A 144,179-nucleotide genomic window follows, 5' to 3' on the forward strand; every position below is an offset into this window, starting at 1 on the left:
ACAGCAGAAAAAAAGAGCAGGATTCGTTATGAATAGGAAGGTAGGGAAGAGAGTGAATGACTGTGAACAATCCAGTGATAGGGTTGTTTTAACCAGAATCGACAGTAAACCAACACTGAAAACAGTAGTTAAGGTATACATCCTAATGTCACAGGCTGAGGATGAAGATGTAAAGAAAGTATATGAGGATACTGAAAGGGAAACACATGACTTGAAAAAGAAAAGTGTACTGGAGAATATGGAGAATATGGTCTTGGGACTAATTGAGTTCTGAAATGAATTTTTGCTAGTAATAGAAAAGACTCTATTCAAGACTCACAAAAGGAGGAAGTGTACTTGGAAATGGCCGCGGGGTACGGAAAGATTTCGTTTAGACTACCTCATCGTCAGACAGAAATTCCGGATCAGATAGTGGATTGTAAGGCCTGCCCAGCAGCAGACGTAGACTCAGATTCCAATATAGTAGTGATGAAGAGTAGGCTGAAGTTTAAGACGTTAGTCAGGAAGAATCAATATGCAGAGAAGTGGGATACGAAAGTACTAAGGAATGACGTGGTACGGTTGAAGTTCTCTAAGGCTATAGATTCAACAATAATGTATATCACAGCTGAAGAGAAATGGACATCTCTAAAAATTGCCATCACAGAATTTGCAAATATAAACATAGGTACAAAGAAGGTATTTGGGAAGAAACCATGAATAACATAAGAAATCGATAAAAGAAGGAAGTACAAAAATGTTTAGGGAAATTCTGGAATACAGATACACAAGTTGCTGAGGAATGAAATAAAGAGGAAGTGTAGGGAAGCTAAGACGAAATGGCTGTACGAAACATGTTAAGCAATCGAAAAAGAAATGATTGTCGGAAGGACAGACTGTGCATACAGGAAAGAAAAACAACCATCGGTGACATTAAAAGCAAGGGTTGTAACATTAAGAGTGCAACGGGAACTCCACAGTTAAATTCAGAGAAGATAGCAGATTGGTGGAAATAATACATTGAAAGCCTCAATGGGGGAGAAGACTGTCTGATGTGATGGAAGAAGAACAAGGCTCGATTTAGAAGAGATAGGGGATCTGGTATTAGAATCATAATTTAAAAGAGCTTTGGAGGACTTAAGATCAAATCCATCAGAAGATATAGATAACATTGTATCAAAATGTCTAAAATTATTGGGGGAACTGGTAACAGACTATTCAGGATGGTGTGTAGATTGTATGAGTCTTGCGACATATCATCTGACTTTTGGAAAAACATCATCCACACATTCGGAAGATTGCGAGAGCTGACAAGTCCGAGAATTATCACACAATCAGCTTAACAGCTCATGCATAAAAGTTTCTGACAAGAATAATATACAGAAGGATAGAAAAGAATATTGAGGATGTGCTAGATGAGAGATCAGTTTGGCTTTAGAAAAGGTAAAGGCACGAGGAAGGCAGTTCTGACGTTGCGGCTGACAATGTAAGCAAGACTAAAGAAAAATCCTGACACGTTCGTATGATTTGTTGACATAAAAAAGCTTTCGACGATATAAAATCATGCAAGATGTTCGAAAACCTGAGAAAAGTAGAGGTAAGCTTTCGGGAAAGACGGATAATATTCAATATGTGCAAGAGTCAAGAGGGAACAATATGTGTAGAAACCAAGAATGAAGTGCTCGGATTAGAAATGGTGTAAGACAGGAATGTAGTCTTTCGGCCATACTGTTCAATCTTTACATTGAAGAAGCAGTGACGGAAATAAAAGAAAGGTTCAGGAGTGGAATTAAAATTCAAGGTGAAAGGATACCAATGATACTACTCACTGATGACATTCCTATCTTGAGCGATAGTGAAAAAGAATTACATGATCTACTAAATGGAAAGAACACCCTAATGAGTACAGAATATGGATTGAGGGTAAATGGAAGAAAGACGAAAGCAGTGAGAAGTAGTAGAAATGAAAACAGCGAAAACATGAAATCGGGATTGATGGTCACGTTGTAGATGAGGTTAAGGAGTTTTGCTACCTAGGCAATAAAGTAACGAATGACGGACTGTGTAAGAGGGACATTAAAAGCGGACTAGAACTGACCAAGAGAAGTCTACTAGTATCAAAGATAGGCTTTGATTTGAGGAAGAAATTTCTGAGAACGTACTTCTGGAGTGCAGCATTGTATAGTAGTGAAACACTGAGTATGCGAAAACCCGAACAGAAGCAAATCGAAGCAATTGAGGTGAGGATTTACAGACGAATATTGAAAATTATGTGGATTGATAAGGTAAGGAATGAGGAGGCTCTGCACAGAATCAGAGAGTAAAGGAATATGTGGAAAGTACTAATAAGGGGAAGGGACAGGATGAAGGACATCTGTAAGGACATGAGGGAATAACTTCCATGGTACTAGAGGGAGTTGTAGAGGGCAAAAGCTACAGAGGATGACAGATACTGGAATACATCCAGCAAATAATTGAGGACGTAGGTTGCAAGTGCTTCTCTGAGATGAAGAGGTTGGCACAGGAAACGCATCAAACCAGTCAAAAGGCTGATGACCCAAAAAAAAAAAAATCCTCTCAAAAGTTACTACAGCCTGCCAATTGTTTCTTCATCAATATATCGAGAAAAGATGTAACGTTAGCAAGCCAATGAATTAAATTTCCGAACCTTTAGTAGGTCAAAGCTGTTAAGTCACTTTTTTTGGAAAGCCAATAACGTTTTATCTGCTGAAGGATTTCTCTTAATATGATCCTTCCACCTATTACTTACTGAAGAAGTTGCGTTTTTCAGAACGAATACTCTTATCTCACCCGGCCACAGTAGACCTGTGTTACTAAACAACCGTCCCTGCACCAGTACACCTCCCGGTGAAACGGCTGTTTCCTCGACAAAGCGAGGGGGCTCTACTTGCTATTCTCCTCCCCTATAGTTGTGTAACAATATGTGAGCTCTCAGCTGCCCAAGGTTCGTTTAGCTGAGCCTCAGTATAGCTCACCTGTTCAAGCAACTTTTGGTATCTAAACGATGTTAGAGATCTTATTCCACCAAAGAATGTTAACTTATTGATAACATCTCAGTTGTCCCTACGTTTTTGATTGTCTTATGTTAAAAAGTAGAAAAAGTGAATAGCCATCTTCTTCCTTTTTTCCTAAAGCCTTGCTACTAGAAAGCTGTACTTTTTGTACTTAAAATGATACTGTGAAATAGTAATTGATTTTAACATATTTACATCTTTATTTGGTAGTACGCTGTGTAATCCGTATTCCTCTAAGCACGAAATGTTTTGTGTGTTTTTCAGTAATTTAAGTTAGTTTGTATTGGCCAGTTTTGTGATTCATAAGCGCACTATCGTTTTCATATTTCAGTATTTGCAAGTCGAGCCAGAAATAAATGTTCTTAACTAATTATGATCATTATTAGTATTATTACGGAATTCACTTCTTTGCATTGAGATTTGACAATAACATACTCTTTCATCAGAAAATTCAGTGTTTTTCAATGACGAAACCTGCGTCTGTGGCTATCATTTGCTTGGGTAAAAGAAAAGAAATTTTTGAGAACTTCTCATGTAACAAGGGGAGAGGAAAGTAATTCGCATCCTCTTTTCAACTCTAGTTAAATGTTTTCTCTTCCCCGTTGTTGGCAAAGATATGTGATCTTCCTTCATCAACAATTTTCTTCTTATTTAAATTTCAAAACTCAACACAGAAATGAAGAGAGTAACAATAAATTGCAGCACCTCTCACTTCCAAAGGTCTCCCACAAAAGCAAATTTATATAGTCATTGCGATGTTAGATTACAGTACGTTAAAAAGACGAAACCAGCTCATACAATCACAGTAATCGCATTAATCCTGTTCAAATAACCGAACACCTCTCCAGTCACATTATTAAAGACAGATGAGAAGATATGAGCTGAAGGGCTTGCCGCTTTTCATGACATCCCACTTGCACAAAAAAGTTGCACAGGAGATGTCCTTCTAGAGGAAGATTGTGGCGCATTGGTAAGCAAGATTTTAAAAAAGTGCTGTACCTCATGACCACGAGTGTCATTGGCCGAGTGGAGAGTAAAAATAAAGCATCTTTGCAAATCACACAACAAGAATATTAGAGTATTAAAACGAAAGGAAACATATTTATCCAAAAGGAAACCGGTTCACCTCTCCTAACCATAGACCATAATACTGAGGCAGTTGTATGAACATAAGTAATTGTACAGAATCCAAATCAAATTCCTTGCATGTAAAAGCATTCACTCCTTTACCTGAGCTAGATCTGGAACTGTGTAACAAAATTGTATGCTACTGTTCCCTTATCAACTTATGGTTCTTTGGCTAGTCTCGAAGTAAGGTGAGAAATAATAACTTAACTGAAGATCCATTCAAAATCGTAATGTACTATTTCGATATCAGTGTTGTACCAATATTGAGAAGTGACATTTCTTCGGCATTATGCTCAAGCTGTTACTGGATTAGAAACTTCTTACTGTTTTTGTCTTAAAATATCTATCAAAATAAATATGTAAAATCGCCAGGGATATGCTGAACAAAAATTTAATCAATCATATGCAAGATAAAATATAAATTATGCTACGCACTAATATTGTCACGATGAACTCAACTGGAAATGAGTAACGTAAACATTTTAAAATTTATCAGTTGACCTCATAAAAATATACACGTTTTCCTTTGTCAGCTGTATCTACTAGAATGTGATAGAAATACCAATATAATACTGGAAAATTAATGGAACATGTAATGTCAATATTTTCTCTATGAAAACATGGTGTGCATAAATTAATTTGCAGTAATAACTACCACAAAAGATAACCCTCAATAAACGCAGCATGTCATGACTTGAAAACAACATGTTATCCGTACGATGAACCAACATATATCATTGCTACTGCACGATGAAAAATATGAAGTACATGCATCAGTGACCAGAGGAAAAAAAATTGTGGAAAATAAGATTCTGATTAAAGGAAGTACACATAGTATTGCATATGAACCTCATCTGAGATTGCAGGTACACCATCGTCACACGAGAACTGTGAGGTGTTAACTTTGTCATCAAAGACAGAATTGTTCACTTTATCACATGAAGAAATGACATAGTCACTGAATGTTCTGAAGACTAGTAGGTATCAGCATTGAGGGTGTCTATGTGCTTGTGGTTCTTAGGCTGGGCATGGCGTGACAGATGGGTTCATCTAGAGCTTGATACAGCAGGCAGGTCACCTCCTCCTTTTGCGAGGTGTCTTCTGGAACAGGGTCAGTAAGTCTGTCAATGTAATGGCAACAAGTGTTCGAATGAGGACATGACACTCGAATCTTACCTACTCAGTAGGAAGGTAACATGTGCTTGTAGTCACACAGACTGTTTTTAGTTTCACCAAAATGTTACCAAATTAGTCATGGATGTTTGAAAATTCTGTCATTCGGCGTTTGTCAAGTCGACTGTACAATGCCAGCGAGAGGTAATGGCTCCCTTGAGAGCTGAATAGGTTTCACTTATGAAGTAGTATGAACACGTAGGTCCTTGCTATACATGGGCTTAGACTAAAGTAGATACTCTGATCAGCGCCATTTGCTATGGGTGATAGCATGTGTGTCTTCTTCCTAGTAGAATGAATGCGTCAAACAACAGTGGCATGTAGCCCAGTACTGCACATTGTCACAGACTGGCTATGCTACCAACCTCACATATTGCTGGAAAGAATAATAAATCATCAGATATCATGTAGTCCCTCTGCATATGAAATGCTATAGCGATAACGTTCACCTGCTACTGCCCATAGAGTCAACACAGAAGGAGTCTCCTTGCTCTTGGCACAGGAAGTTGGCAGTGTATATATCCATGCCTGCAGTGTCACTTATTATGATACCACCATGTTTTGATGAGAAGACCCCCCCCCCCATTCTTCATCTCCTGCCCCTTGGGACTAGCTCGCCAGGAAAGTCCATGCAACGTTGTTCCTACTTCCATTAGTCAGTCAGCAGCGAAAGTGAATAAGGTATCATAACTGGTTGCCAACTGAGAAGCTGCTGTGTGGCTAGTAGCTGTGTAGGCGCCTGCCAGCAGCAACTGGGTCTGTCCCTCCAATTGTGTTGGCCAAGTCTCCAAATCTTCACCTCGATCTTCTTTAGAAAGAAATGTAGACAGCTGGATTACGTGTTGTGATACAGATAAATTAAGATATAGGCGGAAGAAGTCAGTAAAATATAAAATTTTATCTCCATAATGGCATTTCCTCACCAATGTACAGTTACCTGGACTATGAGGAATGTCTAAGGATTGAGTATTTCTTACCACAGCTTCGAAGAACGTGGGTTTATGTATCCTGGTGCCATTAAATTCTTGCATATTATCATTTTGTGTTTCACACGTTCTAGCATCTTTCATGACCATTAATTTGCCAGGAAAGAGTCTCTGAATTTAAGGTATTAGGTGCTAACCCCAGCTATTCCTCTCATCTTCTCCACTGTCGCTCCTTGGAGGGGTGCACAAGTGTACTCCATTTTATATGCCAAAGACCAAGAAGGTAGCGACTGAACTGTATAATCCAGGTTCTAGGGCTTGTCTTATTCCCATTATCTTTACAGTTTTGAAACATTTGAACTGAGATACAGTGCTTAAAATCACGTTATACAAGACCTAAAACCTGTTTCCAGTGTTCTGCTTATTTTCTTAATATCAAGAGTCTCTGTGAGAGTGTTCACTATTATTGCATCCAGAATTTCATTTGCTTCCCATGAGAGCATGAACTCTGCTTAGTGGTGTAGAATTATTTGTCTCATTTGATTCCATTTGCGTTATCTGAGAGCGTGACTCTTGCTCAGTGGTGTAGAATTATTTGTTCCGCTTGACTCTGTTTCCAGTCCTAATGATAGTGAAATCATCTTCTGCAGTTTGCTGTAAATCTTTTCCAGCTCTTCTTTTATTCCCTGCTGCCATTTATCCATTTCGAGGTTGTTCTTAAGTGTTAGAGGTGACTGTACCTCCTGACTTTCCACTTCTGATACTGGTTTAGTAACAACTGAGACTAGAACAGCTTTAAACATTTCTTTGTCGATTATTTCATGGTTTCAAACTCGTAATTGTTTTGAGGCTTCTAACTGCTTTTCGATGTGTTCTTCGATAGTCCATCAAATTTTGGGCATGCAGCCACGCAAATAAAATTTCCTCCACTGATATTTCGGCCGCAAATCGTCCGTTCAAGATGCCAAGCGCGGCCTTATATGCTCCACCGCGGCGCTACTGCGCATGCGGTTCACAGATGATGGTCGGCGGCAAAGAAATGCCTGTGGCGAAGGCATAGGGACATTCGATTCGCTTATCGATGTATTATGGTAGGCGGTGACACCATGACGACTTCTCAGTAGATTAATTACCCATTCCTTGTGCAAATTAAAACCATTATCTCTGTTTATTAAATTATTAGCTAATATAACCTCTATAGATTCCCAAAAGAAAGAGGTGGATGTTAAAATCTTCACATCACTATAATTCATGGAATGCCCTGTATTAATACAATGTTCGGCCACAGCTGACTTGTCTGGCTGTAATAAGCATCTGTATCTTCGATGCTCCACACATCTCTCATGAACGGTGCGTGTTGTTTGACCTATGTACGACTTCTCACGATTTCCACAAGGAATCTGATATACACCCGCTTTACGAAGCTGTAAATCGTCCTTCATTGAGCCAAGTAAAGCTGCAATCTTCGTGGGGGCCGGAAGATCATCTTAACACAGTGTTTCTCAAGAACACGGCCTGTCTTCGAGGAAAGGACACCCACACAGGGCAAAAACGCACTAGATCTGAAGGAATTACTATCTTCTTCCCCATCACATACTTACATTCTAGGTTTTGCATTCAATGCTCTACGAATTTGTTGCGGAGAAAATCCATTCGATTTAAAAATGCTCTTGAGGTTTGTGAGCTCTTCTTGCAAATTGTCTTCATCGGATATACAGTGCGCCCTATGCACCACTATGGTCTGTGAAGGGTGATTTAATCAAATCAACCTTGGTGTCCACCTTATGTCACAGTCGTAGGGTACCTGAATCAGGATTTCTGGATCAGAAATTCACCCAAAGTTCCTTCCTCGCTCCCCTCCCCCTCTATGTTTGCAGTGCTTTTTACCCCTGCGTCATGTCGCTTGATTTCAATCTCTGATATGGATCATTTTCAGATCAGAACGGATAAAACACTAAACAGAAATAAAACTTCCAAACACCCATAGGAGATGCATGAGATAAGTGATATATCTACATGGTCAGCTATTGTCTTGACACTGTGTATTTATTCTCCATCGACGTTATGCATTTATTCATTTCATGCAACAGATCTTGTCATTGTTGCTAATTATCACTGAGGATAGCAATATCACCAGCGAATCTTATCATTAAGCTCCTTTAATTTCAGTCCTTTCTTTTCGTAAACAGGGTAACGACACCCCTGCCTTCCTCTGATTTTTCTTATTCGGTCTCTAGATATCCACTCTCGAACAGCCACTGCATCAGTGTTTTGGTCAATTTGAAGTTGTTCTTAGCCAAGTGTCCTGGAAAACACCACTTCAGTCTCGCCGTCAGCTCGACAAAGCCTCTACCATAGGCCCTTTCTAATTTGAGCGTTTTTATTTCCAATTCTTGTTGTTCCTTTTTGTTTCTTTTACATATTGTATATCACTCGTCTTTTTCTATAACTTATATTTACTTTCCTAATGATTTCAGATATTTTTCGCCATCTCGCGCTGGCGACCGTTTTTTCTAGATCGACTAATACTACGGGGGTGTCTTCATTTTTCATAAGTTTGCCTCTGTTGTCAACAACAACGTCAGAATTATTTCTCTGATCTTTTACCTTTCCTATAGAAAAACTGATCCTCAACGAGCAGATCCTCAACTTTGTTTTCATTTCTTCTGCATGACATTCTTGTCAGAAACTTGGATGTGGGAGCTGTTACGCTGACAGTTCGTTACGTCTAGCATATATCTGTCCTTCCTGTCTTCGGGAATGTGTGGATGACATTTTTCTGAAAGTCTGATGGTATGTCTGCAGTTTTGCAGATTTTTGTATACTATCTTTTAAAAAAATATTTTGATTGCCACTTCCTGCAATAAGCTCAGAAATTTCGGAAACTTTTTGTCCGTCCTGCCAATCTTGTTTGTTCTTAAGTCTTCCAACCCTTCTCAGGCTCTGACTTTAATTCTGCATCCCGTATGTCTTCCAAACCTACAGCCGTTTCTTCTTTTATCACGGTAACACATACTTTCTGCTCCTCTTAAAGCCAAACAATGTACTCTGTCCACAAATTCCAGATTCCTGATTTCCTATCAGAGAGTTCACTGTAGGTAGTAATCGACCAAAAATTGTAGGTTAAAAAAGAAATGAGATCCGGTGCTCCAAAAGGAAGTGTTATAGGTTCTCTACTGTTCCTCATCTACATATAAACTATTTCATTCACCATCTAGTAAAGTCATCAGAAGATCAACTTTAAAATTACTTGGACATGATATCTGTATGGTGTGAAAAGTGGCAGCTGACACTGAATAAGGAAAAGTACGAAGTCATCCACATAAGCGCGACAGGAATTCTGATCAAAATTCGGTTACATAGTAAATTATTCAAATTTAAAGACTGTCAGTTCAGCCAAATACCTACGGATTACAAATACGAATAACTTAAATGGGAGGGATCACACAGATGATGCAGTAGGGAAGGCAAATGAAACGCTGTGTTTTAATGGCAGAACATTTAGAAGGTGCAACAGATCTTCTAGAGAGACTGCCTACACTATGCTTGTCCGTCTTGCGCTACAGTGCTCCTGCGCGGTATGGGATCCTTAACAGATAAGACCGAAGGTGGACACAAGAAAAGTTCAAAGAAGATCCGCTCGTTTTATGTGATCGGGACATAGCGAGGAGAGTGCAACGGGAGTGATATGTCATCTGGGGTGGCAATTATTAAAACAAAAGCATTTTTCTTTGCTGCCGAGATCTTTTCACGAAATTTCAATCACTAACTTTCTCCATCAAACGTGAAAATAGTTTATTGTTGCCAGCCCACATAGGGAAAAATGATCATAGTAATAAAATAAGAGGAATCAGAGCTCGTACAGAAATATTCCAGAGTTCATTTTGCCCAAGTGCTGTTACAGAGTGGAATGGTGGGGAGATAGTTTGAAGGTGGTTCGATGAACCCTCTGCCAGGCACTCCAATGTGAATTGCGGAGTAATCATATAGACGCAGATCTAAGTTCTCTTTCTCTTCTGCGTTTTGTGTATAAACGTTAATTTCCTTACTTTTAATCTGACATAAAAGTGTTTTGACTTTCCAGTGCGCTGAATGTGTCCTTCCAACAGTTCCTAGTCTTCATCTTGTTAATGAAGCTGTTTCGATTTAGGTTCTCGACACTACCTACCAATTTCATTCCTAAGTGACTTACAATGCTGCAATCCTTTCTTGTTTTGAACATTTTTTATTTACTTCTTTCGCGTATCGGTTTACGTAGTTCCTGTTAATGAGGTTTCTTGACAAAACCCTTCTTTGTATATGTGTATCTTTGTACATTTTCTGCCATTAGGCTTCTTAGAGATCTTCTTCTTCAGCAGAACTGCCTATTATGGTGTTCACTGTCGTAGTGTCAACGGCTTCAGAAAATTTTAAACCCACCTGATCATTCGTCAATATCTTATTATGTCACTTCATTATACATTTGTTCTTCCAGGCAATTCTCTTAAAAAACTGTGGTCTTAATATATTTCCAGGTACGCATTTCTATGCAATAGCTGGACTGGACTGTATGCCTGAATATAAAAGATCAAGTTCATATCTCCCCATGACTCCAGGCCTTTTCAGCGTACACTTCTCCTCTTCTGATTCCTGAACTGTGTATTTTGTATTACTGCCGAAATCTATATCGTAGCCCCCGGAAAACATTCACCTATCTTATTCGCAATGACGACCCTCTACTCTTTCGCAACCACCTTCATTTCTTTCTCTGCTATTGTCTTCCCGTCTCACACGATTACACGGTTATTAGACTTCCATCACGCTTTATATAATGAATTACCCCTTTAGTCCCCTCATATACTCTCTCTCTCTCTCTCTCTCTCTCTCTCTCTCTCTCTCTTTCCCTGAAACCCTCCCTCCCCATCTTCCGCTTTCCATGCCGACATGTATACCGGAAATACTGTTATTGCCATTGTACTGCTGTCGATTCTGGTGATTATAATCCTATCATGTAAATGTACACAGGAGTACTCTTTTTGTCGTGCATCTCTACTCATAACGAGCCCTGCTCTCATTGTACCATTTTCTGCTGCTATTCTTTTTGTCACATCTGTAAATTGCTTTTTCACGTTATCTGGTATTTGTATACCTCACATTTCTTCTGTTGTTTACGTTGCACTGTGAATTATGTTTTATTTTTGTATGGAGTTTAACTTACTTTCCATTCTTATCCCTTAATAACTGAAGATACGCGATTCCAGGGATTGAAATCAGTTATCTATAAAAATGTACAGACATTTACTATGTCTGGTTTTTCTTATCAAAACACTCTCAAAGAATCCGAGGCTTACATAGCGCTAAAGGAGAGATCTACTGAACGATTAGATGCATTTTTTGCTATTTGCTGCTAGGAATAAAGCTAATTTCATGTGCTGTGTGCGTTCTTATTCTGTAGTCTTGTAGTGGGTTTCATAAAGACCACTCCTCAAATTTCCCTAAAAAACTAAATTCATCATGTTAGATCAGTGGCCTGTAAGAACGTTACTGACCTTCGTGCAAACGGGTCAGCCAGTTGATGATACGCAGGTCTCTGGCGTGCTGTATTACTGGCGGCAGACACTTTTGGTGTTAGCTGTAGTTATGTCTGTTTAATTACGTTACTTTACTTTTTAAATAAAAAATAAGGTGTTTTAGCCACCTACAGAGTTTAATTTTTTTCTTACCGTTGCATTAAAGATAACTGTCAAGTTCTTCGAATTTGCATCGTTATTAATGGATCCTCACCGACTGGGGCAATATTCACTGCTGAAAACAGCGGTAAGTCTTGCAAGAGTAGAGTAAATCGGTGGGCACTCGTCACCACATTTGCGCTACGCTTTGTCACCGTTAGTGGAAGTTTCTGTGCATGTTTCCTATCTTCAATTCGTTCCTCCAGGCCCACTCTACTGTGTCTCGAAGTTTTGAATTACCACGTGAAATTCATATCCTTCTGAGAATACTTAATTGACGCCAAAGCAAATTACATTTATTCATATATTATTCGTAGCTTTATCCCCTATGTGTCATTCGTTATCGTTTCAGATAGCCATGTTACATATAAAAGAAAAGTGGATAACTTTCTTCATCTCTCGCCCTTATCGCATCTCCATTACTAAAGAAATTGATCTCTACTGAACTATTTCGATATTTTATTAATGTTTAACCAGTGTTTTATTTCATAGATTTTTGTTCAGACTACAAGACAAACAGTAATGCCATCTCAGTACAATGTTTTGACAAGTTTCCTACATCGCAGCCCGTCAAAGAAAGTGGCAAGTCATAAAATGCCCATGTTAGTTATGTCACTGAAAAATGCATGTGAAGTTCTCCACCATTCACGAAAAACGTCACATCTGTATCTCGCAGTTTGTCTACTACAGGGCAGTTGTGTCATTTTCTTTGTAAGCTACTTCATGATTTGCCACAGCAAGAACAATGTCTCCCCCCGTTTGCCACTGGCAGGTATGAATGGGTCTTCAACAAAAGCGGCACATTCTGAGCAGTGACACAGTTCATGTATGAGATAAACTGAACCTATTTTTTAAGATCGTTGTTTCTATTAAAATGTCTATGTTCTTAGAATGTGTGTATCGTACATTACCGTGTCCTTGAGCCATGCATGGATGTCTGGAGGAACACACACTGTGTTGACGATTACAGTTTCTGTAAATATTACGAAATTCCCTGTGTTGCGACATATAAGAAAAAAATTGCATGTTCTGCAGTAAAGAAAGTTAATACTGAATCATTTTTCTTGGGAAAAGTGCTCCTACATAATCTAAACCAACTATATTATAGTAAATTATGTTCCTTAAGTGAAATGAAATGAAACGTCGTATGGCTAGGGCCTCTCGTCGGGTAGACCGTTCGCCTGGTGCAGGTCTTTCGAGTTGATGCCACTTCGGCGACCTGCGCGTCGATGGGGATGAAATGATGATGATTAGGACAACACAACACCCAGTCCCTGAGCGGAGGAAATCTCCGACCCAGCCGGGAATCGAACCCGGGAACTTAGGATTGACATCCCGTCCCGTTTTGTATTTTTCTAGTAAAGTAGTTTAACATTGTTCTTAATTTATTATTCTAACTTAAGTACTAGTTTTTTGCCTCACGGTCTTCAGGATGTCGTGATATATTACAGTTAGTAAAAAATATATGTATTATTTGGGGTGGAAAAATGGCTGAAGTATTAAATAAGGGATCATAATAAAAACAATAAATCTTTAGAAAAGTAAGAAAAATGACTCAATTCTAAGAAGTAATAAATTATTACCAGTTAACACTTCATATTCTACGAGAAAAGTACTACATGTCTACAGTACTGCGTATGGAATATGATGGAAGTTACTGTCGAAAATGCTTACCTGAAATTTAAAAGAAGCTTATAGTATATCGGCATAGCTTTTCTAGAATTATTTAAGACGGTTTTTATAAAATATTGCATATTGCATTTTGAAGTTGTGTCTCTGGTCTTGCCGGGGTGCTGTACGTCGTCAGGTGAAACGAAGGGATCGTACAGGAGCTCCTAAAGCTGTCACGCGAATGTGGGACCTGCCGAAAATTTGCAACAAGGGGTGCTATTATTAGACTATTCAAAGGAGCAGGTTCCGTCAGCGAAAGGTACCAAGAACGTTAGTGTTCTCACATATACTTTTACCTCTCCATTTTACTCCTATTCTTTTCGTTTACCGAGCGACATGGCCCTATAGTAGCACATTTTGGAGGATGACGGTTCAAATCCACATCCGGTCATCCAGATCTAGGTTTCCCGTGATTTTCCTAATCGCGTAACGCAGATACCGGGGAGGTTCTAAAGAAAACGGCATGGCCGCTTTGCTTTTACTATCTGAGCTATGATCTGTCTCCAATGAACGCTTTGTCGAAGGGACATTAAACTGCAATTTTCCCTCTTCTCCTCCTACTTACTTCATTCCTAGTTGTTCTACTGAACATGTTCTGGAGATTAGTTGAAGCAGGCCTGCGTATGGTCTCCTATTCAACTTGCTTCCCCAACTTTGTTTGCATGGTCATTATCTTCAGCGAACATAGGAAAATCTTTATGTAAAGAGAAAGCGCCTTTTTCTTGACATTTTCACTGGAATCTAAACTGATACAGATTTGTTGTGATTTGTGATATTTGCTGATTATAAGAAGTTCATGCCTTATTTTTTAAGTAAAAACATTATTACTTACAGTTATTCGAGTTTTAAGCTGGTATGTGCGTTTTCTCTCATCTGGTGACATGCTGGAAGTCGCACTATAGCTTCCCTTACGAAATACAAGCACATTTTCACATTACGGACTTATTTCGTCTTCACAGTTTCCATGGTCTTTTACGCTAACTACTACGGGGCACTATTACTCTTCTGTCAATAGCTGTAGATACTTTAACGCATCCATGTTTCAAAGTCGTAACTACTGCGTGTTCACTTCATGTAGCTTCCTATTTTGTTTGTTTAAGACAGAAGAATGCTCCACAAACATATACTTCGTTAGTTTGGCAACACGTACATTAGCTACTACTTTAAATTACAGATTTTGGTTAAATATCTGCAGCTAGTGACAGAAGTATAATAGTGTCACACAGCAATTAGCGTAAAGAACACGAAAATTGCGAAGGAGAAAAGAGTTAGTAGCGTCAAAATGAGCTTGTGTTTCCTAAAATGTTACAGCGTGACCTCCAGCATGAGCCAGACGAGAGGAAACGCAGATATTAGCTGGAATCTTGAAAAATGTAAGCAATCAATTATTTACGTAAAAAAAGGTGTGAGCTATTTTATAATCTACAAATGTCGCGTATCAAAACAAAGTTCTATCATTCGGGAAACCATTAAAATGCCTTAAAGTAAAAGACGAAATGCATCTGGAAGAAATGAAAATATATTGCAGCAAGGAAAAGACGGTTTTTCTTACAAAACGAATCATCTCGTTTCAGTTGTCCTGAATCTTAAGTTCGTCTCTTGAAGTGTCTTTGTAGTTTGCCAGTTCATTTGTTTATTGATTTCCAGTTTTTATTAAATTCCTTAACTGTGAGATCTGATTACTTGCAACTAACAAACTTGGTTAATAATGATTTAGTCGTCAGATAAATTCCTTAATCATTGATTTGATGAATGACAATTTACTTGTATCGCACATTGCTGGACCAAAGAAATTTACTTATTCAAAGCTTCCATTTAAAGAACCCCATCCACTTACAAGAGCTCACCTACAGTTATCTGTCTTTAATAGTGCCCCCTTATGTCTATGGAGCAACTTTGCCTTTTCTGAAACCACATCTGTCTTATCTCAGATACTGACAAATTTCTTCTGATCTTCAGCAGCATTTCATAAGTAACAACACTGAATGAGTATATAGTTCATCCCATTACCATGCTGAGATAAAGAGCAGGATTATCAGGCCACTATAAATCTGAAGAAACATCATTTCTTCTCCCCCCCTCCTTATAACGTTAGTAATCTTGAACACGGCAAGAGGCTCTTTTCCAATTGACTATAACTTCAGGGTCTCTTAAATGATACCTGCTATAGAATACAAAAGCTCACTGTTCACTGACGTTCTTTCTAAACATTATTTATCTATCAAAGAGTTTATTCTATTAAGGAAATGAAAAGTTTTTCCTTATTCTTTCCCGTCACAACATGTTTTTGCTACGATGCTGGCCAATCCTGTCATTGTTGACCTTCAGTCTCACTTGTCGGCAATAACACAAGTAATGAATGTTTCTCGGGTGCCAAGTAAACAGGTGACGTCAAAAAGCATAGGTTGAAGAGTTCGGAGGAACGCAATTCTCTGCCAAGTACGGCAGGTCTCAGTTGCACAGTCAAACGCGTATGTGGGTCCAGTAGCTCTGAGTGTAATGTGTACACATGACAACGATTGAAACCAATGAAAGAAGGACTATCGCAGCAATAATAATCTAAATATGAAGAAACGTGAAGGGAAAATAATTTAACGTGTAACCACAGAGATAAATTAACATCAAAATAAATCATCAAGTCGCACTTACAGACGTCGATGATCGACTAAGAAAATTAAAAGTATACGTAATTCACTACTACTGTTGCATAGACGTATGGGGGCACTATTAGAGACAGATAAACGTAGGTGAGCTCTTGTAAGTGTACGCTGTTGAGTGGATGGGGTTCTCTAAATGGATGTTTTAATTAAGTAAATTTATTTGGTCCTGCAATGTGTGATACAAGTAAATTATCATTCATCAAATCAATGATTAAGAAATGCATCTGACAGCTAAATCACAATCAACCAAGTTTATTATTTGCTAGTAATTACAGCTCACAGTTAAGGAATTTAATAAAAACTGGAAATCAATAAACAAACGAATTGGCAAGCTACAATAAAGAATCTGGAATGACTGTTCAAAGTTAATGCGTTTCACAACCAAACATGTATGTCTGCAGAAGGCGCACAGCGATTTTCGTAAGTTAGTACATAGACATCGAAAATACTTCAGAAGAATATGCCTGTGCATCTTCTACCGGAGTTGAAAGACTGTTGAAGTTCTAACCGCTAATAAATCTGCGACATAAAGACTGTAATTACTTAAAATTGTTACAATAACTTCACCTCCCGCTACAGTTTCGGTTTTGCCGTTATAGCTGTGCCTCACCGTACTTAGGATTTGCAAATGGTGTCTGCAACGGTCAGTAATTGGCAAGTCACAAAGAATTCGTCTCCACGTCTGTGTTCAATTCACATTGATTAGAACCTCATGTCTCGGACATGCAGAAGTTTCAAAGAGTCATGGAAGTGTGTAAGTGACTATGTGCAGAGAGCTCCCAACAAGGAAAACATTGACCTCTGATTCTTGTAAGTACTCACTGAAAACATTTGTCTTGGAATACACTGACCTCCCTTCGTTACCGAAATTTCAGGTAGTTAACTAACAAACTTGTTAGCCAATAGGCTCCAAAACGTACGCAACATACTTTGACATAAGGTGCAATAAAATCAAGTGATGTTCAGATCGAAAAAAGGGAATGGGATGACCCAGCGTTGAAAATCAGCAATTTTTTTCTAAGTAGTGGACGTCGAAAATAAAATAACATAGAACGCTCCCGTGATACCATGTGTTAACAGTATCTGGTGAGCTACTGGGGTACCCATATGCTTTGATTGCTATCAAAGCACAGACCACATATAATCATGAACAGTCAGAAAGTGCATGGGATTGTGTACTACACAGGTAGCATATCAGGATACATCTGATGATGCAGCAAAAATGCTGCGTAACCGGTTGGGCCTATAACTAAAGGACTTAAGCTAATACGGTCTTATCTTTTCAAAAATCTCGCGCTGGTTAATTCGGTTAGATTCTGTAATCGCAGTCACACTCTCTACTTCCACTCCTAGATCATTTATGTGAGCTAACAGCAGCTCTCTTGGTTTCTTTAACCGTTCTTTCACCGGCCGCTGTGGCTGAGCGGTTCTAGGCCCTTCAGTCCGGAACTACGCTGCTGCTACGGTCGCAGGTTCGAATCCTGCTTCGGGCATTGATGTGTGTGATGTCATTAGGTTAGTTAGGTTTAAGTTGTTGTAAGTCTAGGGGACTGATGACCTCAGATGTTAAGTCCCATAGGGTTTAGAGCCATTTGAACCATTTAACTGTTCTTTCAATTTACCTTAACAGCCCAGTTGTTTCCTTCTACAAAAGCAGTTCTTTGATTGTAGCCATTAGGCGACATGCACCTCACCGACACAGCTTGTTAAAAACAAATTCTATTGCCCTGCAGATTCCTGAGATGTATTCGGGTAATGCTTCAGGCCTGGTGCAAGGTGCCAACTGTGCTAGTGTGGCTTCTATCCCCCGCTCATAAAAACACTGCTCTGGGAGATTTCACCGACGTCGCATTTCCCTTCACACAGGGAAACGATCGGCGATTGTGTGAGTGGTGCTGGGCGGAATTGATGGGGTTCCACGACCTATACTGCATCTCTCACCCTCACTGACGTTCGGTCTACCTCCGCAGTGCCGTCTCATTTAGCCACACATGCAATCTGGAGTAGGAAATTAAAATCTAAGTAGTTAAATTTCTGCTGTCACTAGTACTGATTCACATTTCTTTATCCAGTGGGGATTAATTTATTAAAATTTAATTTGACTATCTGTTACTTGTTTTACACAAGTTAATCGTCAGACTGGTCACATAACGCCATGAAAAACTTCGATACCCAATCGAAATATAACGAATACTACAGAGCCAATTCATCCTACAGTTCAAGTTCATTAGAATGCTACAAAATGTGGCTTGCTAAGTTTCTGGCTTAATGGGAGAGGTCAAGTATTAGCGTTTCTTAATTGAAACCTATAGTATATATGTTTTTCCACTGCTATGGTCTATTTTTAAGGGCTGTATTTATAGAGACGTTATTGGAACTCAGTTCTCGGTACACAAGTGTACAATTGACATACCCGTATACTTACGAGTTGCATTCAAGTTCTGAGGCCTCCGATTTTTTTTCTCCAGACTGGAAAGAGATAGAAACATGCGCATTGTTTTAAAATGAGGCCGCGTTCATTGTCAATACGTGCCAGAGATGACAGTACCTTTTAAACACTTAAAAAGGTGACGTTTTCCTTACTTGAACAGCGTGCAATCATTCGTTTTCTGAATTTGCGTGGTGTGAAACCAATTGAAATACATCGACACTTGAAGGAGACATGTGGTGATGGATTTATGGATGTGTCGAAAGTGAGTTCATGGGTGCGACAGTTTAATGAAGGCAGAACATCGTGTGACAACATACCGAAACAACCTTGGGCTCTCACAAGCCGGTCTGACGACATGATCGAGAAAGTGGAGAGAATTGTTTTGGGGGATCGCCGAATGACTGTTGAACAGATCGCCTCCAGAGTTGGCATTTCTGTGGGTTCTGTGCACACAGTCCTGCATGACGACCTGAAAATGCGAAAAGTGTCATCCAGGTGGGTGCCACGAATGCTGCCGGACGACCACATGTCTGCCCGTGTGGCATGTTGCCAAGCAATGTTGTCGCACAACGACAGCATGAATGGGACTTTCTTTTCGCCGGTTGTGACAATGGATGAGACATGGATGCCATTTTTCAATCCAGAAACAAAGCACCAGTCAGCTCAATGAAAGCACACAGATTCACCGCCACAAAAAAAATTTCGGGTAACCGCCAGTGCTGAAAAAATGATGGTGTCCATGTTCTGGGACAGCGAGGGCGTAATCCTTACCCATTGCATTCCAAAGGGCACTACGGTAACTGGTGAATCCTACGAAAATGTTTTGAAGAGCAAATTCCTTCATGCACTGCAACAAAAACGTCCGGGAAGGGCTGCGCGTGTGCTGTTTCACCAAGACAACGCACCCGCACATCGAGCTAACGTTACGCAACAGTTTCTTCGTGATAACAACTTTGAAGTGATTCCTCATGCTCCCTACTCACCTGACCTGGCTCCTAGTGACTTTTGGCTTTTTCAACAATGAAAGACACTCTTCGTGGCCGCACATTCACCAGCCGTGCTGCTATTGCCTCGGCGATTCTCCAGTGGTCAAACAGACTCCTAAGGAAGCCTTCGCCGCTGCCATGGAATCATGGCGTCAGCGTTGTAAAAAATGTGTACGTCTGCAGGGCGATTACGTCGAGAAGTAACGCCAGTTTCATCGATTTCGGGTGAGTAGTTAATTAGAAAAAAATCTGAGGCCTTAGAATTTGAATGCACCTCGTATTATGGAACATAACGCTCAAGTACAAAAATATTTTTCCTATAGCATCTGAAGGATTAACAATGTCAGAGCAATCCTACTTGGTGTGTCGTTCGAACAATTAGCTCTGGAAAAAGCGAATAAGAAACCACGTCAGTGGTATCGATACTTGGATGATACATTTGTGGTTTGGTCACATGGCAAAAAAGCTTTAGAGGAATTCTTTTGTTATTTATCAGCATAAATCCTAAAACCCAGTTTACCATGGAAATGGGGAAAGACAATGGAATACCCTTCTTGGATGTCTTCATTATGACACAAACTCATGGCAACTTGAAACATAAAGTCTTTCGAGAAGGTTACACATATCGACAGGTACTTGCATAAGGATTCCAAACATCATCCACAACAGAAAAGAGGTGTAACTAAAAGTCTAGTGGACAGAGCTAAAAGGATTTGTGCGCCGGAATACCTGGACGCCGAGTTAAAACATCTAAAGCAGGCTTTTGAGAAGAATGGGTACTCTAGTAAGGAAATAAGTTTTGCGACGGAATAACAGGAGGCCTAAGGACAATGATAAGACACAGTGATGGAAGAGCACGATATCTCTACCTTTTATCAAAAATGTAACGGATCAGATCGGCAAGATTTTAAGGAAAAATAACATTCGACCAATTTTCAGACCAAATAATAAAATAGGCCAAGCACCTCGTTCCATTAAGGATAAGCGTCCCTCTTTGTCTGCAAGTGGTGTATACAAGATTCCGTGCACATGTAGTTGGGTCTACATTGGAACTACAAAGAGAAGTATGAATACAGGGTTGAAGGAACATAAAAGTCTTTGCCGACTAGGAAAAACAGACAAGTCAGCTGTGGCGGAACGTGCTCTTCAGTCAGGTGATCACGTAGTGATATTTTCGGAAACTGAAGTTATATGTACTATGACGAACTATTATCCACGGCTGTATAGAGAAGCCTTCGAGCCGGCCGCGGTGGTCTCGCGGTTCTAGCGCGCAGTCTGGAACCGTACGACTGCTACGGTCGCAGGTTCGAATGCTGCCTCGGGCATGGATGTGTGTGATGTCCTTAGGTTAGTTAGGTTTAAGTAGCTCTAAGTTCTAGGGGACTGATGACCACAGCAGTTGAGTCCCATAGTGCTCAGAGCCATTTGAACCATTTTGAAGCCTTCGAAATATATAAACATGGTGACAATTTTGACAGAAAAGAAGAAGCTATGAAACTCAGGGACATATGGAGAGTGGTGCCAAAGATTGGATGAGAAGTTTTTTTCTTTGACTTACTATGATCGATAGTTATATTTTATCCTTGACAAGGTTCATCTCTGCTATCACGTGAAATCCAGACCACGCCCACCTTCCACGGTATTTAGGCCGTTCTTCGACGTCCGACTCGTCAGTCGGCAAGACTCAGCACAACCAGGAGCACGTCCGAAGATGTCCAGCGAAGCTTTGGACGAAACTTCAGGGATAGAAGAGTTCCATGGACCACGGCCATACAATCGGGAAGAATTCTCGGCAGCTGAAACATCCGGTCGTGAAAGCTTTCATTGTAGAATTCATAGATGCTTTTTGGATCTTTTTCCCAGCCCGTGAACAGATACAATTCTGCTGGCATGGTTCACGTCTCCCATATTACAATTTCAGTCCATCACAAGATCACTGACTGTTGATTTTAAAACCACGCTTCTGTTTTCAGCACATAGAAACTACTTCTGTTACATAATACTTGGAAAGCTGACACACAGTTTTGACTTTCCAGAAAAATGTTCCAATCTCAGAGAATGACAATCTATAATCAAAGTTACCTCTTCTAATTTCCTTAGGAAGCGAATGGACTCATGGGAAACCCTTTCTATTAGTCGTAATTATGCCACAAGCCAACGTCTGTTTTTGTTTTTAGCTTACAAGCAGGGCAAAGTCAGCAAAATAGTTGACAAAGTACCGTTTCCTTTTTCTACCCCAAGACGTATTTGATCGACTTCAAACTACCTTTTCTCGTAATGCATAATTTTCAAATTCGCTCTCCTGGGATTCATTTCTTTCTTGATAGATGTCCAAGGCAAGAATAGAGCCTTTTAATCTGCAATATAGCACAACTTTTAATCATGTTATACAGATTTCACTGGGTTTTAATGTTTCAACAAGCTTCTCTCTTTGAAGAAAATGATTGAGTCATCTTAGTTCGCTCCACCTTCTGTCAATTTCAGTCTACGGAACCTTTCGATTTTTGTGAGGATTTTCATTTAAGAAAAAATTGTCATTTCATTTTTGCATTTCTCTATAGTTTTGGGTAAACTGATTTCGAGTTCCACCGGCGCACGTTCTATTGAGTCTCTTTTATGAATGGAATCAAAGCCTAAAGCTATTTCAAAAACTGCGCCAAAACCTCTAATTACAGTATTATTAGCAGCACTTGCTTCATTGTCATCGTCTTCATCATCTTCTGCTTCCATAACGTCATTGTCTCTTGTAAATGTTCGAGAAGAGCTTGCAACAATTTCCTCACCTGTTAGTATTGTAGATGGTTGAAATGTGGTACTTTTCTTTGGTATCACATTTATAACAATGAGAATCACGCTAACACTAACAGAAGCCAGACATTTAAGCAACTAGGTTGGCAAAGCCAGTAAAACATAGCGAAAAAAAAAATCTAAGAAAGCAACAAGCTATTCTTGTGTAGCAGCACACGAAAAGAGCACACATGACCAGACGGTGCTCTAAAGGATCACACAGTTTTCGGTTTATGTAGTAAATAAAAACTACAAATTCTACTAATAAGGTACACGAAATGTAAATAGGACCTGATCATCGTACCTATGCTAGTAAACACAAAAACTGCCGATAGTTGAGCGACGGTAAACAATAAAAATATGGTTTCTTCAAAGCAGATCGTCAGCTGTCACCAAAGATAAAAGATTATACAAATGTCCTTTTTCAGCAGCAAAAATATCTCAGCGAAGAGACAGAAGATAAACATATACTTGAAGGTACCATTACACCAGGATGTGGAAAATGTGTATGCAGTCAGGATCAATACGAATCAAAAAAATGATGGTACATAGAAGGAACATGAGATTAAATATTTCCTGTGGTTTAGATTCATTCTATAACAGAATCCAGCTTTGTTTTTACAATTGTATTATTTATGCACTTATGTTTCGAGTGAACATTATGTTCTGATATATTTATATAGGTGTTTGTTGTCTTACCAATGTACCAACGTTTACGTAATAGAAAAAACTTGTATTCTTGACATTGTCCAGGGTTACATTGAGCCAGGGTAATAGCATAACACAAATGTTATGCAAGACTATTGCTTTTGTATTTGGCAACATATACAACAGTTTCTGCAGATTACTTATTTATGTTGTATGGTACTCAGCGTTTAAGTCATCAGTACACGGAGATTTGGATTGGTCGACGTTTTAAATGTAACCATACCTTAGTTTATATAACTACCGATTAGCACTTTAAGTTTCAGTTGCATAATAATGAAATTTCTTTGTTAATTAAAATTCTTAAATTGTTAATTAAAATTCTCTTAATTCTTTGTTAAAACTAAACTTCTTCAGCATTAACAGAAATACAGGTAGGTTCATGTGTCTTTACATATTGTATTATACTTAGAATATGATTAAATTATTTGTAACTGGTACTTACCTATTTATTTTTGACGTAAGCTCATAATAGCAAGGATATATAAATAATGTATTTTCTTGATGTCTGTGCTAGTTATTACTGAATTTACTAAGTTTTTGTCTAGGAATTTATAATTTACAAAACATTACAGACTTGTTGGTGGAAGCTACAGCTTTATGAGATGTAAGCTAAGTGCATGTAAATATCACTGTTTGAGTTATAATTTTTTTGCTTTACCATGAATAATGTATGTCTTCAATGTTGACAACATCGATACATTGTAAAACGATCACATTTAAGAGGTACCTATATTTTTCCACCCGTTCAATTGCTGACAGAGTATATCTATGTATATAAATTATACTGAATATGACAGGATTTATTTTGCATTGTATTCTTTGAAGTTCGTACATGTGATCACTGCTGTTCTCTGTTCAAATGAGGTCAGTGCTATTTCTTTCATATTCAGTTGCGACGTACTATGAAGCCAATTTTATGCTGTCGTGTGTCACAGTGTATTGTAACTTTGAGGAGTTTTGATTCAGCTAAAGGAGAATGTATTTCTTATTTATCTGATGTATTCTTTTTGTGACTACTTTCACATAATTTGGTAACTCTTTGTTACTTACTTGATATTATCTGTACTGCCCATACTTAATTTTTGTTGATAGTCTTCCTATGATGGTTGTCACGACGATCGAAAACGATAAAGAGTAATTCGTACAACAGCTGGCTAAAATGCAGTACTAAACTTTCTGACAGCTGTAGCAAGTCATCTCAGTAAAATACTGATTAAATTTTTATGGTACAAAAGTCTACACACCAATGAAGTTTACATACTTCCAGCACGTATCCTCATTACACAGAGCAGAACCACAGATTTCTTTTTTGCGATTCGCAGACAGAATATCCTTTCAAGAGACAGAACGAAAATATAATTACATTCTTTTCTACTTGCGTGTGTCAAATTATCCAGGGAACTGGGTTTGATCTGGAAGCTGTACACAGTGTAACACAGATTGCAGATGCCAATGAAAATGCCTCTTCCACTGAAACAAGGCATAAATAACTGTATGTAATGTTCGCCAGAGAGGGCATGCCTCAGCTTCTCGATACAAAGCGTATTGAAGATTCTGTGACGCCTAATAATATCTTTGCTGGATAGCATTTCCATAAACCTGGTTAGTTGTCAAGGGTCATTGCTCTTATGAGATTTCGCAGATATAACAAAAGTTGTTGGAAGGCTTTTATGTGCATGACTTCCATATAATGAATCTTGAGATAAGAACAGTTACCCGGAATCTTCCCACTAATCTTATCATTATGTTTCCTGATAATCACAGCTCAGAGAGTATTTCGAAATTTCTTTCCAATGTTTACAGAGAACAAATATGGGCTACCTGAACTTAGGAATTCCAGAAGATAGCCACGTGCACTGGCTCTGTATTATGACTGCCGTGCTACGTGCCACTTGGAGGCTAACTTATAGGAGCTTCGGGTATTATGGGATACACTTTACTGTTGTTATTGTATCTCCAAATAGCGCTCGTTCTTAGCTCTTAAACACAGATTATCAATAACTTTAACTATTTCTCAAGAAGTGCTTATATTCCACGTAATAAAATGCATAAAACTTTCCATTGAAAAGGAATTTTTTTTTAAGAGTTGTGGTTCGAGGGTAATATAGGATAGCCGAGAAATACGGAATAAAGTGTTAAAATTTACGTGATCATGTAACCTTGAGTAAAAACGTTTTTATTGTATACGAAAAACAATTCTAAGACTGTGTGTAACTTAAATCATTAACCCTTTCGTGGACAGAATTATTAAGCAGTTTTTTAATGAATGGAGAGCAGATAGTAGTTAACAGATAGGTATATTTATCATACAGAATATCAAATTCGCTCCAACTGTGAAAGTGAGGTCACACAGCAAGGTGGGAAGTATTCTTCCCACTGCCCTTCCTTGGAGTTAAATGACAAAAAAAAACTTTTTCAATATGTCATATTTATTTGATAAATTTACTTCTCTTGTTACAGTGATTGATCACAATTACTTCCAATGAAATTTTCTGAAACATGGGTCTATGCGAAGTGGTGTTTGGCAATATGTACAAACACAGCGAGTGCTCTTTTCCGCAGCTTTGGTACTACAATAACGGCACGTCCAGTAGGTTTCTCCTAAAATGGGTTGATGCTCCCCAAAGCCCCATGACGAAAATGTTCAGGTACTTTACCCCTTTTTGCCAGAAAGGTTTTTGTCCACGCCTTTTATGGGATGAGAAGCCAGCGATCAATTGTCTGGCTAGATGGTTCCAGTATGTGAGCTGATCTTGCTGTCCACTTTCTCTTTTAGTTATTTCCCACAGGATAAAACAGTTCATTGCAGCAACGTCCACCAAGAAATAAAATATTCTGTGCCAGCATTTTACAGAACGTCTGCCAGTAGCATACCTTTCTCATAATTGATCAAACTTACCGACACCACCCATTATTTAGTTTTATTCTGCCACAACTTCAGGACAAGAAATCTCTGTACTAGTACCATCCTTGTTTTTCCTTTCCACTCTGGATGTTTCTCATGGGTCATGAACTGAGGACAGGAAAATGGCTGGCCGGTTATCCATCAGTTTTACTGCAGAAATGGTTCCTTTTGTTTCAAACTGGCATTCTCGTTCCAGTTTTAAGTTTTCCTTCATAAATTTGGGTAAATCTAAATTATTTACCTTATACTATATCTTTGAGGAAAAAAATCATAAAATGTCACGCAAACAGCACTGAAAAGCTCCTCTACAGAGCAATACTCAGCTATACAATGCCTCTGCGCGAAGGTTAATCAAAAACGACGGGAACTTCCGATTGGAAGTAGTACGCTATACTGTTTACTAGGTGGTAGCGCCATACAGAGGTGGGAAGCATGTTTCCCACGGAAGAGTTAAATGAATTACATATTAGTAATGGAAAAAAATATTTGAACGCAGTAACAAATATGATACATCTTCTTACTCTAGAAAACAAACTGTAAAACTAACATTTGTTACCTTATTAAGGCGATTCCTTTTACGTTAGTCTGTTTGCAGAATTCACAGATTTAATATTCCTTGTCATCCCCAGTGAGTCAAGACTGGTCCACATTTTAAAAACCATCCACCAAACCAAAATTTCTCCTCTCGGGTCATTCGAAACCTTTCCATCACAAACAAGAAACACAGCGTCATTGTCATTTGCCACAAAAGATGATACAAAGTCTTACCCTGACTGAAAAGATTTCACTGAAGTCGTCCTTCAAAATCAACTTTAATTTCTCATTTAATTTAGATTTTTTCACTAATATGAAGCTCTCTTGTGTCTTTTGTCTTTACTTGTCTTACCAAAACTACTATTGCCGCATTTTTTATTTCGTTTTCTGTTAATGAGCTGTTGATTAAAGTTTTTGAAACCTAGCTTTGCTTTAAACTTAGCTTCCTAGTTATTCTTTGCTAGGTGATCCAAAAAATATGGCAGTTGTTCCCTGTTTTCATCCCCTAGTGGATATTATTTTAAGTGGTGGTGAAATATGAAAGAGTAGCGGCCTTGCCGCAGTGGATACACCGGTTCCCTTGAGATCACCGAAGTTAAGCGCTGTCGGGCGTGGCCGGCACTTGGATGGGTGACCATCCAGCCGCCATGCGCTGTTGCCATTTTTCGGGGTGCACTCAGCCTCGTGATGCCAAATGATGAGCTACTCGACCGAATAGTAGCGGCTCCAGTCAAAGAAAACCATCATAACGACCGGGAGAGCGGTGTGCTGACCACATGCCCCTACTATCCGCATCCTCAACTGAGGATGACACGGCGGTCGGATGGTCCCGATGGGCCACTTGTGGCCTGAAGACGGAGTGCTTGAAATATGGAAAGAAAGAATATAACTACGTAAATCTACGGAACTCTCAAGAAGTGGTCCAGTAACTACGTCCACTGCTGCCTGAAGAAGTGGTTCTAAATCTCCATCTGTTGAACTCCTGCGGACAGGTACAAAATCAGTGCTCTTTGCTGTCTGTGTAACAGTTGGTCCAGTTCCTTGGAACTTTAAGGATCTTCAGAGAGGTCTTTATCCTGTGATGGTTGAGAGTACTTAGGATCAACTGCGAATTAGTAATAAAACCATCATCGCCCGAAACATTCCAGTTAACAGGAAAAATCCCTCCCCCACACTGAAACCATTTACAGCAATGTCGCAACGTTGAACCTTCGACCAAAGAGTTCATTCATCTCAAATACAATCAAAGGACATGCACTTTGTCTCAAAAAATATCTTACTTCCTCACTGGAGTAAGATTCCGGTTTCTATATGAACGTCCGATCCAAAGGCTGCATTTTATGCGAGATGTGGGGTGGCAAGCAAGTAGTGGTGACGTATTTGTCTCTGGCTAACTGTATATCGTTTATTTTGCGCCTTGTGGGTAGAATGACCGTTAAGTACGAGCAGAACAAGTGATTTCATTGATGCATTCGTAGCGATAAAATTTTGAAACCATTTAGTTAACGTGTTACTCTGGATCCATCCATATCGGTGGCATGGAGCAGTAGCTCCTGAAGGGTTATCCTTTAGCAGTTGCTCGTTCATGTTTTCCCCAGTGAAAATTCCAAGGGGAGGAGTTAAACCACCTGCAGCACTCACACAGGTAATGACAGTCACAAGTGACTCCTTTTCTGCTGATATTAGAGATCCTATCTGTCTTTTGTCTTCCAGATCAATAATATGAGGAATCTTGCTTTGTATGGCTCACAAACGAGTTTCGTCCATGCCATTGGCAGGATAATTTTTTTTAACTCATCTTCCAGAATTCAGAAGAAATTATTAACTTCCTTTCCTCTAAGCCTCTTTGCTCTTGAAAAATAAGAACCTTAAGGTTTATGGATAGATAATCCCGGATGCCTCTTCCTGAAATCTTGGCCTGCTCTTTCACCTTTCCATAAACAATGACATTTTATTCTGCACCACTGACTGGTACGACAACGAACAAACATTCTTTATTGTGAGAACATAAGACATAGATTCCATTTGAACCTGGTAACGCACTGTTTCCTTCCCTGATTCCACAGAGAAAGGTGGCTCAAGCCCTAATCTAGTGGAACATACACGCAGAACATCGAGCTCAGGGCAGCTAGCTAACCAAAAGGGTGTAGTTCTTGGACTTTCTATTCTTCTGAGGCCTTCAAGTGTCCCATCTTCTTCCCCCTGATACTGGTTTTAATTTTTGTGGTACAAAAGTCATCAATGAAGCGTACACACATCCATCACGGCCTGCTCCATATCCTCAGGGTCACAGTGCTTCTGCAACGTCTTTATGTCTTCCTGTTCCCTCGATGTAACTAAAAAAAGTAATATAACTAGAGTAAGAGTGATACACAATTTTGGTACACTGAAATAAATGTTTGTCGTGTATAAGAGTACAGAATTTGTTGCCACTATGTTCATAGTCTTGAATTTAATGATTTGGACGAACCAATCAAAACAAGAATCGAATAATTTGCAAGACAGAAACGTGTCTTTCTTTCAAGGGCCTCTAGATGCATGAAGTCTCTGTATCAGATTTTTTTCGCGCAAATATGTTTAGCTTTTTCCTTCTTTATCGGATGTGAGATGTTACAAAAACAAATTTTTCGAAATATCTTTTTAGTAGTATTGAATTTTCGGGATTCTGAATCACCAGAGTCAGAATTGTAGATCAATTAAGGTCACATACCGTTCAGGATCAGTGTGACACCTGGCCAGGACAGGCGCAAAACATCCTCAGACATACGTAAAATGAAGCTGACTGCGTTGATGTAATTACGACCAACCACTATACACTGACATTCCTACAGAGTAAATGAATCGACACTTTTTTTACTTAAAATTCGGCAAGTAGTTACTGACATCAAGCGATTTAGGTTAGAGGCAATTTAACAGATTTCTTTCCCAAATAAAACGGTGTATCGTGGTGCATTATGTTTTAACAACAAATTCGACACATTAGCTTTATTTCCATTTCATCCTCATGTTCAGTGATATTTACATATCTGCTGAAACATTAGATAACAACTTTCTCCCACCAGTAACCAACATTTCTTCTATAATGCAGCACCTAATGTTCCTAAAATCGACGATGTGGTTACTACTTAAACGTAACCAATATTTTTTGGCTTAGGGAGGGAGTGGCGACAGAGTATCTGGGATATTCTAGTACATCGCCGACAGTGTAATTCAATAAATAACTTGAGAAAACACAGATAAAGTTCGCTGACATGATTAGTGCAGTTGAAGAGCAACATGATCTAAATTTAACCCCCAGAACAATTTAGAGTACTTTTCTTGTATTAGTCATGATGCTGCGTGATAATGGCACAAACAAATTTCGGGCTTTTAGCTGGTCGCCGTTCAATACATCCTACGATATTTCAACTGGGCACTTGCCAGTCATCCTCAGGTGAGTCATCGATGGCTCACTTGAGGATGACTGACAAGTGCCCAGTTGAAATATCGTAGGATGCATTGAACGACCACCGCTGCAGGCATGAAATTTGAACATTTAATTGGTGGGGAAATTTTTAAAATTCACGATATTATGAGATTACATGCGGATTCGAAAACGCAATAGATGGCGACGCCTATTTCTTAAGAAGCGACATACATTAAGTACAGAGGTTTAAATGAGCGACGTATGACTAGCAAGTTGTAGGTGTGGCCAGAATGGTAAGGAAAAGCCGTTGTGCGGTCCGAAGGGCTGCAGCAAGCCAAGCGTGGAAGTTTGCAAGTACCTGAGCAGCCAGAAAACGGATGTCGCCTGGATTTCCGCTCAGCAGAAAGGGTTAAAACTGAGCCGCAGCGTGGTTATGAGAATCATGGCGAAATTTTCTCTACGCACAAAACAAAACCATATATAATTAAAAAATTGAAAAACGTTCCGGAAGACACATGAAAATATCTGATGACAGCGTCGAAATTGCAATGAATTCAATTCAATAAAATCATTAATATTAAATGTTAACTCATTTATTAACGCCTGTAGGGGAAAATATAACAACAGTAACAATGGCACTTTTTTCAAGTACTCTGCAGTTACATACGACATACTATCTGATAGCGCTTGAAGTCAGCTATAAAATGGGTATATTTGTTGCTGTATAGTACAGATTAAGTAATTATTAGTAATAAATTGTTGGATAACTTTTGTCCGAATTTCAAAACAGTAAGTTATCCACATTTACACTAACGATTAGCAGCAGCATCTGCATCTACATCTCTGCCTCGTGATGACTGCGTGTTGTGTGATGTCCTTAGGTTAGTTAGGTTTAAGTAGTTCTACGTTCTAGGGGACTGATGACCATAGATGTTAAGTGCCATAGTGCTCAGAGCCATTTGAACCATTTTTACATCTACATCTACGTCTACATGGATAGTTGGCAAATAACACTTAAGTGCCTGGCACAGGGTTCATCGAACTACCTTCACAATGGTTCTCTACTATTCCACCTAGACCAGTGCGCTGAAAAATCGAACACCTACATTTTTCTGTGTGAGCTCTGATTTCCCTTATTTTATTATGATGATCGTTTCTCGATATGTATGTCGGTGTAAGAAAAACTTTTTTTTTTTAGATTCGGAGAGAAAATTGGTGATTGAAATTTCATGAGAAGATCCCACCGCAATGAGAAATGCCTTTGTTTTAATGATGTCCACCCCAAATCCAGTATCATGTCTGTTACACTCTCTTTCCTCTTTTATGTGAAAGTGCTTTTACGCCCACCATCTAAGATTTCAGGCCTGCTGCGATCAGTGAAGCCTTGCCGCAGTGCTTACACCGGTTTCCGTGAGATCACAGAAGTTAAGCACTGCCGGGCGTGATCGGCACTTGGATGGGTGACCATCCAGGCGGCCATGCGCGGTTGCCATTTTTCGGGGTGCACTCAGCCTCGTGATGCCAATTGCGGAACTGTTGTTGTTGTTGTGGTTTTCAGTCCGGAGACTGGTTTGATGCAGCTCTCCATGCTACTCTATCCTGTGCAAGCTTCTTCATCTCCCAGTACTTACTGCAACCTACATCCGTCTGAATCTGCTTAGTGTAATCTCTTGGTCTCTCTCTACGATTTTTACCCTCCACGCTGTCCTCCAATGCTAAATTTGTGATCCCTTATGCCTCAGAACATGTCCTACCAACTGGTCCCCTCTTCTTCTCAAGTCCAGCCACAAACTCCTCCTCTCCCCAGTTCTGTTCAATACCTCCTCATTAGTTATGTGATCTACCGATCTAATCTTCAGCATTCTTTTGTAGCACCACATTTCGAAATCTTCTATTCTCTTCTTGTCTAAACTATTCATTGTCCATGTTTCACTTCCATACATGGCCACACTCCATACTAAAACTTTCAGAAACGACTTCCTGACACTTAAATCTATACTTGGTGTTAACAAATTTCTCTTCTTCAGAAACGCTTTCCTTGCCATTGCCAGTCTACATTTTATATCCTCTCTACTTCGACCAGCATCAGTTATTTTACTTCCTAAATAGCAAAACTCCTTTACTACTTTAAGTGTCTCATTTCCTAATCTAATTCCCTCAGCATCACCCGACTTTATTCGACTACATTCCATTATCCTTGTTTTGATTTTGTTGATGTTCATTTTATGTACTCCACTCAAGACACTGTCCATTCCATTCAACTGCTCTTCCAAGTCCATTGCTGTCTCTGAGAGAATTACAATGTCATCGGCGAACCTCAAAGTTTTTATTTCTTCTCCACGGATTTTAATACCTACTCCAAATTTTTCTTTTGTTTCCTTTACTGCTTGCTCAATATACAGATTGAATAACATGGAGAGGCTACAACCCTGTCTTACTCCCTTCCCAACCACTGCTTCCCTTTCATGTCCCTCGACTCTTATAACTGCCATCTGATTTCTGTACAAATTGTAAGTAGCCTTTCGCTCCCTGTATGTTACCCCTACCACCTTCAGAATTTGAAAGAGAGTGTTCCAGTCAACATTGTCAAAAGCTTTCTCTAAGTCTACAAATGCTAGAAATGTAGGTTTGCCTTTCATTAATCTTTCTTCTAAGATAAGTCATAAGGTCAGTATTGCCTCTCGTGTTCCAGTATTTCTACGGAATCCAAACTGATCTTCCCCGAGGTCGGCTTCTACTAGTTTTTCCATTCGTCTGTAAAGAATTCGTGTTAGTATTTTTCAGCTGTGGCTTATTGAACTGATTGTTCGGTAATTTTCACATCTGTCAACACCTCCTTTCTTTGGGATTGGGATTATTATATTCTTCTTGAAGTCTGCGGGTATTTCGCCTGTTTCATACATCTTGCTCACCAGGTGGTAGAGTTTTGTCAGGACTGGCTCTCCCAACGCCGTCAGTAGTTCTAATGGAATGTTGTCTACTCTGGGGGCCTTGTTTCGACTCAGGTCTTTCATTGCTCTGCCAAACTCTTCACGCAGTATCGTATATCCCATTTCATCTTCATCTACATTCTCTTCCATTTCCATAATATTGTCCTCAAGTACATCACCCTTTTATAGACCGTCTGTATACTCGTTCCACATTCCTGCTTTCCCTTCTTTGCTTAGAACTGGGTATCCATCTTAGCTCTTGATGTTCATACAAGTGGTTCTCTTATCTCCAAAGGTCTCTTTAATTTTCCTGTAGGCAGTATCTATCTTACCTCTAGTGAGATAAGCCTCTACATCCTTACAGTTGTCCTCTAGCCATCCCTGCTTAGCCATTTTGCATTTCCTGTCGATCTCATTTTTGAGACGCTTGTATTCCTTTTGCTCGCTTCATTTATTGCATTTTTATATTTTCTCCTTTCATCAATTAAATTCAATATTTCTTCTGTTACCCAAGGATTTCTACTAGTCTTCGTCTTTTTACCTACTTGATCCTCTGCTGCCTTCACTACTTCATCCCTCAAAGCTACCCATTCTTCTTCTACTGTATTTCTTACCACCATTCCTGTCAATTGTTCCCCTATGCTCTCCCTGAAACTCTGTACAACGTCTGGTTCTTTCAGTTTATCCAGGTCCCATCTCCTTAAATTCCCTCTTTTTTGCCGTTTCCTCAGTTTTAATCTACATTTCATAACCAATAGATTGTGGTCAGACTCCACGTTTGCCCCTGGAAATGTCTTACAATTTAAAACCTGGTTCCTAAATCTCTGTCTTACCATTATATAATCTATCTGATACCTTTTAGTATCAGCTACTCGACCGAATAGTAGCGGCTTCGTTCAAGAGAGCGGCGTGCTGGCCCCACGCCCGTCCTGTCCGCATCCTCCTCTGAAGACGACACGGCGGTCGGATGGTCCCGGTAGGCCACTCGTGGCTTAATTACGGAGTGAGTGGGATCAGTGAAGGATAATTTGTTATTGCGGAAGGCGGGAATTTACAAAATACCTAGCCAGTGTGGTATGACTTATTTAGGACAAATAACACGCACAGTGGAAGAACGTTGCGCAGAACATAATCGTTGCACTCATCTTCTGCAACCCAGTACGTCAGCAGTTGCGGAACATTGTATCTGCAGGGGAATATGACAAAACTTTAATTTTGGCCTCAGAAACATCTATTTGGGACTCCATTATGAAAGAATCCGTTGAAATACGCATCGCGGAAAATGTAATGAATCGCGACAGCGCTTACCAGCTGGATAATGCGTCGAATCCCTTCATCTCCGAGATTTGCTCCAGATGAAGACGCCAGAATACTCCAATAACTGCGACGAGTGGCAACGCCGAAGACAGTTAATCCCTGCAGTTCCACCAGCGAAGCCTCTGACCTCGAGCGGTGTGGTCCTTCTCTCACCGCGACTCTGACGCATTAGTGGTAATACTGTCAGCGCGCTACATAAGGAGGAACGGAGAACGTCTTCGTCAGTGAAATTTTAAACCTTTTGACTGGCTGCGATCCAGCAACCGTAAGCTGTTTAATTAGAAGATGTATACACAACCACATCGGTTGTACAAAATTTTTGTCAGTTGACCATGGTTTCAACTGCACTAAGCAATCTTCACCAGAATAACAAATTACATGACATACGTGCAATCACACCAGGGTTAGAAACTTCTGAACAAAAGTGCTCTCATCAAACAGAAACGTCACAGGAATAAAAATATAAAATGTAAAAGTATAACATGATTTCACATTTTAGTTTTTTATTTCTGTGACATTTATGTTTGACGAGAACACTTTCGCTCAGACGTTTTTAACCTTGGCGTGATTACATGTATTTCATGTAATTTTTTATTCTGATGAGGATTGCCCTAGTGCACTCGAAAACATTGGTAACTGACAAAAATTTCGTGCAACCGTTGTGGCTGTATATACATAACATAATTAGTCTTCGTTAGTCTTCGATGACCCACCTGGAGATGACTGGCTGGTGTCCAGTTGAAATACCGTGGAATGAAGTTTACGACGACCGGCTGCAATCCCAAAATCTCTTCGAACATTTAACTCACCTGGAAAATTTTAAATCTGACACGTAACAAGATTTCTCAGACAAGTAGCACGATGTACAAGGAAAGATCGAAAGTGAAATGCAGAGACTCGAGATGAGCTGGGATCAACGTCTGTAAATGAAAGAACGATACAGATACATGTGAGTAGGCACATCATCAAGATGGAGGATGAAGATGAGTTCTGTTACGTTCTCTGTCAAATGACCTTGGGCCTATTTCGTGCATATACTTTGTATTCCTTTTCCAGTGACTTCGTCGACTTTCTTTTTCGAGAGAAGTAGTCTGAGGACCGAAAGCATTTACGGTCTTCAATACCAACCGTTAAATGTTTTTTTTTTTTTTTTTTTTTAAATAAAATCCTGCAATAGTCCAGATCACCGTACTTCAACACTGATTACTAGTTTCAGATGAGCAATCAATCATGTTCAGAGCAATGAGTTTGGTGTATGATCACAATATCGGATGCAGACACACTGTCATCATAGATTAAATGCTTATGCACGCTTACTTTAGTACACAAGCGTGTGCTATGCTGAAGAAAATTTGTCTTCACTCAATATCGTGATTAGACATTGCACTCATTTTATGAACTGGTGTGAAGACGGCTGACTGCTCAGAGGAAATAAGTAATCAATGATTGTTAAGATATTTCGATCTGGACTTTATGTAAAACAGCTTTTCTTCTCTGCACCCCGACCATGTCACGAAATAATAGTCGTCAGTACAGCAGTATTAAGAATCTAACGTACAGTAAACAGTTGGCAACATGGACAATGACGAATAATCTTCGGTAATCATTATTCTAGAGCTCGCTTTCGAATGGTACAAATTGTCGCTACACTCAGACACTGGACAAACGATGAATTTTATGAGACTTGTATGGTTAATTATATTTCAGTGTCCCAACTCCAAAGCCATATTCCTAGTACGAAGACCTGGAAAAAATTATTCAAAACATTGTACAATGTTGGTTTACTGAGACGACGAGACTAAGCAGAAAGTGGACGGGGCAAACGTTCGAATGCGGATGCCGATAACAGCTCGCAGCTTTTTCTGTTGTGTATAGGAATCCTGCCTACTTGGCTCGCTAGATAAACAATAAAACAACTCGTATTAATGAGTTCTAATACAATAAGAAAATTAACTTTGGCAATTACACAGGTGTGACGCAAGCAAAGGGCGACATACGAAATAATCAGTCTTCACAGTGACTGCTTATATCTAACTGACAAAAGTCTGTCCAGAACTGCTATCGAAGTGGCTAATCTTGAAGCTTCTATCCACGTGGGCAGTCTTGAAACAGGCTACTGAACTGGCCGTCACTAGTCGGACGCGGCGCTTATGTCCTCTCCACATAGGGGCGCTGCATTAGCGTTGTTGTGCTGGAAGTGAGGTCGGCTAGCCGTCAATTGGCTGATATCTTCTCACAGCCTTATCTTCCTTGTCATTCCCGACTGGCTTCACTTTACGCTGTAACAGTTTTCACAAAGATTCTTACGCTTTTGGAAAAGGTGCACGTAATGTAAGCTCATTTTTCCAAAATCCGAAAGAACAGACACGATGTAGCTGTGGGACATTACATGTAAAGGCGGAGAGGGGAAGAAAGGAAAACAAAGTGGTTGACTGCTGTCAGTTGCGTTAGGACATTACCCGGAATCAGCGGGGACGAGTGAAAATGTGTACCAGACCGAGATTCGGACTCGGGACCTCCTGCTTACTGGACAGGTGCGTTAACCACTGCTCCATCCGGGACACAACGTTATAGCAACTGCGCGGACTATTTCAGCGCGCCTCACGGCCGACTCACAGTCCCATCGAGCGTTCCCTATCTGCAGTCCCTGTCCACTTCCTCCCGATTCCACAGTAGGTCGGAAGTATCTCTGCATCCCCACTGAAGAAGATGGACCCATTTCCCAGCTAGGCTAATCAGTTATACGAATGCGACACCAAGCAGAATCCACATCTGTGATACACTACATGTGACATGGCCCCGCAGGCGTTAGCTGGGATACATACTGGGGAAAACATCACACAACGCCCGAACACCAATGCTTTGAATACGAGGAAGTTGTGGGGAGTATGGGCAGGCACCGTTTCTCTAATAAAAGCGTTTTTTTAACTTCAAAATTTTAAGACTTTATTAATTTCATTTTAAAACAGTAAATGAACATTCGTTATCATGAACAACAAGATCCTTAATATAGTTTGTTAATGAAAGTTCCTGGAGTATTATTTTAACAGATCAAAGAACAGATCTCAGAATCAATTTACAAAGCTTAAAACTCAAAATCTATTTTAAGCAAACGAAAAAAATACAAATTGCATAATGAAAGGTTAAATAAGAGATTCTAACGCCATATTCCAATACCAAACTTTTTGTAGATAGCACCTGTGATCTCTAAGGGCAACAAAATTGTGATCAAAAAATTTTTAATTATAACAACGTATATGCAAAAAAATTGATTACTACCAACGCACACTCAAACCCCGTAGCCTCTACGATGCGCACCGCACCACAAAATATTTTCCGTCCTTTTAAACTCTTTATACCATAAACCACCCTACATGTGTTGCATACTGCACCCAAAGATTATACAATTAAGCATATATGTTATAAAGAACCAGGTATGTATTTTTTTCCTTTCAAAATAAATATAGAAACACACAAATGAGCTCTTAATCTCAGTAATTACATCCGTTAAAAAATATATACAATACATATCTCTTGATTTCGTCGTGGTCATCCGCTGTTGTGCACCTCACTCTCCTTCAGGATCACAAGCGACACGGGAAAGGTTTTCAGCGATGTACAAAACGTTAACAGTGCGCTACCAACTTACACAAATTTCATACTGGGATTATACGTCGCTGTGGACGCGACTCGGCAGGCGAAGGAGTAGATGCGGTACTACTTAAAACTTCGACTATACCGCACCGCCAAACAGCAGTACGGTGGGGTGGACAAGAGACAAATCAACAACTGTTGCAAGCAACCTCAGCATGGCTGTAAGAAAATATTTCGGACTTTAAATTCTTAGGAGGGCCACAGCAAATCACAGAAGGACGTCCTAAACTAAATTATGAAAATACTATCGGCGATTTCGCCACGGCGAGTAGAACCATACAACACCGTAAGAAGTTAACTGCAATTAACACGATTCGGAAGCGTCCGACTGAAAAACTCCAAAGTCAGTCTTTCCCTTACTACAAACACTTAACAGAACCTCCAACGTGCACTCGTGGACACTATCAGAGTGTCAATTACTCGTTATGAAAATGGAAGAGGATGTAGATGAAGCCGAAATAGGAGATAAGATACTGCGTGAAGAGTTTGACAGAGCACTGAAAGACCTGAGTCGAAACAAGGCCCCCGGAGTAGACAACATTCCATTAGAACTACTGACAGCCTTGGGAGAGCCAGTCATGACAAAACTGTACCAGCTGGTGAGCAAGATGTATGAGACAGGCGAAATACCCTCAGACTTCATGAAGAATATAATAATTCCAATCCCAAAGAAAGCAGCTGCTGACAGATGTGAAAATTACCGAACTATCAGTTTAATTTGTCACAGCTGCAAAATACTAATGCGAATTCTTTACAGACGAATGGAAAAACTGGTAGATGCGGACCTCGGGGAGGATCAGTTTGGATTCCGTAGAAATGTTGGAACACGTGAGAAAGATTAAGAAAAGGCAAACCTACGTTTCTAGCATTTGTAGACTTAGAGAAAGCTTTTGACAATGTTGACTGCAATACTCTCTTTCAAATTCTGAAGGTGGCAGCGGTAAAATACAGGGAGCGAAAGGCTATTTATAATTTGTACAGAAACCAGATGGCAGTTATAAGAGTCGAGGGGCATGAAAGGGAAGCAGTGGTTGGGAAAGGAGTGAGACAGGGTTGTAGCCTCTCCCCGATGTTATTCAATCTGTATATTGAGCAAGCAGTAAAGGAAACAAAAGAAAAATTTGGAGTAGGTATTAAAATTCATGGAGAAGAAGTAAAAACTTTGAGGTTCGCCGATGACATTGTAATTCTATCACAGACGGCAAAGGACTTGGAAGAGCAGTTGAACGGAATGGACAGTGCCTTCAAAGGAGGATATAAGGTGAACATCAACAAAAGCAAAACGAGGATAATGGAATGCAGTCAAATTATATCGGGTGATGCTGAGGGAATTAGATTAGGAAATGAGACACTTAAAGTAGTACAGGAGTTTTGCTATTTAGGAAGTAAAATAACTGATGATGGTCGAAGTAGAGAGGATATAAAATGTAGACTGGCAATGGCAAGAAAAGCGTTTCTGAAGAAGAGAAAGTTTTTAACATCGAATATAGATTTATGTATCAGGAAGTCGTTTCTGAAAGTATTTGTTTGGAAGGGATCGGTTGGTAGGACATGTTTTGAGGCATCAAGGGATCACAAATTTAGCATTGGAGGGCAGCGTGGAGGGTAAAAATCGTAGAGGGAGACCAAGAGATGAATACACTAACCAGATTCAGAAGGATGTAGGTTGCAGTAGGTACTGGGAGATGAAGAAGCTTGCACAGGATAGAGTAGCATGGAGAGCTGCTTCAAACCAGTCTCAGGACTCAAGACAACAACAAGAACAACTGCAGATAACAGAGACTAACAGCTGGGGCCGACTTATGTCTCTTAATTAGACAAGCAATGATTCGGTCCTCTACTTGGATCCACCTTCGATCCAAAACAGCCGTTTGCACTACTGGCCATTAAAATTACTCCACCGAGAAGAAAAGCAGATGATAAACGGGTATTCATTGGACAAATAATATTATACTAGAACTGACATGTGATTAAATTTTCACGCAATTTGGGTGAATATATCCAGAGAAATAAGTGCCCTGAACAACCACCTCTGGCCGTAATAACGGCCTTGATACGCCTGGGCATTGAGTCAAACAGAGCTTATATGGTGTGTACAGGTACAGCAGCCTATGCAGCTTCAACACGATACCACGGTTCATCAAGAGTAGTGACTGGCGTGTTGTGATGAGCCAGTTGCTCGGCCACCATTGACCAGGCGTTTTCAATTGGTGAGAGATCTGGAGAATGTGGTGGCCAGGACAGCAGTCGAACATTTTTTGTAATCAGAAAGGCCCGTACAGGACCTGCAACATGCGGTCGTTCATTATCATGCTGAAACGTTGGGTTTCGCAGGGATCGAATGAAGAGTAGAGCCACGGGTCGTAACACAGCTGCAATGTAACGTTCACTGTTCAAAGTGCCGTCAATGGGAACAACACGCCGGGTGATACGACAGTATGGCGTTGACGAATACACGCTTCCAATGTGCGTTCACCGCGATGTCGCCAAGCACGGATGCGACCATCATGATGCTGTAAACAGAACACTGATTCATCCGAAAAAATGACATTTTGCCATTCGTTAACCCAGGTTCGTCGTTGAGTACACCATCGCAGGCGCTCCTGTCTGTGATGCAGCGTCAAGGGTAACCGCATCCATGGTCTCCTTGCTGATAGTCCATGCTGCTGCAATCGTCGTCGAACTGTTCGTGCAGATGGTTGTTGTCTTGCAAACATCCCCATCTGTTGACTCAGGGATCGAGACATTGCTGCACGATCCGATACAGCCATGAGGATAAGATGCCTGTCATCTCGACTGCTAGTGATTCGAGGCCGTTGGGATCCAGCACGGCGTTCCGTATTACCCTCCTGAACCCACCGATTCCATATTCTGCTAACCTTCATTGGATCTCGACCAACGCGAGTAGCAACGGTGCGATACGATAAACCGCAATCGCGATAGGCTACAATCCGGCCTTTATCAAAGTCGAAAAGGTGATGGTATGCATTTTTCCTCCTTACACGAGGCATCACAACAACGTTTCACCACGCAACGCCGGTCAACTGCTATTTGTGTATGAGAAATCGGTTGGAAACTTTCCTCATGTCAGCACGTTGTAGGTGTCGCCACCGGTGCCAACCTTGTGTGAATGCTCTGAAAAGCTAATCATTTGCATATCACAGCATCTTCTTTCTGTTGGTTAAACTTCACGTCTGTAGCACGTCATCTTCGTAGTGTAGCAATTTTAATGGCCAGTAGTGTACTGCAAAGCAGCTAAATAGATGACATTGCCGATATCAACGCCCTCTTACCAAGCAGCGCTCTAACTGGAGACTGCAGTACTGGAGCAAAGCTTACACCACTCACAAGTCTGATATACGTGCCCCCAATGTCTACCTTTTTACTATTCTTATGTTCACCTCATACACGAAACTTGACGTACTTCTTCGTCCGAATGCAAGGACAGAACCAAGAAATCACTTTTCAGCTCTTGAGTGACCACACGATGATCGCCATCGGGACAACACTAGCCCTCCACATTATGTCTTCGAGCTCACGGAGTTCCGTTCCCAACCGACTGCTTCTGCGGGGCCCACCGAACAAGCAGCCTTTCCCTCCGACACGGACGTCGCTCCACACGGACAGTCCTGAGTTCACACACAACAACCCCCTTCTTTCTCGTTCTGTCCGCCCCGCGGCGCGAGGGAAGCCAACTCGCCAAAGATATGCGGCGATCAGACTCCAATCCGATCTCGATATTGACATCGCGGCGAGTACTGACAAGGCGGATGCTTTCAAAAAACAAAACAAAAAAAATTTAAATAGCGAGCCCTACCGGTTCAGTACGTAAATTGGAGGCGTAGAAGGGAAGAAAGGAAAGGAAAGGACGGAGATGACTGATCTCAGCTGCATCTGGACATTACACGGAATCAGCTGTGACGAATGAACATGTGTACCTGATCAGGATTCGAACCTGGGATCGACCTGCCCAGGTTCGAAACCTTGTCCGATACACATTTTTACACCGCTGATTCCGCGTAGTGTCCCGATGCAGCTGAGAGCAGTGATCTCCGTCCTTTCCTTTCCTCTCCTTTCCTTTCGTTCTTTCTTTCTTTCTTTCTTCCTTCTTCCCTTCCCCTGTCCACCTTCATTTTACATATACTATTTTACCACACTGAAGAGCGATGGGGAAATAAGAGTTGCGAAACAATCTACAATGACTCAGTGTTACTGAAGTCGTGATGCAGCGACCGGCGGAATCTGTGAAGTTCATTGCCAGTGTTTTTTTAACCGTGACTGAACAACTCTGGACATACTACTAATGCTCCATCATCGTCGAATAATGTAAGACTATTACGGAACTCCATTTATGTCGCTGATAAATTGACAAAGTCACTGGTACCAATTTAGCTTTTAAGACATGATGTAATCAACAAATTATTTAAGTCACATCAACTCGCCAGAATAATGAGAAGAAATAATCAAGAAAGACAATTACTTTTTATTCAGCCTTAAGGGGTATGAATGCTCTCACGTCGTCAGGAATGGTGATAAGAAGTTTTCATTTTTCCACCGTACGCCAGGGCAGGAATATACAAGAAATCGCACCATCATTAAAGAAATTTCATTTACAGGGCTCTGCTGTTGGTGATTTTCTGCGTGCCATTCTCATTTTCTGCGTACCCTTCTCATTCAGCTGACAACAATTTGTGACCACTGTATCCCCTTATTGAATTAGTTCTCGGTCTTCATCTCCTCAGAGACCAAGTCTTGAATACATCCAACAACAAATTGCGTCCCAGGTTCTTTTATTGCACTCATTAGCTACGAAAAATATGCGACCTGAAAGAACATGACCGTTGATATCTGATTTCTGTCTGTTACATAAAACAAATAAATAAAATAGCAGTTTTCGAAATATGGTGATATAGGAGTACGTTGCAGAATAGATGGGCCGATCATATAACTTATCAGGAGGTACTGAATAGAACTAGGGAGACCGGAAATTTGTGGCACAACTTGACCAAAAGAAGGACATAGTCTGAGAGCTCACGGCATCACCAGTTCTGTATAGAAGAAAGTGTGGGTAGTAGAAGTAGAGGGTGACCAAGAGATGAACACAGTAAGAAGATCCAGTATGTTGCTGTAGCAATCCTGAGATAAAAAGGCTTGCATAGGATAGAGTAGCACGGAAACCTGCATCAAACCATTATCTAGAGGAAAACCACCACCACCATCACCACTATCACCACCACCACAACAACAACAACAACAACAACAACGACGACGGAGACGACAACGACGTTAATAAAAAAGTGAAGGAACAGCCTTAGCTGCAAGGATGTATTTATTATTTATATTCAAATGACAGGCATCTTCAGATTGGCCTAAATAACAAATATGCAATTAGTTAGAAGTGGCATGACTCCACTTCGCAAAATTGGAGTTACTAGGATGTAATATTGTACCATGACTTATATAGTGTTACGTACACAGGATGCCGAGCATATCAACGTCACAGAAAATAATTGCCCTCATGTTCAGAAACATTTAATGGTGTCCTATAAATAAATAGAACTGAATATAGCTGAAAAAGTCACATCCGGAGACCTGTCTTACCATAAAAAATATATTTTACACCTCATAAAATAGGAGAATAAAAGTGAAAAAGGCATGTTACTTTGTTGAGATATGAGACGTAGACGAATGAATGCAAAACCGTATCAGACCTACACCGGTCTGTCATGTGCAAGTATGTCTTAGTTGTAGTTGCTCACATGCGGGTTATGCATGTAGTGTACGCCCCCTTAGCTGAGTGGTCAGCGGATCTGAGTGCCATTCACCGGGGCCATATTTGATTCACCCTGCGGGACAGAAGTTTCCTCCGCTCGGGAACAAAATGTTGTGTCATCATCATCGAGACGCAAGTCACCCATTGTATCGTCAACTGTAAAGACTTGCAACTCGGCGCTGTAATTCCCCAGGTGGGGACTCCCAGCCATCAATGCCACACGATTATTTCATTTCATTTAACACGTAATACTGAAGACAAGAACACACGTAGGCGCACGCCAAGTGTCGGCACCTCAAAGCAGATGACGTCATTGAGCGAGTTGCGAAATATTATTTGACTGCGAGATACAGGCGAGTGGTAAGTAGCAAAAATGAGATCTATTGACAGGTCACATGTAAAACTGATGTAAAACCAGTTGCATTAAAACTTGTGGATAAATCGTTTGCAGCTGTGAGCCAAAGTATCAAGGCAAAAAATAATAAGTAAAACTCTATTCCGTAATGCTGAGACGTAAAAAAGTATGAAGGTCCCCCAAATAATAATGACAATCATGAAAGCTTGATGCAATTAGTGACAGGTGGTACAAATAAAAGGACATACGAAAACTGAAACAGTTAAAATTTAAATAAAGTTGGAACATTAAGCGCTAGAGGCCTAACATACTGTCGATGTAAGAAACACAATATCTTAAGGTTCTCCATAGGGAATAAATAAAGAAGCATTTCTTTAGCACCAATTTTCTTCACATCTGTAAATGGATTTTCCACAATTTTAATACGAGTAGTTTTTATCTTTTTTATATATGTGACTTATAATAGCTCCGATTTTACGCCTCTAGCACATACGCTCCGATTTTATTTTAGTTTCGATGTTTTGAATTTTTGTAGGTCTTCATATTTGTACCACCAATTACCATTAGCATTCGTCTCTGACGGCTGTCATTTCCATTGGGTCCTTAATGTGTTGTTATCTCTTAGCGCTAATGAATGCAGTTTTATTTATTGTTTTTATCTTTTAATTTTGGACCACGTCTGTAAATAGCTTACCACAAGTTCCCATACGCTTAGTTTTATGTGTTTTAACATGACTTGTAGTCTCTCTCATGTTTTGTTATTTAGCCCTTGTCTGTGTTTGGCAATTAAATAAAACACTGTAACTCACAGCTCACTAACGCCAGCTGCTGACAGCTGACACTTTGCGGACACTTGGCGCACGTCTCAGTGTTCCCTTGCCCTGTACTAGGTGCACAGATCGCATACGAACAACTACGCCTCAAACATGTTTGCGCATTGACAGACCTATGTAAGTCTGATCCTTTTTTTTTACATTCACTGGACTACGTCACATGAAGCAACAAGGTGATCTGATTTTGGTTTTTTTTTCTTTCTCCTATTTCATGGTGTGTAAAATATATTTTTATGACAAAGCCGGTCTCCGCGTGTGACTTTGCGGCTATATTTCGTTCCATTTATTTATGGGATATCTTGCAATGTTTCCGGATATTTTACGAGGGCAATCATTTGCTTGGACGTTCTGCATGCTCGGTATCCCGTGTACCTAATGCTATCTAAAATTCTTAAGTCGAGTTACAATAGTCCTTGCTAGTAACTGCAGTTTTGCAAAATGAGGTCATGCCATTTCTACGAAAGGCATATTTCTTGTGTAGGCCAATCTTAGGAGCCTTAATCAGGCGAAACGCGTAACTGGTAAATAAATTATAATTACATCCTTGCAATCAACAATGTGTTTCTTCACCGTATACTACTGGTTGCTGTCCCATGTCCTCCACGTTTTAAGAAAGTTTTAACAACAAAGCATCCTCGCAGATTATACTGTTTCAAGGGGACCGGTCTAGCTGTTTCTGAAATGTGGAGTGCAGTAGGTACATTTATGTTCGAGTACTTACCAGAAGCCACACCCCTGCTTGGGAGAGCCGTTCGGAGTGGTCGTGATGTTTGAATCGCCATGTCAGGGATTGTACGTCCCCTCCAGCTGGAAGTTCGAGTCCTCCTTCGGGCATGGGTGTGTTTGTTGTTCGTAGCGTCTCAGTTAGCTTAAGTAGTGTGTCAGTCTAGGGACCGATGGCTTCAGCAATTTGGTCCCTTAGGATGTCACACACATTTCAACATCTTTTTGCTTGGAAGATCATTTGCTTAGATTAGATTAGAAAAATGTGTGTGAAATCTTATGGGAATTAACTGCTAAGGTCATAAGTCCCTAAGCTTACACACTACTTAACCTAAACTATCCTAAGGACAAACACACACACCCATGCCCGAGGGAGGACTCGAACCTCCGCCGGGACCAGCCGCAAAGTCCATGACTGTAACGCCTCTGACCGCGTGGCTAATCCCGCGTGGAATTAGATTAGTTTAGATTAATTATTCATTCCATACACCCATAAAAGAGGGAATCTTCCTGGGTGTGGAACATGTCAGATAAACACAATACAAAAATGTAATTATAAAAACTTGAGTTTCATTAATTTTAGTGGTCCTCAGTCAATAAACAGTAAAATTATTTACATGAATTAAATTTAAACTTGTAATATTTACAGGTTTAATACTTACATCTGCTTTCATTAAATCCATCATTCAGACATTTGCTAGTTTCTTGGCTATTACAATCAAGTATTGTCAAAAATTAAAGTAAATTATTCATTTCAGTGATCCTCAGTTAAGACCAGTCAGATTATGTACAAGATTTAAAATTAAACTTCCGCTATTTAAAGACTTAAGACTTACATCTGCTTTCCATACATCCATCATTCACACAGTACGTAGTTACTTGGCTGTTACAACCAAGTATTGTCAAATATTAAAGTATAATAAATTTTCATTAAAATGGTCTACTGCACTTGCTCAGAAACCCATGGATGGAATAGAAGGATTTAGCCACCAAAAACTCTTTTAAATTATGTTTAAATTGTGCCTTGTCTGAAACTAAACTCTTAATGGTTGCTGGTAGTTTATTGAAAATGTGCGTTGCTGAATACTAGACTCCTTTCTGGGCAACAGTAAGTGATTTAAAATCTTTATGTATATTGTCCCTCCCCCCATGAACCATGGACCTTGCCGTTGGTGGGAAGGCTTGCGTGCCTTAGCGATACAGATAGCCGTACCGTAAGTGCAACCACAACAACCACAACGGAGGGGTATCTGTTGAGAGGCCAGACAAACGTTTGGTTCCTGAAGAGGGGCAGCAGCCTTTTCAGTAGTTGCAGGGACAGCAGTCTGGATGATTGACTTATCTAGCCTTGTAACAATAACAAAACGGCCTTGCTGTGCTGGTACTGCGAACGGGTGAAAGCAAGGGGAAACTACGGCCGTAATCTTTCCCGAGGGCATGCAGCATTACTATATGATTAAATTGTGATGGCGTCCTCTTGGTAAAATATTCCGGAGGTAAAATAGTCCCCCATTCGGATCTCGGGGCAGGGACTACTCAAGGGGATGTCGTTATCAGGAGAAAGAAAACTGGCGTTCTACGGATCGGAGCGTGGAATGTCAGATCCCTTAATCGGGCAGGTAGGTTAGAAAATTTAAAAAGGGAAATGGATAGGTTAAAGTTAGATATAGTGGGAATTAGTGAAGTGCGGTGGCAGGAGGAACAAGACTTTTGGTCAGGTGACTACAGGGTTATAAACACAAAATCAAATAGGGGTAAAGCAGGAGTAGGTTTAATAATGAATAGCAAAATAGGAATGCGGGTAAGCTACTACAAACAGCATAGTGAACGCATTATTGTGGCCAAGATAGATACGAAGCCCACACCTACTACAGTAGTACAAGTTTATATGCCAACTAGCTCCGCAGATGACGAAGAAATTGAAGAAATGTATGATCAATTAAAAGAAATTATTCAGATAGTGAAGGGTGACGAAAATTTAATAGTCATGGGTGACTGGAATTCGGTAGTAGGAAAAGGGAGAGAAGGAAACGTAGTAGGTGAATATGGACTGGGGCAAAGAAATGAAAGAGGAAGCCACCTGGTAGAATTTTGCACAGAGCACAACTTAATCATAGCTAACAATTGGTTCAAGAACCATAAAAGAAGGCTGTATACATGGAAGAAGCCTGGAGATACTGACAGGTTTCAGATAGATTATATAATGGTAAGACAGAGATTCAGGAACCAGGTTTTAAATTGTAAGACATTTCCAGGGGCAGATGTGGACTCTGACCAAAATCTATTGCTTATGACCTGTAGATTAAAACTAAAGAAACTGCAAAAAGGTGGGAATTTCAGGAGATGGGACCTGGATAAACTAAAAGAACCAGAGGTTGTACAGAGTTTCAGGAACGGCATAAGGGAGCAATTGACAGGAATGGGGGAAAGAAATACGGTAGAAGAAGAATGGGTAGCGTTGAGGGATTAAGTAGTGAAGACAGCAGAGGATCAAGTAGGTAAAAAGATGAAGGCTTGTAGAAATCCTTGGCTAACAGAAGAAATACTGAATTTAATTGATGACAGGAGGAAATATAAAACGGCAGTAAATGAAGCAGGCAAAAAGGAATACAGATGTCTCAAAAATGAGATCGACAGGAAATGCAAAATGGCTAAGCAGGGATGCTAGAGGACAAATGTAAGGCTGTAGAGGCTTATCTCACTAGGGGTAAGATAGATACTGCCTACAGGAAAATTAAAGAGACCTTTGGAGATAAGAGAACCACTTGTATGAACATCAAGAGCTCAGATGGAAACCCAGTTCTAAGCAAAGAAGGGAAAGCAGAAAGGTGGAAGGAGTATATAGAGGGTCTATACATGGGCGATGTACTTGAGGACAGTATTATGGAAATGGAAGAGGATGTAGGTGAAGATGAAATGGGAGATACGATACTGCGTGAAGAGTTTGACAGAGCACTGAAAGACCTGAGTCGAAACAAGGCCCCCAGAGTAGACAACATTCCATTGGAACTACTGACGGCCTTGGGAGAGCCAGTCCTGACAAATCTCTACCATCTGGTGAGCAAGATGTATGAAACAGGCGAAATACCCTCAGACTTCAAGAAGAATATAATAATTCCAATCCCAAAGAAAGCAGGTGTTGACAGATGTGAAAATTACAGAACTATCAGTTTAATAAGTCACAGCTGCAAAATACACACGCGAATTCTTTACAGGCGAATGGAAAAACTAGTAGAAGCCGACCTCGGTGAAGATCAGTTTGGATTCGGTAGAAATGTTGGAACACGTGAGGCAATACTGTCCCTACGACTTATCTTAGATGCTAGATTAAGGAAGGGCAAACCTACGTTTCTAGCATTTCTAGACTTAGAGAAACATTTTGACAATGTTGATTGGAATACTCTCTTTCAAATTCTGAAGGTAGTAGGAGTAAAATACAGGGAGTGAAAGGCTATTTACAATTTGTACAGAAACCAGATGGCAGTTATAAGAGTCGAGGGACATGAAAGGGAAGCAGTGGTTATGAAGGGAGTGAGACAGGGTTGCAGTCTCTCCCCGATGTTATTCAATCTGTATATTGAGCAAGCAGTGAAGGAAACAAAAGAAAAATTCGGAGTAGATATTAAAATCCATGGAGAAGAAATAAAAATGTTGATGTTTGCCGATGACATCGTAATTCTGTCAGAGACAGCAAAGGACTTGGAAGACAGTTGAACGGAATGGATAGTGTCTTGAAAGGAGGATATAAGATGAACATCAACAAAAGCAAAACGAGGATAATGGAATGTAGTCGAATAAAGTCGGGTGATGCTGAGGGTATTAGATTAAGAAATGAGACAATTAAATTAGTAAAGGAGTTTTGCTATTTGGGGAGCAAAATAACTGATGATGGTCGAAGTAGAGAGGATATAAAATGTAGACTGGCAATGGCAAGGAAAGCGTTTCTGAAGAAGAGAAATTTGTTAACATCGAGTATAGATTTAAGTGTCAGGAAGTCGTTTCTGAAGGTATTTGTATGGAGTGTAGCCATGTATGGAAGTGAAACATGGACGATGAATAGTTTAGACAAGAAGAGAATAGAAGATTTCGAAATGTGGTGTTACAGAAGAATGCTGAAGATTAGATGGGTAGATCACATAACTAATGAGGAGGTATTGAACAGAACTGGGGAGAGGAGGAGTTTGTGGCTGGACTTGAGAAGAAGAGGGGACCAGTTGGTAGGACATGTTCTGAGGCATAAGGGATCAACAATTTAGTATTAGAGGGCAGCTTGGAGGGTAAAAATCGTAGAGGGAGACCAAGAGATGACTACACTAAGCCGATTCAGAAGGATGTAGGTTGCAGTAGGTACTGGGAGATGAAGAAGCTTGCACAAGATAGAGTAGCATGGAGAGCTGCATCAAACCAGTCTCAGGACTGAATACCACAACAACAATAACAGTGTATATTGTTCTTATTCGTAGTATTGATACTGTGTACTAAGCAGTTAGTCTGAAAAAGAGATGTATTATTTACAACAAACTTCATGAAGAAATAAATATACTGAGAAGCTGTGGTTAATATGCCCAATTCTTTGAATAGGTTTCGACATGATGTTCCTGTATTTACACTACTCATTACTCTTATTATACGCTCTGTACTCTAAAAATTGTTTCTCTGTTTGCTGAGTTACCCCAAAATATGATACCATATGACATAATGGAGTGAAAATAAGCTAAATATACCAGTATTTTTATATTTATATCTCCTATGTCTGACATCATTCGCATTGCAAACACAGACTTGTTTAGGCGCTTTAGCTGTTGGTATTTTGTCGCTCCCAACTGAATTTATTATCAAGTTGTAATCCCAAGAATTGTACACTCTCCACTTCTCCTATTTCCATGTCATCATATTTTATACACACACCAGAAGGAAATCTCTTGGAAGTTCTGTACTGCATATACTGCGTCTTTTCAAAGTTTAATGACACTGAATTGGCTATGAACCATTTATTAATGTCGGTAAAAATTTGATTAGCTGCCCTTTCTAAATCTGACTGTCGATGCTTTCCAACCGTCTGTTCTTCAGCCAACGCAAAGATATCCTTGAGGTACACCTTCTCATAGCTTCACATATTTACAAGAATTATATAAGGCAGAGTACATATGGTGCTGCTTCCTCCTAAAAATTACGAAAATACTGTTTTCCACAACGTACTTATTGCAAACATGTTTACTATTAGTACGTTGACAATTCACCGTGTAAGTTATGTCTGGCACCACATTAGTAAAGACACCACAGTCTACACAGGAACTAGTAATTTTTTCTTCTGGTTCACATATATCAGTAAGCTACACAAAGCCGCTGCTCGGCCTACGTAAACGAACAACGCAACTCATTCAAGAAAATCTGTAAAAATTGAATGTATCGGGCCTGTCCATAAAGTGCTCCATACTCACGATTAATCCGCTGCACCTTTGCCCTAGACTTCACTTCAGACCTAGGTTCACTAGCTAAATGTGGTAACTTCTTTGAAAATTAACTTATATTTTCATATCAAAAATTCACAAGTAGTGCCATGAAATCCGTAGTAAACAATGACGCACAGCTATAGACGCACATGCTAACATTTATCGATTACTTATATTATTTAGTTCATTCAACAAAGAAAAGTGCGAGGTCAACCACATGAGTACTGAAAGAAATCCGATAAATTTTGGGTATACGATAAATCGCACATATCTAAGGACTGTCAATTCGACTAAATACCTAGGAATTACAATTACGAGCAACTTCAAATGAAATGACCACATAGATAATATTGTGGAGAAGGCCAAACAAACCCACTAAAGAGACAGCCTAAATTACACTTGTCCGTCCTCTGCTGCAATATTACTGTGCGGTGTGGGATCCTTACCAGGTAGGACTGACGGAGGACATCGAAAAATTGCAAATACGGGCAGCTCGTTTCGTATTATCGAGCAATAGCGGTGATGGCGATACGCGAGTCGGGGTGGCGGTCACTGAAACAAAGGCGGTTTTCTTTGCGGCGAGGTCTATTTACGAAATTTCAATCACCAACTTTCTCTTTCGAATGCAAAATATCTTGTTGACATCCACCTATGTAGGGAGAAATGATCGTCATAGTAAAATAAGAGAAATCAGAGCTCGAACGGAAAGATTTAGGTGTCCCTTTTTCCCACTCGCCTTTCGAGAGTGCTATGGTAGAGAAGTAGTATGAAAATGGTTCGATGAACCCTCTGCCAGGCACTGAATTGCAGAGTAACCATGTACATTTAGATGTAGATTTTAATATCCCTCATACTCGATAAGTATAATTTTACAATGTAATGCTATTTTTGTTGGGTTCTTATAATTTTAGTTAATATAGTTCAATTAACTCTTTCGGAATAGCCTTTTAAAGTCAAAGTCACGTCCCGGGCATGCCAGTTAGACATTTTAGGATGGGGAAACACAGTTCCTCAGCCACAAATTACAATATGTAAAAGTTAGTTTTATGTCTCTCCATGTGTGTTTCAAGTCAGACGTATATTCCTCTTACAACTGCTATTCACATTTAATTACAGTTGACAAGATGGCATACTAAAGCAACAATAATCTGAAAATATGGGCGATATGTTCGTTCTTAAAGAGGTCACAAGTAACCTCTTCTTTATTCATGGTAGTGCAGTGAAGAACGAACCAAAGATGGTAGAAACGTGAAAAACTCCACAGAGCGCAAAAGATCGATATCGCTCCAAACTGATAACTGGGCGATGGAAAATTACGAACAGAAGATATTGTAAGCTACACCAGCATTCTTATTGAACCAACGACCTTAAGATCAGAAATCGCAAGTAAAATCAAACTGCTGAGAGGAAGCTATTTACACAGTTTTCAATGATTATGTTTGCTTGCCAAAACATTACACTGTTCCTTTCTTATCACAGTGTTAGCGTCTCTAAGAAAAGGTATTACGAATCGTAGTAACGGAAATGAAGACTTCAGTGGGTAAGAAAGGTAAGGCATAGTGATGAGAAACAGATATATTGCTTGCAAAATATGGTACATGAAGTGCTTTGTTCATATTAGTTCATATTAGTTGGTACGCGCCAAAAAAGCGTGGCTGCCAGTATCAGTGATATGCACTGTTTTTGTGCCAGGAAAATGCTCACCAGGTACGATTTGTACATCTCTGAGATTGATGTAGGTAACGGCACTCATGGGTTCTGAATTTATCTCTGAACGCAAATACGACAGTAGCTGTCAATCAGGCAAATATGAATAATTGTTTAAGCAAGTAAACAATGTTATACAATTAATATCATAGCTCACATGAATTTACGTGACAGAATTACTGCACAAATGCTGAAGACCGGTACCGACAAAGTTTACCAGCTGCAGCAAGGTGACAGTACAATTAAATTGATATTGCACTGAATCACACATTAATTTTTGATTTATTATTTCAAAACCTGGTGGTTAAAATGTTAATACCACAATTTGAGCATAATTCGGACCTTTTAAATCAGTATTTTGATGAATTTTCAGAGTAATGTTTCGTTAACTCGGCCAGGTACTAGGTACTAGGCAGAATGGTGACGGAATGCCGCTGCTCACGAGAGTGGGTATACAACGCAGATTTTGAGCTAGAATCCCTAAGATGTTCTATAAACCTGGCACTAAAGGTGCCATCACTTTTTCCGATATACCGCATGGGCAATCATTGCAGGTGATGCAATTCAATCAATGCAAACCAACTTTAAGTACTCATCTCGGGTATTAATAAACAGCTTCAGCTACATTTTGTCTTTGTTTTTAGATCACTACTGGTTTCGTGGTACCAAAAGACACATCTTCTGGTAAACATTTATATAACAATAAATCCAGAAGGAATAATAAACCCCGAGACATCCACTGATATGATAATGTTCTAAAATACTTCTAAGATTTTAAAATATTTTTTAAAAATATATTAAAAACTTTTACATAAGAATATATATAGGTTTGTACAGACGTAAGTAAAACACTAGGGCTAAAAAGCTCAGTTTTTGGACCCAGCAATCGTTGTTCGTCTGAACAAAATAACACTGAAAGGTGGTATGTCATGGAATAAAACAGCCATAATCTAATCCAATATGGTGGACGAGTCGTAACGAATTATACCATAGTCATCCACTGCTAAAGCGAAAATAAAAGAAAAACTATTAAGAAATAATTTGCAGATAGCATGAAAAGCCAAAAAGTGATTACCACAAAATGGAGGAATCTTCTACCCAGACCAAAGCCGTCAAACAAATAGCTATTGACGGAATTGCAGAACCTGAAAAGCACTCTTACCGCTTTTCCGTTTTTACAGTTTAAAGGAATCTAGACTGAAGTGAATTCTAATACGTTATAAGACAAGATATAACTTGAGAAAATTTATAAATCCTTTTGAAAATCATACTTTAACGTGAGATGCGAAAAACCTAAGCCAAAATGCTACGGTGCCTCACCTTCGTTCGTCCATTCATGGTTCGTGGAGAACGACTATGGAATCTCATAATTCCGACCTTCTCGAAGATACTTAAAGTTGCGGCCCGTGTTTTCTCGATGTAAAATTCTCTAGGTACTAGGCAGAATGGTGACGGAATGCCGCTGCTCACGAGAGTGGGTATACAACGCAGATTTTGAGCTAGAATCCCTAAGATGTTCTATAAACCTGGCACTAAAGGTGCCATCACTTTTTCCGATATACCGCATGGGCAATCATTGCAGGTGATGCAATTCACCACGTTGCAGTATATTTGGAACAAGTGGCATGTTATGTGTTCCTATACTTTGTACCAACGTTATTGGGAATGATGAAAGCCAGTTCAGTACTTTTACTGTCTGCCTATGTTTTCGGAAACATTGTCGAAATACGGAATTATATTATAGGTGGTATCAGAGGTCCTCAGACTACTGATAAAGGTGCTATACGTTGCATTAGCTTTCGTTCTTATATTTCTGAGGGTATCTTGATTAATACCGCTGACGAAGTCACCGTGATAATTCGAAACTCCCTATCGGAGGCTTCCTTTGACAATGGGTCACTAAGGAGCCTGTACAGAAATGAAGTTAATGCTCATGTCTTGTCCTTGATAGGGTTGTTGGAGGAGGTATGAATCACTGTATCAGTGGTGGCTGCCTTCTTGCAAATACCAAATCCGACTTTGGTACCACGTTCACAACATACAGAAAATAATGGAAGATGTAGGTTGGAAGCGCTACTCTGAGATTAAGAGGCTGACACAGAAGGGGAATTCGTGACGGGACGCATAAAACCAGTAAAAAGAATGATGACAAAAAAAGAGTAGTCTTAAGATCCAGGTACACAAACGTCCCGCACTCATTGTGCTAAGCAGTACATTGAATGTTCTCGCGTAAGCCATTCAGCTCTTCCACGTTCCTTTCGTGTACTACTGAGACGAAGGAAAATGTCATCTTCATACCTATACCAAGCTAAGATATTGCTAGCACATACTGGAAACTGAGTCATGGCATACGTCTCAAAAGCTTTCATGAATTAATGCAACATGTCAAGGATATGTATACTCATATTCCGGTAGATCAGGTACAGGATATGCTGGCCCAGAATATAAGGACCTACGGTGGTCTACCTGACAACTTGGAGTGAGGTTCCAAGTAAAAGGAACACGTTTCACAACAAAAAGATATTTCAAACCTGAAGATGACAGCAAAGTCTGTCGAAACCGACTGTCTTTATTAAAGAAATATTTTATGCGATTAAGCTCTTGAATGTTCTTTACCAAGTAAAGGGTGTCAGCTTTCAGGTCGTTTCTATACAGGTTCCATAGTGATCTGTAATCAGAGGAAGAGTGTTTCGAATTACACAGTACACAGCCCACAAAAATGGTTATGACGGTAACTTCTTCAACGATATTAATCAGGGTATCCTCTAAAAGACAAGAACGAAAGTTAACGCAACGGATAGTACCCTTATCAATGCCGATAGTCGGACTGCCGCTGGTACCTTGTACCAATAAATGCAATATGTCAGTAATATTTCCAAAGAGATCAGCATACAGTTGCTGTAAAATATTGAAGCGGCTTTCTTTATTTGCGGTAACGTGGGCACAACGTATAGGCACAGAGAACAAGCCACTTGTCCCAGAAATAATGCAACCGGGGTGTATTGCCCCGTGTGGCACATGGGACAAACTAGAAGAATCGTTAGTACCAGGACTAAAGAACGTCTTAGGGTTCTAGCTCAAAATCTGCCTTGTATGCCCACTTTCGCGAGCAGCGACATTCCGTCACCGACCTCCCTAGAAACTTAAGAATTTTACAAGAACAAAAGCCCCACTTTAAGCATATTCGAGGAGATCGAAATCATGATATCCTTTAGTCGTTTTTCACATCAAACCCTGAGTTGAGGCACAGTAGCATTTTGGCAAATGTAGACTAAGTTAGTTGACGTAATACTCTGCACGTTTTTTACCTAGTTCGCAGTTCCCCACGGTTTCCTTCCCTTTTTTCTTACTCCCCCTTTCCACCTCATCTCCCTACTTTCTATACATACCCCTGATCGTCTAGGGTTTATTCAAAAAAAATTTAAAATTTTATCAAGTTTTATCCGTATTTAGTAAGTATTAAAATTCACTACATTCTTGATTCCTTTTAACTGTAAAAAAATTAAGAAAACATTTTTCAAAAATTTCACGAAACAAGAATTTTTAAAATTCACAAAGTTTTAAGGTTTATTCAGTCTGCGCTGCCGTAACATTTGCCTCTAATGTTCCTCTTTTGAGTAATTAAACGTTCAGGAGTTCCTTTAGGTTAGCATAACTTACCAACGTTACGAATGAAAACTTATCTCAGTTGTAGCTATTATATTCTACAGATTGTTTTTCAACCACGTTCTCGTACCTTTTACCCCAATACCACTTGTTCGCCTTCACCACTCGTGTGCTCACAAAAGAGCACCGATAATTTGGTCGAGTCCGCGCATCATTAGCGCATGTGCGATCCGTCTACAGACAATCGGTTTACTTTATTACCCTCAGTATGACAGCACGCGGCTTCGTCCCCTGTTCGCGATTGCGTATACATCGGTTGAAGAAGAGATAAGTGGGGTTTTCAGGGTCTGCGTTTCCGTCAGTTGGTGGGTTTGGTCTGGCAAGAAGATTCCTCCATTTTGTTGCAACCACTTTTTGGTTTTTCATGCTATTTGCAGATTATGTCTTAGTAGTTTTTCTTTTATTTTCACTTTACCCGTGGATGACTGTAGTATAATTTTTTAGAACCTGTCCACCATATTGGATTGCAATATGGCTGTTTTATTCCATGACATACCGCCTTTCAGCGATGTTTTGTTCAGATGGACAACGATCATTGGGTCCAAAATTGAGAGCTTTTTAGCTCTAATGTTTTACTTATGTCACTACAAACCTTTTAATATTCTTATGTAAAAGATTTTAATAGATTTTTTAAAGATGTTTTAAATTATCATATCAATGCACGTCTCGGGGTTTGTTATTCCTTCTGCCTTCGTTGTTATACAGATGTTTACCTGAAGATGTGACTTTTAGTACCAAGAAACCGTTTGTGATCTAAGAATAAGGACAAATACAGCTGAAGCGGTTTATTAATAGCCAACACGAATACTCGTTGCTGTGTTTCCCCTACCGACAATGTTTTCTGCTTGTTAAGTTCACTCACGTTGCATATAAACAATGTTAAGTATCCACTGACGTATTTTTAAGAATAAAACATTGGACAGAATTTACGATGTTAAAAATATTTCGTTATTCTAGAATTATTTGAAAACTGTTTTGTATTAATAAAAGGAGCAGAATATATGTACTTGAAATATTTATGAGATTTTTAATGAAACTTCACTGTGTAATTACCGAAAACAACCACTTCTCTTTTAAGTCGTCCTTAGACGTGTAGTGGTACCTAACGTTGACGTGGCCGCAAATGGAAAATCCGTCCTCACGAGAGACAGCGCCTCCGACACACGGGACGAGCTGGCTAATGTGATTTGCGCTACGGCGCACTCCAGCGGCCATTATCGACATTATTCGGCTCGCAAACCACACAGTTTCTTTACGGAAATGGACGCTCGTAAAATGGCTGCGTTACCTGTGTTAACAATTGTTAAAGAAGAGCGGAGAAAATTCCCAAGAGGATTATGGACTCGTCAGTGGATCAAATAGTGAACTGCTGGTGGAAGGAAACTACATAATGCTGTACAACGAGCTGAAATTCCATAGTACCATTTACTCCTTAACTGAGTTGAATCATAATCCCATTTTGTTTTCAGATTGAATATAGTTAAGGCATATCGCCTAATACCAGTTTTCGCAAGCATAACAACCTTATTTTCGATTGTGCTTTGACTGCCATCACTCTGACATAATGTACTTCATCACATATATTTCAAGATCGAGATTCGTTTCTTAATTTCATTCAAATGGAAGATATTTACTGGCAAGATACAAACATTAGCCATTTTAAAAACCAAGAGAGTACATCTACATCTACATTTATACGCCGCAAGCCACCCAACGGTGTGTGGCGGAGGGTACTTTACATGCCACTGTCATTACCTCCCTTTTCTGTTCCAGTCGCGTATGGTTCGCGGAAAGAACGACTGTCTGAAAGCCTCCGTGCGCGCTCGAATCTCTCTAATTTTACATTCGTGATCTCCTCGGGAGGTATAAGTAGGGGGAAGCAATATATTCGATACCTCATCCAGAAACGCACCCTCTCGAAACCTGGCTAGCAAGCTACACCGCGATGCAGAGCGCCTCTTTTGCAGAGTCTTCCACTTGAGTTTGCTAAACATTTTCATAACGCTATCACGGTTACCAAATAACCCTGTGAAGAAACGCGCCGCTCTTCTTTGGATCTTCTCTATCTCCTCCGTCAACCCGAGTAGTGTACATATTTTACAGAAAGTTTCATTGTAGCAGAAACTTCCAGTTTGTAACTTTACTTTCTAACACAGATTGGCAGTTACTCTACGTTTTCTGGCCACTGGGGAAAGATTCCAATCGTTGGTCTTTGCACAGAAAACTGCAAATATACATTACTTATAATAAATAACATTGACTTATGAGATAATACTTCTATTAAATAAATAAGAAACACTTAGAATCTTGTAGAAAGCAAAAAAATGAAAAAGGAAAAGAAGATTCTGAAAAGTGCTGGACGCTAACCTCATACAAATTATGAGCTCAGGGCTCTAGCAACTGCCCTACAGCTTTGACACAGTACTGGCCCCTCATTATATGACATAAACCATGTAAAGACTTCATATATATATTTGTTTAATTTTTAATATGCAAATTGTACTAAAAATACGTGCCTTTGATAAATCGTCATTGTGCCGCAGCATTGACACAGTATAATTTCTTAGCACACAAGTTATAACACTAAAAACATCAGTTTAAGAAAGCTTCAACACACCGATATGTAGTTTCCTGTCACTTTACTATAGCAGATCGTAGGTAAAACGCACATTTTCGGGAGATTCTGAGTTTCCTGATGCTTTGAAACTGTCTATGAAAAACAAAAGCCACCAGACACTATGTTTACCATCGTGCAACGTGGCGCCTCCTACGTTCTACCTGTGACGTAAAACGATGTCGCAACTCATTCGCCACGAGGTACAAATCTGGCGTGACATGTACGTTATTTCACGCTCTGCGGTGTCGGGGAACGTGGAATTCCACCATGTGACGTCACCAGTTCCTCGTCCGCGTACGTTTTCACGTACTGCGAGAGGGCGGCTAAACTGCTGTTTCAACACTAGGTCTTCAGTTTTCAGTTTAACTAACAAAACTCGCAGAAATATCAGCCAAATGAGATAGTAATGATTGTAGAGATCTTGGTGCCTACAGAGTAAAGCATTCTCTTCCTGAGCTCCGGAAGAATCTATCCTATTTTTCCAAAGGAGCAGCTGCGTGAGCTAAACTATGTGATCAAATGTATCCGGACAGCCCCAAAAACATACGTTTTTTTCGTATTAGATGCAGTGTGCTGCCACCTACTGCCGGGCAATCCATATCAGCGACCTAACTAGTCATTAGGTATCATGAGAGAGCAGAATGGCGGTTCTCAGCGGAACTCACGGACTTCGAATGTGGTCATGTGATTGGGTGTCACTTGTGTCATACGTCTGTACGCTAGATCTCCACACTCCTAAACGTCCCTAGGTCCACTGTTTCCGATGTGATAGTGAATTGGAAACGTGAGGGACACGTACAGCACAAAAGAATACAGTCCTACCTCGTCTGTTGACAGACGGAGGCCGCCGACAGTTGAAAAGAGTCATAATGGTAATAGGCAGACGTCTATCCAAACCATCACACAGGAATTTCAAAGTGCATCAGGATCCACTCGAAATACTATGACAGTTAGGCAGGAGGTGAGAAAACTTGAATTACATGGTCGAGCGGCTGCTCATAAGCCACACATCACGCCGGTAAATGCCAAACGACGCTTCGCTTGGTTTAAGGAGCGTAAACATTGGACGATTTAACAGTGGAAAAATGTTGTGGTACACAATGTGGCGATCCGATGGCAGGGTGTGGGTATGGAGAACGCCCTGTGAACGTCATCTGCCAGTGTGTAGTGCCAACAGTAAAATTCAGAGGCAGTGGTGTCATGGTGTGGTCGTGTTTTTCATGTAGGGGGCTTGCACCCCTTGTTGTTTTGCGTGGTACTATCACAGCACAGGCCTATATTGATGTTTTAAGCGTCTTCTTGCTTCCCATTGTTGAAGAGGAATTCGGGGCTGGTGATTGCATATTTCAACACGATCGAGCATCTGTTCATAATGCACGGCCTGTGGCGGAGTGGTTAAACCACAATAACATCCCTGTAATGGACTATCCTACACAGAGTCCTGACCTGAATCTTATAGAACATTATTGCTATGTTTTGGATCGCGGACTTCGTGCCATTCCTCACCGGTCGACATCGATACTTCTCCTCAGTCCAGCTCTCCATGAAGAATGGGCTGCCATTCTCCAAGAAAGCTTCCAGCACCTGCTTGAACGTATGCCTGCGAGAATGGAAGCTGTCATCAAGGCTAAGGGTGTACAACAGCATATTGAATTCCAGCATTACCGATGGAGGGCGCCACGAACTTGTAAGTCATTTTCAGCCAGGTGTCCGGATACTTTTGATCACAAAGTGTATTACCTGCTGACCTGTGCACTTCAATCTGTATCATTGCTGTCTCTTTAGATCTCTTTAGTAGGTACCACGGCACCGAAGTCTTCACGTACTGTAGGAGCAGGCAGATCTATTGGTATCAGACACGTGTCAATATATTCAATGTCATTCAAGTTAGGTCGTTAAAGGCAGACGATAGTAAACATCTCCTTAAACGACGTTCTTGATACAGCACCAGGAACCACTATCTATTTGAATGGCACAATAAATAGATTAAAGGAGGGGATTGGGAACAATCTAGTACAAGCACTTCCCATGACCTCACTACTTACGGAACAACGTGGAAGAAGGAGGAGAAGGAATTTTTATATTTAGGTAATACTGGCAAGAAATTGTCAAAAGATTGACACGGAATTTGACTTGACACATGCTCTTTTTACTTTCCATTGTTGTCAACAACTCCACATTTTTTCACATGTTTTATGAGATTTCCTGCTAGTAGTGCGTGTTCGGACTACTTTTGCTTTTGTTGATATATTGTTCATGCGACTAATCCTTTTTCGGTACTTCAGTGAGAAACCATTGACCTAGAACATTTACATCCACCGAGCTATGTGTCCTACTGACATACGCTGTTAATTCGGTAGTTTGCACACTCGCTAGCTGTAAGCTTACAAGTTATGCGAGATTTCCGTTTGTGTGACGGGTGAAGCTGTAGATTGCTTTTTTTAAGGTACTGCCTTTCGTAATACATTCATTCCAGCACTGGAAATGTTATGCTACAGTTTCTTTCGACAAATACGGATATAAATTAAAGTCGTAATCTGGTACGATGTTACATACACTTAACAAAAGGACAGATTTCGACATAAGATAAATTTTGCACCCACATCCACGTACGGAAACGAATAAACAAGACGAAAATGTGACGCAGGATGCACAGACAAAAGTCCTACTGATAAAATTATGAGAAATGAAAAATCACCGTTGGTACACATTTGAGATATTACCATTTCAGTCCATTTTAATGACTATGTATCTAAATTAACGTAGATTAAAACTGAAGAAACTACAAAAATATGGGAATTTAAAGAGACTGGACATGGATAAACTTAAAGAACCAGAATTTGTATAGAGTTTCAGAGAGAGACTCAGGGAACGATTGACAATAACGGTGGAAACAAATACAGTAGAAGAAGAATGGGCAGCTATGAAAGATGAAATAGTGAAGGGAGCAGAGGACCAAGTAGGTCAAAAGGCGAGGGCTAGTAGAAATCCTTGGGTAACAGTAAAGACATTGAATTTAATTGATGAAACGAGAAAATATGCAGTACTTGATGCAGCCAAAATGCATACAAACGTCTCAAAAATGAGATCGACAGCAACTGAAAAATGGCTAAGCAAGGATGGCTAGACTATAGATGTAAGGATGTAGAGGCATATATCAATAGGGAAAGATAGATACTGCCTACAGGAAAATTAAACAGACCTTTGGAGTAAAGAGAACCAGCTGTATGAGTATCAAGAGCTCAGATAGAAAACCAGTTTTAATCAAAGAAGGAGAAGCAGAAAGAAGGGAGGAGTATATAAAGGGTCTATGCAAAGGCAATGTACTTGAGGGCAACAATATGGAAATGGAAGAGGATGTAGATGAAGATGAAATGGAGATATGATAGTGCGTGAAGAGTTTGGCAGAGCACTGAAAGACCTAAGTCGAAACAAGGTCCCGGGAGTAGACAACATTCCATTAGAACTACTGACAGCCTTTGGGAGAGCCAGCCATGACAAAAATGCTTTCGTCTAGTGAGCAATATGTATGAGACGGGAGAAATACCCTCCGACTTCAAGAAGAGCATAATAATTCCAACCCCAAAGGAAGCAGGTGTTGACAGATATGAAAATTACCGAACTATTAGTTTAATAAGTCACGGCTTCAAAATACTAACGCGAATTCTTTACAGGCGAATAGAAAAACTGGTAGAAGCCGACTTCGGGGAAGATCAATTTGGAATACGTGAGGCAATACTGACCCTACGACTTATCTTAGAAGATAGATCAAGGAAAGGAAAACCTACGTTTCTGGCATTTGTATACTTAGATAAATCTTTTGACAATGTTGACTGGAATATTCTCTTTCGAATTCTGAAGGTGCAGGTGACAAATACAGGGAGCGAAAGGCAATTTACAATTTGTAAAGAAACCAGATGGCTGTTATAAGACTACAGGGGCCCGAAAGGAAGTGAGACAGGTTTGTAGCCTATCTCCGATGTTATTCAATGTGTATATTGAGCAAGCAGTAAAGGAAACAAAAGAATAATTTGGGGTATGAATTAAAGTCTACGCAGAAGAAATAAATCTTTGAGGTTTGCCGACGACATTGTAATTCTGCCAGGGACAGCAAATGACCTGGAAGAGCAGTTGAACGGAATGGACAGTGTCTTGAAAGGAGGATATAAGATGAACATCTGAATGGTGTGAAAAGTGGAAGTTTACCTTAAATAACGAAAAATTTGAGATCATCCATATGAGTGGTAAAAGGTAATCATTAAACTTCGGATACACGATAAATCAGTCTAATCTAAAAGCCGTAAATTCAACTAAACACCTAGGTATTACAGTTACGAAGAACTTAAATTGGAAGGAACACATAAAAAATGTTGTGGGGAAGGCTAACCAAAGACTGTGTTTTATTGGCAGGACATTTAGAAAATGTGACATACCTACCAAGGAGACTGCCTACACTACGCTTAACCGTCCTCTTTTAGAATACTGCTGCGATGTGTGGGAGCCTTACAAGATAGGACTGACGGAGTACATCGAAAAAGTTCAAAGAAAGGCAGCATGTTTTGTACTATCGCGAAATATGGGAGAGAGTGTAACTGAAATGATACACGGTTTGGGCTGAACATCATGAAAAGGAAGATGTTTTTCGTTGCGACAGAATCTTCTCACCAAATTCCAATCACCAACTTTCTCCTCCGAATGCGAAAATATTTTTTTGATACCGACCGACATAGGGAGGAACGATCACCACAGTAAAATATGGGAAATCAGAGCTCGTACGGAAACATATAGGTGTTCATTTTTTCCGAGCGTTATACGGGATTTTGGAATAATAGAGAATTGTGAAGGTTCGATAAACCCTCTGCCAGGCAGTTAAATGTGATTTGCAGAGTATCCATGTAGATGTAGATATGTAGATGTAGAAACAAAAGCAAAAAGAGGATAATGAAATGTAGTCTCTTTAATCATGTGATGCTGAGGGAATCAGATTAGGAAATGAAACACTTAAATTAGTAGTTGTGTGTTATTTGGGGAGCAAACTAACTGAGCATATAAAATGCAAACTGATGATCCCAAGGAAATTATTTCTGAGGAAGAGAAATTTGTTAACATCGAATATAGATTTAAGTGTCAGGAAGTCTTTTCTGGAAGTATTTGTATAGAGTGTAGCGATCTATTTAAGTGAAACATGGGCGATAAATAGTTTAGACAAGAAGAGAATAGAAGCTTTCGAAATGTTGTGCTACAGAAGAATGCTGAAAATTAAATGGGTAGATCACGTAACTAATGAGGAGGTACTGAATAGAATTGGGAGAAAAGGATTTTGTGGGACAACTTGGTTAATAGAAGGGCTCTGTTGGTAGGGGACGTTCTGAGGCATAAAGGGATCATCAATTTAGTATTGGAGGGAAGCGCGGAGAGTAAAAATCGTACAGGGAGACAAAGGCATGAATACACTATACAGATTCAGAAGAAAGCAGGTTGCCCTAGATCCTCGGAGATAAAGAAGCTTTATAGTAGCATGGAGAGACGCATCAAACCAGTCTCTGGACATAAGACCACAACAACAACATCTAAATTAACAACATAATGTTCCTTTTATGTCCTGTAAGAGTTGTTTCAAAACCTGTAGACAGAGAATTGAATATCTATGAAGGTCTAAAAGTACCGTCTAGGCAGAACCTGTCAACAGTATACGAGAACAAGATTTGAATATTACTGCCATACGTATAGTTACATCAGTATTTAGACTCATACATGTAGGAGGTAGATAATGACTTGCGCTTACACGCTGAGCGTTCCATATCTGAGCAGCACATGGTTATCAGCACTGAACCTGCACCTCCCCTACCGTGTGGTGGTTGTTGACAACAGCGCCACCCTTTCCTTACTGCACCGCCCACGTTGGTACGTACTAATTATTTTTGTGCCAACTCTGTCCGCCTTATACTGTCCTCTAATACACTGTCCTCACCTACAGGAAGAACATTAATAAAATTCCTGACTGGAAGTGGATGAGAAGAGGTGTCTTGAACATACGTCCAGAAATGGACGGTGTGAATCTAACAACAACATATCGGCCCAGATCAGAGTGCAGAACTGCATCGCATCCGTTTCACAAGAAGTGTTCAAAGTGGCATCCATGGGATATCAAGTAATAGGGATAGTAGCGGTTGTCATGCACGATAAACATATTTGTAGCTTTGGCTTACACCATGTTGGTGGGCCACTTGCCTGGACTTTGTGCAAGCGTTCGTCTCAATATCCTACATAACTCGGTCTTCTAAATCTGGTGTATGTACAGCCCGCCGCCTCCATACACGTTAACTTGTCTGAAAGGACCCATTATCACACAAACCCCCAAAAAGCGATTGAAATATTGTGTAATGTGGTTGGTGTCAGTGAGGGTTTCTTTTTTTCTTTTTGTATAGCAGTGTTCCCTCTCGACTTTTCCATCTGTTTGGCCGTACGCAAATACCCTCTCTTCATGTATCCAACATCAGTATCCGACCTTTCTGCCGCTTACAGTACGCTGCGTCAATCACACAGCTTACAACACATAACGAACACACGACACGTGGTCAGAGGAACTGTAATTTCGTTATTGCGATTTACCGTGACAATGATGCAGTTTCTGACACTTGTTCGTATGACCTTTACCCTACATTTCCAGTCATGAATCCGTCTCTGCAGCTTGCAGTTGCAAGCTCCACGTTTGCAGCGGTGTGTGCTGTAGACGAACGACCAGCTCTGGGATCTTACTGCACTAAATCTCTCTCTCCACATGACTTCTTGAAAGTGCCTCGCCTGCATACGCTTGCCTAATCATTGCCCACGTTCCAATAGGGGTTTTCCCGTACTTAATACAGGACTTGATGTTCACTCTTTGCTCACAATCACCGTAACTAATGTGCCAATCACCAAAATAGGGTTTTTCTAAGCACTGCCTTGCCACCTAGTGAGTTTTGAGTAGAAACATGGCCAAGGTCCCTTTAAGGATGCACACATAGCAGCTAACATGAAAAATGGTTCCTTTTTAGTATTGCGAACTCAAAAATAAAGGAACCTCTCCGGCAACTTATCTGACAAAAGAGTCATATACTGTTAGCAAAGAGGAAACCCGTAATTTTGGCTTATTGACATATGATCAGAATACTGCTATAGGATCTGTATTTACAATAACAATAAACAAAACTAATGATGAGAGAGAGAAGCAGAGAGTAGGGTTGGGTGAGGCGGGGGGAGGGTGGGGGGGGGGGGAGGAGATGGAGATGGACAGAGACAGGGAGAAAAGGAGATGGCATAAATGCAATTCCCATAGATAGCAGAAACGTGTGCTTTCTCTTTTTCTTTCTTTTGCGTTTAAGCAGCCTGAGCAGCAGCAAAGTGTGGTCAGGTACAGCTGTTAAGATTCTTCAGCCTTTCACAGATTAGATCTTTCGACCTATTCTTGCCTCAGTTCCATCTTTTAACCGGCCATTCTATATCCCTGTGTCCTTTCGGTTTTACTGTAAGACCATCTTTTGAATCCTTGTTCCCCGTATTCGCTCCAGATGTTATTTCCGGTTTTATGCTCTCCTGTTATGTGATTTACTGCAAAAATTGTAACTGATGTTTACATTAGGAAACTTGTATGACATAGTGCATCCTTAGACTGCTAGTACAGATCTCATTTCAGCTATATGAACATGGCTAAAATCTTTCCTCTTCAAAACCTAGGGTTCACTAACATACACTAAAATTTCACTTTTGTTGCTCTTCATGTATTTTCAAATGTTCTTCTTAAATACTCTGATATGTCTGTTATCTGATATCTACATTCACATCTTAGTTAAAAGTAACACAGATCACTGCCCGCCCGGCTAGCAGCACAGTCTAAAAATGGTTCAAATGGCTCTGAGCACTATGGGACTTAACTTCTAAGGTCATCTGTCCCCCAGAACTTAGAACTACTTAAACCTAACTGACGTAAGGACATCACACACACCCATGCCCGAGGCAGGATTCGAACCTGCGACCGCAGCGGTCGCGCGGCTCCAGACTGTAGCGCCTAGAACCGCTCGGCCACCCCGGCCGGCATGCGCAGTCTAACGCACTGCTTTTCGGGCGGGAAGGCGTGCCCGTGCCCGGCACGAATCTGCCCGGCGGATTAGTGTCGAGATGCGGTGTGCCGGCCAGTCTGTGGATGGCGTTTAAGGAGGTTTTCCATTTGCCTCGGTGAATGCGGGCTGGTTCCCCTTACTCCACCTCAGTTACACTACGTCGGCGCCGACCGGTATGGCCGAGGGGTTCTAGGCGCTTCAGTCTGGAACAGCGCGACCGTTACGGCCGCAGGATCGAATCCTGCCTTGGGCATGGATGTGTGTGAAGGCCTTAGGTTAGCTAGGTTTAAGTAGTTCTAAGTTATAGAGGACCTATGCCCTGAGATGTTAAGTCCCATAGTGCTCAGAGCCAGAGCCTCTATGTCGGCGATTGCTGCACAACCAGTTTCTCCACGTACGCATATACCATAATTACTCTACCACGCAAACATTGGAGTTACACCTCTGAGACGTTACCGGGGGGGGGGGGGGGGTGGACGGGGGGGGGGGGGGCACTTGGAGGAGAACGGCCCAATAACCCTGGGTTCGGTGTGGGGCGACGGTGGGGTGAGTGGACTGCTGTAGCCTGTTGTAGAGTTGTGTACCATTGCAGGCTACGGCGGGGACGAAGCCTCTCCGGTTCCATACAATACAATACAGCTCCCTAGGCAACTGAAGTGTTGAACTTGTTCCAGAATCTCTTCTTCGATTACAATTTCCCACGGAATACCACTGTTTTACATTTATTTACTGCTATCTTATAAATATAGTACTTTCCAATTAAGTTTAAAAGATGTAGTGATATTTGTAGTTCGTCTTCAGAAAAAAGTCATTAGCATATGACTGTACTTTAATAAATTTATTCTTGTGTATATGGACCCCTTCTGGGGCTTATTCTTCCCATTTCCGTATAAATATTTAAAAGAGGAGGCGATAATGTACACCACTGTCGCACACCTTGGTTTATTAAGATCTTTTTCCCTGTGTTGTTGAGGATGTCAAGTAAAATGCACTGCTGGCCACCGCGACGTTGAGCGCTGCCTGGTGGCGTTGTGGGCACGTGACACAGTAACAAAAGAGTTGTGTATATAGTTCCGCGTAGTCAGCGCGTACACAACTTTCCCACTAGAGCATGCCCCGCTAAGCACAACAGCGCAGGCGCAGCGCTCGTCCGTCTCCGCACTACGAGATGGTGCTGCCATTGAGACGCACCCAATTCTGCTTCCGCCGATCCGCGTATTAATATGTAATGCAGCCAATGAGATTGCTTCTTACGTAGAACCTTTTCTCCTCACGGATCAGACTCGCGCAGTGATACATGAACGTGCGAGGTATTGTAACGAGTGTACAGACCTCTGATAGTCAGTCTGCATTTGTCTGCACCAGTCTGTACCAGTCTATAGTCAAGTTTCAGTCTTAGCTTAATAAGATTACCATATTCCTGTACATAGCCACGAAGATAAATGTATAGGCACTTTTGTGAAGTATCAGAGATATATGTGAGAATAAGATTAACGTTCCAATACCAAAGGAACTTCAGATTGTCAATTGTAAACAGCATCCAATACCAAGTTAAGTAATATCTATGATTTTTATTATTTTAATAAATGAGTGTGAAAATTAATTAAGTTCTGTTGAAAGTTGCTGACCGTCAATCTGCTACTCTAAGTGTGCAAGTGGCATTTCTATTGTCTGACCTAATGGCAGAAGATAAACAAACCACGATAAGACCACGAGACATATTGCTGACACTCGCCTACTTTGTTAGAGCGACAAGTCAAATAATCTGATTGTGTGTGTACCGAAGGTCTTACAGTACGCACACCACAAAAAGTATGTAAGCGGAGCACGACCGGGGAATAATCCTAACGAAGATACGAACTGCAAATGGGAAAATCGATTGAGATAAGTGACCTTGGGTTGGTAAACTACTCCCGAAGGCGGAAAAACCATCAATGATCAACGGCATGAGGATGCAGAAGGCAATGGAAGCCACTCCATTGAAGACACCTTATGTGTACCCACAGAAAATGTCACCCGTACTTGAGAATGTGTCATGATGATCTCGCCACTGTCGAAAGATTTCGGAATAGTCCCCCATTTGGATCTCCGAAAGGGGACTGCCAAGAGGGAGAAGACGACCGGAAAAGAACTGAATAACCCTGGAAAGCATAACGCTCTAGGAGTTGGGGCATGGACTGTCAGAAGCCTGAACCTGTTAGGAAAGCTAGAAAATCAGAAAAGAAAATGCAAGGTTGCAATGTAGATACAGTAGGTGTCAGTGAAGTGAATCGGAGTGAAAACAAAAATTTGTCGTCGGAGGAGTGTAGGGTAATATCAACACCAGCAGAAAATAATATAACGGGAATTCGTTATGAACAGTAATGTAGGGCAGATGGTGTATTATCGTGAACAGTTCCATGATAGGGTTGTTCTTATCCGAAACAAAAGCAAACCAACACTGACAAAGATAGTTCAGGTACACTCGCCGACGTCGCAAGCTCAAGATGAGGAGATAGAGAAAGTATATGAGGATATTGAAAGCGTAAACAGTACGTAAAGGGAGATGAAAATCTTATAGTAATGTGGGACAGGACGGGCGTATACTTGAGAAAGGCTGGGGGAGGGGGGGGGGAGGGGTATGGGAAGATTTCAGTTATCTTTCATCATGGTCAGACAGAGATTCCGGAATAAGATACTGGATTGTAAGACATACCCAACTGCAGATATAGACTCAGATCACAATGTACAAGTGACGAAGGGTAAGCCGAAGTTCAAGAGATTTCTCAGAAAGAATCAATAAGCAAAGAAGTTGAATACAGAAGTACTACGGAATGATGAGGTACACTTGAAGTTTATTAAGGTTCTGCAAACAGTAATAAGGAATAGCTCAGTAGGCAGTACAGTTGAAAAGAAATGGACATCTATAAAAAGGGCAATCACAGAAACTGGAAAGAAAAACATAGGTACAAAGAAGGTAACTGCGAACGAATCATGGGTAACTGAAGAAATACTTCATGTGGTCGATGAAAGAAGGACGTAAAAAAATGTTCAGGGAATTTCAGGAATACAGAAAACAAGTCACTGACGAATGAAATAAATGGAGGGAAGCTATGGCGAAATGGCTACACGAAAAATGTGAAGAAATCGAAAAAGAAATGCCTGTTGGAAGGACTGACTCAGCATATAGGAAACTTAAACAATTTTTGGTGGAATTAAAAGCAGGGTGGTAACATGAAGAATGAAACTGGAATTCCACTGTTGAATTCAGAGGAGAGCGTGGATAGTTGGAAAGAGTACATTGAAGGCCTCTATGAGGGGGAATATTTGTGTGATGTGATAGAAGAAGAAACAGGTGTCGATTTAGAAGAGATAGGGGATCCATTGTGAGAATCAGAATTTACAAGAGCTTTGAAAGACTTAAGATTAAATAAGGCGCAAGGAATAAATAACATTCCATTAGAATTTTTAAAATCATTGGATGACATGGCAACCAACCGACTGTTCACGTTAGTATGCAAAATGTATGAGTTTGGCGGCATACCATCTGACTTTCGGAAAAATATCATCCACACAATTCCGAAGACTGCAAGAGCTGACAAGTGCGAGAACTATCGCACGGTCAGCTTAACAGCGCATGAGTCAAATTTACTGACAAAAACAATATATAGAAGAATGGAAAAGAAAATTGAGGATGTGTTAGATGACGATCAGTTTGGCTTCAAGAAAGGTAAAGACACCAGAGAGGCAATTCTTACGTTGCGGGTGATAATGGAACCAAGACTAAAGAACAATCAAGACACGTTCATAGGATTTGTCGCCTTGGAAAAATATTAGAAATGTGAAATGGAACAAGGTGTTCGAAATTCTTAGAAAAATAGGTGTAAGTCATAGGGAGAGACGGATAATATACAATATGTACAAGAGCCGAGAGGGAATAATAAGAGTGGACGACGGAACGAAGTGCCCCTACTGTTCAGTCTGTACATCGAAGAAGCAATGATCGAAACAAAAGAAAGATTTAGCAGTGGAATTAAAGTTCATTGTGAAACGATATCAGTGACTAGATTCGCTGATGACATTGCAGTCCTGATTGAAATTAATCTGCTGAATGGAATGAACAGGCTAATGAATACAGAATATGGATTAAGAGTAAATCGAAGAGAGACGAAAGTAATGAGAAGTAGCAGAAATGAGAATAATTGAAAACTTAACATCAGGATTGGTGGACACGAAATAGATGAAGTTACGGAGTTGTGCTACCTAGGCAGCAAAATGACCAATGACGGACGGAGCAAGCAGGACATCAAAAGTAGACTAGCACGGGTAAGACGGGCATTCCTGGGTCAGAGAAGTGTTTATTATGAAACATAAGCACTAATCTGAGGAAGACATTTCTGAGAATGTACGTTTGGAGCACAGCATTGTATGGCAGGGAAACATGGGCTGTTGGAAAACCGGAACAGAAGCCAATCAAGCATTTCAGATGTGGTGCTACAGGTGAATGTTGAAAATTAGGTGGACTGATAAGATAAGAAATGAGGAGGTACTGCCCAGAATCAGAGAAGAAAGGAATTTGTGGAAAACACTGACAAGAAGAAGGGACATATGTTAACACATGAGGGAATGATTCCCATGCTACTAGAGGCATGTGTAGAGGACAAAAACAGAAGAGGAAGACAGAGATAGAAAACGTTCAGCAAGTAATTGAGGACATAGGTTGCAAATGCTACTCTGAAATGAAGAGGTTCGCAGAGGAGAGGAATTCGTGGCGGGCTGCATCAAATCAGTCAGAAGACTGATGACTCAAAAAAAAAAGTAAATTACTTTGACAAAGGGCAGATTATTGTTACGTAAAGCCTGAGAACGAGTATCTCGAAAACGACGAAACTGATAGAATGTTCACGTTCTACTGTCGTGAGCATGGATGGAAAGAGGTAGAAGCACAGTGAAACTACCACTAGGCGTTCAATGGTTGGACGTCGGTTTGGAAGCTTTTCTGCTTTATAAAGAACAACAAACGGTGATCTCTGGCATACCCACCAAAAGAGCACAGTGTTGGTGGACACACAAGTGTTTTGGAGAACACCGTTCTTCATACATTGTTGAACATGGAGCTGCGTAGCAGTCCACCCCTACGTGTTCACCTGTTAATACAGCGACATCGTCAATTACGCCTTCATTGAGCACAGGACCATCAGGTTCGACCGTCGATAAATGGTTGCGTGTCGGAACTTCAGATGAATCACATTTTCTCTACACTGCGTCGATGGTCGTCTCCACAAACGCCATCATCAAGGTGAACGGCGGCTCGAAACGTGCAGCGCGCCTGTGGGCAGACTGATAGAGCTACTATTATGCTATAGGAGACATTCTCTTGCACTTGCGTAGGACCTATGATGGTAATCAAAGACAGGCTGACAGCTGCGATACACCTGCATTCTTTCATGATTCCAGTCTTCCCCGACGGCGCTGTAATCTTTCAGCGGTATGATTTCCCGTGACTCTGAGTCACAACCGTGGTACAGTGTTTTGAGGAGCATTATGGTGAACTCACGTTGATGTTTCGGTGACCAAATTTGCCTAATGTAAATCCATAGATTGCATCTGCGTCGTAGTCGGGTGGAATCGCCGCTTCCGCAAATCAGCAGCCAGCATTTCACGCGAATTATGTGACCTGTGGGTAAACACCTAACTTAACATCTCTCCACAAACCTACTAACCAACTTCCGGATCCCTCATATGCAGAATCAGTTACATATTTCATTCCGAAGACGGACAAGCAGACTATTAAGCAAGTGGTCATAACGTTGTGTTTCATCAGTGTATAAGTTCCAACAAAAAGATTCTTGATGCGATTTGTTACATGATTTGTATATCCACGTTTTGCCGCTATTACCCAAGGCTCTCCCTATTCCTTAGCTGCTTACAGGGGTTGACATACGTCAACGGGGACAGATGAAAATGTGTGCCCCGAACGGGACGCGAACCCGGGATCGCCTGCTTACATGGCAGATGCTCTATCCATCTGAGCCACCGAGGACACAGAGGATAGCGCGACTGCAGGGATTTATCTCTGGCACGCCTCCCGCGAAACCCACATTCTCAGCGTATTGTCCCGCACTATATTCGTAGTGCCCCTGCCCATTATACTCATTACTCGCGGCACGTTGCCGATTCCCGTAAGAGTTCGGGCACTGTTTGTGCATTCGGACAGAAGAAGAAGATGGTCAAGTGGCCGGTAAGCCTTAACTATATATATATATATATATATATATATATATATATATATATATATATATATATATATATATATATATATATATATATACTAAGGTGGTATCTGTTCTACGGACATATCCGAAAGAACAGATACCATCGGTGACCAAGCAGCTCGTTAGAATGAAATTACAATGAAATGAACACCCTTAGCTGCTTACAGGCGTTGACATACGTCATTCATAGTTAAGGCTCACCGGCCACTTGACCATCTTCTTCTTCTGCGCGAATGCACGAACAGTGCCCGAACTCTTACGGGAATCGGCAACGCGCCGCTAGTAATGAGTATAATGGGCGGGGGCACTACGAATGTAGTACGGGACAATACGTTGAGAATGTGGGTTTCGCGGGAGTTGTGCCAGAGGCAAATTCCTGCAGTCGCCCTATCCTCTGTATCCTCGGTGGCTCAGATAGATAGAGTGTCTCCCATGTAAGAAGGCGCTCCCAGGTTCGCGTCCCGTTCGGGGCACACATTTTCATCTGTCCCCGTTGACGTATGTCAACGCCTGTAAGCAGCTAAGGGTGTTTATTTGATTGTAATTTCATTCTAACGAGCTGCATGGTCACCGATGGTATCCTTTCTTTCGGACATGTCCGTAGAACAGATACTACTTAGTATATATCTCTCTATTACCCCTGTCAAATCCTTTTTTTTTTTTCAGAATCGATGTAAGCTAGATAGGTTGGTAAATACACACTCACACACACACACACACACACACACACACACACACACATGCGCGAGGGGGGATTCGAAACTCTGACTGGGAGAGCCGCGTGAACCGTGACAACGCGCCATAAACCGCTCCGTGATCCTACATTCAACACGCTCGTAAAACTGAATTTAGATTACGCGAAAAGGCTTGAAAAATGCATCGTACTATAGCCGCATTCGTTACATCTGCAAGGATTGGGCGAAAATATGGATACACTTGAACATAAATACAGATATTAGACAAGCCTAAACTTTGCGGTGTTGTATCTGACCACGAACGGTATTTGTGGAATGTCCTCAGTAAGTGTTAGTTGTGATTATAAAAGTGTTCTGCGTTGTTGGTAGTGCATTGTGTCGGAACTACGCCTATCCGAACGTTGGCAAGTTGTTGGTGCTCGCATTGTACTTCCTTCCGTAACCAACGTAGAAGAAGTGTTTAGTGTTTCAAGAAGCATCGTAGCAAAGATTTATACCGCATACAGGAAAAGTGAAAAACATCATCCGCTAAGTCACAATGCTCACGTAAGTGGGTGCTGAGTGTTCGTGAGAGGCAGTAACTGAAGAGGATTGTGACGAAAAATAAGAGCTCGACGGCTGCGAAAGTTACTGCAGAATTGAATGTCGTACTCGCGATTTCTGTCAACACCAAAACAACACGAAGGGAGCCCCATAAGCAGAGAACTGCAGAGAGATCTGGAATTCCAAGAGCACTTACCAGTGATGCAAGCGTCCGCAACAGGAAATGATGGTGCGCAGCTATAAAACCTGGACCAATGGAAGAAAGTCATTTGTTCGCATGAGTCTTGTTTCGCATTTTATTCAGCCTGACCGAATTTACGCCCCTACAGTGAACTAACTGCTTCAACTGGCTCTGACCACTATGGGACTTAACTTATGAGGTCATCAGTCCCCTAGAACTTGGAACTACTTAAACCTAACTAACCTAAGGACATCACACACATCCATGCCCGAGGCAGGGTTCGAACCTGCGACCGTAGCGGTCGCACGGTTCCAGACTGTAGCGCCTAGGCTCGCACCGGCCACTCCGGCCGCCGACCCCCCCCCCCCCCAACCCCCGCCCCCCTACAGTGAAATTTGATGGAGGTTCGATGGTGATATGGGCAGACACATCATGGTATTCCACGGGCCCCATAGGTATTCTACAAGATCACATTACTGCCGAGGATTATGTTGTAAGTAGGCTGTTTACATTTTCTTATTGGTAACGCCACGTAGCGCTCTGTATGAAAAATCACTGGCTGTGCTGTGCGCAGTCTGTGGCTAGTTTGCATTGTTATCTGCCATTGTAGTGTCGGGCAGCGGCAGCTGGATGCTAACGGCGCGTAGCGTTGCGCAGTTGGAGGTGAGCCGCCAGCAGTGGTGGACGTGGGTAGAGAGATGGCGGAGTTTTGAAAGTTGTAAGAATTGGTGTCATGAAGTGATATATATATTATGACTACTAAGGTAAATACATTGTTTGTTCTCTATTAAAATCTTTCATTTGCTAACTATATCTATCAGTAGTTAGTGCCTTCCGTAGTTTGAATCTTTTATTTAGCTGGCAGTAGTGGCGCTCGCTGTATTGCAGTAGCTTGAGTAACGAAGATTTTTGTGAGGTAAGTGATTTGTGAAACGTATAGGTTAATGCTAGTCAGGGCCATTCTTTCGTAGGGATTTTTGGAAGTCAGATTGCGTTGCGCTAAAGATATTGTGTGTCAGTTTAAGCACAGTCTTGTATAATTTTTCTAAGGGGACGTTTCATATAGACCAGTCTTGTATAATTTTTCAAAGGGGACGTTTCAATGTGACCATTTTGGAATGTCACGTAACTCGCTTGGTACAATATTTGATCCCCTTGGTGATGCCGTATTCCAAGACGACAAGGCCGCTGTCCACACAGCTCATATCGTCCAGGACTGGAATTTCGTTCATATTGCCTCATCTGCCCTTGCCACTTCTGTCACCAGATCTCAAAGTTATTGAGTTGTTGCGATCTACTTTGAGCAAAAGGGTGTGTGTGATTCCTGTCCACCTCCATCGTCGTTGCCTGAACTTGCACCAATTTTTCAGGAAGAATGTTGAAAGATACCCTTGAAAACCATCCAGGACTTGTAAGCATCCATTCCGAGAAGACTAGGTTTTCCTATACCGTATAAAGTGTGGTAATGTGTTGTGTTTTTTGGTGTGGCTATAATTTTCCCCACCCCCTGTAAGAGTGTACCACACTAGGGAGAAAGATCAGTGAAATCGTTGAGATGGTCGGTGATCTTCCCTTTTAAGGTTAACTAATGATCGTAGCTTCTTGGATCTTGTGACCATGTGCAGTTCACCCGAGCTGCTAGGCGCTAATATATTGCCATTGCGACCTACGTAATTGCTTGGAAGTCCCCAGGACGGCATGGACAGTAACGCAGTGCCGCTGCGGTACGCGTGTCAGAGTGGTTACCTGTATTCGATACTCACGATAAGGGCACTGCCCACGCCAAGACCAATAGCGATGGCATCACTTTTATTTATGGTCTCGCCTTCTCCTCTGTTAGGAGATCTAATTTCTCTTCCCTTGTAACTCTTCAGCTGCCTCTGCTAATGGTAAGAAAGACAGAACCTTTGTAGTCGTACGAGTATTTCGTATGGAAACGTACTGTAAAATAAACTCTCAAGAGGCACACAGTTTCCTTGTCCTTCTCTTAGACGCACTCTTTTCATTGAGTCCACTCTTCAAAGAGGAATGTTGGCACACAGTTTCTTCAGAGAGTTTTCTAGTCTGCGTTATGATATTCCTTCACCAAGAGCGTCCTAGAAGCTCCAGTCATGGTTCCACTTCATCCCCAAGAGCATAGTATCGCACAACGTAATACAAAACGTTGCATCACATCGGTGCAATACTGTGTATGCTACAAGCTTAGTACAACGTCAAGCCCTTCACCTGACATGGTGACTAAATTTATCACTGGTTAAATTATATTCATATTCAATAGTTGTTACTGAGGAAAAGGTCAAAACATTGAGAGAATGTCAGTTTAACAAGTACTCACAGCGGAGCGCTCCATTTTGCTTAGCTACCCACATCACGTCAATTTACAGATCTATCCGGCGTCTAAGGCTGTCATTTTCCAAGTGAGTACGATCCAAACAAAGTGTGTGGAGATACCTTGCATGATTGAATGTTGTGAGACATATTTGAATATGTCGGAGCTCCGTCAGTTTGTGTACCGCCTCGAGAGAGAATTCGAACCTCCGACGGAGAGAGCCGCGAGAACCGTGACAAGACGCCCCAGACAGCACGGCTACACCGCGAGGCACGCCTCTTTGAACGGTAGGACGTTAAAACTTATGATGCACAAACGAGTAGAAAGGCTAAAGGTAAATCTCTCAAGAAGTCAAACGAAACGAGACGCTGCATGTACTCTCCTGGAAATTGAAATAAGGACACCGTGAATTCAGTGTCCCAGGAAGGGGAAACTTTATTGACACATTCCTGGGGTCAGATACATCACATGATCACACTGACAGAACCACAGGCACATAGACACAGGCAACAGAGCATGCACAATGTCGGCACTAGTACAGTGTATATCCACCTTTCGCAGCAATGCAGGTTGGTATTCTCCCATGGAGACGATCGTAGAGATGCTGGATGTAGTCCTGTGGAACGGCTTGCCATGCCATTTCCACCTGGCGCCTCAGTTGGACCAGCGTTCGTGCTGGACGTGCAGACCGCGTGAGACGACGCTTCATCCAGTCCCAAACATGCTCAATGGGGGACAGATCCGGAGATCTTGCTGGCCAGGGTAGTTGACTTACACCTTCTAGAGCACGTTGGGTGGCACGGAATGCATGCGGACGTGCATTGTCCTGTTGGAACAGCAAGTTCCCTTGCCGGTCTAGGAATGGTAGAACGATGGGTTCAGTGACGGTTTCGATGTACCGTGCACTATTCAGTGTCCCTTCGACGATCACCAGAGGTGTACGGCCAGTGTAGGAGATCGCTCCCCACACCATGATGCCGGGTGGTGGCTCTGTGTGCCTCGGTCGTATGCAGTCCTGATTGTGGCGCTCACCTGCACGGCGCCAAACCCGCATGCGACCATCATTGGCACCAAGGCAGAAGCGACTCTCATCGCTGAAGACGACACGTCTCCATTCGTCCCTCCATTCACGCCTGTCGCGACACCACTGGAGGAGGGCTGCACGATGTTGGGGCCTGAGCGGAAGACGGCCTAACGGTGTGCGGGACCGCAGCCCAGCTTCATGGAGACGGTTGCGAATGGTCCTCGCCGATACCCCAGGAGCAACAGTGTCCCTAATTTGCTGGGAAGTGGCGGTGCGTAGGATCCTACGGTCTTGGCGTGCATCCGTGCGTCACTGCGGTCCGGTCCCAGGTCGACGGGCACGTGCACCTTCCGCCGACCACTGGCGACAACATCGATGTACTGTGGAGACCTCACGCCTTACGTGTTGAGCAATTCGGCGGTATGTCCACCCGGCCTCCCGCATGCCCACTATACGCCCTCGCTCAAAGTCCGTGAACTGCACATACGGTTCACGTTCACGCTGTCGCGGCATGCTACCAGTGTTAAAGACTGCGATGGAGCTCCGTATGCAACGGCAAACTGGCTGACACTGACGGCGGCGGTGCACAAATGCTGCGCAGCTAGCGCCATTCGACTGCCATCACCGCGGTTCCTGGTGTGTCCGCTGTGCCGTGCGTGTGATCATTGCTTGGACAGCCCTCTCGCAGTGTCCGGAGCAAGTATGGTGGGTCTGACACACCGGTGTCAATGTGTTCTTTTTTCCATTTCCAGGAGTGTATTTCCAAAATGGTTCAAATGGCTCTGAGCACCATGAGACTTAACTTGAAACGTCCCCTTAGAAAAATTTATGAATGACTGTGCTGATAAACCTCTTCACGTTATTTGATTTTCAAACAGCGGAGCAGAACTGAACATACTCAGACATTTCTCTCTTTACTTATTCTGATCAACACTAAACTGACCCACAATATTTTTAGCGTAACGCAATCTGACTTTCAGCAATCCCTACAAAAGAATGGCTCTGACAAACAATAAACTATACCTTTCATGAATCACTTACCTCCAAAAATCTTCGTTACTCGAACTACTGCAATACAGCGAGCGCCACTACTACCAGCTAAATAAAAGATTCATGTACTGAAGGTACTAACTACTGGTAGGCATAGTTAGCAAATGAAAGATCTTGATAGAGAACAAACACTGTATTTACCTTAATAGTGTTCAAAAGTCATAATATGTATATATCAGTTCATGACATCCAGTCTTACAATTTTACTGTCTCTGATGGACACACGTCCATATTATCGGCTCTCAAAACTCCGCCATCTCTCTCCCCACATCCACCACTGCTGGCGGCTCATCTCCAACTGCGCAACGCTACGCGCTGTTCACATCCAACTGCCCACTACAATAGAGATTTTTTTCTACAATGCCAACCAGCCACATCCTGCACACAGCACAGCCAGTGATTTTCATACAGTGCGCTACGTGGCGTTACCAATATAAAAACCTAAACAGCCTACTTACAAACTTCTGAGATCATCATTCCCCTAGAACTTAGAACTACTTAAACCTAACTAACCTAAGGACATCACACACATCCATGCCCGAGGCAGGATTCGAACCTGCGACCGTAGCGGTCGCGCGGTTCCAGGCTGTAGCGCCTAGGGTCGCACCGGCCGGCTACATGTATTTTCATTAGAAGCAATATGTAATAGTCACACAACTGAAGACATAGGGTAATATCGAAGACCAAATTCCGAGCGCTTGCTGAAAAGAGATGCCTCTGAATTTTTTGTACTGTTCTCAATATCGATTGAGGTATTGCATGCCATGTGTATTACTCGGCTTTCTTTCCCGCTTCGCTCACGCAAACTGGAACCCGCCGCTGCTAGAAGGTTACGGATTGTAGTATGTAACAAGCTGGTGTGTTAACTACGTCAGTGCCTGAGAAACAGCATGCTGTAACCGAGTTTCTAACAGCGGAAAAAGTGCCTCCGACCGAAATCGTACCGCAGAATGAAAGCTGTGTGCCGTGATTATTGTTTCGACGTAAGTAACACTCGACGATGGGCTGTTCGTGCTCATAGTGAAGGTACGGTTCGCCAGGGGTCTCACGGTTCTTTCGTGGATTCGTTCATAGCGCACACCGGACTTCGAGATATTGCAGCGCATTCTTCCTTCCCTGGCTGCATTTACTTCACCCTGCTCCTCCCTCGTACCCGTTCCTCCCCTCTCTCGGTGTTCTGATTTATGTAAATCTGGCTATGCGCCTGGTTCTCTGTATTGCTTGCAATTTTGTTCCTCCTTTTTGGCGTTTATGTCCACTTCTAAATCTTTTTTTTTTTTTTTTTTTTTTTTTTTTTTTTTTTTTTTTTTTTTTCGTGTGAGCCATTTGGCGAAGAACTCCCTCCCAAGCATCTACGGTGTGGATTCCTTTCCTCCCACTTTCTTCCCCACCGTAGCCCCTCTCCAACCAACTAGATCACCAGCACATGTAGCCAGTCTGTGTGGTGGGGCTGTTATGCACCCTCCTGACTGAGCCCCCCGACAACACACGGATCAAACTACTGGCCCCTGAGCTGTTCCCATGTATGCCAAGGAGTGGCTGCTTGTCTTCCTGGAGCGTCGGAACTCCCGGCAATGGCTGCGTGCCAGGTGGCCCTTGCTGTGGCTAGGTGGCGCCCATGGGGAGAGCTTCTGGTCGGAGTGGGTAGTATCAAGGTGGATTCCTGGTGCATGAAGCGTACCAGTTTGCAAATATCTGGCCGTTTGAGAACGGCCGTCCCTTTGAATGATGAAGAATCACTGAATGCTGCTTCCTAAGAGCCAGCAGCCTTCCCTTCCCTAGTTACACCGTGGGAGGAGGGCCAGGCTCGCTCTCTTGGGATGAAACACTTTACCCGCTACCTTCTCTGTAATAGGACGGATCGAGACTCATTCACCGCCACTAAGTCATTGTGCTTTGTGGAATATCGAGAACAAATTTAGTTACGTGGATTCTCTCAGTAACAAGCGGTCAAGCTCCCTATTGATCAAAGCTTGTTTCTGCCGCCCAGTCTACAGCTCATTGTGCTTGTCATCATCTTGGCAATGGCCCGGTGTCTGTTCCCCTCACCAATCTCTGAATATGGTGCATAGAGTCATTTTTCATAGGTACCTCATCCTGCAAATTAATGAGGAACTCCAGCCTCATCTGGAGCGATGCAGCGTTAATTTTGCTCGATATGTGCAGAAGGGCCTCAAAGATTTCTACACCAATAACAGCGCCTTTACTTTCGCATTCGATCTGATACCGTCCCAGGGAAGGTCAAGATTATGTGCTACAGAGCGATTTTAAGCGATACATCCCACCATCCATGACGTGCTTTTAGTGCTAGCGTTTTGGACATATGTCTTCCTGCTGTACAGCCGACCCTTTATGTAGTGACTGTGGACATCCACTCCATGAGGCAAGCCCCTGTGTTCCGCCGTCTGATTGTGTCAATTGTCATGAGAGCTACTCCCCTGTCTCACCAGATTGCCCAGCTTACAAGAGAGAAAAGAAGATCTAAGAGTACAATTCCCTGGCACGCCTGTCTTATGCTGAGGCTCACCAAAAATGTGAGAGACACCATCCGGTGTCACATTCTTCAACCTTTGCCTGTGTTACTTTACCCCAGACCTGTCTCGTCATCTTCAGTTCCCATTACCTCCCATCTGGGAGCCGCACCCACTTCCTCACTTCCTGGCCAAAGAAGTGTCCCCCTTCTTCCTCCTTCAGTATCTGCCAGTGATAGGGTTACTCCCCCCACCCCCCCTTGACCTATTTCCCCGGCGTCTATCAGGCCAGAAGCCTACTAGCCTACTATTACAGCTCAGTTATTAAATGTGCCATCGGTGTACCCCAAGGTCACCCACTCTCTTTCGGTTCTGAATCTTGCAGGAACCTGTCTTCCCTCTGTGCCCTGCACTCATCCACCTCCAAAAAAGGAGAAGAAACATGAGTCCCAGGACAAGCTCCTACACCCTGTGCCTCCAGAGGTGCGATCTTCCCCCTCGCAACCCGAGTCTGACATTTATGGATATCATCCCATCCTAGTCGGTGATGACAACTGTCAGTGTCATGACCTTCTCTCGACTTTTTTATGTCTAACTTGGACTCTTGCCGCGTAATAATCCGGTGTAATTGCAACGGGTACTATCGCCATCTACCGGAAATACAACGTCTTATTTCCTCCTATTCTGAGTTCTGTCTTGGCCCTCATGAAACACAATTCTGTAATGTCCACTCTCCAACATTTCGTGATTATCAGGCATTCTATCGGAACCGTGCAGGCCCCAGGATAGCATCTATGGAGGTCTGACTTTGGTTCGCTCCGATTTCATTAGTGACTGGATTCCCCTTCGTACTAGCCTGGAAGCAATACTGGTTAGAGTGCAAACGACTCCAGCAATCACCGTTTGCGATGTCTATCTCCCTCTACGTAAGCCCGCCCCTGTATCTCCTCCATAAGGACTTAGAAGCACACCACCCTCCTGTGGGGGAGTGCGACTTCAACTGGTAGGAGTCCCCTAACTGACCAACTTTTTGCAGACTCTGATTTGCGTCTCCTAAATGACGGTTCCCCCACCCACTTCACAACACGGCTTGGCGCCATCACATTTTAGTTACCCTCAATGACAAAGGTTTTTGCGGCCCCCTTCAGAGTTTTATACGCGAGTTTTTATCCCACTAGCTCTTCCTGGTTTGAGTTGGCACTTCACTCAGCACCCTTCTGATTCAGGAGAACGGTACCCCACAGATTGCTGTATGAAGTGTCACACTTTTCTTCATAAGCAATCAACTGGCTTGCCACCTCTGTTGGCCCAGTGGATACCTACATCTACATCTACATCTACATCCGTACTCCGCAAGCCACCTGACGGTGTGTGGCGGAGGGTACCCTGAGTACCTCTATCGGTTCTCCCTTCTATTCCAGTCTCGTATTGTACGTGGAAAGAAGGACTGTCGGTATGCTTCTGTGTGGGCTCTAATCTCTCTGATTTTATCCTCATGGTCTCTTCGCGAGATATACGTAGGAGGGAGCAATATACTGCTTGACTCTTCGGTGAAGGTACGTTCTCGAAACTTCAACAAAAGCCCGTACCGAGCTACTGAGCGTCTCTCCTGCAGAGTCTTCCACTGGAGTTTATCTATCATCTCCGTAACGCTTTCGCAATTACTAAATGATCCTGTAACGAAGCGCGCTGCTCTCCGTTGGATCTTCTCTATCTCTTCTATCAACCCTACCTGGTGCGGATCCCACACTGCTGAGCAGTATTCAAGCATTGGGCGAACAAGCGTACTGTAACCTACTTCCTTTGTTGTCGGATTGCATTTCCTTAGGATTCTTCCAATGAATCTCAGTCTGGCATCTGCTTTACCGACGATCAACTTTATATGATCATTCCATTTTAAATCACTCCTAATGCGTACTCCCAGATAATTTATGGAATTAACTGCTTCCAGTTGCTGACCTGCTATTTTGTAGCTAAATGATAAGGGACCTATCTTTCTATGTATTCGCATCACATTACACTTCGCTACATTGAGATTCAATTGCCATTCCGTGCACCATGCGTCAATTCGCTGCAGATCCTCCTGCATTTCAGTACAATTTTCCATTGTTGCAACCTCTCGATACACCACAGCATCATCTGCAAAAAGCCTCAGTGAACTTCCGATGTCATCCACCAGGTCATTTATGTATATTGTGAATAGCAACGGTCCTATGACACTCCCCTGCGGCACACCTGAAATCACTCTTACTTCGGAAGACTTCTCTCCATTGAGAATGACGTGCTGCGTTCTGTTATCTAGGAACTCCTCAATCCAATCACACAATTGATCTGATAGTCCGTATGCTCTTACTTTGTTCATTAAACGACTATGGGGAACTGTGTCAAACGCCTTGCGGAAGTCAAGAAACACGGCATCTACCTGTGAACCCGTGTCTAAGGCCCTCTGAGTCTCGTGGACGAATAGCGCGAGCTGGGTTTCACACGATCGTCTTTTTCGAAACCCATGCTGATTCCTACAGAGTAGATTTCTAGTCTCCAGAAAAGACATTATACTCGAACATAATACGTGTTCCAAAATTCTACAACTGATCGACGTTAGAGATATAGGTCTATAGTTCTGCACATCTGTTCGACGTCCCTTCTTGAGAACGGGGATGACCTGTGCCCTTTTCCAATCCTTTGGAACGCTTCGCTCTTCTAGAGACCTACGGTACACCGCTGCAAGAAGGGGGGCAAGTTCCTTCGCGTACTCTGTGTAAAATCGAACTGGTATCCCATCAGGACCAGCGGCCTTTCCTCTTTTGAGCGATTTTAATTGTTTCTCTATCCCTCTGTCGTCTACTTCGATATCTACCATTTTGTCAACTGTGCGACAATCTAGAGAAGGAAGCACAGTGCAGTCTTCCTCTGTGAAACAGCTTTGGAAGAAGACATTTAGTAATTCGGCCTTTAGTCTGTCATCCTCTGTTTCAGTACCATTTTGGTCACAGACTGTCTGGACATTTTGTTTTGATCCACCTACCGCTTTGACATAGGACCAAAATTTCTTAGGATTTTCTGCCAAGTCAGTACATAGAACGTTACTTTCGAATTCATTGAAAGCCTCTCGCATAGCCCTCCTCACACTAGTACTATATGGGCGTTGTGACCGTTTATTAATGAGAGCAGTTCTGGGACCTTTCTATAGACGCTTCTGCAGTTTACTATTAGCACATTAATATTGTTATTCCTTGTTGCATTTTGCCTACTCCTGCCTTGCCGCGTCTCAGGAGGCGTCTTGTCGGGCCTAGGGAGGGAATTCTCTAACCTAAAAAAACCCCATGTGCACTCCACACGTACTCCGCTACCCTCGTAGCCGCTTCCGGCGTGTAGTGCACGCCTGACCTATTCAGGGGGACCCTACATTTCTCCACCCGATAGCGGAGGTCGAGAAATTTGCACCCCAGCTCTCCGCAGAATCGTCTGAGCCTCTGGTTTAAGCCTTCCACTCGGCTCCAAACCAGAGGACCGCGATCGGTTCTCGGAACGATACTACAAATAGTTAGCTCTGATTCCACCCCGCGAGCGAGGCTTTCCACCTTCACCAACACCGCCAACCGCCTGTACGAACTGAGGATGACCTCTGAACCCAGACGGCAAGAGTCATTGGTGCCGACATGAGCAACAATTTGCAGTCGGGTGCACCCAGTGCTCTCTATCGCCGCCGGTAGGGCCTCCTCCACATCTCGGATGAGACCCCCCGGCAAGCAGACAGAGTGAACACTGGCCTTCTTCCCCGACCTTTCCGCTATTTTCCTAAGGGGCTCCATCACCCGCCTAACGTTGGAGCTCCCAATAACTAATAAACCCCTCCCCCCGTGTGCCTGCTCGGACCTTGCTGAAGGAGCAGCCACATGTCCACTCACAGGCAGAGCGGGCGATGCCACACGGCCAGCCTCCACATTGACCCTCCGCCTCGTGCGCCGCGAACGCCGCTGAACCCGCCACTCCCCTTGGGGAGAGGGTGGCCCAACCGCCCTGGCGTTGAATGTCGACGATTTTTGCATCTGAAGCAGTTTCCAGTCGGTAGCATCTGCTGAGCGCCAGCTCCAAAGTGCCATCCAATGGGCCTCTGCATGGGCCATCTACCATGGCTTCCAGTTTTCTCTCTCCAAAACGCGGGTTATGCATATTTGTCGTCGACCCACAGTGCATCCTGATCCAGACCTTTATTTAGGTGATGAGCCCCTCTATGTTGGCACAGCCTCGTTTGTTGAGCCTTATTTTTGAGAAAAAGCTGACTTGGTTGCCCCATATTCGCCACCTGAACGCTAAATGCATGTGGAAGCTTAATGCTCTCTGGCTCCTGGCTCAGTCTTGTTAGGGTGCAGACTATGCTACTCTTCCCCATCTTTACTATCCTCTTTATGGCAGGTTTTTCGCTCAATGACTCCTTCCAAACTGCAAATACTTAAACCTATTTACCACTATGGGGTATGTCTGGCGATTGGTGCCTTTCACACTAGTCCTTTTCATAGTCTCCTTGCAAAAGCAGGTATTCCTCCTTTACAAGTACGATGGAGCCAACTCGTGCTTCCTTATGCAATCGCCATTCGCCCCTTCCCTGACCATCCCATCCCTGTCCTCATTGCAAATGAGGGATGTCTCCCTTTTGAAAACCAACCTTGGGTAGTATCGCCAGCTGGAATGCACCTCACTCCCTCTGTTGGAATCTCCATCTCCACTCATTGGAATGTGACCTGTGGATTTCCTCCCACCCTCCAAGCTCTTGCATGGTACCTAGAGAACGAATTAGGACGAACCTATTCCAGGGTCCTAAGCTCTCTGTCACCCCTATGGTTTTGGGTGTCTTCTACGTTCCATCCTTGCAGAGTTCCAGGATGCCACCTTATTCTACACTGATGGTTGTAAGACGTTGGATAAGGCAGGATGCTCTTTCACAACTCCTACTGCCTTAGAACACAATTTTTTGCCAGGATCATATAGTGTGTTCGCAGTAGAGCTACTAGCCATCAACAGGACCCTCCATTTTGTTCCTCAGGCCTCCCTCCTCCACAGTTTTGTAACATATACTTACTCAATGAGCAGCCTTCAGGCTATCAACCGATGCTACGGTCATCGGCCGGCCGGAGTCGCCGAGCGGTTCTAGGCGCTACAGTCTGGAACCGCGCGATCGCTACGGTCTTAGGTTCGAATCCTGCCTCGGGCATAGATGTGTGCGATGTCCTTAGGTTAGTTAGGTTTAAGTGGTTCTAAGTTCTCGGGGACGGATGACCTCAGAAGTTAAGTCCTATAGTGCGCTCATCGTCCTTTGGTCTGTGCACTTGGCTGTGCCGCCTGCTCAGATGTCTTTCTGTGGGTCCCAAGTCCTGTGGGCATGCCAGAGAATGAACAGGCTGACAGCTTGGTTACAGAAGCATACACTTACTCCCCATTACCTTTCACAATTCCAGCTGCAGATATGCGGATCTACGTCAAACCTCTCTTCATCCAAAAGTGGAATGACATCTGGTGTGCTACTGCTCTCAGTAATCAACTCTGCACAATGAAAGAGTCTACTGAGGTTTGGCACTCTTCCTTCCACTCCTCTCAGAAGAATTCCACTGTCTTATACCGTCTATTAATTTGTCATACGACGTCACTCATTGTTTCCTCTTGCATAGCGAACCATTCCACAAAGTGGTTGTGGAGCCCCACTAACGGTATCTCACATAATGGTGGAATGACCCCTACATTTGCCCCTTTGTACTAAGTACAGTCTTCCAGATTCTTTAAATTTAATATCAGCAGATGATTCACGAATGGTTGAATTGGTTCTCAATTTCCTCCGTGAAAGTGGTTTTCATTTTCAGATATAAGGTTTTGTTTTATTGCTGGAGCAGGTACAGGGTGGTTGTGGTTTGGGCCTCTCTTCGTGTTATGGGACCCAAGACCACGCCCCCTCGTAGACCGCTCTTTTACCCCTCTGTACTCCCAGTTTTCATTTTTGGGATACCCTTTTATACGTTATACTGTGTATGTTTTAACTTCCTAGTTTTGTAGTTTGACTCCTCTCACGGGATCCGTCCACTTTTAGCCGACCCTCTTTCTTCCCTGTGTAACTTTGGAATCGAGGGACTGATGACATTGAAGTTTAATCCCGCAACTCCCCACCAATTAATTAATCAATCGATTAGTCAGTCAACGTGTATGAGAGAACTCGGAGCGGACGGCCACGTACGGTGTCTGAGGAGACTCATCGCCATCGGGTTGATGAACTCATCATAGTAATAATCTTCTTACTAGAACAGTTTATTTGCCCCGATCACAATAAATGTAAATATAGTCAATTAGTTTCCACAAGTTAAAGTGCCATATTCAGATCGAAGGAAGTATTGCAAAAAAGTTCAGTAGCCTAAAATCTTTATTCGTTATAAAGAAGATATTGTCATTCATGTACTACACACCATCTACATACATAGACCATTTTGCCACTCAATGTAGTGCAAATTCATTTTATCAAGGACGTATTTAGGAACAGCTGTAGTGTACATAAAAGTCGTTATGGAAAATCCAATGTCCAAAATATAAATTGTAACATACCCGAGGCGAACATACCTCATTGAAAAAGACGCTGCTGTATGACTTCATACATTATACAGTAAAACCATTATCGTACAGAACACGCACAAATTTTTCTGGCCAAATACAGTTAGTTCATAGGCTGTCACCTGCTGTGTCCTTGTTAACTGCTGGCGCTACATTGCCGGATAGTAGACCATTGGACTATTTAGTGTTAGGGGTACCGGCAAGTGGCATCAGTCTTTAACATAATAAGGTAGATAGAATCATAATAAATAAATATTTTCATTATATTATATAATATACAAAAAGATGTCGATAATGTACAATAAACATATTTATTGTTATAAACTAGATCTGTACAAAACTTTCTGGTAGAATAAAACTGCGAAATCGGGACCTTTTCCTTCGGCAGGCAAGCACTTCAGCGACTGAGCTACCAAAGCACGACTCAACAACGCTCCGCACAGCCTTATTTCCTCCAGTAGTTCATCTCCTACCTTCCAGACTTCGCAGAAGCTCTCCTGAGAATCTTGCCATACTGTCATTCCTGGAAGAAATAATGTTTCGGTGATGTGGCTTAGCTGTAGCCTGGTGGATGTTTCCAGAATGAAATTTGCACTCTGCAGGGGAGTGTGTGGTGGTATGAAACTTCCTGACAGATTAAAACCTTATGCCGTGCCGAGACTTGAACTCAATCGGTAGAGCACTTGCCCGTGAAAGGCAAAGGTCCCGAGTTTGGGTTTCGGTCCGGCACACAGTCTTCTTCTGCCAGGAAATTTCGTATCAGCGCACACTCCACTGCAGCCTGAAAATTTCATTCATACATACATTAAAAATTGCAAGTGGTACAACAGGCATATCGTTTGAAAGTGTTTATAGGCGACACTGGTTATTCAGAACATTGTACAAATTCTTCACAAGATTCAAAAATTAAAATAACAGGATAAGGGCTGAATATACAAGCAGAAACAAGGAAATTGTCACGAGGCGTTTCTTATCACAATCCACAAAGTATTGTCACACATTTAACCATAACATATGAAAGTATTTACTGTGTTTGTGAAATACGTCGAAAGTATAGCGATAAAATACAAATAGGATTCATAACTGCAGATAGGTATTATAGATCTATACAAAATATACCTAGATCACTTAAAACAGCCAGTAGCTGGCTGTTATAGTCAGAGAAACACAATATGATTCATAATTGATAACTAACTGATATAGATTTACACAGTTTACACTTATTTAAAACAGTCAGTGATTAGCTATTACAGTCAGCAAAAGAGCATTACGTTTCTAACGGTTGAGACGTACAAGTTATTCACAATGAAAATAGGTCCACACACCCTGCAAAATGTTCAGAATGAGTGCAACATTAAAATACTCGTACAAGTATTTCCTAACGTAGCAGTTATAAATTTCATTTCTGTTGCTCCTAGTTGCCGTAATCTTTACCTCCCAGCGTCCGACTTTCACCTCCCTAAAATGAAGTGAGAACTACGGTGACTTAATAAAATTTCAGTTTTACCTCCTTCATTGTTTAACCCTTAAGTGTTATCCTTATTGTGCCACAAACACGTAGGAAAGTATTAGTTTATTTGTTCATATGCTACGCCACATTTTAAATACTTGAAATAGGCTAGCTGTTCAATTCGTTTATTGTTGAGGACTATTTTTGTTCGTACTGGGCGAATAGCTAAAAAAACCACGGTTTTAATTTCACTTATAGTCAGATTCAAGCTTGTACTTATCTCATTTTGTTTATGTAATGCCATTTGTAATTTGTAAAATGTAAACTTTCAAGTCTGGAAATGTCATCGTCATCATCATTATCATCATCATCATTTAAGACTGATTATGCCTTTCAGCGTTTAGTCTGGATTATAGTCCCCCTTAGAAAATTCCTCCATGATCCCCTATTCAGTGCTAACATTGGTGCCTCTTCTGATGTTAAGCCTATTACTTCAGAATCATTCTCAACCGAATCCAGGTACCTTCTACTTGGTCTACCCAGACTCCTCCTACCCTCTACTGCTGAACCCATTTGTCTCTTGGGTAACTTTGCTTCTCCCATGCGTGTAACATGACCCCACCATCTAATCCTGTTCGCCCTGACTGCTACATCTATAGAGTTCCATCGCAGTTTTTCTTTGATACCCTCATTGTGGACACCCTCCTGCCATTGTTCCCATCTACTAGTACCTGCAATCATCCTAGCTAATTTCATATCCGTAACCTCAACCTTATTGATAAGGTAACCTGAATCCACCCAGCTTTCGCTCCTATACAACAAAGTTGGTCGAAATATTGAACGGTGTACAGATAACTTAGTCTTGGTACTGACTTCCTTCTTGCAGAAGAGAGTAGATCGTAGCTGAGCGCTCACTGCATTAGCTTTGCTACACCTCGCTTCCAGTTCTTTCACTATGTTGCCATCCTATGAGAATATGCAACCTAAGTACTTGAAACCGTCCACCTGTTCCATCTTTGCTCCTCCTATTTGGCACTCAATCCGTTTATATCTGTTTCCCACTGTCATTACTTTAGTTTTGGAGATGCTAATCTTCATACCATAGTCCTTACATTCCTGATCTAGCTCTGAAATATTACTTTGCAAACTTTCAGTCGAATCTGCCATCACAACGAAGTCATCCGCATATGCGAGACTGCTTATTTTGTGTTCACATATCTTAATCTTACCCAGCCAGTCTATTGTTTTCAACAAATGATACACAAATAATATGAACAGCAGTGGAGATAGGTTGCAGCCTTGTCTGACCCCTGATACTACTCTGAACCATGAACTCAATTTACCGTAAACTCTAACTGCTGTCTGACTATCTATGTAAAGACATTTAATTGCTTGTAAAAGTTTGCCTTCTATTCCATAATCTCGTATAACAGACAATAACTTCCTCCTAGGAACCCGGTCATATGCCTTTTCTAGATCTATGAAGCATAGATACAATTCCCTATTCTATTCGTAACACTTCTCCATTATTTGCTGTACGCTAAAGACCTGGTCCTGACAACCTCTAAGAGGCCTAAACCCACACTGATTTTCATCCAATTTTTCCTCAACTAATACTCGCACTTTCCTTTCAACAATACCTGAGAAGATTTTACCCACAACGCTTATTAAAGAAATACCTCTGTAGTTGTTACAATCTTTTCTGTTTCCATGTTAAGGATTGGTGTGATTATTGCTTTCGTCCAGTCTGACGGAACCTGTCCCGACTACCACGCCATTTCACTTATCCTGTGTAGCCATTTAAGACCTAATATTCCACTGTATTTTATGAGTTCCGACTCAATTTCATCCACCCCAGCCGCTTTATTACACTGCAATCAATTGACCATTTTCTCCACTTCCTCAAGTGTGGTCCTATTTCCATCATCAATCCTATCCCATTGTACATCGAAATCTGAAACATTACTGATCGTATTTTCACCTACATTGAGCAACTCTTCAAAATATTCCCTCCATCTGTCTAAGGCATCAACAGGATTCACCAGCAGTTTTTCTGACCTGTCCAAAATACTTGTCATTTATTTGTTACCTCCCTTTCGAAGACTGCTAATTACAGTCCAGGATGGTTTTCCAGCAGCTTGTCCCAAAGTCTCCAACCTGTTTCCAAAGTCTTCCCAAGATTTATTCTTGGATGCTGCAATTATCTGTTTGCCTTTGTTTTTTTCTTCAACTTAACTTTCTCTGTCTACCTGAGATCTAGTATTTAGCCATTTTTGATACGCCTTCTTTTTCCTTTTACAGGCTACCTTGACTGTGTCATTCCGCCAAGCTGTTTGCTTCATCATACCTTTACACACTACTGTTCCAAGACATTGTGTAGCCACTTCTAGGACTGTGTCCCTCTACGTTGTCCATTCCTTTTCCAGTGACTGTAATTGACTACATTCAACTAACTGGTACGTTTCTGAGATCACTGTTATGTACTTGTGCCTGGTTTCCTTATCCTGAATATTCTCCACTCTTATCCTCCTACATATGGATCTGACCTCCTGCACTGTCGGCCTCACAATACCAATTTCACTGCAGATGAAATAGTGATCAGTGTCATCAAGGAATCCCCTGAATACATGTGAGTCCCTTATAGGTTTCCGGGATTTCTCATCTGTTATTATATGACAGATCTGGTTCCTTTGCCTTCCCAAGTATACCGGTGAATGTTCTTATGTTTAAAAAAGGAGTTTGTGATTACTAAGCTCATACTGGCATAGAAATCCAAGAGTTGTTTCCCTTTCCTGTTGGTCTCCATATCCTCTCCTAATTTACCCATAACCTTTTCATACCCTTCTGTTCGGTTTCCAATCCTGGCATTAAAATCACCCATGAGCAGAACACTGTCCTTGTCCTTTACTCTAACAACTACATCACTGAGTGCGTTATAAAAACTATCCATCTTATCTTGATCTGTCACTTCACAATGCGAATATACTGACAGAATCCTAATTTTCTTCCTAGACACTATCAAATCTATCCACATCAGTCGTTCGTTTACATACCTTATTGCAACTACGCTGGGTTCCATTTCTTTCCTGATGTAAAGCCCTACACCCCATTGTGCTATTCCTGCTTTGACTCCTGACAGGTAGACCTTCTGTTCTCCCACTTCTTTCTCACCCCTTACCCGAATGGCACTAACAGGTAAAACGTCCAACCCCATCTTACTTGCAACCTCTGCCAGCTCTACCTTCTTCCCAGAGTAGCCCCCATTGATATTAATAGCTCCCCATCTCGTTACCATTCGTTTGCCGAGTCGTATCTTAGGAGTCCCTGGTTTGTCAATTAGAGGTGGGACTCCGTCACCTCCAAAGGTCCGAGGCATTTTGCTCTGATTGTTGCCAGCATCATATTTAAAGTACCAGGGAAGCAGGTTGCTAGCCGTACTTGCCCCGGGTCCCATTGAGTTTTATCCCCACCGGTTGAGGATTCGTGGATTCGTGGATTTGGTAGTCTTTTCCATCCGAGCACAAATGTAACAATTAATAAAATGTTCCGGGCTGTTATGCCGTGGTCGAATGTATTTCGCTTTAAAACCCAACTTCTCGTCCCCTTCTGCGGAGTACAATTTAAAGGGGGATCATAGCTTTGTTGAATGTCCGATTCACATCCTGACTGTCAGTAGCGAGCCAGGTTTTAAGGAGAAATTATAGCCCGAAACATTTTATTAACTGTGGCCTTTTGTAATTTATTTTCCCTGTCTTGTATGATAACTGCGAATAGCTTCGCGTTAACATGTTTATTCATCCCAATAATTGTGTTATCTAGTATTCTCTGATCATGTTACCTACATAGATATTCAATAATGTTGATGACAACATAAACCTTTGTTTTACTCCTTGGTTTGTTTGTATTTAAGTGATATCTCTTCACTTGTGTCAGTTCTAATTCTGGTGTTCATAAACAGTCTTTTTGCGGCTTGAATTAGATGATTAGAGATTACTATTTTTTCCATTATTGCCCATAGCTTATCTCTGTGAATTCTGTCAAATGCTTTTTCCTAAACCACAAGTGATAGCTGAGAGTCCATATTAAATTCTCATTCCTTTTGAATTATATGTTTCAGTGCAATAGCATCATCTATACATGGTCTTCTCTTTCCGAAATGTGTTTCTTTACCAATTGAAATTACATCCGAGATATTTCGCAGCCTTTAATTTATTATTTTGCTCTAGATTTTGTGAGCAATATTCGGAATGTTTGTAGTTGTATATTTTACTTCTTTCATCTATATTAGGGTATACTGAAATGACCGTTGCTATATTCCATTTCTCCGGCATCTCGTATTTGACCCAGCACATGTTGTAGAGGTGAGGCATTCTTAATTCTAAGAGAGTTCCTTCGTGTTTAATCAGTTCGGTATTTAATCCATCTATTTGTAGCGGTTTTCGGTTTTTCAATTTTTCAAAACTGTCTTCGATTCCGCCAGTTCTATATAATCTTTTCTTTGTAGTTGTTCATTATCTGCGTCTTTGATTTTTGGAGTGCACCACAGTTCTTTATAATGTGTCATCCAGTCATATCTTAGTAATACATTTACAGTTTCGGTGTCTCTTTCTTCTTTGTTAAGGTGTTTCATTAATTTGTGTGCTATTTCTTGTGTTCCAAGGATATCATAATATTCAACTTTGCTTATAAACGAGCTTTTGCTTCATTTCTTTCCCAGCGGTGTTGCTCTTTAACTTCTAATTACTTCTTCTTTAACTCTTCATTATGTTACACAGTTATTATTTTTGTAATAATAATAATAATTAATATTATCAGTATTATTAATTTCGGAAGATTACGCGAAGTGATAACGTGTTCAGTGGAATATCAGCAATCTTTTCTGGTTATGATGTTGCTGCGTTTAAGTATCTCAGTGGCCTCCCTTACTTACTGATGCTGCACCTGAGGCTATCTAGCAAGCACACAGGCGTTTTGAATCTGATGTGAGGGCCACATTCCTGCCTGGTGTGTCGGCTGTTGTAGATCTGTTGTGTTGCGAAAGCCGGATGTAACTTTTATGTGCCTACAAGTGAGTGCTAATCCGTCTCTCGCTCATAGCGATGCAGATGTCATCGAAATTTGTAAACACCTACAGCGTTGAGGTTAATTGAATCAGTCGTGGGCTTCAAATACCATGAATTTTGGGGATGGTATGAAATAGTGGCTTAATTCCTTCACGGAACAGTATCTTGCCTACTCCGCGGTTGAAGTCCACGTAAGATAAGCGACGAAGTTGTTACCACGTTCTTTTTCTGTTCTGAATTCACTGTATATGTCTTTATTATCAAAAATTGAGTGTGAGCGGTGATGGAATGGGGGAAGGGGGGGGACGTATTACTTCTAGTATCGTTTACTTCTTATTGTCTAAACACATCAGCAATCACTTATCCGATGAGTTGTGGCTGTCAATAAACATAATACACCGTTCCTTTGTGCTGACTGATAACACGTCAGTGACAACCAAAACAGTACGGTATATAGGGAAGAACATCTCCAGATTCTAGAACTTTAGTCGCCCTGCGGCAGACAGCATACTGCTACAAAGAATGCTCCAACGCCAAAATTAAAAACGCTTTTTGTAAGTTTTCTTATCCATGTAAATAGGCTGTGAAGGAATATCATTTTTCTATGGTTCTCTGCCACTTTAAAATGAATATATGTACTGTTCAATCTAGACTGTAGTGACAAAAGTCATGATGTAATGAATTGCACATATTTAGATGGCGGTAGCATCGGCACACAAGATATAAGAGAGCAGTGCATTGGCTGAGCTGTCATTTGCACTCAGGTGATTCATGTGAAAAGGTTTCCGACGTGATTATGGCCGCACGATGGAAAATTAAGAGACGTTGAGCGCGGAATGATTGTTGGAGCTAGTCGCATGGGGCACTATAGTTCGGATAGTGTTTGCGAAATCAATATTCCGAGATTAACAGTATCAAGAACGTATCGAGAAAATCAAACTCTGGCATCACCTCTCACCATGGACAATCTTCACTTAACGGCCGACAGCAAAGGAATTTGCGTAGAGTTTTCAGTGCTAGCAGACAAACAAAACTGCGTGAATTAACCGCAGAAATTAACGTAGGACGTAGGACGAACGTATCCATTAGGGCAGTGCGGCGAAATTTGGCGTTAATCGGCTACGGCAGCAGCCGACCGACGCGAGTGCCTTTGCTAAAAACAAGACATCGCCTTCATTGCCTCTCCTGGCGTCGTGACCGCGTTGGTTGGAATCTAGACGACTGGAAAACCGTAGCCTGGTCGAATGAGTTCCGATTTCAGTTCGTAAGAAGTGATGGTAAGGTCCAAGTGTGGTGCGGACCAAACAGAGCCATTAACCCAAGCACTGTGCAAGCTGATGGTGGCTCCATAACGGTATGGATCAATCTTACATGTAATGGACTGTGTCCTCTGGTCTAATTGGACCGATCATTGACCGGAAATCGTTATGTTCAGCTTCTTGGAGACCATTTTCAGTCGTTCACGGACTTAATATTCCCAAACAAGGAAGGAAATTTTGTAGTTTACGTTGCGCTATGTCAGCGGACCAGTTGTTCGCGACTGGTTCGAAGAACATTTTGGACACTTCGAGAGAAAGATCTGGTCATCCAGATCGCCCCACATAAATCACATCGAACACTTGCGGGACATAATCGACAGGTCAGTTCGCGCGCAGTTCGCGAGAGGGGAAAGCAGAAATGTGGAAGGAGTATATAGAGGGTCTATACAAGGGCGATGTACTTGAGGACAATATTTTCGAAATGAAAGAGGGTGTAGATGAAGATGAAATGGGTGATACGATACTGCGTGAAGAGTTTGACAGAGCACTGAAAGACCTGAGTCGAAACAATGCCCCGGGAGTAGACAACATTCCATTAGAACTACTGACGGCCTTGGGAGAGCCAGTCCTGACAAAACTCTACCATCTGGTGAGCAAGATGTACGAGACAGGTGAAATACCCTCAGACTTCAAGAAGAATATAATAATTCCAATCCCAAAGAAAGCAGTTTAATAAGTCACAGCTGCAAAATACTAACGCCAATTATTTACAGACGAATGGAAAAACTGGTAGAAGGTGACCTCGGGGAAGATCAGTTTGGATTCCGTAGAAATGTTGGAACACGTGAGGCAATACTGCCCTTACGACTTATCTCAGAAGGAAGATTAAGGAAAGGCAAACCTACGTCTCTAGCAATTGTAGACTTAGAGACAGCTTTTGACAATGTTGACTGGAATACTCTCTTTCAAATTCTAAAGGAGGCAGGGGTAAAATACAGGGAGCGAAAGTTTATTTACAATTTGTACAGAAAGCAGATGGCAGTTATAAGAGTCGAGGGGCATGAAAGGGAAGCAGTGGTTGGGAAGGGAGTGAGACAGGGTTGTAGCCTCTTCCAATGTTATTCAATCTGTATATTGAGGAAGCAGTAAGGGAAACAAAAGAAAATTGGGAGTAGGTATTGAAATCCAGGGAGCAGAAATAAAAACTTTGAGGTTCGCCGATGACATTGTAATTCTGTCAGAGATAGCAAAGGACTTGGAAGAGCAGTTGAACGGAATGGACAGTGTCTTGAAAGGAGGGTATAAGATGAACATCAACAAAAGCAAAACGAGGATAATGGAATGTAGTCGAATTACGTCGTGTGATGCAGTGGGAATTTCATTAGGAAATGTGACACTGAAAGTAGTAAAGGATTATTTGCTATTTGGGGAGCAGAATAGCTGATAATGGCCGAAGTAGAGAAGATATAAAATGTAGACTGACAATGGCAAAGAAAGCGTTTCTGAAGAAGAGAAATTTGTTAACATCGGGTATAGATTTCAGTGTCAGGAAGTTTTCTGAAAGTATTTGTATGGAGTGTAGCCATGTATGGAAGTGAAACAAGGACAATAAATAGTTTGGACAAGAAGAGAATAGAAGCTTTTGAAATGTGGTGCTACAGAAGAATGTTGAAGATTAGGTGGGTAGATCACGTAACTAATGAGGAGGTATTGAATAGGAGTTTGTGGCACAACTTGACTAAAAGAAGGGATCGGTTGGTAGGACATGTCCTGAGGCATCAAGGGATCACGAATTTAGCATTGGAGGGCAGTGTGGGAGACCAAGAGATGAAGCAGATTCAGAAGGATGTATGTTGCAGTAGGTACTGGGAGATGAAGGAGCTTGCACAGGATAGATTAGCATGGAGAGCTGCATCAAACCAGTCTCAGGACTGAAGACCACAACAACAACAACAACAACATAGAGACAGAATGGCTCCGTATTTCTGTAGCAGACTCGACGACTTGCTGAGTCATACAGCGTGGAGTTGCTGTCCTACACCGGGCTAAAAGAGGTCCGACACGATATTGACGGTTATCCCATGACATTTTTCATATCAGTGCATGTCGTTAGCCAGTTAAGTGGTCCGTCGATGGAACTGTACAGTGATATAAGAAGCAAATAGAGTGAGGATCTAAGGCTTTTGGCTGCTAAGGAGCTCTGATTATTTCTCCTGAACAAAGAATGTGTTTTATTGACGGATGTCTGAACAAATGTAATAATTTAAAAGATTCCTTTAACTTCGTTTTGAGTTGCTGTTAAGGCTACGTTGTTGTCAAATCGCCAACTACTATGCTGAATAACTGACTAGTGGACAAAAAATTTTTTTACGTTCCGAGATGTTTAAAGATCATGCTTTTTGTATCAGGAACTTTCTTCAACGAAATTCAATGAAGTGTGGTACAGACCAATGTATAAAAGCTTAGAGTAAATAAGGAAGCGCTGCTTTGTTTCAACAGGCTGTCAAAGTATTTTGTGCCGCGAGATCCATACTTGCGCTAACAAAGACAGCGCTGGGCCAGTGCTTTCGATGGGAGTGCCCTGGAATTAGCCGTCCAAGACCGTCCCTGCCGGTTGCCGCTATTTGAAGCCAGGTGGCAGAAACTGCAGCCATTTCAATATCCAATCAGCGTAAATCTCGATACCTCCGCCACCGTAGATACTGTTCGACACCCTTCCACGCAGGAAAATACATACAAGTTGTTTAAAACAGAATAGTCTGACATTGAATAGCTCAAAATAGTTCAAATGGCTCTGAGCACTATGGGACTTAACTTCTGAGGTCATCAGTCCCATAGAACTTAGCACTACTTAAACCTAACTCACCTAAGGACATCACATCCATGACCGAGGCTGGATTCGAACCTGCGACCGCAGCGGTCACGCGGTTCCAGACTGTAGCGCTTAGAACCGCTCGGCCACCTCGGCCGTCTCTTAAAGTATTTATTTTCTAATTTGTCACATTATTTTTGTGGTGATGCAGTAGGCTGCAGAGACCTATGAATTCAGAATGTCTTCCCAGTTTTTAGGATATAATTCATTTATATACAAGAGATACATTGTCATAGACTATCAATCTACTGACAAATGTCAGACTTACCACTTAGAAGGTTTTCCATCTCCACTCTTCAAATATCACAGCTGTAATCAAAATATCATTTGATGACTTACTTCATGTGCCTGCTAATCGTATACGAAAACTTTAATCAGTATCCAAAATTATGGGTGTATTTTAAACTGGCTGTTACTCGCAGGTGCACGTGTATGCCTGCAGTTTTATTATGGTGAGTGATGGTGAGTAAGTAAGCTATTGTAGACGCATTAACACCAGCTAGCCTCACGTGTTTGCCTGTTTAGATAAGCGTAGGTCAGGACGTGCGCTGTACACTGCTCACTCAAAAGCTGTCCCACCATGTGATGCCACAGCATGCACAGCGTCACTGTGAAGCAGTATGAACAGAGGGGCATGGGCAGGAGCCCACATCTATACAGCATGCCACTGAAGCAGCGATTCATTATATGTGATGTCGAAGAAGACTTCACTCTCTTAGGGCTTGACTTTTTTATCTTTCTGTGGTAGCCTATGTGCTACCTCCATACCAAACTTCACTGAAATCGGTCCAGCAGTTTAGTTTTGCAAACATAACAGAAGTATGTAACTTCCTGCCACATTAAAACCGTATGCCGGACCGAGACTCGACCTCGGGACCTTTGCCTTTCCCGGGCAAGTACTTTACCAACTGAGCTACCCAAGCAAGACTCAAGCCCTCTCCTCATAGCTTTACTTCTGCCAGTATCTCGTCTCCTACCTCCCAAACTTTACAGAAGCTCTCCTCCCCGCGAAAGGCAAAGGTCCCGAGTTCGAGTCTCGGTCCGGCACACAGTTTTAATCTGCCAGGAAGTTTCAAATCAGCGCACATTCCGCTGCAGAGTGAAAATCTCATTCTGATAACAGAGGTACTTTCGCATTTAATAGTGTAAGTATGGAAGTATGGATTAAACATATTGAAGATGGTGTAAGCATTGCATTCATTACGTTGAAACGTTATTACGTTCCATATTTCAACTAGTAAAATTACGTAGCACACGAAAACCAATAAAAGCACTCTCACAAATATGGTAGAGGTTCAAAAGTCAAAGAGTAAATAGCTTTCTCATAAATTAAATATTTTTCTTCTAACTATCGTAATAGTCTTCAAATCAATAAATATCTTGTACTACACGCTTTCTAAAGTAGCTTAAATTCTTTCTGGAGGCTCAAGCTGTCGCCATACCAAATTTCATCCTAATCGACTCAGAGGCTTATTCGTGAAAACGGAACAGACAGCTCCGCTTTTATAATGTTAGTGTGGACGAAACTTTAAATTACGATAATTGTTCTTTTTTTCTTTCTGATACGGTTATGATGGAATGTAGCATATACATTGAAGAGCCACAGAAACTGGTACACCTATCTAATATCGTGTAGGCCGCAGAGAACATGTAGAAGTGTCGCAACACGACGTATCATGACTCGACTATTGTCTGAAGTATTGCTGGAGCGAATTGATGCCGTTAATCCTGCAGAGCTGTCCATAAATCCGAAAAAGTACGAGGGGGTGCAGATCTCTTCTGAACAGCTCGTTGCAAGGCATCCCAGATATGCCCAATAATGTTCACCTCTGGAGAGTTTGGTGGATGTTCCTGGAGAAATTCTGGACGTGTGGTGTGTCGCATTGTCCTTCGGAATTCACAATAGACATGAATGGATGCAGGTAATCAGAGTCGTATCTAGATGTATCAGGGGTCCCATATCACTCGAACTGCAGTCTCACACCATTACAGAGCCTCCACCAGCTTTAACAGTCCCCTGATGACATGCAGGCTTCATGGATTCGTGAGGTTACCTCCATACCCGTACACGTGCGTCCGCTCGATACCAGGAAACACGTTTCCAGTCATCGACAGTCTACTGTCGGTGTTGGCGGGCCCAGACGAGGCGTAAAGCTTTGTCTCGTACTGTCATCAAGAGTACATGTGTGGGTCCTTGGCTCCGAAAGTCCATATCGATTCTGTTTCGCATGCTGACACTTGTTGATGGCCCAGCATTGAAATCTACACCAATTTGTGGAAAAGCTGCACTTCTGTCACGTTAACCGATTCTCCTCAATCGCTGTTGCTCCCTTTGTTGCAGGATCTTTTTCCGCAAGCAGCGATGTCGGAGATATGATGTTTTATGGGATCCCTGATATTCACTGTACACTCGTGAAATGGTCGCACAGGAAAATTCCCACTTCATCGTTACGTCGGAGATGCTGTGTCCCATCACTCCAGCGCCGGCTATAATAGCATTTTCTTTCTTCTTCTTCTTTCACTTGTGCCTTTATCCAACGGTTTCGCAGAGTCGGCATAGTTAGGAGCGGATTTGGCAAGGGTAATGTTAAGGGGTGGCCGGATGCCCTTACTGCCACCACCCCGTACCCGCCAGAACGAAAGCAGTGTACCCCAGCTGTCTGCGTCGAGTGTAATCCATGGAATGAACAGTGTGAATGTGTTCAGATGTCTGCGAGTCGTGTAACTGAGGCGGGACGTGGTGATCAGCACGGTCTTCACCTACTGGGAGGTGGAAAACCGCCTAAAAACCACATACAGGCTGGCTGGCACACTAGCCTTACAGGTAATATGCCAGGCGGATTCGATCCAGAACCGGCGCCCCTACCCGAGTCCAGGAAGTAGCTCTTTCAGCGCTCTCAGCTAACCTGGCGGGTTATAATACCACGTTCAAACTCACTTAAATCTTGAGAACCTGCCATTGTAGCAGTAGTAACCGATCTAACAACAGCGCCAGACACTTGTTGACTTAACATAGGCACTGCCGACCGCAGCGCCGTATTCTGCTTGCTAACATATCTCTGAATATGCATGCCTATGCCAGTTTCTTTGCGCTTCTGTGAATGTTCCCGTAGCTGAGAAACCCGCCACTGCCCCGGTACTTACTGCATGTGAGACTTTGTACGCATGGAATTTATTTTTAACTTATAAAGCTTATTTGCATTTATGTATAGTGTGACTGGGGACATGAAAGAAGAGCTTGTTTGCTTCACTAAGATGGGAGAGAGTCATGTAAAGCTGGGAGTGCGAAAAGCAACAGAACACTAAGGTCCTCGCTCGGAACACGCAGCGTTTGGCCTTGTGCTTTGATTATCATGGCATAAAATAAGCTCTCCATAAACTGTACACATTCAAAACGAAATCGTAAACTGTTAGGAGAAACTGGGAACAGGAGGTACAAAAACTTGCTCCCTGTGCCACCGCCCAAGGCCTAACAAGTATGGTGGCAAGTTTGATGCAACTGCAGTTGTTTAGGTTAGATTTGGCAAGGGCAACAGACGTTACTAAATCGTCCTCATATCCAAAAATTGGTGTCTGTGATGGATGATTCTACACAATATTAGTAGGTTGTATCCTGCCCATTGTGATGATGATGTTTGTGTCGTGGGGTGCTCAACTGTGCTGTCATTAGCACCTGTATGAAGGCACAACTTTGACACAGTCCAATTTTTACACAGTCCATTTAGCCACTGTGTTGAATGATGATGATGGTGATGAAATAATGAGGACGACACAAATACCCAGTCCCTGGCCGGGAAACGAACACGGGGCCCCATGATCCAGAGGCAGCATCACTAGACATTAGGCCAGATCCTGCTCATTGTGCGACATACCCCAGCCAGTAGACACTCGCATCTTATGTGCATAGTTCTGTCGTGAGAAACTGTTTCATGTTATCAAGTGAAGGCTATGCTGTGGCTGAACTAATGCACGTGTCTAGCGATTAAAATTGTAGCATCAGGAAGAATATATGATTAAATAATCATGTGAATCTGAGATACACATGGTGCCAAACACAGCTGGCATCCGTAGGTGCAACAATGGCTCTAACTCAATGAGGCACCAAGTCGAACTGATTTAGCATCAAGATACGGATGTGACATTCCATGCTGCTTCAATTCTGTTCCAGAGTCCATCACCTACACTGGCTGGTAAGTGGTGGTGTGGCGTCCCTGTCCTTTAGCCTATGTGAGGGATCTGGAGAACGTGCTGGCCAGGACAACAGTATCTAGGTAAGTCAGAACTTACGGGCACCAAGCTGTCTTGCATTATCTTGTTGAAAGATGGCTACGGATACCTCGAAGTTACTGTACAGCTACTGGCCATAACTCGTCAGAAATGTTATAGCTACTGTCTAAATTAACAAATGTGCGAACTAGATGTCACCCTAATGCGCACTAAACGGTCCTCATACCATTCCATATGATGACGAATGCAATCGAACAATGCGACGTCTCCTTGAAATCCCCATACACAGATACGTCCATCGTAACGCTACATTGGTGTGCAAAACATTAGGACAAAAGTACGTTTCGCATGACGTGCCTCATCGAGTAACATAGCTCGCTGAAACTTGGACCACACATAGAAGGAACTACTAAAGCATACTACAGTACAGCACAGTACAGAACGAAACGAAAGATATACGAAATGAGACGAACAGGACCGACACTTTTATTCAAAGACAGTAATAACACAGAAGTCACCGGAAATCATGGTGGTCCCATGAATATTAAAAAAGGTGGGACATGGTTCTTAAAAGGGTGTGCTATCACTGACCTCCTACTTACCTTGCATTTATCGCAAATGTCCCGCCTAGCGTGAAGTCCCAAGTGACTAGAACAAAGCGCAGGCGTCTCCTGTACATAAGAAGGGTAAAAGAACGGACCAGCAAAACTACAGTTCAAGCTCTTTAATATCGGCTTGGCGCAGATTCGTTGAACATGTTGTTGTTGTTATGGTCTTTAGTCCTGAGACTGATTTGATGCAGCTCTCCATGCTACTCTATCTTGTGCAAGCTTCTTCATCTCCCAGTACCTACTGCAACCTACATCCTTCTGAATATGCTTAGTGTAGTCATCTCTTGGTCTCCCTCTACGATTTTTACCCTCCACGCTGACCTCCAATACTAAATTGGTGATCCCATGATGCCTCAAAACATGTCCTACCAACCGATCCCTTCTTCTGGTCAAGTTGTGCCACAAACGTCTCTTCTCCCCAATCCTGTTCAATACGTCCTCATTAGTTATGTGATCTACCCATCATAGTGTAACGTATATGCAACCAATATGTAACGTAGCTACAGCCTATACTGCCCATGTTCGTCAGTGAAAATGGCCTCCATAAGCAACCTGAGCTATCAGTAAACGGAAACTAACCTGCACAACATCGTGTGCGTGTTGTATGAGTGTCACTTTCATTGTCCTTAACCCTCAACAGATCCTTACATGAAAAACATTTGGATAAGCTATCTGACTGTGTATTTGAATAAGAATTTACAAGTGTTACAGAATCTGATTTGTGCAAACGAGATTTACTGGATTAGAGCACATGACATGTTGCGGTGCGTCAGTGTCTCTGTTTTGACCCTAAGTTTTGCACTCACCTCTTTAGATGACTGCCTCTTTCCATGTGGTTTTCAGATTGCAGCAGCAGCGGCTAAAGCTTATTGTTACTAAGAATGAATTTAATAGAAATGAGTTTGTTTGGGCCCTGTTAACTACTAAATATCCTGTGGAAAGAGATTTCGTAAGTTAAGTCTATTTAAAACTTCAGAATCATCATAACCCATAACCAGTAACAGACAATTACAAATACAACTCCATAAGTGTCAATAATGTCTGAGTGCCAGGTTAACAAATTATTTCAATTTCATTGTTAAATTAACATTTAATAACCACAACATATTATTTACCTGAGAATAATAATAATTACTATTATTTGGAGGATAAGGAGGCTTCTTTCACTGACAAGTAAAACATGGGGTTATTGCAAAGTCGAACTAAGAATTATGACCCTAGCCCTGTACTTGCTTTTGCGCTATGTTTGCGAATTGTATCTTGAATTCCACCTTCAATCGTAGTTAACCCATGAAAATCTCTCCTGGCAATATAAACGAAATCAGGCCTTGAGTGTGGTAAGATGTGCCATCACCGACGTGACACGTCTTCTGTCTCCGAGCTCTTGACCAACACTACTACTTCCACTCTGGCAGACAGACCTCGTCGCATAACAATGCTTAGAATCACGCTTCAGTGTTTCGCTCTCAGGTTGTTACTATCAATATCTGAGTGCTTACACAATGCAAAGTATGGCGTTAAGTTGACTATATTGTTTTCAATGTAACGGAGAGTTCTGACACACACATTATAGTATTCTCAGTTCGAATATCCCAGTAAATTTCCTTGAGAGGGAAAGCTTCTGTCCACAAATCAGCCCGGTTTTGGGAAGTATCACTCTTACGAAGCTCAGCTTGCCTTTTCTCTCCTGTGATCCAGTGAACCACGGATCTAGGGCATCAGGCGGACTGCACATTCCTGGATTTTCATACAGCATTTGACACGGTGCCGCACTGCGGACTGTTAACGAAGATACAAGCATACGGAATAGGTTCTCAGGTATGTGAGTGCCTCGAGGACGTCTTAAGTAACAGAAGCCAGTGTTCACCAAAGGAGGCGTCAAGAGTGCCCCAGCAAGGACCGCTGTGACAGGACCGCTGTCGCTCTCTTTATACACAAATGATATGGCGAACGGGGTAAGTAGCAGTCTGCTGCTGTTTGCTGCAGATACTGTGGAGTATGTGTATTTTTCATCGTTCAGTGACTGTAGGAGGGTAAGACATGACTTATATAAAACATCTAATTGGTGCGATGAGTGGCAGCTAGCTCTAAATGTAGAAAAATACAAGTTAATGACGATAAATAGCAAAGGCAAACCCAGTACGTTCGTAGTGTGGTGCTTAGCACAGTCACGCAGATTAAATATCTAGGCGTAACGTTGCAAAGCAATATGAAATGGAATAAGCGTGTAAGGACAGTACTATGGAAGGAGATGTCTGTACATTGGGAAGGTGTGATTCATCTGTAAAGTAAACCACGTATAGGACATTACTTCGGCCTACTGAGTGCTGTTCAAGTATTCGGAATACGCACCAGACCGGATTAAAGAAAGACATCGAAGCAATTGATAGGCTTTCAGGTAGATTTGTTACCGTTAGTTTCGAACAACACGCAAGTATTACGGAGATCCTTCGAGAAATCAAATAGGAATCCCAGGAGGGGAGGCGATGCTATTTTCGATAAGCACTTCTGTGAAAATTTAAAATGGTTCAAATGGCTCTGAGCACTATGGAACTTAACTTCTGAGGTCATCAGTCCCCTAGAACTTAGAACTACTTAAACCTAACTAACCTAAGGACATCACATACATCTTTGGCAGAGGCAGGTGGAAAAACAAGCGCATTACAAAATGGTTCAAATGGCTCTGAGCACTATGGGACTTAACTGCTGTGGTCATCAGACTCCTAGAACTTAGAACAACTTAAACCTAACTAACCTAAAGACACCACACACATCCATGCCCGAGGCAGAATTCGAACCTGCGACCGTAGCGGTCGCACGGTTCCAGACTGTGGCGCCTAGAACCGCTCGGCCACTCCGGCCCGCCAAGCGCATTATAAAATATAAAACTTATCATTGAAGAAGTGTATTCACTAAGAAGAAAATAATTTTGAAGTAAATATTTTCTCATTTCCAAACGCCTTGAGAGTATGAAAAAAGGCTGTTAAAGAGCTGATTGAGTGAAATCAAGAAACTATGAGACTGAAGGTACACCATGAAATTAGCCGTGACACTAATTAATACATGCGCAATAGATAAACACACTTCAGCTAAGCGTATTCACTGATACGTCGTAATGTTCGACCTGACGTGACATGTGAATTCACGTTTACCCACGTTTCCCTATTTAGACAGACTCATTCACTGAACGATTTATCCGCACATTGTAAATAGCCTTGGAAGTATGGGAGGAATATTACTAAGCAATTAAAATTGCAACAAATGTCGAAGTAACGTTCAGAATATGCAAATCAATAGCCTTTCAGTGAAACCGCCGTCTACATTCTGTGGCATTTTAATGTTGTTCGTTTGTATGAGGTAGAAAAGTCTTCTAGTAGGAGTGGAAATTCTATAGTGGCGGGATCTTTGGTTAGTTAGTTGATTAGTTGATTTGGGGGTACCAAACAGCGTGGCGGGTTTGTGACGTATCAAGACTGTGCTTAGTCGTTCCGAAATACTGCTACTCGCATTGATCAGGATCCCACGACTGTCATGTGAACGTGAACTAAGTGGATTCAGGAGGGCACCAAAGTTGGTGTCCTGTCTCTAGCGAATCAGACAGAAACTGAAATTCTGGGTAGCAACGGAACATTCCGTTTTGAAATACTTCTTTACAAGGGAAAACCCAGGAGAATTGCCCAAATTTAATCGTCTTCCCGCTGAAAAGATGAGCGAAATAAGCATTAGTGTCAGTGGCGTTGAGGAACAGCTAAAATGGTTAAAATTGAACCAAGCTACGGTTCACGATGGTATCCGTATGAAATACTATACTAAATTTGCGGCTGGGTTAGCCCCTCTACTTGCTTTAACCTACTGTATATCCTCTGAGCAAAAAAAATTGCCGAGTTCTTGGAAATTAGCACAGGTTACACCCGTCTGCATAAAGGGTAGTAGATGTGATCTTCAAAACTAACGTCCGGTATCCTTGGCATCGGTATGTTGTAGAGTCTTAGGACATAACCTGAGCTCAAACATAACGAGGTATGTCGAACAGAATGAACTCTTTCACGCCAACCAACAGGGATTCCGAAAACATCGATCATGTGAAAACCAACTCGCTCTTTTCGTTCTGCAGTCAGCATCAAATGACGGTTCTTTAAATTTTCAGCTGGCCGGAGTGACCTAGCGGTTCTAGGCGCTACAGTCTGGAACCGAGCGACCGCTACGGTCGCAGGTTCGAATCCTGCCTCGGGCATGGATGTGTGTGGTGTCTTTAGGTTAGTTAGGTTTAAGTTGTTCTAAGTTCTAGGAGTCTGATGACCACAGCAGTTAAGTCCCATAGTGCTCAGAGCCATTTGAACCATTTTGTAATGCGCTTGTTTTTCCACCGTGAGCGAGAAATGTGCTTGCAATTCATGGATAGTCTTCCGGTATGGAGAGGGAATTATGCAAGTTCGAGAGACAGATATTGCCACAAAATCGGCGAATTTTGCTAAAGTGACTATAGGAAAAATGGAGGTTGTCAAGAGTAGAATCAAACGATTCCTGTACGTTGGGGCTCCCAGGGGCATCGCGGCCTTACAGTAGGACCATCGCGTTGGTTTCATAACAATAATAATTTGGTTTATTTGCTTTCTGAGCAAGTGAACAATCTTTGCGCTCGTAGTGGTACCTATAGGGCCGGCAGATAAATGTTTCCATGACAACGTGGTAGATGGCTGTCTTGAACTGTGGAAGAAAATGCTGGATCTGAAAGATACGCATACGAATTTCAGTTGAATGAAGAATGTGTTTGTGGATCATTTACTAAACACAGTGACTACTTTCTGAAGAATTTTCTAGAAGGCGATCAACATAACTGGATCAATGAACTTCCATGAACAGACCTCATTGCTGCAGATGAGCAACTTATTGATATTTTCTTCAGGCCCCACATTGAAATCGAATCTCGTTTCCTCATCGCTGTTTGTGGCTTGGAACTTACTGAAGCAAAAGTATCCGCAGAAGATGGCAAGGCCCTACATGTTTTGATACCTTTTACAACATCCTACTTTCGTGAAGTAGGCTTTACAGTACTGACTGTTACCAATATGAAATACACATCACGAATGAATGTGGAGAAACAGACGCGAGTGGCAATTCCAAACTTCTCTCAAGATTTGAATAATTAATAAAGAAGCAAGTTGACCTTTCCCATTTAATTCGTTTCGGGAATAAGATGTAATAACATAAAAAGTTGATTAAAGTGCTATTGAAGAAATAACTAGTCTTATCCAATTTTTGGAAACATAACTTTATTTACCCTATACTTCTATTCGGACATGATGTATGAAAAGAGCAACAGGAATTCATGTTCACATCAAAGAAGCTATGGACCCAAAAAGTTTGAAAACGACTGCCGTAAACGAAGGCCCTCTTGTCGGCTTTTCCTCCATGCTAACAGTTGGATCCTAAGTATGGTAGACAACCGTCACGATCTTCTCGAAGACGAACCGTTCTAAATTAAGTCTGTTCTGATTTAGGGGGATGCTTTGCGTTATTCATTACATTCTCATAACTTCAAATACGGTTAGCTGAGGTATACTTACCTATTACAGAAGATCTCAGGACACTAATGGCGTTTCGTAACGTGAAAATATTCACTTTAGAAAACCCATATACATTATAAAAATATGTGTAGGTATGTGTGTGTATAAGTATGTTCCAGATGCCCTTCCACAACCATTGAACCGATTTCGACCAATCTAGGCACATATATCCTTTATTGTCAGGCAACAGTCGTTGTGGGATTAAGAAACATCTACCTTCCACAGTTCAAGAGTATGACGTCATAAATACAGAGATGAGTGATGAATGCCGCGTCATGTACGAAGTTTTAATACATTTTTTGTTACTACTAAGACACTCCTACAATAAATGAAGGAGATCCTCGACAACTGGCAGCGCTTTTGACAGGTTTCAGCTGCGAAGCACAAACAGCTATAGGCGAAAATATAGACCTTATAGAGTTAAGGAGAGGCGTTGCCATAGAGACGTTTATAAAATTGCGTTGTATACACGCCAAGAAACTGCGCTCAACGCACCGAAATTGCCCAAGATCATCTCACATGCACTCTACCGCAGGAGTACACAATGTTTCGTTTCTAATAGAAAACTGACGATCAACACACATGCAGTACTGGGTTTGTCAGATGGTTATCTGATAATGTGTTCCGCTTGACAAATCTAATTTTTCTTTCAAGTCGTATTTACCTGTAGGCTACGTACGCTGCAAACTATACTGGAGTGGGTAAAAGAATTCCTGGCTGTTGGGAAGTCTTCATGCAGTTGCTCTACATGGCTTTATGGCAACGCCTCGGTGTTGTGGCAGCTCTACATTGTTTTCGTCGGTAGCCGTTTCCGTTCCACAGCTGAGAGCTGACAACAGGGCTGCCAGCTGTCAAGGATATTATTTCGCCGACTCTGCTGTAGGACGCTGGCCGCAACACAAAGAACAAAGAACTGAAATAAGGAAATGTCTGTAACACTGTGGTGTCGTCTCTCTTATTATCCTAAGAGATGTGACATAGCTACGAGAATTTTGTATGGGTTACCCTGCTGAATTTTTCAGTGGATAGCTTATACAAAGCAGCCCCCTCTGCGCTGCGCCAAATACCAAATGGGAGCCGGCGAAACGCATGATACTTCATTTGACAAAATGTTTCAGACTTTTTAAAAGAATGCTGAACAGACACTTTGTCGTTTGAAGTGAGTTCGATGTCGTGCACAGCCAGTTGCATACACACCTTGCTTCATCCTAACTGAGATTATTCCCACCTACGCCCCCTTACGGCAAGAAAAAAAAGGAATAAAAGTGAGATAGTGTTAATACTTTTATCCTTCTTTACCTCCTCTGCATTACTGCAGATGACGTGTCACTGAGCACATTTGTACTGTGCATGCAGTACCCACGAGGTGCCTAGTTGTTTCCACTGCCCTGTGTGGAATACGTAAGTTCTTGTACACTTCACTAACCTGCTGTCCTCATGATGATGATGTCCCCAGCGCAGAAAACAGCGAGCAGGTCTTGGATTCATTTTCTTGAGGCTGAGATTAACTTTGCAAAGAACGGCTGCTACGAATAAACTATAACTCATTTGGGATGCCACTCGCGTTTTTATTGATATGGACACGAGAAACTATTCTTGATCACAACGTATTGAACATACCTTTCCACAGTCATTATATCTGGCTAAAATAAGATGAAATACATCCTGCCACAGACAACATGTCTGTCTACTGGAACGGTCAGAACTGGAGAATAAAATTACATGAATCAAATACTACTATTACAGACAACATGTCTGTACCTAACGACGGTCGGATCTGTAGTAAATAAAATTGCATGAAACAAATACTGCTATAACAGACAACATGTCTGTCTACTAGAATGGTCAGAACTGGAGAGCCGGACTGCCCGAGACACTTGGCGCGCCAAGCCAGCAAGGCGTGATCCGAACGCCACCGAAGTGCATCGGCAGTAATATCGTCAGTCTTTTGTTTTAGTAATACTTTGATTTTAATAATTTTGAAATGGCTGATTGATAGCTGGCTGTTGAGAGATGTTTATTTAAAAAATGAAGTAATCTGGATGAGAGGTTTAATTAATAATAGCAATTAAAGTTTAACGTTTTGGCGCCCTGCAGCCGAACGCAGCAGCCAGTCACAGAGCAGCAGCTTCATGCAGGCGCTCTTTCTCACTGGAATGGTACCGAATCTAACATCTGTCACCGGTACCTCATCCCACATTGCGTCATCTCTATGCTTCTTGCATCTCCACTGCCCTGGGAATAGGTTCCTGGAGCCTAATATGATGGCTGAATAAGCCAGAAATATTACACCTTCTCTGTTCATCTTCTCCTTATCCGCCATTATCTGTTGACCTTCACATCCCCCTCCCCCAACTCTTCTTCCACCTCCTCCTACTTTCTCTCTCTGTCGACCTCATCCACCCCACGCCAACCTATGTTCATCTCCTCCTGCCTCTTTCTCGGTCCCTCTGCTATACCTGACTGCCTCGACTATCTGTTCCTTCATCATCAGCTCCTTCGCTCTCTGTCCACCTGTTCTTTCCCCTCTGTCCGTATCTTCTCGCCCGTCTATCTCCTCCTCCATCCACTTTCTGGCCTTCTCTATCCTTCACCTCCACATCTCCTCCTCCCCCCCCTCTCTCTCTCTCTCTCTCTCTCTCTCTCTCTCTCTCTCTCTCTCTGCCTTTCACCTGTCCATCTCCTCTTCCCTCATTTTTGCATCTCCTTCCCTTTCTCTGTCCACTTCGCTCTATTTGCCTATCTCCTCCTCCCCACATCTGTGTCACTGTCCTCCTTCCCTTTTACGGTATGCCCATCGCTTCTTCCTTCTACCTGCACATTATCACTTCCACTCCAGTAGGAGGTTGCTGTTTCTTACCCTCTACAGTATTTCTTTCTAAATAGTAATTAATATGTGTACCAAGTTTCGTTGAAATCCATCTGGGAGTTTAGGGGGACTTTTTTACCTGTAGCTTTACCTTCACATGCACATCACATATGCGTATTTCACATACATTCAATATATTTTATACATATTTGTATATATGTTGCATCCGTCTCTCGAACGACTTTCGCATTGCTGTTTCGTTTTCACGCAGCAAAATGTTTATGACGTCATATTTCCAGAGTTATGAGACGTATAATGGTATAATTTTGTAGGTACATTCAGCGAAATGTTTTGCGAATACAGGTTGTACCAATGAAGTAAATGATCTGCATGCTGTGCCAGTTCTTCATGCATCTCAGTATATGTGTAGTCATATCTCCTGAACAGTGTGTCGTAGAACGATATAATTTTGCAGGTACTTTCCAGATATAATTTTGCAGGCACTTTCCTTGGTATATGTGAACACTCTCGACGAAATATAAGGCGAATACAGTTGGTAGTTAATGAATAATAAATTAAAAAGTCATACTCGACTTGGTGTATTCTTGCACAAATAGCGAAACTGTAGCAAGCGAATAATGTTTTCCCTTTCATCATTTTGTGGGATCTGATAGCGAGAAAAAGTTTCGTAAGGAATTGAAATTGTGTGTTAAGTTTGTTTTAAGTCTCTAAGTGCTCTGTCACTCTCAAATACAAAATGAATGAAGTCCGGGTATTCGCTAGTCGTGCAGTTCTTTCTGACAGCCACTGTCACCCCTTTCGTAGGCAGATGGTTGTTACCCCTCCACACTACACGTGATTCTTTCCCGTGCAGTAGATGATGTGTGTCTCAAGTGTGGTTGGAATCAGTCCAGCGGTTAAGGAGAGGATGTGCAACGTACAAACCATAGATAAATAAATACATATATAAAATGGACATCCATTTTTATCATTTATATGGGTATGGAATAAACGTATTCTTATAAATTCATTTTGTAATAGTGTTACTATTACTAATAGTAATTAACTGCAAAAATATAATATTAAATATATATAAAACTATGCGTTGTACACAGTGGCGGACACAGAAAATCCTCAACGAGGGGGCGCTGCAGGTATCTTGCGCTACCTTTACTATTACCGTAATAAAAAATAATCAAGTCACATGCGAAGTTTAAGAAAGTTTTATTTATAGTGATTACACAAATATACAAGACAATGCCATCTTATGATATAAAAAAGTTAGGGTTGTGGCTCTTTTCCTCAAATTATGAATTCTATGCGCCTATTCTTCCTGACAAATTGGTTAATTACGTCGTCAACAGGACAATCAATGTCAGGGCGAGTGTTCGATAGAGTTAAGCCATGAAGTCGATCCCTACGTGCCAGACAGAAACGTATAAAATACGATGACGCGGACGCGCATACTACATAGTGAAGTACAACTATTACAGTTGCCCGATTCAGTCGAAGAAGCGAACGAGTAGCATCATGCGGGCTGACTGGCGGGGGCGGCGCGGGGGTGGCAATGCGGGCTGCGGGCGGCACCGCAAGTAGGGGGGGGGGGGGGGGGAGGCGACCTGCGCAACCCCATATGCCACTGCTTTTACGGCATTATGAGGCCTGTAACCAGCACTGTAGCGCAGTTTGCTGAATTACTGTGGCAATTATAACTTTCATCGTAGACAAATAACAATAGTGTACAAGGAAAGTAAAGCTATCGTTGCAGAAAGAGGTTGTTTTCTGGTTTTTTTGTGTAATCTGTTATTACTGACAGCCACAAAATACAAACTAATTCAATTTATTATTGATCTGGTCAATTCATTAAGTCATATTGGATATATTAAAATTTAGTTAAATAATGAAATTTAGGCGCTACGTTATTCTTTCCTCATCAGAAAATTGGTTTAAAATGCTGCTGTTGTTTGTTACCTATCACACAATTTGCCGATGTACCGGGTGATCAAAAAGACAGTGTAAATTTGAGAACTTAATAAACCACGTAATAATATACACAGAGAGGTAAAAATTGACACACATGCTTAGAATGGCATGGGGTTTTATTAGAACCACCCCATACTGCTAGACGCGTGAAAGATGTCTTGCGCGCGTCGTTTGGCGATGATCGTGTGCTCAGCCGCCACTTTTCGTCATGCTTGGCCTCCCGGGTCCCCAGACCTCAGTCCGTGCGATTATTGGCTTTGGGGTTACCTGAAGTCGCAAATGTATCGTGATCGACCGACATCTCTAGGGAAACTGAAAGACAACAAATGGTTCAAATGGCTCTGAGCAGTATGGGACTTAACATCTGTGGTCATCATTCCCCTAGAACTTAGAACTACTTAAACCTAACTAAGCTAAGGACATCACACACACCCATGCCCGAGACAGGATTCGAACCTGCAACCGTAGCATCGCGCGGTTCCGGACTGAGCGCCTAGAACCGCGAGACCACCGCGGCCGGCTGCTGAAAGACAACATCCGACGCCAATGCCTCACCATAACTCCGGACATGCTTTACAGTGCTGTTCACAACATTATTCCTCGACTACAGCTATTTTTGAGGAATGATGGTGGACATATTGAGCATTTCCTGTAAAGAACATCATCTTTGCTTTGTCTTACTTCATCTCTGCTTTGTCTTACTTCGTTATGCTTATTATTGCTGTTCTGACCAGATTAAGCGCCATCTGTCGGACATTTGGTGAACTTTTGTATATATTTTTTGGTTCTAATAAAACCTCATGTCATTACAAGCATGTGTGTCAATTTGTATCTCTCTATCTACATTATACCGTGATTTATTCAGTTTTCAAATTTGTAGTGACTTTTTGATCGCCCGGTACACCCAACAAGAGGCTCACCCTAGGGGTCTGTGGTTTATAAATACGGCAAAGTTTTCTTTAACGATACACCTTTATATTTGATAAAACGCTAATTCTCGCACTACGACATGAAAAGTTAGAACGTTGGATTAAAAAAAAAAACTCCGGAATCGGAATACTTTGAAGTGTTAGAGAGGAAGTCGTCCCTGTCTGTGCCGTGGAGCAGACGACGGTTGTGGCTACAGGCGGTGCGCACTGACGAAGAGACCGTATTTCGCTCCATTTCCGGAGGCTCTACGGCCTCGGAAGTCATCAGTGCGTGGAGCCAGCGGTTCGCGGTTTTCCTCCGAGACCGCAGGGGAAGCGAGCAAGGAGGCAGGAGGGCGCGCGCTCCTCCGCTGCCAAAGCCCAATATTCGCGCAGCGGGGCGCGAGGCGTCGGCTGATTTACGAGCTGATGAGTGAGTGTACCGCGCCGCCGCACCGCTCCTGAGCTGCGGAATTAGACCCGTACCCCGTGCGCCAGACAAAGCCCGCGCCACGATTGCGCCTTATTACTTAGCGGTCTCGTCGCAAATTACGGAAATCATCCCTGCAGAAAATTCGCCGAGTTATCTGATGAAGATCTCGTCATACGAGCAAAAGTGCCATATCAAAACTATGGACACAGAGTTTACTAACAAAATTTTAAATGTCAGTTTACTCCAAATTACTGTGCAGTACATTGTACCGCAATTTTGCAAATAAATCTTGATTGACCGCTGTATGAGACTGAAATTTTGCGAACTGACAATTGGACAAAGAAATGTGTATTAATAACACCAGTCTGCATGATATCAGATAACTGAAAATACAAAGGGCTCCAAAAAACGCATCCACTGTTTAAAAGTCCATAACTGGCAAACTAATTGACAGAGTTGTCTCATTTTTGGTGAAAGTGTAGCTCAAACTCCAGCTGAAAGATATCACTGTAGATGTTGGAAATGGTCGCCATTAATATCCACACACAAACGATGCCGCCGAATTGCAGCAAGAACTACTGACTGCAACGTGTTCAGTTGGATATCTGCACATGAATGTACGATGGCTTCTCGAAGTTCATCCAATATGTGTTTCTTTTGTCGATAAACAACGTCCTTTAGTGTTCCCCACAGGTAAAAGTCCAGAGGAGTTATGTCTGGGGAACTTGGTGAATACACCACTGCACCTCAACGGCCTATCCATCTTCTACTGGCACAGTTATAGGTGAGGTGTACCTTCAGAAGCTTCAGACATCCATTTTACCTGCCATTCGAGACTTGTATGGAGACGGAAGAGTTTACTTTCAACAAGTTGGTGCCCCAGTCCACTGCCAAAATCGTGTTAGCGCGTATCTCGACGAAAATCTACCAGGAAGATGGAAAGGTCGTAGAGGTGCTGTGGAGTATCCACCACGTTCCCCGGACCTAACTGCCCCGGAACTTTACCTGTGGGGAACACTATAGGACGTCGTGTATCGACAAAAGTCACGCACAGTGGATGAACTTCGGGAATCCATAGTACTTCAATGTGCAAATGTCCAACTGAACATGTTGCAGTCAGTAGTTCTTGCTGCAGTTCGGCGGCATCGTTTGTGTGTGGATGTTAATGGCGACCAATTCGAACACCTACAGTGATATCTTGAAGATGGACTTTAAGCTACATTTTCACCAAAAATGAGACAACTCCGTTAATTAGTTTGCCAGTTATGGACTTTTAAACAGTGGATATATTTTTTGCAGCCCTCAGTATTTTCAGCTATCTGCCACAACATGGAACCCACTTCAAGTATTATGATATCAAATTTCCTTTCAGTAATCAAGAAATACTGAAAGTTTGAACTCTTGTTAGTCCTCAGTTTCACAAACTGATGAAGAATTACGAATACGGGATTAAAATGAAAAAGTTGCCGCACAGTTACTGAAAACTTTCTAGGGAATAAAAGAACACCCAAATTACAAGAACATTGTCAACACATTCCTGAAAAATTTCAAAAATTGCTATCGTAATAAGAACGCAAACGTCCGCTTTGTTTTTTTTTTTCACTTGAGTGTTGGCAATTGCAACATACATCCTCAAATATTTGTTACATGTATCCCAATCGCTGTCTTCCTCTACAGTTTTCACCTCTCTACAGCTCGCTCAAACACAACTGACATTATTCCCTGATCTCTTAGCAGATGTCATGTCATCCCGTCCTTTCTTCTTTTCAGCGATTTCTATTTACTCCTTTCCTCGCCACTTCTGCGGCGAACCTTCGCATTGATTACCTTATCAATCCATCTCATTTTCACCGTTCTATAGCACCACATCTTAAATACTTCGATTCTCTCCTTTCCGGTTCTTCCACAATCCATCTTTCACTACCATACAATACTGTGCTCCACAAGCATATTCTCAGAAATTTATTTCTCAAATTGAGGACTATGTTTCATACTAGTACACTTCTCTTGGCCAGGAATGCCTTTTTTGCCAGTGCTACTCACCTTTAGATGTCCTCCTTGCTCTGTCCCTCAAGAGCTATTTTCCTGCATAGGTACCAGAATTCTTTAACTTGCTCTACTTCATAATAATCCTTTTTTATGTTAAGTTCCTCTCTGTTCTCACTTCTGCTACTTCTCATTACTTTCGCCTTTCTTCTATTAGCCTAATTCGTATTCTGTAATCATTAAACCGTTCATTTCTTTATGGCTGATCCCGTAATTCTTCCTGACTTTCGGTGAGAATAGCAATGTCACCGGAAAATCTTATCGCTGATATCCTTTCAGTTTGAATTTTGATCCAACTCTCGACGCGTTCTTTATTTCCGTCATTGCTTCTACGACGTATAGTTTTAACAGCAAGAGCGAAAGGCTACATCCCTGTGCTATACTCTTTTTAAGCTGTGCACTTCCTTATTGGTCGTCCAATCTTATTTTTCCACTTCTTACACTCACATATTGAATACTTCATAAAAATATGAGACGTTACAGTGAAGAAAAAAAAGCTTCCATCAGGTCATTAACAGATTCAAATTGTTCAAATGGCTCTGAGCACTATGGGACTTAACATCTGAAGTCATCAGTCCCCTAGAACTTAGAACTAAGTAAACCTAACTAACCTAAGGACTTCATATACATCCATGCCCAAGGCAAGATTCGAACCTGCGACCGTAGCGGTCGCGCTATTCCAGACTGAAGCGCCTAGAACCGCTCGGTCACAGCGACCGGGTTAACAGGTTGAGAAGAGTGGATGAAATGAAATGTCGTGTGGCTAGGGCCTTCCGTCGGGTAGACCGGGCTCCTGGTGCAAGTCCTTTTAGTTGACGCCACTTCGGCGACTTACGCTTCGATGAGGATGATATGATGGTGAACACAACACAACACTCAGTCTTTGAGCGGAGAAAATCTCCGACCCATCCGGGAATCGATCGCGGGCCCCTTTGCACGGCATTCCGTCGCACTGACCACTCAGTTAATGAGGCGGACAGAAGAGATTGATGGGAAGCAAGAATCAAAGCATAATCGCATTATATTATTGAATGTTGTCGAGGGAGAGTGAACAAGAAGATCCTATGAGAAAACCGAGAAAGAGAAATTTCAGAATAAAAATGTAACAGAGCACTCATAAGAATGTTAAGAAAACTGTATGTAATATTCTAAGGAAGCGCCTAAAGAACAAAAACAATAATGATAAAAATATAGTACCTGAGTGAAACTGAATTTTAATATTTGTGCTTCAAATACTTAAATCTTCATTATATGGGATCTTAGTTTGCAAAAAATGTAGACTTGATAGAACAAAAGAAAAGCAATTTTCATAAACAGAGAACTTCTAAACCAACACACCAGTTTTTAGATCTCCAAATGATAGCCCAGTACCGTAATGACAAATAAAATTATTTTTAAAGTCTTAAAGAACATCCACTGGCCAACCAGAAATCTTTTAAGAAAACAGACACACATTTAGATCCCTCAGTCACACTACAGCATTTACCAAGCATTAAAATGAAACAGCTAGACTCTTCTATTATTTTACTGAGCATTAAAACCAAACAACCAATCCCCATCTTTGTTCTCTGTACCTCCTACTTGGAAGTTAGAAATTCGTACCACACTTGGTGATTAGGGCAATTAAATACTGTATACCTTTTCAAAGTACATGAAGATATCTACTGTAACTGTAGAAAATGCACTACCACCACTTTTGTAACTTAACTATTCGGGAATAGTAAATAAAACAAGTACATAGCGCTCTTTCATTAGCACTACTGCTAATCTAAGTTACGAGTTCAGCTGTACTGGCAATGAGCATAGTTCAGTAACTGTACAACACTTTAAAGAAACCAAAGTTTTATCAAGGTTGGGGAAGAATTACTGCTATAACATCACAAAACATCGTAGCAATACTGATCTAATTTACATGTTAAACTGCACATGCTGATGAAAATAGTTTGTTCCTTGTACCACAATTTAAAGAAACAAAAATTTGATGTATTTAACAAAATTACATATGTTGTTTGTGATCTAACTTACAGATGAAGCTACAGTTGACGAGGATTGGCTTATGCTGTCGCACAATGGGGACGGCATGGCATTTCAATGAAGTAACATACTGAACATTAGTTCCAACATAGTGATTTAATAGAAATTAGGTGACTTGGGGCAGGGTGCTACACCATAACAACTAGTCCCAAAATGGTTGTAACAAATTGCTCCATACACTCACGTGACACAGGTCACGGTGTGACTCCGTAACAGCTAACCCCTGTAAAATTGCAACAATTTGTCCCATACGTCACCATCCATATGACACAGGTCCAATTTTATACTGCAACAATTAGCCCCATTGTCCCATACGTCACCCATACTCACCATCCATGTGACACAGGTCCAATTTTATATTACAGCTATTAGCCCCAATGACACTGTAAAAATTTGCCATGCCAGCTGACCCTTAATACAGCAGTACTATTCACCAAGCGTTCCTGATAATGGTAATCGTCATGTTCAAAGTAATAGCATCTCTACTGTTCCCCTACAGAGTTGTTATGGTGCAACAACTTATCCCACACAATGCATGGATCTGTATGAGACAATACGATACAAGTTAGGGCTATTTACGGCGATGTAAGGGGTAATTTGTTACACTTCTGCTAGGGCAATTTTTTATGATGTAACTGCTGTTCGGCTTCCTGCTTCATTATAGTGTCATGTAGGATCCACCGTGTGGCAGCATAAGTTAACATTATCAGGAGAAGTTGACAAATGTTTTGTACTGGAACATAAATTTCTTACCATGACATCGAGTTGCTACAATATTTGGCTGACTTCGGAAAGTGGTTGAAAGTGGGTGGTTAAAAGTATTGCAACCTTCGTTCCTGTCTATACAAATGTATTTTTCCACTGTTCAAAATGGTATTTCATGTGTTATGTAGTTTCCTCTTTGTGACAACATGAGTCAGTCCTCATCAAGTGCACCTCAACATGTAACTTAGATCTGTAGTGCCATGAGTGTTTTGCAAAATTAAACTGACAATTTATGGTTCTTTAAAGTGTGGTACAAAGGTCAAACTATTCATGTTGACGAGTGCTGCGCAATGTGTAATCTAGGTCAGTAGTGCGATGTGTGTTTCTTAATGTCGTAGTAGAAATCTTTTACGTAATTTGATAAATAATGCAGACGATTTCTGGTTTCTTGAAACTGTGTGTACAGTGATAGAGTTATGATCTTTGCCTGCTGCAGCTAAATGTGTGTTTATCAGCAGTAGTGTCAATAAGCGAACACTGTGTGATTTTTTTTACTACTATAATTTTTTTACTATTATTAATTTATAACTGTATGAGCACATATCTTTCGCGTTGTCAAAAAAGACATTTTTATATATTTTGATAAGCAATAGAGATAATTTTATTTTGGTGCAAAGACCAAATTTCAGAGAGCTCTAATTTTTCTGTCTATGGAATCATAACCATCACTGTAATACAGGGGAAAAGAGTGCAGTGTTTACATATCTTATTTGGTAAGGGAAGGAAGGAAGATCATGTTTAACTTCCTGTCGACACCGAGGTCATTAGAGACGGAGCACAACCTCGGGGGGTGTCAAGGATTGGGAAGGAAATCAGCCGTGCCCTTTCAAAGGAATCACGTTGGCGTTTACCTGGAACAATTTAGGGAACTCACCGAAAACCTACATTTGGATGGCTGGACGCGTGTTTGAACTTATATCCTCCAGAATGCGAGTCCAATGCCATAACCGCTACGTCACCTCACTCGGTATACAGTATTTGGTGTATTTGGTAGTCACGCCTTCATATTGCAAAAATATGCAGTTTGAGTTACACAACGCATTAAAGGTCTCACCAAAATGCACTATTTTAGTGTGGGTTGATGTGCTACAGTCTCAGAAATGTGATATTGGTCAATAAACATAGTGTTATTTAGTAGTTTATTATGGAGATACAGTCTGTAAACTTGTTCAGATAGCCTTGGAATCGCAGTCCTGATCAGTAAATTCTCACAGTTCTTTTTTGTACACCAGTGTAACACAAGCAGATGTAGGTCCAGAGTCATATCATAGTGTTATTTCAATCACAACTGTTTTGTACCGTTATAGGACAATAATACAATCAACTTGGGTGTGGAAATATTTAATTTGTGGGGTTTAATTCTCCCTCACACCAAGCTTGGTACAAAGATCAAAGTTAGCTTGCGGTCCAGAGTAGCTGGAAAATTCTGCACTCTGTATTTGTCCTCAACGACAGTAGGTCCATAATTAATGACACCTCTTTTCTGTAAAACTTTTGCTTATCAGTAAATGTGATCTCCTCTAATGCTAGGTTGCCAAAACCCATTTTGCGTCTACTACAAGGGATTAACGTGCTTTCTATCGAACAGGTTGAATTTTTATTATATAGTTCATGCCGATGTATTACGAATTTCACATACCCTTGTTCTTCAGCTTCTATATCCGTTAACCTCCCACGCTTTTAAGCAATAAGATTTTCTCTCAAATTATGCTGTTATTTCACTGAGCATTCCGGGATGGTTCTTAATTAACAAGATTGTGCCTTTTATTTCAGATTTTGCCGTAATGAAAGGATAGCACTGTGTTCGTGTCGGAGCTCTAACCGATCAATAATGTGCGATAGGGGTTGTCTGAGTTTGCCACTGATTATTTGGGACCTGGAGAGACTCGGCAACACTATTTCCCGATGTCCTCACGAATAAATTAGCGGCACTAGTAAGATCTGATATAACATTCGCTTGGTTAACGATATTCTTGTTCGTCAGGTACCTTGTAGATTATCGCAACCCAAGATGAAGATTTTGTGTAGGCTAATTAATAAAATGCTCTGGAATGTCAGGCCATAGACTTCTCGCTATGATTCGCCAATTTTTCTTGTTGCTAAAGGACAGAGTACCGATTATCGGCCAGTCGTCGATTAGAGGGCACTCAACCAGAAGGTCGTCTTCGAATCAGTTCCGTTGCGCATCCTTCACAAATGCTTCACCTGGTTCTCAGGTGCCTGTTGTTTCTCTGTGCTGGACCTCAGTCAAGCCTGCCATCAGATACCCTTGACAGACGATTCCGAACAAGTAATTGCCTTTTTTACTGATTGACCCCTTTGGCTGGTTCGTTGATTTGGGGTAGGGAACCAAACAGCAAGGTCATTGGTTCCATCGGATTAGGGAAGGATGACGAAGAAAGTCGGCCATGCCCTTTCAAAGGAACTATCCCAACATCTGCCTGAAAAGATTTAGGGAAATCACGGAATACCTAAATAAGGATAGCCAGACGCTGGTTTGAACCGTCGTCCTCCAGAATCCAAGTCCGTTGTGATAAACACTGCGCCACCTCGCTCGGTTTAGAACCTTTACGAATTAAATCGTTTCCTTTCCTCCTGTCTACATACGGAGTCGTGTTGTCTCGTCTTTGGGACAATATTTTGGGAGATCCGTTTATAACTATTTTTATGATGTGGTGGCTATAGTGCCACATTTGTGGAACATTAACCTCAAAGAAGATTTTTTTACGTCTTAGGGAGGGCGGTCTTACTGTCAAGCCTTGTCTCGCCATTGCATATTCTTTGCAGGTCACCTGGTTTCGGCTCAACGGGTCAGCATTGATCAGGAACGGACACATTCCTTGCGTGACTTCTTCTTCCTCCTCCCCCCCCCCCTTCCAGAGCATGAAGGGTGTGGCCAGTTCTATTGGAATGGCCAATTTATTTCGGAAATTTGTTCCTAATTTCGCCCAAGTGGCGGCACCCTTGAGCAACTTGTTGAGCAAAAGGCGAGCGTTCTTTGGGAGAAGAGTAATCAAGCTTACTTTGAAGAAGTTAAAGCCGTCCTTAGCAAACGTCCTTGCGGCGGGGCGGGTACGAAATCGCATACTGAACGTTTGATCACTGTCTCTCGTCGTACTGTGCTACTGTGCACAACAAAAGTTCCACCTACCTCAATACGGCGGCAGATCACCAGCTCGTTTCTATACATATGTAGATACTGTCCAAACGATGTTAAAAGCAGCATTGAAGAAAACATCGTCAATACTAACATTTGCAGGGTCCGCGTTAACTCTGGTAGCAAGCTGTTCTGTAATATCTTATAACAAATTTCAGGTGGAGGGCGATTGCTTCATCTCTTTAGAAAAATGGCAAAATTCAGCAACGAGATCTTTTATTTCTTTAGGTTCAAAATAAACACTTGCCACCATCCCGTATTTAATTAAGGAATAATGTCACAGTCCTCAGGTCACAGTTCATACAACCCGGTACACACGCAAGGCAGCCAAAAATGTACTTAAGTCCGACCCAAATTATTGCATGATTTACAGTCATTATTCTGCTACAATATACGACTTTCACATTCGGTCTTGTCAGTGGATTCCTAATAAAGAAATTGATCGCCAAATATTTCTTAGACGAATATGAAAGACGTCACGCGAAATTTTACAAAGGCCGGAAGTTCACACACGTTTATATCTCTAACAAATCACTTCACCAAGCTCAAATTTTCATAATCTGTCCGTAAAACAACTGTTTTCACAGCTATCCGGAAGTGAGAAACCAATAACTTCTTCATTTTACTCATAATGTAGACGGACACGTCCAACATGAACTGCACGTCCGATAGCCAGCCAGCGACTGACCTGAATGCTGCTCTTCTCACAGCCTATAAGTACCTGCAATGCACGGGAAATGCTTAACCCTGATTGGTTGTTCAAAATGACCAGCCAATCAAAACAATCCTTCGAGATCAATTTCGCGCTAAAAGTGTCCTACACCAATCATTATGCGCAGATGCATTTACTTCACTTCATCATGCAAATACTAATAAAATGTTGTACAAAACAAAACAATAAGAAAACTACTCTTGGAATAACTTTAGAAATCTATTACGCTGCAAATGGCTATTCTGGCTACCTTCTTGCAAAAGCAAGTGCCCTTAGACATACGTCATTAGGAAGGTGGGGAAACCACATTTTTCATTGCAACCTGATTGGTTAAAACTTTCCCATGACATAGTTACGTAATGTCCAACATGAGATAATACTGAATTTTTTCATATGTCCCACATACACATTCTGAATCATTCTCATTTGCGCACACAACAACACACAACACATACCGATCTTTCCTGAATGTTATATTATGAAAATGAATAATAGTTAACGATTTTAGTTATGAAACTCTAAACCAATTGACGTAACGTGCAGTGAGCTTCAGTTATGATTCCACATGATACTAAAAGACAAGCTGTAATGAATCCTAACTGACCTCAATCTTACAAGAGTCGGTTTTGGCAGTTTTAGGTAATTTTCTATAACTCTGAAAGTATGTCAGCTAGAAAGCTAAGATTTTTACACAATCTTCTTTTTAATAACTAAGGTCAGTGTATTGACTTTTAACTAAATTGAATAATATTTAATACAGTTTATTTAGATTCTTAAGGGCTTGACTATTCTGTCGCTCGAATTGACACAGGTACCGCTTACCACGGCTAGGCTAGCGACAGGTGCGAGTGAGTCACGTAAGATACAAGTGGCTGTTTCCATCACCGCCAACGGCTCCAAAGCTAACAGCCGTACTGCAAAGTAGTGCAATAAATGCTATTGCGTACTGACTCGCGACATTACATCCCGCATTAGTTATTCCAGATATTGGCAAAACACTCCATTGTCTAGACCGACGCATCCAATCCTGGGGTGGCATCGGTATTCCTCCGAAACATCAGGGGGAGTGGCGCCTAGTCTCCTACTCATCGCGCTGCTTATCTGCCCCTGAATTAAATTATTCGTGTACGAGCGGGCAGCTATAGCAGTTCTCTTCGCTTTGAAGGAATTTAAGTTCTACCTAGAGCATATGGAAGTTGTGCTCTAGACTGATAATCAGGCGTTGAGATGGATATTGGCCTGATCCAGAAAAAACTGCAATGGTTGCTCATTGGGCAGCCCATGTCTTCGCATTTCGAGGCAATAGCATGGCTGACGTATTAAGTCGCATATATGAAGCTTGAAACGCCCCACAATATGCGGAGGATGGTGGCCAACTTGCCTTGGGTGCCACTGTGTTCCTGAACTCTTTTGCGACCTCATGAGGAGACAGGAAGAAGAGTCCTGCATTTTTTAAATAAAAAACAGCCTTTAAATGTCGACAACATAGACGCGTATGTTCTTAATAAAGGTATTGGTGTCAAAAGGGGATGGGTGAAAGCCATTCAAAACTTTTTTGCCTCAGGTATTGATTTCCGCTGTTTTTAGGTATTTTCATAGCTGCTTAGTTGGTGGTCATCTAGCTTTCCATAAAACCTTGGCCAAACTTAGACAACATTTGGTTTAGCGTCTATGTGTAAGGATACACTGTCGTTAGTGTGCGAGTGTCAGTTATGCAAAAAAGGAAATTACAGTTCTAACTAAAGCAAAGGCCTTCTCATGAGAGCAGAGCCGTGGACTATCTCTTTACGGACTACCTGGGAGGGGGAGGGAGAGAGCTTTTCATCTTGGTGGACTGTTTTTCCCATTTTAGCTGGTTAATAAGCGGCCAAGGGGTCACTAGTGTCCAATCTCTACAGCATCTTACCAAGGTCCTTGAACCCATCGAGCTTCCAAGTGCGTGATAATGCTCCGGAATTTACATTTAGGAAACTCCAGAGATTTTGTTTCAATCATTGTGTTACCATTACTCCTTACTGCCCACAGCCATCCTTTGCTGAGCGCAAGAATAGGAATTTGAAAGTCGCTATAATAATATTTCATGCTAGGTCCAAAAACGCTGGAAGCTTTCTTTCCGCTGGTAAAATCTTGCTTTTAATCCTGTTCATCGTGAGGCCAGCTAGGTCACTCCAGCCTCATTAATCGTGGCCTGTCTGATAGAATATCCCTAGAGCTACTTTTGGACCATAGACGAGCTGCTCCCTGAGCGAGTCACGTACGCAACCATCCAACGTAACTGGCACAGAACGAGCCTCAGCACACTGCTCGCGCATAGGCGTCAGGCGCATGTATAGAATTGCGGGAGGCGCGAATTCAAGGGGAAGGTCGGTGACGGAAGGTCGGTGACCGTGTGTTTGTGTGTAAGTTTAACATCAGAGTGAAGGCTAGAATAACATCATCTACCAAACTGGTTCACCGTTTCGCAGGCTGCTGTCCAGTTGATATGCTAGCCCGTAATGAATTGTACTTCAGGTGAAGGAGGGTAAAGAGTCTTTACCTTCTGCCCTTAGCGCCGAACCGAGACGGGCGTTTTTGAGTTTCAGTGGGACTAAGCCTGCTATCGAATTACGCCCCGCGTTGAGAATCTTTATTCGGATAACTTTGGAGGTACGCCGGTGGCGTCATCAATGGAGCCAAAAGTCGCGAAGCTGCAAGGTTTAGGACATGGAGTGAGTGTGGTGTGCGGAGCGAGGCGGCCGAAACGTGAGAGGTTTGCAATTCTGGATGGTACACAAGACAAAGAATCAGCTCCTGTGAAGGCATCAAGCCTCGTTTTGATTGTTGTTTATCGCCTGCGCTGCGAAGCGTATGCCGTGAGTGAGCATGATACGAGGGTGGTCTAAAAATTTCTCGGATCGGTTTAGAAAAAAAGTACTTACATCACAGAAACTTTTGTTTATTTTCAATGTGGTCTCCTTGTAGATTAATACACTTGGTCCAACGACGTTCCAGTGCCTCGATCCCATTTCGAAAAAGAGCTTCCTCCAGTCTTGTAAAATAGTTGACAACTCCGGCTATCAATTTTCCGTCTGAAGTGAGTCTTCGTCCACAGAAAAATGTTTTCAGTTTTAGGAAGACATGCAAGTCTGACGAGCCATATCAGGTGAATAAGGCGGGTGTGGCGACGATTCATACTTAATTCGTGTAATTTTGCCATGTCCGCTCTAATGCGTTTTTGATCCAGCGTCAAGAGTCTTGCAGATAATTTTCTCATTTCTAATTCTTCAGTTAAATGTGATATACCCCTTCTGATGATATCTGGCAACCGAGAGTAGTTTCATGCACTTTCAATCGGTGACCCTCTGCGACCATGTTGTGCACTTTTGCAATGATTTCTGGAGTAGTGACACATCATGGCCGACCACTGCGCAGTTCATCATCTAAGCTCTCCCAACCAAATTTAAATTCTTTCGTCCACTTGGCAACAACTGAATATGAAGGAGCAGAGTCCCCCAGTGCATTCTGGAAATCGGCTTGAATGTCCTTTTCCTTCATACCTTCATTTACGAAGTGATTACTGCTCGAATCTAATTTTTTTCCATCTTCGCAAATCACTACATGGGAACAACAACAGAGTCACGTCACTGCCGCAGCTCTCTTCCAAGGCCACTGATGTGGCAAGTGTTTACAGGCAACAGTGCAATGAATATCACGTGAATAACTCGTTGCGCCAGCGCTGACCTCTCGTGATGATTCGAAGAACTTTTCAAACCACCCTCGTATTTTGGAAAACACACTAGCGACTTGGAAGTTATATGGCCGGTTCAACGCTAGTGAACGAGGTCCAGTCCCCTGCAGGCTTAAAGAGTGAAAGGGCGGTGGCCAACCTGTCAAAGTTAAGTAACTTCCATGTATGTTCATACCTCTCGCGCTCTCCCCCCCCCCCTCCCTTAATGCAATTATGAAACCACCAATCAGAATTAATAGCAGGTGTTTAAAAATCATTTGGTTAAAAACTGATCAATAAATTTTGGCTAAATAACTATTCAGTGACTGTTAATTGTTTTTAAAATTCTGTGCCATGTGAGTGTACTGAAAGATAGTAGGTTCTTAATTAATTGCAGTTGTTTATAATTCATTTGCTTAAAAACTCTTCAGTGAGCGTTGGCTAATTGTACCTGCTTATTTGGTAACTTAATTGTTTTTAAAAATCTGTATCTTTCTGCCTACTAAATGACAGTGGATTCATAATTAATAACACTTGCTAAAAAATCATTTGTTTCAAATCTGTTCAGGGAATTTTGTTTAAGTGTAGCTAACTATTCAGTGATTGTTTATTGTGTTTAATATTCTGTGCCTTTGCTATCTACTGAGTGACGGTGAATTCAAAATCAGTTACAGCTGTTTAAAGGCCATTAAATTTTTTTTAAACTGCTCAGTGAATTTTGCTGACTCCATTTATTTGTTTTTAAAAGTCTGTTGGCTCATAATTAGTTGGAACTGTTTAAAAGTCTTTTCTCTAAAGTCTCTTCTGTCATTTTTACTACTGATTGTTATTAGAACTCGTTTGATTTTAATAAAGGCAAATCAGGTATTAAAGCTGATGAACGCTGAAGAAGTTATGCATGTACCCCATTCCTTCCGTCAGGGTAACCCGATCCGAAATCTTCCCAGCCCGAATTCCTTGTTATTAACACCCTATCAGTGTTTTCTACAGACGTTTTAGACATGGAAATAACATTATTACACATGGCGCAAGCAACCTTACGTAACTTTGACAGACAGTTCAGATATGGAATAACATTGAAATAAATATTACGTGTGCTTAAATATTTTTCTATGGCTTTGAGACACAGAAATAACCTTGTCATATACATTATTCTTGTACCTATACATTTTAATAAATAATACAGATTTGAAAATACTTAAAGCTGCACCAGTTTTGTTAGTGTCCTTACATATTTTTGGCAGTGACTTAAGATATGTAAATAATATTGTGACGTTAAGAGCACATCAGTAGTGCTAATAAGTGAACAGACATCAACAGTGATTTGAAATTTCTCAAATGCAGCTGCAGCTCCCCATATAAACTAAGGACTGAAGAAAATTATCAATACAAAAGGCCATAGTTGAAGCAAAGCAAGTAATAAATGAATACAGAGCTCTCTGCAATGGAACTCTGTTTTCTGCGCTCAAGGAATTATTAGATAAAACCAACCTATAGAACTCTCCCCCCCTCCCCCCCCCCCACACACACATGTACACACAGACACATACATACATACATACACACAGAAACACACACACATAAAACTAAAAATAAATAAATATAATAATAATAATAATAATAATAATAATGATAAAGTCTCAAACCTAGTCTCTCTCTCTCTCTCTCTCTCTCTCTCTCTCTCTCTCTCTCTCCCTCTCTCCCTCTCCCTCTCCTCCTTTCTTTTCACTCACTCACTCACACACACACACACACACACACACACACACACACACACACACACACACACACCTGAGATACTCAAAACAATCGACAATGACATCTTCAACTGTTCCACTGTCAGCCATCTTGTTATTACAGTTGGCAACAGTGACAGTGACGGTGACAACTCAACACATAGAACTTGAGAATGAAGAAAATGACGAAAAAAGAAACCATAAGTGAAACATAATGTAAATAGATTCTCACACACACACACACACACACACACACACACACACACACACACACCCTTTCACATGAATCTCAGGCATAGCCATAACAGTTTAGAAATCGTAATTTTGGTGTAAATGTTTTGCCTACATGAAGTTTTATATTGTTGCAGGTGACAAACTGTAAAAAAACAGTCACTGTAAGAACGGAATACAGCAGGAACCTCTAGTCAACTCTATAAATAGCCCAGCATATAAACTGTCACAAAAACTGAATAACATACTGATGAATAATTATACATATTAAACAACATATTCTATAAAAAAAAGCAGCATGATTCTAGATAAAGAACTTAGAACCAGGAAGCTACCTCAAGATGAGTAGTTTATATCACTTGACATCACCAACCTTTACTCAAACATATCTGTACAAGAAGCTCTAACAGTAACACAAAATAACCTTATGCAACACAAGAAACTTTGATACACAGAGATTGTGGAATTTATGGAAGTCCTTCAGCTAACACTAAGTTAAAATTACTTTACCTTTAATGGCAACATTTATAAGCAACCAGATGGCCTAGCAATGGGATCATGTATATCCGGTACCATAGCTGACGTATACATAAATCACTTAGAACAAAAATTATTTGACAACCAAGAACCTTGCCTAAAGAAAATCGAATTTTACAGGAGATATGTAGATGACACAATATTGTTAGTGAAAGGGGATACCGAAGACATTACAGATATTCTAAATTATTTCAATAATCTAAATGAGAAAATAAAATTTACAGTGGAACATGAGCAAAATAAAAGCATCAACTTTCTGGACCTAAATGTTACATGACAGAACAACACATGCACATTAAAAATTTATAGGAAAAACACAGTGACTTGACACCACAATCCCTTCAACCTCATGTCACCCAAATATCCATAAACCAGCAGCATATAGCTCAATGCTGCGTAGGGCAACCAAAGTACCATTGAACCAAGAAATTATGCAACAAGAAATTTACACAATGAAAAAGACTGCAGTTGCCAATGATTGCACAATCTTAGATAAAGTGAAGAAAAACCCAGTTGAAAACTGCACCACAGAAGAAACAGAGAATAACAAATGTATATCTAGTATTCCATACATACGCAATGTATCACAGAGGATTCCAAATATTTTCAAAAATCAAAAAGTAAAAATTGGGTTTTCTATATCTAACAAACTACTGCAAAAAATAATACATAATATAGGTGTGTGAGACTCTGTACAAGAGGACCACTAGTAAACTGTTCGTACAAATTCTAAATTTCGCCACTAACTTCACCAGAAGAATTGATACCCAACTAAAAAATAGCGTGTTTCTTATGTATTACACTAAAAATCAACCAAATAAAGTAGACTCACACACACTGACAACATCAAAAGAAATGACTTAATGCGCTGATATGAAACTTCTGCAAGGTTCGCAGGAGAGCTTCTGTGAAGTTTGGAAGGTAGGAGGCGAGATACTGACAGAAGTAAAGCTGTGAGTACCGGGCGTGAGTCGTGCTTCGGTAGCTCAGATGGTAGAGCACTTGCCCGAGTTCGAGTCTCGGTCGGGCACACAGTTTTAATCTGCCAGGAAGTTACAACATTCCTTATATTTAACAACCACAATAATAAAAAAACCACTGTGATGCTGCAACTAGAGTGAAACATGTCTGGGACAAAAAACAAAATTGTGGTTTGCTAAAAGCAGACCCCACTCAATTTTTATTGTTATTGTTAAAGTACATATTTTCGGTTTTTGGCCAAAAATTCGGATTTACGAATATCGTATTTGTATACTGTATGCGGAGATTCCTAACGCGTGGGGCGCCTCAATGCATTCCATAATGTACTTTAGGTTCCCTCCAATGGCTGTATATGTTTTGTTGATCACTGAATTAATTGTTGTGTGTATCATCAAATTGATTCTCTTGTATGATACTGATTTTTGGTCTCCGTATAATCCACCACACCCCTCCAAACCGGAATTGATCTTGTAAGTATTGCCCTAATTGATCGTTTCAATTGAGTATTTCATGTTCGTTAAAAGTTTATCCCACGATACAAATATGCTAAGCACAAGTCTGAGATGTTGAGCCATTAAGCATGTTGTAATATTTCTAGATTAGATTTTGTATTAAACCAAGATAATAATTTACCTATTTTTAAATGGATCACGTTACCCAAGGCTCCATAGCAACCATTTGTCATCCAGAAGTAAGAAGGATTGGCTTTAAATAAACGAATGGCTGCTCGCTCACTTCAAGATTATTTTTTTTTACTTCCAAGTGTGTCTGTATGCCTGTCGTACTTTTTATTCAAATTTAAGTCGGTATTCCTTTGCACCAGGGATAACCATATTTAAAAGTTTTCATGGCTGACTCATGACAAGTAATGTATCCATATTTTATTAGAAGGCATACCAGTTTCTGAACAACGCATGTGCGAATCACATTAAAATACAATTACGGGACATATTAAAGCAAGTGTCCCTGATTTTCATGTCCCATTTGACGTGCAATAATTCACATAAAGAGTTAGTTTCTCAAGCTCAGAGTTTTGTTTTGTCAATCTTATTTGGTCAACATCAATATTTTTCTCAATATATACTTTTAAGGTTTCCATTTACGTTTCATACTCAATATGAGCCACAATATTCAGTACAGAAGGTCCACTAGAATGACCATGGAACAATGTCTCATTTGGTATTTGTACAAGATACTTACAGGAGAGGTTTTCATCTATATTCAGTTAGAAGAATGTAAAAAATTCTGCAGTGATTGAGCGCTTTTGTCTTACAGAGCCCACGACGTTCAATTCGTAAGCAAGTTGGAGTGGTTGGAATGTCTCAGGAGAGCGTTCGCAGAATCCTTCATCTTGATGTAAAATTTTGTCCGTACAAACTACAGATGTACAACAACTGAAGGACAACGATTACCTTTTACGATTAAGATTCTGTCAACAAATGATAACAAAAATAAAAAATGACGATGAAGCTCGTAGTGGCTTGCTTACCACGCATTTTGCTTTAAAATGGTGTCCAAAGCTTTTTCCATTAATATTTATTTTACACGTGACGTGTAAGTACTGTTTCTTTTTGTATGTTAATCAGTTTTCAGTCTTCAAACTGTATTTCTAAGCTTTTACATAAACAAAAAGTTAACATGTTTGCTGTTGTCAAATAAAACTTGGCCTGTTACTTCAGTTGCCTATATTTTAAATGTTAAGTAGCCTACTTATATTTATGGCTACTAGATGACACTCTCGGTTCAATGTTCAGTTGCCCGCAGTTGTTAATGCGGCCGCCTCAGTCTGCTGCCCACTGTGACTTTATAGGAATCAGCAGTCCATAGTGGCTCGCCTTCCATGTATATTTTTAATATTTTTGTGACTAAGGCCTTTCTCGCTTCACACACTTATATAAAAATGTTTTCCCGTAAATATGTACTTACGTTACAGGCCAATTTGAAGATTTAATTTCTGAGAAGGCACTCATAGAAGTGTTGAAATCTGGTCAAAGGACTTAAGTTTTGTGACCGAGGACTCCAATTGCTTTAACTTTAATTTGTAAACGGTCACTGAACTAAGCAGCCATGTTTAAAACTTAAAAATTTCTAAAGAAGTTGTGGATGTCAGACGAAGCACATTTTCATCCCACACGTTATATGAGTAAACAGAACTGCCATTACTGGGAAAACAGAAATCCTAATGACGTTCATGAGCGCCCTTCAAAGCTAGTAAAGTGGCAGTATGGTGTGTCGTTTCTTTACATAGAATTATCGGACCGTATTTTTTCGCAAATGAACAAGGAAACATAATAACTGTCAGTGCCGATCGTTACGTGGAGATGTTACGAACTTTCGTTACATCTGCATTGAACAACTTTCCAAAAGTTCAAGAAGCTTGGTTTCGACAGGACGGAGCGATATCACACACTGCATGGCAATCAATGGCATATGTGAGAGACTTGTTTGGCAACCACTTGATCTTACAATTCGTTAACTTCCCTAGCCCCCTTGATCGCCAGATTTATCCGTTTGTGATTTTTTCCTTGTGGGATACCTCAAGAGCAAAGTCTACACGACTCGACCAAGAACACTGGATGAGTTAAAAAGAGAATTCGGGATGCAATTCACAGTATCCCAGCTGAGATGCTGCAGCGGCCAATGAGGAATCTAGACAGCAGGTTTCACGAATGTATTCGTACAGGAGTACGCCCTCTAACAGACATATTTAAAAAAAATTATAAATGCCATCAGTGTTTCGTAAATTGCAAAGTTGTAAGGTTTCAGTAACTATGAATGCAATTAGTTTCCTTCATCACTTCTAGTTTTACTGGTTGTGGAAATGTTCTCGTTTTTATGTGTCACCCTGTACATTGTGTTTTGTAATAGTTAAGCATAGATCTGTTTTCTGTAAACCATTAACTTATTTGCGAAATAAATTTGGATAAATTGCACCTCTTTCATAAGGTGGTTTGCGTCATCTACAAAAAGAAAAAGAAATTGCGGAGTATGAAAATTTAGGGACATATCATTGACGTAAGTTTTATTGAGAGAAGTGAAGGACCCAGAACAAAATTCTATGAAGCAACTCAACCATCACTCTACCCTCCATACTTCACGTTAGTCCACTTAAGTTAGTGTGTAAGTAAGCTGTTTAGGTTTTTTTATTGGTAACGCCGCCGCCACGTAGCGCTCTGTATAAAAATCACTGGCTGTGCCGTGCGCAGTCTGTGTTTAGTTTGCATTGTTGTCTGCCATTGTAGTGTTGAGCAGCGGCAGCTGGATGCTAACAGCACGTAGCGTTGCGCAGTTGGAGGTGAGCCGCCAGCAGTGGTGGACGTGGGGAGAGAGATGGCGGAGTTTTGTAATTTGTAAGACTGGATGTCATGAACTGATATATATATTATGACTATAAAGGTAAATACATTGTTTGTTCTCTATTAAAATCTTTCATTTGCTAACTGTGCCTATCAGTAGTTAGTGCCTTCCGTAGTTTGAATCTTTTATTTAGCTGGCAGCAGTGGCGCTCGCTGTATTGCTGTAGCTTGAGTAACGAAGATTTTTTTAGAGGTAAGTGATTTGTGAAACGTATAGGTTAATGATAGTCAGGGCCATTCTTTCGTAGGGATTTTTGGAAGTCAGATTGCATTGCGCTAAAGATATTGTGTCAGTTTAAGCACATTCGTGTATAATTGTTCAAAGAGGACGTTTCACATAGACAGTCCTGTATAATTGTTCTAAGGGGACGTTATAGCTTTCTGCAATAATTTCAAAGCCTAAAAAAAATTCTCTGCTCATGTCAAAAGTGTCATCTGCATCAAATGTACTTTAAAAATCATGATCTCATACCAAATATATCATTCAAAATCATTCAAAGCTCTCATAGTATCACAATGGTTCTGCAAAAATATGAAGAGTTCACAAAGTACAGACAAAATACAATTTCATCAGTGTGAAGTTATCCAACTGTGTAATTACGTAAACATCTGTCACTGATGTAGTAAAATGAATGTTTGTCTCTCCCAGTTAAATGATCAGATAGCTGTGTAATTAATGTGTTAGAGAAATATGGTACCGATGTGTAAAGTTGTATAAGCAAATACCATATTAGCTAGGGCTCCTTGTGCTTGCCATACACATGGTACACAAAGTAAGCGTGTACCCCCCTGAGGATTAATGTAATTATATCCTCAGGTGTTACAGATTACAGCAATGGAATGAAATGTATCACGGAAAACTTTCTTTGTAATTCAAATATGTTGAAAAATAAATAGTTTAATGCGTGTCCTGTAGCGCTAAATGTGCGTCTTGCTGTAAGACAATCTCTGTGGAGGTGTCGTAGTTATTGTCCTCCGAAAGCTAAGTTCTGCAGAAGTCAATGTACTTACCTCATCATAAACGAAGGTTAAATGCTTTCCGTATAGATATCGTAGTTATTACGTACCTTACCGTGATCAAAAAAGTACTATAATGTAACGTATTGTTGTGCTACGATAAAGGCTGTCTCATTGTAGCTATACCACAAAAGTTACTACTAAAACATGTTTTACTTTCCGGAATAATACAGAAAAACTGTGCAGATATAAAACAGATACACTGCAAAAGCAACAATGTAAATCGTGTCACATATTAGTAGCGTCATGATATAATCGTGTAGCTATTAGAGAAACCAAATGCTAAGTCATCTTTAATCTCACTGAATGAACTTCAAATAAAGAATGTGTTTTGAACTAAACCAAACCCCGTCGGAGGTTTGAGTCCTTCCTTGGACAAGGGTGGTGTGTGTGTGTGTGTGTGTGTGTGTGTGTGTGTGTGTCTGTCTGTGTGTGTGTTTGTGTGTGTGTGTGTGTGTGTGTGTGTGTGTGTGTTGTCCTTAGCGTAAATTAGTTTAAGTTAGATTAAGTAGCGTGTAAGCCTAGAGACCGATGACCTCAGCAGTTTGGTCCCACAGAACTTACCACAAATTTCCAATTTCCAATGGCTGTAACATCCGCTTAGTACAAAGACTCAACCACCCAATCAAAACGCAACTAAAGGGAAATGAAAACAATCAGAGAACACAAGCAACATACACACTGCAGTACACACACGAACACAAAACAGTAATTGTAACTTTTTGTGGATAACTATTTACAGCTGTTAAGTATTTTAAGAAAAATATTTTGAGCCACCATCTGTATGTCTACATCTTTATCAGTTTGAGCAGTCTCGAGCGCTATCATCTGTGCTTTCAGCACAACTAACGCTGATTTTGTCTGGCGGACCAGTTGAATTTGAGCACTCAACAGGGTGACTGGCTAACTTCAGTGCTAATTAATGTGGAAACAATGCAAAGTATAGAATTTTTTTCCTAGCAATTACTTCTTAGCCCAATCTACATTTCAACACTTTACAAGGTGATCAGACTGTTTCTCACCACCCTCTATATTAGATATTAAGTATTTTACCCACTCTAGTGATCTGAGTTATGGAGCACCCACATTGTGTCCTGATACTTCTGTAACAACTGATCACATGACATCAAATGGCTCTAAGCACTATGGGACTCCACTGCTGTGGTCATTAGTCCCCTAGAACGTAGAACTACCTAAACCTAACTAACCTAAGGACATCACACACATCCATGCTCGAGGCAGGATTCGAACCTGCGACCGTAGCAGTCACACGGTTCCGGACTGTGCGCCTAGAACCGCGAGACCACCGCGGCCGGCTCACATGACATCAGTTTGGTTCCAAGAGTTCCCTATTCCCTTGATGCAAAGCGTTCTTTGAGCCTGTGTAATTTCATTTGGCGTTGTTGTCTGTACAACAGACAGTTTCTGCCCTACACGTAGGCCCAGTACCCGCATGTCATTCTTGAGCAACAGGAGACGCTTGCTAGGCAGAATACAGCGCCAACTTTCGCATGCTCGCTTTGTACCAGCGGCCTTGCCCGTCTATTTAGCTACCTGCTCAGTACGGCCTTGTAATTGACCGGATCGAGTGATTGTTCAGCAGCCATGTAATCATATGATGACCGGTCTTTCCCCTTATTTGTGTGCAACAATTTACATTCCTTTATTTATTATATTTGAAACTCACAGAAATGGAGAAAGGGATCAAACGCAGAGTTCTTTAATTAAAAAATAGATATTTTTTATAACTGTCTGCATCACCTACGGTATAAAACATTAAAATGTGGGTTATTAGTTTCTGTTGACTCAGCTGCCATCTCCAGATCACTCATGGTAAACCATATCAGCGTGTAGCGAACTGAAAATCTTGTATCACCTATGTGGCTGAGAGTACGTCAGAATGAGTAACACTTTCAGCAGTGACAAATTATTCGATGTACACGCATCTTATAATTTACTCTCATTATGTGTTATTTTGAAGTACCTCAGTATTACTACACTGGTTTATGTAGTTGTTTCTTGAATCTGTTTTTCATACAGATATGCTCCCGCTTGTATAACGATACAGGATTTTCAGAACGCTATATTCTGACATATTTTACCATACGTGATCTGAAGAGGGCCGTATTTTAATGTCTTACACTGAACAGGATCTAGGCAGTCGTCAAAAAAATAATTTTTCTTTAATTTGAAGACATTTATTTTTGGTAAAGACGAACTGCCAGTGCTTGTAGCAAACACTGATCCTCTATAAGTTTTCTTACATTTTGCAACGATTTTCTAGCACAAACAGATCCACAGAGCTTCCCGTGTTCCCCAACAGATTGTGACCAGTGAATGGTCGTTAAAACAGTACATATGTTGGCACGGAAAACATACGGATCAGGCATTCGAATACGTATGTGATCATTTATTTCAATATACTGTATTTTTCTTTTTTTAGCTTATTAAATAACGAATTGTCAGAGTAACTGTGCGAGAGACGTTAATTAGCGAATCACACCACTAGAAGTATCGAGAGGTCATTCTATTCTTTGAGAATTGAATCTAGCTATCTTCTTCTTTTTCTTCTATATATGTGGTGTCTGTTCTTTCAGAGGTGTCCAAAACAACAGAAACCATTTTGGTCCTGCAGCCGCTATGAACAGAGACACAAAGGGATCAAAGACGTTTGCTGCAAGTGGGTATAGACTTGTATCAATGGGCAAGTTGAAAACTTTTTGCCAGACCAGTTTCGAACCAGGATTTCCTGCTTACTAGGCAGAGATGCTGATGAATACGCCATTCAGGCACAGTGTTAACCTCTACTACCTGGGGTATCCTAGCATGCCTCCCGTATGACCCAAATTTTCAACTTGTACCACACACTACTAATGTAGCGCCCCTGCTCATTAGTCTCATTACTCGCGACATCTCGCCGATCTGCGTAAGAGTTCGAGCTTAATGTGAATCTCTACAGAAGAGATCATTGGCCGTCACTGCAGTAATTATATAAATGTTATATCTATTCTTTCGTCATCATTGTCACTGCCCAGTGGCAGCTAATGACTCTTAACTCCTTTGTGTCTCGATTCACAGCAGCTGCAGGATCAAAATGGCGTCTTTTCTTAAGGGGATGTCTGAAAGAACAGATACTACATATATACATAATTATGGTGACGATAGCCAATGATACCTTCAGTGCAGGTGCACACTAAGCTCGAAATCTTACGGGAATCGGCAAGGTGCTGCAAGTAATGATGCTAAAGAGCAGGGATGTTACATCAGTAGTGTGTGGTTTAGTTGAGAATCCGGGTCTGATGGGAAGCGTGCTACGGTTGTCCATAATATTATTGTGACCATTATGTCCAGATGGTGCAGTGATCAGGACACCTGCGTTCGAACACTGGTCTGGCACAAATTTCAACTTCCCGATACAAATCAGTGACCACTGACAGCTAATGTCTTTAATTCATTTGTATCTTTTTTTCTTCCGCATGTCTGTGTCTTTTCTCTAACTCATTTCAAGCTGTGAACATGCAAGTTGCAATGTCCTTTACCGGGTCGAAATAGATTACATTGTTATCTCGATAACAATTCGATTTATTAAAAAACTCCTTCCTTCCTCGTGTCCTGTGCAACGTATCTAATTTTGTATGTATGTCTCTACTATTTCAGTAGCTAAGACTGAGGGCGGATTGCTCGATGATATAAAGACTGGACACTGTATGTGTTCCTTCGTTATCAGTTTTTTTATTACAACGCAGAACCACCCTGAGACATACTTCCCGATCATTTCGTTATGCTCGCCTACATGTTTACTTAAAAGTTCTGTTAAACTGTTCGGTCCTCTATCACCGAACATTAACGCCGTCAATCGCCTCATCGGTGTGATACATCCTGCCTCACGGTTTACTTTTGACGATGTACTTAATATCTTTGAAGATTTTGCAGTATTTTGTCTCAAAAAACTTTTACTCATTCATTAAATGCAGTAGCAATTGCGAATTTTAACAACCATTAGATGAAGAATAGAATGACGGTAATTAAAATTTGTGACGGACCAGGCTCGTACCCCAATTTTTCGCTTATCGCGAGCAGTCGCCATACGATTGGCTTTTCGTGCACGACTTACGACAAGACCCAAACTTCAATCCGATGTCATCCCTGCGTCTATAGCCTTTACTCGAACACACATACGGTACATTCCCGTACATGTGAGACATATTACTTAAAAGTCGCTCGTATATCCGAAGGGACTTTGAAACTTTGCGTCGTAATTCGGAATAACACAGGTACTTCAATAACGTATTTATCCCCCGACACCGGGCACAAGTGGCACCTGTACGGCAATATACATAATGGATGTGCAGTACAGGTTGTAGACGTATGGTTGGCGACATATGGACTAGCCGTCAGTCGTGCACGGATCGACAACGAACTTCAATGGATGTCATGTGATGTCTGCTACAACCTACTACAACGAACAGCAACGGAAAAAATGCAAAAGAAAAAATGGTAAGGCGACTGCTGGCGCTAAGAGAGAAATCGGGGTTCGAGTCCCGGTCCGGCACAAATTTTCGCTGTCGTCATTCCATTCTACAGCTGATGGTTGTCCATATTCGCAGTTGGGATTACATTTAATGTATTTCATAACTGCTGTGTTGCCAGTGCAAAGGAATTTTGCACTGTTATTCAGAATAACACCGGGACTCCCATATCGTGCTGTTATGCTTTTGCATCACGGTACCCAAGTCACACAGAATTACTTAGTATTCTTAGCCTCTTCTTATCGCGACATACCGTGAAATTCCTTTATTGAAATATCTCACTCTTTAGAGAGATGGGTAGGCACGCTTCAACGTGTAATAATCCCTTCGGGTATTCCCGACGTTACATTTACGTCAGAACATTCCTCTCCGTTCAGAATGACATGCTGTGCTATTTGCTAGCAACTATCATCGGCCTGTACCACCTCGCGACTTATAAGTCCAGTCAACCTTCGTCCAACCAGTCCAGGTGACCTTCGTCCAAAGTGCAGTAATCCTGCGGCAGGCTAATATCTTCTATCTATCACTTGTGGTGAGAAGAGACACGCATGTAAGCGGAGGCTCCTGAACGCCGTAATAAAGGGCTGACGTGATTGCTCAGCGATTTTAAGTGTCCAGCATTGATTTGGCCAGAGATTCGCTGCACTGGGAGCTGTCTAACCGCTATTATGATACGTGGTACTCCACTCCTAGCTCTGTCTTCAGCTCTTTTTTGGTCGTGACATTTAACTCTCATCGTTGAGCTCACGGCGTAACTTGATGAGGTGGCGTCTGCAGTGCCCAGTGCCGTGTTCTAGACAAAGAGTAACCACAACCTAGTGACGATCGATCCACTATCACGATGAGATTGGATGCAGCTTCAGATACCACAGCAGCTTCGGTTTTACGCCGAATAATTGAAGAACGAATGCGGATAACGTTCTAAGTGCCACTTGTTTGCAAAACTACTTTTCAATGTTATTGTGTTCAAAAATGGCTCTACTATGGGACTTAACTTCTGAAGTCATCAGTCCCCTAGAACGTAGAACTACTTCACTCTAACTAACCTAAGGACATCACACACATACATGCCCGACGCAGGATTCAAACCTGAGACCGTAGCGGTCGCGCGGTTCCAGACTGTAGCGCCTAGAGCTGCTCGGCCACTCCGGCCGCCGTTATTGTGTACTCGTACCATGTTGCATGTAACTAGACGTAATCTAAATGCCAAGCAAAGGAGACAGTCTGTTATTAGATGGCACATGTTCTTTGTGGCAAGCTGTATTTCCTCTGGAGTTCCAAAATTTACAGGATATGAGAAGACCTTTTTTTTTTACTATAGTTCCACTAGTTCAAAACTTAATGCTGTATTTCTGCGCTTGTATTATCATAAGTAAAATGTAGTTCTTCACTATTACTAGAACTTGGAAAAATAATTTCTTCCTCCCATTTTGTCGAAAACTGCCAGTTTTGAGACCGTGGCTGTTGCAAAGAAGCAGACGGAATCCAGCCACTGTTAGAAATGCCTTTTATTTCCGTAAATACTGCCGTTAGCTTCGAAGCAACAGATTCATCGTCAGGCGACTGTTCACATTTATATTACAATCGTTATTGTTTACATTAGTTGTTGGAAAACGTAAACAACGTAAACAACAAGTGTCGTATGAATGTGAAAAGCGGCCTGAACACGAACTTGTTGCTCCTCAACCGGTAGCAACTCTGTTTGTATGAATAAATAGCAATATTAACAGTGGGTGGTTCCGTTTCCTTCTCCGCAAAAATCAACTTGTAAAAACTTTCGCACTGTCACTTAGAATCAGTTTCTTGGTATCACATTTAGGATGTTGTTAATGAAGTGTTTATTTTCAATTTGTCTCATTATGTTTCGTGGTGATGTGATGAGGAGCATACTTCTGCGGTGTAAGAACACGTTCTCAATTTTTGCCTACAAGTCAGTTACGTACAAACAGAAATATATTTATATAGTTTTCTCATTCTACTGACAAATGCCAGATTTGGCACTTAGAACGTTTTCCATTTCCACTCTTAATTCGGTTCACTGCCGTGGTGTAATTGCTCACTCTCCATCACAGCTTCTGTCTTTAATTTAATTGATCATGACCTTAAAGTCGTGTAATATGGTTATGTAGTTAGGTGGCAGTGAAAGTCAATAACATTACTTGGCTTTCAACCACTAATTAAAGTTCATCAAAGTGTTCGAGTAAAGCATTTGTCTGAAGATTTTCCCCATTTGACTAACATTTTCGGATAGGCCTTTCGAAAGAATTGACATTTCTCGTTCCTCACAACCGGATATGCTTCCCTGTCAACTGCTTACGCGTGAAACGTTCTTACTTCAGAAGAAAGTGTTCCTAAGCCTTTGTTAATCGATCAAGCCTTTCTTGCTAGGCCTTTTTGTAGGAGAATTTATATCTTGATTTCTTCATTCTGTAAGTGCACTGTATATGCTTTGAAATAGTGCGAAACCTCCTGTCCTCAGCTTTCTTCTATAGTTAATTGATCTTCTGATATGTGTTAAGGTACAATTTTAAGATATAAATAAAACGGTTATAGTCTACGGCATGCTGTCATTAGAAACCTCCTTTCTTTACACGTACTATATTTTTGATGTATTTAAATATTCTATTTTTCGTAGTACTTGCAGGCAACACGACAAGCGTATGGTCAATTATAGAGCTGTTTCTTACCTGTTTACGAGGAGCTTTAAAGCACTTCCTTAATAAACATGGAGGAAGGTCCCTGTGCAGTAAGAGGTTCGTACGAAAAAAAAAAAAAAAAAAGAGCAAGTCACCGAGAACGCGCCACTCGTTTCCACATGCAGAGTTTGCGTCATCCGAGGCTGTGGTCAAGAAGCTAATGAGAAGCTGTCCTCTCAATACGAGACCCCAGATACCGAACTTCCTGAAGCTACTGTCTCCTCGAGCCATACAGAAAAATTCGCGAATGCGGAAGTTTTCAAGTCAATATCGCAGTTACGTAATGCGATCGGAACATATTTAGTGAGATAGAAGAACAGATCCAACGTTTGACACACAAAAGCAGAAAACACGTGAAGGACACTTTTTCTAATCGTTATTTTAGTGTCTCTTCATGTTGTTTTCAGGTACGTCTCCATTTTTGTGATCTTCGACATACAATACAGGGGGTCCTCAAGTAAGGTTCCGGTTTCGAAACGTTGTAGAAAGAGAAGTAAAATGTTGCTCGTTGTGACGACCACTTGAATCTACGACAGATTGGAATGGAACTTGAGATTACTCTACTGCTGCCTGGAACATCTCCCTTGGTTCAAAATGGCTCTGAGCACTATGGGACTCAACTGCTGTGGTCATTAGTCCCCTAGAACTTAGAACTACTTAAACCTAACTAACCTAAGGACATCACACACATCCATGCCCGAGGCAGGATTCGAACCTGCGACCGTAGCAGTCGCACGGTTCCGGACTGCGCGCCTAGAACCGCGAGACCACCGCGGCCGGCCATCTCCCTTGGGATACCCGCTATCTGGACACGCAGTTTCGAACGATCTGCAAACGATTCGGTTTTATCCAGGTGTGTTACGGAATAACCAAGTGAGCTCACAAGCGCTATGAGGTGGGACAACATCGTGTATCGGAATAGCTAGTCCAAAGCTCCTCTCTGCTAGAGCAGGAATCACATGTTAGTGAAGCAGTTCACAGTAACATGTGCCGTTCACGCTACATGTCCTTGGTTCTTGGTTTCTGAGTTCATCAAAGAAGAATGGACCAGTTCCGGCGCCTAGCGACAATTCACGGCTCTAACGTTACCGACGATGCGAATTCTGAAGCTCACTGTCTGAACATCGTTCCTATAAAGTTGGATATCCATACTGTAAATAGTTTCCCGTCTGCACTGGCTCAAGTTGCGAAA

Source organism: Schistocerca gregaria, chromosome 3 (genome assembly GCF_023897955.1).
Source record: "Schistocerca gregaria isolate iqSchGreg1 chromosome 3, iqSchGreg1.2, whole genome shotgun sequence".
In the NCBI taxonomy this organism is placed as follows: Eukaryota; Metazoa; Arthropoda; class Insecta; order Orthoptera; family Acrididae; genus Schistocerca; species Schistocerca gregaria.